Source organism: Malaclemys terrapin, chromosome 12 (assembly GCF_027887155.1).
Source record: "Malaclemys terrapin pileata isolate rMalTer1 chromosome 12, rMalTer1.hap1, whole genome shotgun sequence".
NCBI lineage: Eukaryota > Metazoa > Chordata > Testudines > Emydidae > Malaclemys > Malaclemys terrapin.
In genome coordinates this window covers 30,126,893-30,269,100 of record NC_071516.1, presented here as the reverse complement: position 1 = coordinate 30,269,100, position 142,208 = coordinate 30,126,893, and the positions used below count along the sequence as shown (strand labels likewise).

Sequence of the window (142,208 nt, the reverse complement as noted above, 5' to 3'; positions counted from 1 at the left end):
TCTGCCCCCCACAGGCTGTGGCACAGCCCGATTGGTCCCAACATGTACCAGCTTATGATCTTCCACTTTAGCGCTCACACCACATCGGTGCATTATTGTTATTACTGATCTCTATGCCAGAGGCACCTAGCGACCCCTACTGAGATCAGGGCCCCATCGAGCTAAGCTCTGTACAGACAAGTTGGAAGAGACGGTCCCTGCCATGAGGAATTTACAATTGAAGCAATCCAGGCAGGTCACATGCAGACAAAAGGGAACCTTAGTTCCTCCCATTACAGAGAAGGGGAGCTGAGGCCGGTGAGCTGCAGGGATTTTCCCGAGACCACAAAGGGCATTCAGTGGTTCTCAAACTTTTTTTTTTGCGGACCGCTTGAAAATTGCTGAGGGTCTCAGTGGACCACTTAATAATCCTTCCTAATGTTGTTTGTACCATTAGCTAACTATTGTAAAGAGCTTTGGATAAAAGCGCTATATAAAAATAACTTTAATAATAATTAACGTTTTTTTGTTCTGCAAATAAAAGCACAATTCATATTTTAATGTCAGTAGTCTTACCTTTCTAATGCAATGGATGTGCCCTCTCTCCCCCGACGCGGCAGCCCCTGAGCTGGGGCTGGGAAGGAGTGGGGGGTCTCTCCCTCTCTCCCCTGCCGTGGCAGTCCCCGAGCTAGAGCTGGGAAGGAGGGGGGGTCTTTCCCTCTCTCCCCTGCCGTGGCAGTCCCCGAGCTAGAGCTGGGAAGGAGGGGGGGTCTCTCCCTCTCTCCCCTGCCGTGGCAGTCCCCGAGCTAGGGCTGGGAAGGAGGAGGGGGTCTCTCCCTCTCTCCCCTGCCGTGGCAGTCCCCGAGCTAGGGCTGGGAAGGAGGAGGGGGTCTCTCCCAATCTCCCCTGCCGTGGCAGTCCCCGAGCTAGGGCTGGGAAGGAGGAGGGGGTCTCTCCCTCTCTCCCCTGCCGTGGCAGTCCCCGAGCTAGGGCTGGGAAGGAGGGGGGTCTCTCCCCTGCCACAGCAGCCACAGAGCTGAGGCTGGGGAGGAGGGCTGTCTCTCCTCAGCATCCGAGCCTTCGAGCTGGGGAAAGTCGCCTTTTTCTCTGGCCACCGCAGCCCTGCACATCTCAAATTCCCCCCACCCCCTCTTCTCACCCCACTGCCCCCTCCCACTACCCCTTACTCCCCCAAGGCCACAACCTCATCTTACATGTGTGTCTTCTCCAGGGCCCAGGCACCTAATTAGGTGGGTGGCCCTTAATTCTCTCGTGTACGGCCACCCAGGTGTGCACCTTTGAGGGAACTATCCGTGGACCACCTGAATGAAGCTCGCGGACCACAGTTTGAGAAGCTCTGTGGTAGATCCAGGCACCGAACCCAGCTGGCCTCAGCCCTAGTCTGGTGTTGTAGACACAGGACGGTAGCTGCCTCTCCTTGCCCCCTGAAAGGCACGCCCTGCAACCTGCCGAGCATTCAGCCTGCACACTTAGCACAATCTCCTTCCTAGGGCCGGGCTCTAGCTCCCTCCAGCTTCTCCGTGCATGCAGTGCCCAATGCCCCTGCTACCCACCTGCAGTTTGCCTGGCGTGTGTGCAGTTTGTCAGTACTTGGCCTCTGGGCCTGAATTTTTACCCAGTCCCAGAGCTGCTGAGTGTGTGAATGAAAAAGAACCAGCGGTCCCCAGATCACTCCTTGTGTTAATGAACGTCGCTAAGGCTTGGGCTGAGTGCCAGAGCTAGAGTGTATCGATGGGGACAGATATATAAATATAGGCCAGCGTCCTGCACGGAGGTGTGTGTAAAGATTCACCCATGGGTGCAACATCTCTATTGGCTCCCTGATGGGCAGGGCGTGATCTGGGGGCAGCAGGAATCTCTGAAGGTCCCATGGGAGCCAAGTGATTGTACAGGCACGGCTTGGCAGCCTTCCCAAGGAGGAATGAGTGATTCACACTCTGTCCCCAGGGGCGACCCATTGTTTCCTGATGACAGTAGCCACCACTGGGGCAATTCACCTAGCTGGGTTCTCAGCTGGGCCCCTCCATGTCTCCTTCCTTATTTCCTTAGTTCTGTGCCCTACGCTATCCCACGCCCTCCTTGGGTTCACCTCTGCAACCTGTAACCCGCCCTGGGCACTCGCCCAGCGGAGACACACTGAGCACGCTTCCCTGCCCCCCCAAACGAGTGCAGCTTTTCACTAAACTCCCCGGGCTTGCTGACAGCTTGCTGGGCTGAGGAGGCCAGAACTGCCAGCAATAGCCCCACCCTGGTTCCTTCAGAGGGGCTCTGGGACGTGATGCCTTTGTGGCTGCAGCCCCCCCAGTGTGCTGGCCTTGCACATCACACCCCTCGCCAGGACACCTATTACGCCCAGGTTTGCTAGCAGGAGAGTAAAGCTGCTTGTGAAGAGCCCCGCCCCCCCGCCCCTTCCACCACAAACATCCTCTGCTCGCAGGGCTGCTAAAAATCCCAGAATCGGGCCTCTTTGCACTCCTCGGGCAGGGCAAGTGGCCTCTGTGCCCTCTCAACATCCCCTTTCCACTACCAGAATGATGTAAAGGGCCCTGAGCATCAGTGAGAATCAGGCCTCCAATTTAACAGTGACCTGCAAATGGTACAAAGCACCGGCGCAGGGCCCTGGTTTGCTGTGGCTTGGCAGAGAAGGGGGGGGGGGGTTAAGGGTTTTGTTCCTGTTATTTTTTATTTTAGAACTATCAGGACTATCCTGACACCCTCCCCTGACTTTGCTGGAGGAGTCTTTGGAAGGAGCTTTCCTAGCCCTCCATTGAAGGGGGGAGAGGGGGATGTCTGAGTCTTTCACAAAGCGCTTTTCTCCCCGGTGTTTGGCAGGAGTTAGAATTAAGGAGCAAGGAGCAAGTTTTAAACTGTGTAACCCAGGCAATCACTTCTGTCTCCTCCCAGTTCATCACTTTCACCAGGGCCGTCCTCAGGTATAAGCAGCACATGCAGCTGCGTAGGGTACCATGAAATTTGGGGCACTGAATTGCCCCAGATTTCATGGTGCCCTAGGCATCTGCATGCTGCATACACGGCAACACCAGCCCTGGCAACCAGCCCTATTCCTCGGCCGGCGCCCCCTGCAAGGGGCAGGGCCGTCCCTAGGCGGGTATGGGGCCCTGGACAACTCCCTCCACCCCGCCTCTTACCCTTCCCCCCTGCTCTGCCCCCGCCCTGCCCCCATTCCACCTCTTCCCCCAGTGACCCTGCACTCACCAGCAGCGGCGGGAAGCGGAGCAACCTGGCCCCAACCTGCTCTACTTCGCCAGCTGCCAGCCGCGGCGCTCCGCTGCCGGTGAGTGCGGGGAAAAGATTGCCCTCGGCACTCACCAGTGGCGGGAAGCGGACGTGGTCCCAGCCCGCTCTGCTTCCCTTGCCCCGGCCCCAGCCATGTCGCTCAGGTTGGGGAAAGAACCGCCCCCAGCTCTCACTGGCGGCGGGAAGCGGAGCACCGCAGCTGGGAGCAGGCGGAGTACAGTGGGCTGGGGCCGGGCTTCTCCGCTTCCTGCCACTGCCAGTGATGTGGGGGGGATCCCTCCCACGAGTGACACGGCTGGGACCGGGGCAAGGGAAGTGGAGCGGGCTGCTCCCGGCCCCCCGCTAATCCCCCAGACCACTCTAGGCCTGTGCGACTCCCAAAAGTTCTGCCCCACAGCTCCTGCCTCCCAGACCCTGGCAGGGGGGGAGGCCTGGAGCCCCACACAGCCCCCCCATGGGGGGCTGTGTAGGGCACCCAAATGGCTAGGGAAGGCCCTGACTTTCACTTCCTTGCTGCTTGTGATGTCACAGCTCCATCAGATTTCCATTCCCCGAGAGTCTGCCAGAAAAACAGGGGTGCTCAGACCTGAATGTAATGTAAGGACGAGGCAGAGCCCTCCACCAACTTTGTATCTTAAAACCCCTCACTTCCAGCCTTCTCTCTCCACCCTAATGTAGTAAGAGAGGGCCCCATCCACTCTCCCCCGTGGTAAGTACCTGTAACACATGCAGAGCCCATCTGAACTGCCCCCGGCCCATGTTTTATCGAAATAAAAAGGCAGCTTTTGTACCGAAAACTCCAGCTTTCCTTTTTTGTTCCCTCACCCCTGGGACTGAAACCATTTGCACTGTAATCCTGGGATGCTGGGAGGGATCTGCTAATGAACCCAGCCCCTAATCTCCATTACACCCGCAGCGGGCTGCAGAATAGCTCAGGGAAGGTTAAATGATAAACAAATATGGCAGACATGGTAAGTATTTGGCACGTATCTGCAACAAAAGATGAACAACAGCAACTGTGACATTATCTTTATTCACTAAAAATAGCGTCCGGCAAAGTGTTAAAAAAAGCACATTGTGCTGGTTAACCTCTCCTCTGTCTGTTAAAGAGCCTTCAAAGCCAGGCTGTGTGGCACTAGGATGCAGCGTCCCCTTTCAAGGGCCACCGAGTGCTCAGACAATGGAAGCTCAATCTAGTGTCGGCAACAATAGGGAAGGAATGAGTAGCTGTCACATGACCCTGCTTGTCTTAAACACCACAGCCTGATGTGTTCATGTGAGCTTTGCCACGTTCACATGCCGCACACAATCGGCTACCCCGCAGCACATATAGATAACCCCACTGACAACACACACACCTCAGAAATGCCCCCGACACTGATCATACACACAGAGCACAACAATATGAGCAAATAGTTCCCCAAAGACACTGCCAAGTTCTGCAAAGGCATCTGACGCAGGAGCTGACAGGTGTCTCTTGTTGGGCTATGCTCCTGATTCCAAACAGTGACACACGCACGGCAGAGGATGCATTCCCCAGCCAAAACACCCAATAAAGGAAAATGCATATAGGGGCAAAAAGAAACAACCCCCTGCTTATTCACCCTGCTGCAGGGGATAGATCTTAATAACGGCCATTTCTCTGAGGTTTCAGATAACACTATTATATTATTGTATATTAAAGCAGAAGATATTTGGGCCTCTATGGATTTGGTAATAAATTCATTAGATTGAGCACATAACTGGAGAGGATGACATCATGTTTGACTCCAGCTAAATAAAGCAAAAACAATTGTGCTATTTTTGCAGGAGAGGTTTCATATCAATCCACAGGGAGCCGGATCTTTAAGTGGCCAGTAATGCAAAAGACAAACAAGCAAAAGCTCCTGCAATCTGAACTCTCCTTTGTGTAAATACCAGCTTGATCGAGGGCATGAAAAGAAACCCATTGTCTCTAAGCTGCATTTCAATGTGAAATGTTCTTGTAAGGCCAGCAATCTTAAACCCCTAATGCATGTGCCTATTGTTTGAAGTGCAGGACAACAATTGGAGGGTGCTCTAATGAGCTAAAGATAGAATGGCAGCTGGTGCTGTCCATTTCCCAGTAACTGAGAATAAAACAATGCCCAAGTATTGTCTGCATTACTGGAGCAATGACATTGGAAACTCTGCCAACAGAGCAGCTAAAAGATCAATGAAATCTGAGTTATTTATAAATGGGTCAGGTCATTTCTTCCCCAAAGTAATTTCATTTCCTTAGCCTTTTCCATCAGGCCTCTTCCGTGACATTAAGAGACAGTGAGCACTGTTGCAAAGTATAAATAGAATGGAGAGGGAGAGAGAGAAAATGGGATTCTGACCAAACACAGAAAGCGTCTTTGCAAGCCACACTCTTGTTCACTGCCTTGCCACTTCCTGATGCAGTCCGAGGAAGCTCCTGGCTACCTGCATTCCCATTGCAGGACATAGCTAGCCATCAGAAATGTGGGCTTTCAGGAGCCTCCCCCAGTCTCTCCCATGCAGTGTGATCATCAGCACAGGGGTACGGTCACACAGTGGTCAAGTGAGGTTCTAATCAAAGGTCAGAAAGAGAACAAATAACCTGCCAGACTCCCAAAGGAGTGTGGCCCCCAAGAAGTGACAATGCAGAGTGTGCTGTGCCGTCAGTGGAGTGTGTCTGCCCACAGTCCTGGGCACCGATTCTCCTCTTATTTACACCAGTGTAACTTTGGGGAGTTACTCCTGACTGACACCAGCTCTCCTGGCTGCAATGATGTAGGCAAGGAAGAGCAATGAAATCCCTCATCCCAGCTGTTCACCTCTGTGATTCCCTCCAGGGCAACTTGAAGGTTTCACCCAGCAGCTGAGGGCAGGGGGCGTTATCTATGAGTCACAGTGACTGCTGCAGTCTTGACCCACAGAGCAGTGGCTTCAGGTGTTCTCATTCACAATGGCATCTGGATAGCGGGGACCACGACCCCACGTCCGACAAGCCAGGGGACTGGTGAAACCCAGTGCCATGCCAGGACCTGATCCCATCTGAGCAGAAGGGAAAGGGCAAGCAAAAGGCCAGCCCATCATTGCCTAAATGCAATCCCGCGTGCATTACTATTTCATGTACACCGATCCCAAGTGCTCAGCCAAGCCTGGCACGAATGGGCAGGGAGGGCATCGGCTGTGTCATTTGTGCCCATATGAGACTGCGCGTACAAAGCGGCCCAAAGATGCCACACTATGCAAACGTATCCAGTGCGGGGGCATGTCCTAGAATGGGTGATCCCCACAAGGGGCACTCCCACTATGCTCAAGCAGGAGGGAGTCAGGCATTACCTGCAGGTTATCTGCAGTGTGCGAAATGCCAAGGATTCTTCTCAGCCTTCAGTGCTGGAGACATTCCCCAGAGTGAGAACAGGAACAATGAAATAACTCAGGGTCTGCAAAAGTGCCCCAGACACCAAATGGAGCCGTGAGATACCAGACAGACGTGCCTGGGCACCATGACATATTGACTGCAGCGCCTGCATCAGGGCCGGCTTTCCTCCCTCTCAGCCAGCAGGTTATGAGTTCAAATCTCCACACCAGGACTGGGCTTGTGCCTAGCATGGCCCCTGATGTGCAGTGCGGGGAGAGCTAACCCTAGATCCTTGCTCCCTGTCTCTTGCTGGCTGTGCTCACATGAGTTAGGGATCTCTAGGAGCTGACCAGCACCCCCTTCAATGCAGCAGGTTCTGCTCTCTTGACTGGTGTGAGCTATTGCCATTTTCTGAGTGTCATAGGATGGCAGAAAAGCAGGGCTGGAAGGGACCGTGACAGGTTGTCAAGGCCAGCCCCTGCACTGAGGCAGGACCAAATAGACCTAGACCATCCCTGGCAGGTATTTGTCAATGTGTTCTTAAAGACCTCAAGTGTGCGCATTCCACAGCCTCCCTTGGAAGCCTGTTCCAGAGGTTAGCTACCCTGAGCATTAGAAAGTTTTTCGTAATATCTCACCTCAATCTCCCTTGCTGCAGATTACGCCCGTTACTTCCTGTCCTACTGTCAGTGGACACAGAAGCACAGTTCTCTTTCTCACAGGTCTTACTTACCAGAGCGCTGGGGCATGCAGGTAGGGAGTGAAGACTCAGGGCCAATAAATGTAAAGCCCTGCACCGGGCAGAGGAAATAAAGCACAAAGCCAAGCAGCTGTGCCCAGCCGAGCCCAGCCTTTACCTGGATTGTGTTTCTTTCCAGCTTCTCCATGGAGCTAAGAACAAGAACCGCCGCAGGGGAGTTCAAGTTGGGAGGGCACCAGGGTGGATCCCCCGTTAAGGAATAGTCTCCAGTAGGGAAGTGTGTGAGAACCAGTGCGTTCCATCTGTACTTTGGGGAGCTGCAGGGTGCTGGGTCACTGAGGCTGGTGTGTTTGAGTGGCCCGAGCAGAGAAGAAGATGAGATACGAGAAAGAACAGAAAAGGAATGCTGCCCAGATGGCGGTGTGCAGTCAGAGGGGTCCGGCCTGGCTGTGTGAAGGGGAGTGCCAGTTCCCTCACAGGTCTCCACAGTGCAGAGGAGACAATGCAATCTCTTTGGAACACAACTGATACAAGAGCAGAAAAAGGTAGCAAGCCACAACTATGATGATGTCCTAACTACGGACTGGAGGCAGCCGTGGTCTGGGCCTTGGGCATCTGTGGAGACCTGGGTGCTAATCTGAGCTCTGTCACTGCCTCTCTGTGTGACATGCTTCAGCGTCTCCATCTCTATTATTGGGATAACACTGTTTAAGAAGCTATTACTAGGTGAGATTAATTTGCCCCAAGATTCTGAAGCAGTGACACCAGGTCATATTATCAAGTCCATGTGGCAGCCCCCAGGCCCACTCCTTGGGGAACTGACTGTGTCTCCCACAGACAGGCAAACTGGATCCAAGGGCTTGGGCTCAGCCTGATCGCATATGCTGCATGGAAGCATCTCTGAGCCCTTATCCCAGAGCTGGCTTGATGCTGATGACACTCTGGAATGGCTAGATGTAGCTGGGAGGACTCCCTGCTCTGGAGCCAGTGTCTTGCCCGGACACTCATCGAATAACACATGTGACATGGCCTAGGCCAGGCTGCTGCAGCTCTAGACGTGGCCCTTGGATGCATCCCACTGCCTGCCTCCTCATTCAGCACAAGGCCAGCAATGGGGGAGGGAGCCCCCGCCTCTTTGTATTCTTACCTGCCCACTCCCACCTGGGTCTGGGCACTTCCTGGGGCACTGCGTGCTGCAGGCAAACACAAAGGCAGGATACTGAGTCAGGAAACCAAGGGCCAATAAGCAGGATCAGTCGTGGGGGTGGGGTCAGCCCATCCCAAGAGCCCCATTGAAGTAGCTTTTTGGGGGTGATGTCACAACTGGCTCGCCCAGGGGGCTGTTTAACCAGCACAGGGGCTGTGGCTGAACAAAGACTACCTCTGTGCCCCGCTCAGCAGCCCCGCGTTGGCATTGCATGCATGATAATCTACAACAACTGTATGTTTTACATGGATGACACCCGGCTGCACTCCTGGAATCTGACACGGGCTGCTATTCAAAATAACTCTGGAGAATGGAGACCTTAGAATAACTGCGGGTCTTCAGAACAACAGTGGCCCCAGACGCAAGTGTCTGCAGCACAGGCCTTAATTACACTGTCCAGACAGGAGTTTAAGGTGCTTAGCTGCCGTTCCCCAATGAGTGAGCGAGGCGCGTTAGTGACTCGCTTTCATTCTGTATCAGGTTCCTAAAATAAAGTTGACTGACCTCTGGCCTGAACTACCCAATCTCCCCCTGATCCCTGGGTGTCTAACTCAGATGCAAGGCTTTTCTCCCCATCTAGTCTACTTGAATTAAAAGGAGAATTCCTTTAGCCAAGTTTAGAGTCCACTGAGAAAATCACATGGGCTAGAGCTGGACCAGAACCTGAGCATCTCTGGTTCTGGCCAAAGACTGAGATTAGACCTGCTGCCGTGTGGGGGAGCTGTCCTCGAAGCAGGACAAGAGTCTCTTCAGACAAGAGACTTGTTTGCATGGCCCAGAATTTTCTTTAGTAAAAAGACGGTTTAAATAGACACCATCAGCTTGGAATAGAATCAGTTATTAAGAAACTGACCCACGCCTGCCTTCGGGTCCCCCTGCTGAGCTTTGGGGTTTCACAATCACAGTCCTGTATTTTTTAAAACGTTTCCTGCCCCCTGCGCTGTGTGACAGTCCCACCCAAAATTCATCCCAGGAGAATCTGCCTGGCTGTAGGGGAAGCAGTGACACTGACTCTCACAGAGTAGCTGGAAAAACCAGAGTAATCTAGTGTCTTCCCTCATCTCTCTGAGATATAGCGCCAGATCCTCCGCAGGTGCAATTCAAAGCAGCTCCATGTCAGTCATCTTGTAACAGGAGCCGGCAACAAACATTTCAGACAAATGTGATTTTTAAATTCAGTTTAACTTCACAGTGTCCTTCCCTTGGGAAAATGTCTCACGAAACCAACGTTTGGCAAACTCCCCCTCCCCCCAAAGATTTCACAAACCCCAAACACGCCCGGCTTCCCTTGCCTAATAGTCACTTTCTGGGATGTGTAGCTTAGCTGCGTCAGCTTTTAATGTCTCTCAGAATTTCTCTTCCTTGTGTTTTTCCTGCCTGTTAAAACTAGGACATTTTCAAGGGCCTCGGGTTTACAGTGGAGGCTCATTTGTGGACCTACATTTATGTGTGCCATTAGCATGTTGATGTGTGCAGACTTTGTGCATGTGCAATCACAAGGAGTGCATGTGTAAATGTAGGCATGCACGTGAGCACACAAAAAATGCACACAGACCTCGGGCTTCTCTTCTTTTAAAAACCCAGCCCTCACTGCGAGGCCCTCTGGGCCTATGGGGGCTAGAGCTGGGCATGTTTCTGGACTTCATGCTTGAACTGCTTTGTGCCTGACAGTAAAATTAACTATTTAAGGAAACGACCCCTCATTCTATTTAGCCAGGGTTTGGAGGTGTGGGTGCTGCTCACACACTCAGTGCTGTTGTCATGGGAACACCAAGGGCAAGAACAACTTGGGTTTATTACTATTATTCTTCACTCTTCATAGCACCTAGGCGCCCCACTTAGGATCTGGGCCCCATTGTCCTGGCTCTTATTCAAGCATGATACCCAAGTTATAAAGCAAGACAGTTTCTGTCCTCAAAAGCTTACACTTTAATTGATGTAGCATTTCTCCCCTCCCCGCACCCCGCCCAGCCATCATGAATCTTTATAAAGTTAACCCATGAATATACACACAATATATGGATCTCTTCTCTCGTGACCGAAATGCAGCCACCTCTGGGGTGAGAAGTGGCAGCTGATTAACAGCACACACCACCACCACCTCACAACTGCTAGGATAAGAAAGAAAGGCAATTGCATTCTGCCAGAGTTTGACCTGGGCAGGACTCCAGGGGTAGCACCCCCACAACACTTCTCTGGGAAGTGCCATGAGATTTGTAATGACCACAGGTGATCTTCAATTTTACATTTCACCTCTGATAGCACATGCCCCTTTGGCCCCATGCTGGGGCATTGCACTCCACACCTCAGAGGGCCGGTACCTCTTTCCAAGTCCTCAGCACTGTTTCCTACAGCACCAGCTGGCTGCCATCAAAGGACTCTCCCCACCCAACCTTGCTTGGTTTGGGAGCTCCGATGGTGTCAGCGTCCATGCTGGTGGGCCTGACCGTCCTGCACAAAAATCCACTTTTCAGTCTCTTATAATCAAGAGCTTGGGGCCGATTCTCCTCTCACTCTGTCATATGTCAGGCGTAACTCTATTGATGTCAATGGAGTGACACCAGCTGGGAAGATCCAAGCCCCTTATCTCTTATTTTCCCTCTGCCCCAGTTCCCATGGTCAGAAGGGGCAGGGACTATGAAAGGTGTATGAATGGAGCAGCCCCTGGAACAGGCTGCATTCCAGGCACTGGCACCTGTCATGCTGCGTTCCTGGAAGGTGGGATTGTGTTTAGGTGCACAGGGGTTTCCTAGAAACCATGGGCCAAGGTTTTGGAGGGCATTGGGGTTTTTTTTTTGCAAGAATCCCACCTCCACCATTGCAGCTGCACATTAGCTGGGTCATGATTCAGCCGGCTTGTCAGCCTGGCTCAGCGTTGGGGAGCTAGTGCAGGAATATATCACCCCAGCCTTGTCTCCCTTGAAGTAGGTACTCTTACTAAATGGAAATATGCCTGAAATAGCCCCGCTGCAGATTGGGTCTATCTAATCAGCAGCCTTAGCACTTGCTCGCAGCACATTTCATGGCAGCTGATACCAGCGACATGTTAAGTGTGGCGCTCTTCAGAGAACTGCCGGACACTTACAGTTTCTCCTTCCTGCCGCTAATCAGAGATGTCTAATGGGAACTATTTCTCCAGCAGGGATTCGGGGAGCTAGCCCTGGCTCAAGGGTGCCCTGGGAATTTCACGGGAGAGGTCGTTCTTATTCCCATCAAATGCCAAAGTCCCTCAGACACTGACTCTCCCAGAGGGATCAAAACCTATTTCGGGGCACGTGGCAACTGAGCTGATGGGAAAACATCTTGTTGAGCAGGGGCCTGTCTGGTCTCCTGGCCACTGCCCAGTGAAGTGCTAACTGAGGCTGGCCTCTTGTGGGAGGAGAGGATTGTGGGCCTGGTCATGTTCTGGAAGGAGAGGCCTGTTTGCTCCTCGGACGGGGGGGAAATAGCCCTGTACTATCCCACTCACGCTACTGTCATCATCATGAACCACAGGCTTAAGCCAGGTGCCAAGCAGCTCCTGGGGGAGGGAGGGCCTGTCAGCCAAGACGTAGGGACACCAGACCCGCTGAGGAGAGCCAGGAGAGGTGAGTGAGAAGCAACTACTGTCTCCGGACAGGCTGCTCATCCCAGGGACAAGCCACAATATCACGAGTTCCTCTCCCCCCAGCCCTGGAAGCAACGGGCTGGATTCCCCTCTGCATTGCCCCAGTGTCACTCCGCTGCTTTCAGTGACATCGCACCAGCACGAAATGAGAGTGCTGCAGCGTCAGCCGCTTCTTTCCCTTCCAACTCCTGCTTCAGCGCCCCCCACCCTGCTCCCAGCCTCGGCGACAGACCCCTACAAGCCCTCACCCTCCGGCCCTCACCCAGATCCACCCCCAGGCCTGCTTTTCACCACTCGCATGATGAGCTCTTCCCAGCCGCACGTCGCCGAGCTCCCCACAGCGCCAGAACCACATCGCACATTCCGGCTCGACCAAGCCTGACGCCAAAGGGATTCCCTCCCGCAGCCGCTGGAGTTCCCTTTCCCACTCCCTCGTCTGTTCGGTCGGCCCAACAGACCGTCTGTGCGGCGGGGAAGGAACTGGGCTTAGCGGTAACAGCAGCAGGAGTCACCCAAAACACACTGGCCTTAGCACTAAAGCAGTGGAGGGGCTGAGCGGGGCATGGTGGCTGCTCAGCCACTGTGCATGTGCCAGGGGAGGCAGCAGCGCCTGGACTGGGCTGGCTCCAGCCCTGAGTCTGCAGCTGACGTGCTGCACGGCCTCGCGAGAGGCATGTGCCTCCCTGTGCCTCAGCTGCAGAGCGAGGCAAAGTGTGACCTGCCTGTGGGGGCTGGGCAGCTGGAGGAGTTAGCGGTAGGACAGCACTTGGACCCAGGCTTTAAAGGGGCTCAGCCTAAACTCCAGCCATCCATGGGATTTTGGTGCCCAAACCCCTTTTGAAAATGAGTGTTAAGCTCCTAAATCAGTTAGACGTTGCAACGCTGAGCACAGCGACACCTAAATACCTTTAACTATCTGGGCCTGTGGCTGTATAGGATGCGATTCTCCAGTGTAACTTCAGCAGTGTTTCTCCCACGCTCTGGCAATGCAACATATCATCACCATGTACCTTCTGTCTCCCTCCCCTCCTCCCGCAGAGCGTAGCACAGCACAGCAGTGTAGCCCGAGGGTCGCTAGCCCGAGGTGGAGTCTGCCAAAGATGTCACTGAACTTGGAGGGTGGAGAGACAGAAATGCATCAACAGGGAGATATGGGGCCTCTCCAATGTCTCCCACTCACATCCGTGGGCTGTGGGTCAGGCCCTTGGTTTTTTAACAAATTGATTTTCGCCCTGGACAGGGAAGAACATTAACTGATGATTGGCTAAAGCAGAGATTCTATGCTTCAGACCATGCAAAGTGACTAATAATTAATCTCTCACTCTTTTCATAGACCTCAAGCAGGGAAAACTGAGGCACGGAAAAGCAAAGTAACTTGCCAAGGTCACTCAAAACACTAGTGGCAGAGCCAGGAACAGACCACAGGTCTCCTGACGCCTAGTGCCGAACGCTAGCCAGTTGGCCACACTGCCTACCTAGAAAGAGGGCTGGACACTCTCCCAGCCAAACCCAGAACACTGAAGCCACTCTTGGCTAGGGAAGGTAGATTCTTCTTGGTGTGAGCAGACTCTCAAGTGAACAGGTTATTTTAGGTTCCATCACAGATACCTGGAAGGTAAAAATATCCAGGAAACTAAGGCCATGACTTTTTTTCCACCCCCACTGGGTATATTCTGGTACCAGCAGAGGCCATATATGTATTAGAAAAGCCACTAGTGGTAAAGTCCAGCAAGTGGAAATGGTTATCATTACTAGACCTGGCCATGTCCCCAGTCTGTCCTGCTATCCAGCTGGGCTGAGATCCCAGAATGCAGAACCTGAAGGCTTGGCAATACTCGATTCAAAGCCCCAGTCATAACAGAAGGTGTAAACCAGGAAGCAAATATTTCCCAAGGTTCAGTGGTAATGCTGCCTGTGCCACGGGGACACTGGGAATACAACCAAAGTCGGCACAGGAGGAAAAGCACATGGAAGAGCTGCAGGATGTGTGTGTGAGAGAGACAGAAAGACAGGAGCTGGAGGCACTATGTGGGGAACTAGAGCGACAGCATAAGAAAAAGTGATAAGAAAAGAATCTCACACCGAAGAGTCTGAGATGCATTTTCTTTGTGTCCGATTATTAGAGTGCCTTCTGGATCCTTAGACAGGAGTGTTCGGAGAAGGGGGAGAGAGCTGATAAACGTGTGGTCTATAGATTAATTAAAAAAAAAAAGTCAGTTTCAGTGTGCCCCTTAGCAGAGACTACAATGGAGGGAGACCAAGAGGAACAGGTCAGCTCTGGGATCAAACACCCCACCATATCCAGGCAAGTTATGGGCCTGCTGCCACCAGCCGTACTCCCCTGAGTAGCTCTCTCAGAGGGACCCACTGGGTGGCCGCAGTGAGTTCTGTAGTGCATTCAGTGGCAATTCAGCCTTACTCCAGTGGCTCCTGGCCTTGGGTTGGGCGAAGTCTGGGCACGGCCCCTGCCACGCACACTCGTAGCCATAAACTCTGGGTTAAAAGAGGTCTGAGTGAGCAGCTCTGCTAGTATTTGCTGCTTCGGCGGCTGCTGCTGTTTGTTGTGCATGTGTCTGGGTCAGGGCCCACGTGCCCATGGACACACGTGGGTAAAAACATCTTGGTATCAGCCAAGAAGTGAAGCTGCTTTGCAAACAATGCCCATCCTCTGACTTGCCAGAGGATGTGTCTGAGTGACAGATGGTGATCAGCAGCCACTGGAGCAGCTGGATTCACACCCCTGACTTTTTGTGACTGGGGCTGGGTTACAAAGGGTGCTGCTCTTTGCCACAGGACACCATGGCTGTTGCAGAAGGGCCTGGCTTTGGAGGAGCAGGTACGTTTCTCATGTGCTGGTATACACTGGTGGAAACGCCTATTTTGACTTCCTTCTTAAACATGCCGAATCAAAGGTGCTAAAACCAGCCCAGCCCCTGAAATGCTAAAGGCTGCCCTGCTGCCAGCCCAGCAGTGTCTGTGTGCCCCTCCCCCAGGCAGTGCAGTGTGGGGGAAGCCTGTGGGCCAGCCTGCCAACAGACATCCAAGTGTGTGGGCAACCCAGCAGGGGCCACGTTTCACTGCCAAGGTCCAGAAACAGACTCTGGCCTGTTCTGAGATTGGGATCAAATCTAGCAGACAGATGTAGCTCCAGCACTGTGGGTCAAGAAGCCTCATGGCGCAGGGAGATGCAGACCTGATGGACTGTATCCCTATGCCCCATGGCTCAGGGGATGCCAGACCTGGGGGACTGGATCATAAGAATGGCCATATGGGTCAGACCAATGGTCCGTCTAGCCCAGTATCTTGTCTCTGACAGTCGTCAGTGACAGATGCTGTTGGAGGTTTAGAGATGTTCGGAGCATGGGATTGCATCCATGACCCTCTTGGCTTATAGCCACTGATGGACCTGTCCTCCATGAATTTATCTAATTCTTTTTTTAACCCATTATACCTTTGGCCTTCACAGCATCCCCTGGCAATGAGTTCCACAGGTTGACTGTGCGTTGTGTGAAGAAATACTTCCTTATGTTTGGTTTTAACCTGCTGCCTATTAATTACATTGGGTGACCCCTGGTTCTTGTGTTGTGTGAAGGGGTAAATAACACTTCCTTGTTCACCTTCTCCACACCATTCATGATTTTATAGACCTCTATCTTATCCCTCTTTAGTCCTCTCTTTTCTAAGATGAACAGCCCCAGTCTTTTTGATCTCTCCTAGTATGGAAGTTGTTCTATACCCCTAATCTTTTTTATTGCCCTTCTTTGCACCTTTTCCAATTCTAATATATCTTTTTTGAGATGGGGTGACTAGAACTGCATGAATTTATACAGAGGTATTATGGTATTTTCTGTCTTATCCTCCCTTTCCTAACGTGATCGTTCCCCTTTATTCGACATTGGTGAGGCCTCATCTGGAATACTGTGTCCAGTTTTGGTCCCCACACTACAAGAAGGATGTGGAAAAATTGGAAAGAGTCCAGCGGAGGGCAACAAAAATGATTAGGGGTCTGGAGCACATGACTTATGAGGAGAGGCTGAGAGAACTGGGATTGTTTAGTCTCCAGAAGAGAAGAATGAGGGGGGATTTGATAGCAGCCTTCAACTACCTGAAGGGGGGTTCCAAAGGGGATGGAGCTCGGCTGTTCTCAGTGGTGGCAGATGACAGAACAAGGAGCAATGGTCTCAAGCTGCAGTGGGGGAGGTCCAGGTTGGATATCAGGAAAAACTATTTCACTAGGAGGGTGGTGAAACACTGGAATGCGTTACCTAGGGAGGTGGTGGAGTCTCCTTCCTTGGAGGTTTTTAAGGCCCGGCTTGACAAAGCCCTGGCTGGGATGATTTAGCTGGGAATTGGTCCTGCTTTGAGCAGGGGGTTGGACTAGATGACCTCATGAGGTCCCTTCCAACTCTGATATTCTATGATTCTATGATTCTATGATTCTGTTTGCTTTTTTGGCTGCCAATGCACATTGAATGGATGCTTTCAAAGAACTATCCAAAATGACTCCAAGATCTCTTTCTTGAGTGGTAACAGCTAATTTAGACCCCATCATTTTGTATGTATTGTTGGGATTATTTTTTCCAATATGCATTACTTTGAACTTAACGATGTTGAATTTCACCTGCCATTTTGTCACCCAGTTTTGTGACATCACTTTGTAACTCTTAAATCAGCTTTGGACTCAACTATTTTGAGTAATTTTGTGTGGTCTGCAAATTGTGCCACCCTACTGTTCACCCCCTTTCCAGATCATTTATGAATACGTTGATCATCACAGGGCCCTATATACTATTATGTATCCCACTATTTACCTCTCTCCATTCTGAAAACTTGACCATTTATTTCTACCCTTTGTTTCCTGTTTTTTAACCAGTTACTGATCCATGAGAGGACCTTCCCTCTTATTCCATGACTGCTTAGTGAGGGACCTTGTCAAAAGCTTTTGGAAAGTCCAAGTACACTATATCCACAGGATCACCCTTGTTCAGATGCTTAACTCCCTGAAAGAATCCTAATAGATTGGTGAGGCATGATTTCTCTTTACAAAAGGCATGTTGACTCTTCCCCAACACACCATGTTTACCTATGTGTCTGATAATTTTGTTCTTTTGCTATAGTTCAAATTATGCTTACCAGCCTGTAATTGCCAGGATCACCTCTGGAGCTGGTACAGAGGCTGATTTAAGCCATAGGTTACATACTAAAGTTAGTAGTTCTGCAATTTCATATTTGAGCTCCTTCAAGAACTCTTGGGTGATGCCATCTGGTTCTGGTGCCTTATTATGGTCTAATTTGATCTGTTTGTTCCAAAACCTCCTCTAACTGATACTTCAGTCTGGGACAGTTCCTCAGATTTGTTATCTAAAAAGAATGGCCCAGGTGTGGGGATCTCCCTCCACATCTGCAGTGAAGACTGATGCAAAGAATTCATGCATCTTCTCTGCAATGGCCTTGTCTTCCTTTTTTTAGCACCTTGATCATTCAGTGGTCCCACTGAATTGTTTGGGCGGCTTCCTGCTTCTGCTGTACTTACTTTTTTTTCTGTTAATTTGTGTGCCCTTAGCTAGCTGCTCTTCAATTCTTTCTTGGCCTGCTTTATTATACTTTTACACTCGACCTACCAGCGTTCATGTGCCTTTCTATTTTCCTCACTAGGATTTGACTTCTAATTATTAAAGGATTCCTTTTTGCCTCTGCTGTTTAGCCAAGGTGGCATTTTTTTTTGATCCTCTTACTGTCTTTCTTTTTATTTAGGGTATACATTTAGTTTGAGCCTCTGTTATAGTGTTTTTAAATAGTTCTCATGCAGCTTGCAGGCATTTCACTCTTGTGACTGTTCCTTTTAATTTCCATTTAACTAGCTTCCTCATTTTTGTATAGTTCCCCTTTTTGAAGTTAAACACTACCATGGTGGGTTTCTTTAGTATTTCCCCCCCTAAAAGGATGTTAAATTTAATGACAGGATGGTTACTATTGCCAAGCAGTTCAGCTCTAATGTCCTCTTGGACCTCCTGTGCACCACTTAGAACTAAATCCAGAATTGCCTCTCCCCTGGTGGGTTCCAGGACTAGCTGCTCCAAGAAGCAGTTGTTTATGGTGTCTAGAAATTTTACCTCTGCATCACTCCCTGAGCTGACCTGTACCCAGTCAATATTAGGATAGTTAAAGTCATCCATTATTACTGCAGTTTCTGCTTTTGTAGCCGTCAGGATCCTAACAAGGACAGTTCTTGGGACCAAGCATCAGAGCAGGATCAGACCTGAGGCTAGAAGTAGCAGCAAAGTTTGTAGTCAGGTTCCTGGCCAGGGTCAATACCAATGGTCCGAGTCAGGGTCTGGAGGCAAAGTTCAACTCAAGCCAAGGTAATACCAGGGGCAGGAATGGTCATAGCAGCTACAAGAGAGCCACACAGTTACCTGGACACTTCCTGGAATGCCTCTTGGGTTTATTAGGGCAGGGGGCCAATCAGGGGCCATGAGGCTGCTGCCTGTCAGACCCCTTGAGGCGGAAGTTCCCATAGTCTGTGTCCACTGTGGTTGTGGGCTGTAAAATACAAGTTGGTTATAGTGGCAGCATATAGCTGTTAGCTGCCTAGTAGCTTTACAAGTCTGGGGCTCTAAACCTATAGGGGCCTCTCTGTAGCTGCTCTAATCTCCTTTAGGATTTCACCGTCACTGTTACCAGCGTAGGAGTGGTTGGTGATATATTCCTACTGCTGTACTCTTATTATTCAAGCATGGAATTTCTATCCCTAGAGATTCTATGCCACGGTATGGTTTGTTCTATCTAAGATTTTTGCCTTATTTGACTCTGTGCCGTTTTAGCACATGGTGCCACTCCCCCACTAGTACAAACTACTCTGTCCTTCCTATATATTTCATACCCTGGTATTAAGTGTGTCCGAATGATTATCCTCATTCCGCCAAGTTTCCGTGATGCCTGTTATATCAATATCCTCATTTCATACCAGGCACTCTAGTTCACCCATCTTAGTATTTCGATTTCTAGCATTTGTATATAAGCACTTGTACATTTTGTCAATATTCAGTTGCTTCCTTCATGTGTTATATTTAAATGGGACGCTTTTATGTTTGACTGCTCCTCACTGGCTCCTACCTGTACTTTACCAGCTTCTTTCCTATCCTCTTTACTAGGATATAGACTTCCTCCTTTAATAAAGTCATCCCTAAGGGATGTCTGCACCCAGACCATGTGCTCTCCATACCTGTTGGCTTTCCCCCAGCCCTTAGTTTAGAAAATCCTCTACAAACATGGGCGGAAGGTGAACCCTGGGCTTGGGGAGGCTAGCCCCTGGCATGGCCCACCCCTTCTGCCCGAGGCCCCACTTCCCTTCTGCCGCTGGAGCCCAAAGCCCCTGCCAGCCCTGGCCGCCCTAGCGCCCCCAATCCCGGAGTGCCCCCCCACAAGCCCTGGAGCTACAGGCAGGTGGGTGGTGCTGCCACCCCGCAAGTCCTGGAGTGCTGGGCAGGCAGGTGGTGTGGCCCCCGCTCCAGCCCTGGAGTGCCAGGTGGGTGGCACGGCCCCAGCCCTGGAGTGCCAGGCAAGTGGGTGACGTGGTCCCCACCCTCAGCTCCAGAGTGTTGGGCGGCCAGCCAGCGCAGTCCCCCCTCCCCAGCCCCAGAGTGCTGGGTAGATGGGCGACGTGGTCCCCACCCTCAGCTCCAGAGTGTTGGGCAGCCAGCCAGTGCAGTCCCCCCTCCCCAGCCCCAGAGTGCTGGGCAGGTGGTGTGGCCTCTGGCCCCGGAGCTCTGGGCAGGTGGGCAGCACGAGCACCGGGTCCGGCTGCCCGGAGTCCCTGGCCACAGGCCGGCCCCGGCCCCGGCCCCAGCCCAGGACTCTGACCATGGGGGAAGAGCCGCAGAGCGCTGGGAAGCAGGAGGAGGCCTAGGAGCAGAGCACGTGTGGGACCACACAGGGCTGTTTGGGGAGGCACAGCTCTCCTGCACCCCGGCCTTCAATACCTGCCACCCATGTCTACAACCTTCTTAATTTTACATGCCAGCAATCTGGTTCCATTTTGGTTTAGATGGAGACCATCGTTCCTGTATAGGCTGCCCCTTTCCCCAAATGTTTCCCAGTTCCTAATAAATCTAAACCCCTCCTCCCTACACCACTGTCTCATCTGCACAGTGAAACCCTGCAGTTCTGCCTGTCTAACTGGCCCTGTGCGTGGAACTGGAAACATTTCAGAGAATGCCACTATGGAGATCCTGGACTTCAGTCTCTTACCTAGCAGCCTAAATTTCACCTCCAGGATCTCTCGCCTACATTTCCCCGTGTCACTGGTACCTACACATACCACAGCCACTGGCTTCTCCCGAGCACTCCACATAAGTCTGTCTAGATGTCTCGTGAGATCTGCAACCTTCTCACCAGGCAAGCTGTTCTCCCGGCCATCAGAACTCCCAATTCTCTTTATTTCTAATAACCAAATTCCCCATTACTATTACCGGCTCTTCCTGATAACGGGATCCTCAAACTGGGGAAGTGAATCCCAATGCCCCACAGTCCAGGGGGATCCCAGACCTTAGCTACTGGTCTGGACCAGCCCTATTATCTCCTTTTGATATGTTTTTCAGGAAGTGCAGTGACTGAGCTCCACTCATTTATGCAGCTACCCTGTTGCATGTTAAATGTCAAATCTTTGTTTGTTAGTTGCCCAGTGATCTGCTCTTATACGACCACCCAGGCAGCGTCAGGGTTGGGAGAGCTTCAGTGTTATCAGCTAGACCTGGCCACACAGGACAACCCCAGATCCCAAGACCCCTCTGAAATCTGGGGCAGTTTGGATCCAGAAGCCGAGTTGGATTTCACAGCTGCCTGGTATATCGCCAAAGGGCTGAGCCCACTCACTGGAGCCCATCACTGTCAAAAGTTCACATCTGGGTGCAGATTTCAAGGCTACAGCCCATCTGTACTGCAGACAGTATCTGGGCGCATGGTGCTTTCATTCAACTGGCCTCACTGAATTCAGTGGGGTCGCCATGGTGCGATGGGAGATTTGGTCCCTTTTTTAAATATCACTTAAGGCAATTCTGCTCCAGCAAGAGAAAAGGCTCTCAGGTGTCTAACATTGGGTGCCAAACGTTCTAGAGTCAATTACCTTCCCAGGAACCAACCCGAGCCCTGTGAGAAGAAGGAAAGCAGAAAAGAGCTAAACATACTGCTCCAGACGTGTACTCCTTCCTTAGTTCTATGCCCATTGAAATCAGTGGGAGCTTGGCCTTGGGAAAGGCAGAGGAAAAAGCTCAGGGCATGTGTGGCTTCGAGATCAGTGTGGGAGCAGTTGTGCTCACCCAGGCAGTGCTTCTCCTGGCACTGAGGGGTGTGGCAAGACACAGACAATGTCAGGTGAAGGCAGAGGAGAGAGATAGAGCCCTTGTACCTCTGCTCCATGCTGCTCCCCTGCAGATCAGCAAGGCACAGGCTGGCTTGGAGAGCGGTGCTGACTCCCAAGACTGGAGCCTCCCTCTGCCTTTGTACTCGCCTGACAATACAGGAGTAAAAATAACCAGCCCGCATTCGCAGTGAGATAAAAGCGAGGTTTGCCTTTTGTGTCTCTCTGGGCAGGAGGACAGCAGCACCAATGGAGCTGCGTGGATGTGACACATGGGAATTTCTGACATATCTCTTCCCACTCTGACCTTGACAGACACAATAAAAAGGGGCTTCACTGCACACCCACAGCCAATCAGTCCTATAACCAAGGTTGGTAATAAAGAGCATGTCTGTGTGCATGCTTCTCTGTGCTGCTAACCCGCTTCCCCGCCAGCAGGACAGGAGCTCCAGAGGGACAGGACTGGGTACTAACTGGGGGGTGCAGAGAGGGTGGGTCGGAGCAGCCTGAATCTGAGATAGATGGGATGTAGGAAAGAGCGTATTTAATGAGATCTGGGGAATCTGGGAAGTTCCTGGTACCAGCGCTTGTTACAATGCTTGAATCGATGCGGCATTTCTCAGTTCTGTTGCATGGTATTGTATTGTATGGAGGATAGGAAATAATGCCACAATATTGCTTGTCAGCGCAGCTGCTATGGCAGCCGCCTAGAAGGCACTCGAGAGCTTTCAGGGGTTAACGCTCTCACCCTTCTTTTTCCTGGTCTCCACTCCAATATTTACTTTGGAGCAGGGACCCTTGTATTCTTATGGGGTTTGCAAAAGTGGCACTGCCTCTGAGGAGCTACAGAGCAGGAACTGCGCTGCCAGAGGTGATCGTGAAAAGCGGGCTTCTCTCTGCCGCCTTGGCTGCTGGTGGAAATCCAAATGTGCAGTGGGTAGATTTCAGCAGACTCAGGATCCAAGCTCTGTTTCCACCCACTAAGAGAGACAGCCGAGATGTGCATTGCAATATAGATGGTAGGCGTACAGTGTGGTTAGTAATTACATTGGCAGATCTGGGGCTGTTTATTACTGCTGTTATCCTCCTGGGCCCTCTTAAGTTCATGGAATGTTTGAAAATTGTATCTGCCCTCTGTAAGCAGCCTGTGGACTGGCATTGTCTCTCTGGACTGACTCTGTGTCTCTACTTTCCCTCCATTTCAGGGCTCACAAGTCTTTGGCTTCTTCTTTCTTTGCTGCTGCCCAGTCTTCTCCCTCCCGGCAGGCAAGATGGCTATGCTGGACTTGAGCGAGTTCGGGGAGGCTGCTGACTTCCTCCGGAAGAGCTACACAGAGCAGCTCAAGCTTCAAACTATCCCATTCGATGGTAAGATCAGCAGCACCTTGAGCCTGGCACATGCTGGTCACATGGGCTCTCATGTCCATGGCCTGGTTTGCAGAGTATTCCCAGCTCCCTTCCCAGTGTTGTGGACCCTGGTAGGGTTTTGTAGCATCATTTTGTCCCGTGCTTCTCGTACGCTCCTGCAGCAGTGGAATCCCCCCACCTGCAGCCCTGCTCTTGTGCTCACTGGTAAGAAGTCAGAGGACCAGAATAACTCAGTGTTAGTGAAAGGCGGCAGCTGCTTTTGGCAGTCACTGTGGTTCTCAGTGTGGAGGGTAACAAGGTGGCTGTTGATCTGCGCCTAGGTAAAGTGCCCAGAAGGACTGAGGGAGCCAGCAATGCCCGTTCCACAGAAACAGATCTCAGCAAAGCCCTCCTCCCATTTCACTTTGGTGATGAACAGGGATCATCATAGATTTGGGTGACAGATTCTTCATATTATCTTTCCACTCCTTCCATCGCCATTGCTGCACAGCTAGAGTGTGCCTGGGATAAAAAAGCCCTGGATTTGTGCCAGGATACATTTTGGAGGGCTAATAAATAAATCGGGGGGAGGGATGAATTTTGTATTCCCTAAACTGTGTTTTCCACATGTCTCCCCAAAAATGCAGCAAACAACAGACCAGAATCAATCTTAGCATTAATTGGGGAAAATTAAACAAGCACCCAGCATGAAAACTCCCAGGAAATACCGGTCAAATGACCACAAACACTGGAAGGAAAAAACAAATGTCCCTTAATATTGCTAGATTGTGTTCTTACTGCTCTCTGGAAGCTAGTGACAAGAGCAAACAGTTCCCTTCGCTTCAGACTGAGTTTTCTTCTCTTTTCTTTTGGACCTGAAGGTAAGAAACGAGCTTGGATCCCAGATGACAAGGAAGCCTATGTTGAGGTTGAAATCAAAGAAATCTCTGGTGGCAAAGTCATCGTGGAAACCAAAAATAAAGACGTAAGCAAAACAATCCTGATTTTTAAAGTTTGGTTTTCGAAGGATGGCCATAGGAATGGGGGAAAGAAGCACAGAGGAAAGGAATGCATGGGGGAGGGGGGGCACGTATGTGTGAACAGCTCATTTCTGAAACTAGACAAGTTCTTACTTATAGCACGTAAGTGATCAACCTGCGATCAGTCAGCTCCGTAGTGTAAATGGATTTTGTTACACCGTAATGTACAATATGCTGTCTGACTTGCCAAACATGCCAGGGCTTCAATAAACCAGCATCAAATGTTCAGTTTCAAAAAGTCCTCTCTAAACAACAGACTGCAAGAATGACAGTAGGGCTTCCCCAGCCTAGATCAGCTGGCATCTTAACAGCTGTAACAATAGCCAACAGGAGACGTCTGCTCCGTTTGCAAACAGCCAGTTGCTCCCTTGGACAAAATTATTCAGCTAATCTTGAGAGAAAACCATTCAAAGCAGGAAATAAGGGAAACTGGTGTAAATCTGGAGTTACTCCGAATTTACACCAGTACTATAGAGAGCAGACTTTGTCCAACATTTTAATGAACTAACTACATTGCTTGGAGGGATCACCATAGCACTCAGTGTCACAGTATCTGGGTACCTCAGTTTCATTATAGTGTTTAGATACATATGACTAAGAGGTTGTTAAATTATAATACACATAGAGCCAGATTCTGAACTCTGCTCCACCCACATCAATCCATTGGGCCTGATCTCACTTACACCAGTGGCAATCAGGAGTGAGTCGTCAGAAATCAAGGGAGTTACACCCGCATAGGGTCGCTGGGAGATTGGAATGAGACCCATGGAACTCCAGAACTACACTGGTGTAAGATCACAATCTGCTCCAGTCAATTTCTACTTACTAAAATAATATATGGTAAAAATAATTTCTGGGACGGATTCTCCACTCCATTAGAACAGTTTTATGACAGTGTAACACCACTTCTCAACTAGGGTGACAAGATGTCCCGATAAAATCGGGACCGTCCCAATGTTTCGGGGTGTGTCCCGCGTCCCGACCGATCTTTGGTCAGGACGCAAATTGTTCCGATATCCGCCGGCAGCGCTTTTTTTTGCTCCGCTGGCAGGGACTGACTGGCCTCTCCCCCCCCCCCGTGTCCCGATTTTTTCTTTCCCTCATCTGGCCACCCTACTTCTCAACAGAGTAACACCAGTGTAAAACTGGAGTAACTGAACAGAGAGTCATGTCCTATGTACCCAGTGAACTATGTATTTCTTTGTTTGCCTTGCTATGGTGCTAGTCAATGTAATGAGCAATAGCTTACGTCTGTCAAAATCTTGAACTGGTTGGAAAACAGATTTTCTGTTCCATGAAAAATTTTGAGATTTCAAAACAACTTTCATTCTGAATTGGAACAAAAAGTCAAAACTCCGAAGTATTTCACAAAATGAAATGCCCTCAAAAACTGTTTCAGGTCAACCGAAACATTTTATTTCAATAAGTTTCATTCGATTTCGACTCTTTTTAATTTAAAAAAATATATAAAGTAAAGTAAATTTCAAAACAAAAAGTCATTTCAAAATGAAAAATCGAGATGGGATGTTTTGGTGTTTTCAAAACGTTTGTTTCCATTGTTTTCTAATTGAAACTTCATCAAAATCAATACAATTTAAACAAACAAAACCAAAAAAATCCGTTTCATTGCAATGGCATTTTCCAACAGAAAACTGTTGTGACAAAATTTTTCCAAGCAGGTCTATCTAAATCTCTAAGCCTGCCTAAATTCTGCTTCTGGGTAATGTGAGAGCTATTCCAGTACTTAGATGTATAGGCTTAAATCAAGACACTGACAAGGGATGGTCTGTACATGTCGGCTGTTTAACGCTCCCTGTACCATATTCTTTGAGATGACCCGTAACCGGACTGCCCCATGGCCCCACTGCCCATGAAAGGAGTAAGGCACGTAGCAGCAGGAGCACTCAGCACTGACCGGTAGCACTGGATGGAAAAGAGCTGTTAGAGCAGCCGGGCCATGTGCCGGGGCCCAGGGCAGGCCCATGCTCTAGAGCACGCCTTCTGGTATTTCTGATCTCTCGCAGTGGGTTGCTCAGACAGTGCGATAAGCTTCCTCAAGAAGCAAGAAGGAGTCCGTGCCTGGGGGGAGGAATATGGCAATTTTGGCAGGTAGTAGGGGGGTCTGGCCAGATGCTCATCACCAGAGTGGCATGGTTGGCAGCTGGGAGGTCTGGCCAGAGGCAGATGGCACAGGGGAAGGGGTTGGCAGCTGGGGTGTGGACAGCAGGGCTGCTTTTCACGGGGGAAGTGGAGTGGCATGAGAGCCACTCCATGGCCCTCCTTTGTCCTGTGCCCAGTGTCCCTCCTCCACCCTCACATTGCTCTGCCCCAGCAGGAGCTGCACATGGTGCTCCGGCTTGTCGTACATTAGCTGCGTGCTCCTCTGGAAGAACCCTGTGGGGGGGCAGAAAGCATGTTTTACTGCTCAGTGCAACAACAAAAAAGCCTCTCTCAGCACTGCAGGCTGGGAACCTGATGCTTTATTTAACTGCAGAGTGGGAGAAACTCCCATTGGCTAAATAGGAGGTAAGGCAAGGGCGGAGCATGGCTCCATCCTATAATACGTTGGCTAACCCACTGACCCTATCATGACCACTTTCTTACAGCTGGGCTGCTGGAGACGAGGCAAGGGAATGGGCCCTGGCAGCTAGGGAGACTGGGAGGGGAGCCCTGCTCTGAAACATACCCCTGTGAAAGGACAGTGCAGGGCAGCCCCTGTCTGTGCTCTGGGGGAGTCCATGTCATGGGAACTAGTTACATGGCTCCAGATGGGATTGGGGCTTGGTCTCCTGAGGCGCTAGATGCTGCTGTTTTTTCGATGTGCCAGCCCTGTAAAATCACCCTGGGCCCTGAGCCAGTCCTTTCCTTCCCACCCATCATCCCCAAAGACAGAGGCCAATTCCGCCCCAGTGACACTGTTAGCTTTGCTGGCTTTGCACGGCTGTCCCTGACCCGCATGGTGCAAGCAGCTCTGTGGGAGGAGCAGACAGCAGTGACCGCCCTGTTTTGTCATGTAGGCTCCCCTGTGCTCTGACTCCGACGCAGGGGGAGCAGGTCTGCAGAGCCAGACGGGGCCACAGTCACCGGGTGCATTCTCAGTGCAGTGCTGAGCATGCCTCTGGAGTGGAACGAGCTCACCCCTCAGAGCAGGTCTCCTCTACCACTTACGTCACCGAGGGGTGTGAAGCAGACTCCTTCCGCCACGAGCAATTTAAGTGCTGTCCACACCGGCGCTGTGGCGATGGGAGACACTCTCCCGCCAACAAAGCATCTGCTTTTCGCGGAGGTGCGGTAATTACATCTCCTCTCAGCATAGGGCAACTTCACCAGACGCGCTGCAGTGACCCAGCTGCACTGGTGCAACCACACCAATGTAGCACTTCTAGTGCAGATAGAGTGACCAGATGCCCCGATTTTATAGGAACTGTCCCGATTTTTGGGTCTTTTTCTTATATAGGCTCCTATTACCCCGCATCCCCTGTCCCGATTTTTTACACTTGCTGTCTGGTCACCCTAAGCACAGACCTGCCCTTGGTCTCCAGCACAATTGTCTCCTGCAGGTGCCCTCTTGTAGCATGAGCTCAGGTGCCCAGCAAATACCCCTCGCTCCCTTGCGTTCCATATCCAGATTAGGTCATTTGTGTCATTCTCCCCTTGGCAAAAGCCAAGCCCTGCTTTTCCAAACAGTCACCACTGATGTATTCAGGCACTGCACTTCCTCCCCAGCCTGGGGGCACTGTGCCCAGCTGAGCAAAGATGTTTCACTGCCTGCCCTCGGGAGGAAAGCAGGGATGGAGACCAGGCCGGGGGTGAGGGGATGGCATCAGAGATCTGCATTCTCCTTAGACACTGCCGGGGCAGCTAGAATCTGGCCTCAGAGAGTCACAGGAGGGTATGAGGCCCAGACACGAGACTGGGCTAGATGTTGCGTCCCTTTACACTGGAGTGAATCTGGAGTGCTTCCACCAGCAGGATTTACTGTGGTGTAAATGAGATCAGAATCAAGCCCTTTGCACGACAGATGGGAGCAAACAGCGTGGTGTCCTGTCAGTGCTAATGGTGATTGCAGGGCCTGGTCCCAGCTGGAAGGAACCAAGGACAAACTCAGGCTCCCCTGCTTTGCTTCCTCCCTGCAGACCCGGGTTGTCAAGGAGGACGACATCCAGCAGATGAACCCTCCCAAGTTTGATATGATTGAGGACATGGCCATGCTAACGCACCTCAACGAGGCCTCAGTGCTATACAACCTGAAGCGCCGCTACGCTCACTGGATGATCTATGTAAGTGAAGCTGTACAGGGCGTGAGGGTGACACGTAGAGCCCTGGCCAGCACACTCAGAAGTCAATGCTGATTCAAATGGCACCAACTCAAAACTACCATAGATTTCTCCCCTTGATTGTCCCAGATTACTGGCTATCCCAGCCAGGGTCATGTCGAATCAGGATAGCTATGCCCTGGATTTGTCATGCCTCGGGAACCCCTCCCACTCAGTATTCCTTGTGACATGGGAGTCATATAGATGCATTAGAAATCCTCAGGCAGACTTAGGTAGAAAAAGAGGTAGATTTATATGCACTGATTAGACTCACTTGGAAAACATATTAAAGAGAAATAAGCCTCCGGGCTGATCTCGGGATGCCAGGTGAAGAGACTCGCTCACCACGGAGTCTGCAAAACAAAACACAATTCAAGATGCTTCCCCAAATTCCTAACACTGGAAGGATTTCTAGATAAGCAGGGGTGGCTCTAGCTTTTTTGCCGCCCCAAGCACAGCAGGCAGGCTGCCTTTGGCGGCGCACCTGTGGGAGGTCCCCGGTCCCACGGATTCGGCGGCATGCCTGCGGGAGGTCCGCTAGTCCCGTGGCTTCAGCATACCCGCTGCCAAATTGCCGCCGAATCCACGGGACCGGCGGACCTCCCGCAGGCAAGCCACCGAAGGTAGCCTGACTGCTGCCCTCGCAGGGACCGGCAGGGCGTCCCCTGCAGCTTGCCGCCCCAGGCATGCGCTTGGAGTGCTGGTGCCTGGAGCCGCCGTTGAAGATAAGGCTAAAGCTGGCTGCCCTGAGGACATCCGAGGAGACGCTAACGGTGGCTTTCCAGGAGGGAAAGCTGCCTGGGTGGAGGGGATAGCGATGGATAGACCTGCTGCCCATGGGGTGGGAGAGGAATGTCACCATTAAGGTAAGGTAGGTTGGCAGCACAAGGGAATATCGCTGTTAAGGCTGGTTGCATCCTTGTTCTGAAATAGGCTAAGGAAGCAGCATGGTGCAGACAGGTGGGCTCCATTGCGGCATCTCTAGCTCTGAGCCCAGTGGCTTTGAAAAGTCTTTGTCCTGCTGTGTTGAGGCAGCTGTGTCCCTCTGCACTCACTTGCCTCCTCTCTGCTCTCAGACCTATTCAGGTTTGTTCTGTGTCACCATAAACCCCTACAAGTGGCTGCCAGTCTACACCTCCCCCGTGGTAGCAGCCTATAAGGGCAAGCGGAGGTCAGAGGTCCCGCCCCACATCTACTCCATTGCAGACAACGCCTACAACGACATGTTGCGCAGTAAGCTTCTATCTTTCCTCCCTCTCCTCCCTGTGCTCGCCCCCCAGCGGAGGCGGGACCTTGTTCACTGGGAGGGAGACTGCGGGGAGGGCATTGTGGCATCACCTCACAAGAGGAAACTAATGCACAGTAGCACAGATGGGCCTGGATCAAGCCCAGCTCCAGAGAAACCCGACCGTCTGTGTCCGGACTGGGCTCAGAACGGGAGTTCTGGACCACTGTTAAAAACACTGATTACAAGCAAGTCTGACCAGTAACCAATAGCACCTTTCCTCCAGCAAAACAGACTCTGGGTGGGCGTCAGAGCCTGTACCTCGAGGGATCACCACACGCAGCCCTGGCATTTAGCTGGCCTGAACCAGGCTGCCCAGCCCCCATGGTGCCATGTAACAATCCCCTAAAAGGGGATACGACCCATAAATTACCTTGGCTGGACAGTCAGGGTGATGAGGAGAAAGGGCACCTACCTGCATGGACTCTGGGCTGCTCTGGCAGTGCTGAGGCCAGGGCCTTGGCAGCACAGTGGGCTGGCGCAGGCTTGTGCTGTGGGGCCAGGTCTAGAGAAGGAGGGGAAGATACAGCAGGATAAAAAGAAACACTCTAGAAATGTCAAGACACCAGGATACTTCTTCCCAGGGGTGCCAGTCCCCTGGAGCCTGAGGGAACTCCCGCACCCACAGCCTCATTTTGGACCTTTCGGACTGGGAAAGCTTGGTGTTAATAAGTCAGGTGAACATAGTCACCAGCCCAGCCAGGAGGGGCTGTGGATGAAGGGGGAATCCTCAGGGTCACTGACCAGCCAGGAGGGGCTGTGGATGAGGGGGAATACCATGGTCACTGACCAGACAGGTGGGGCTGTGGATGAACAGGGAAAACGCAGACCCACGGCAGCCCTGGAGCATTCTCAGAGCTCCAAGCGATCTCGGTATGTTTCAGTCTAACACTGGCTCTTTCTTTTCCAGATCGTGAGAACCAGTCCATGCTCATCACGTAAGTGACCCATGCTTCCCTTCGTTGGCCATTGTTCCCTGCCTGCATTGTACGTGTCTCTGGGTTAGGCTCCTGGGCCCAATTCTTCTGCGGGGCGGGGTGGGGGGGGGGGAGGATGAATGAGAGGACTGCAGGATACAAGTTGTCTTTGGAGTCCCTGGCAGTGGTTTACTCTCCTCTGTCATTTGGACTGACCCATTGACTAGCAGCCTTCCCCCCATGAGATGTGATGCCCCCAGCTGCATCCCCTCACAACTGTCAGACCACTTGGCTCCTCATGAGGTCCCCAGCCAGGCCTCGCTGGCTGCCACCCCCCCCAAACAAGTCTCCGTCACACCCCCACCATCGGCTGCCAGAGCCCCTCCAGGGCAGCCCATCTGGTGACAGTGGCAAGGGCCGCTGCTCACCCTGCGCTTGGTGCTGGCATCACAGAGCAGGAATCTCCCAAGCGGGTCCCCTGGAGCAATGTGTTTCCCAGTCTCAGCCCCGGGGTGTGTGGTGCTAGCCCACAGCTTGGGGAGCTAAGGCCTTGTGCCCGGGAGGAACATGCATGGTGCTCCTGAACAGGACTGGTGGGCAGAGGAGGCAGCCAGGCCCAGGAGCGTCATGGGGGAGGGGGCAGGCAATTTAAGTTCAAGTGACATATAGATGAGGGCTATATAAAGTTCTCTGAAGGGCCCTACCCTGCTGCCAGGAGCCACTGACATTTTTAGCCTCAGCCATGGCCTAATTAGGTAACGCAGGGGCTGAGGCGGGAGATGCTTGGCTCTTGTCCTGCGGCAGCTCCCCCCACACCCATCCCTGCTCTTTGTGATCTGGGATTACAATAGAAGAGCAGCTAACTCTAGGCATGAAATCACTGCAAGGCCTCGTGAGCCAGTGCCAGCGGGCAGCGCAGACCAGGGCAGCAGGAATTGCCTAGCCCGCCTGCTAAAGAAGCCAGCCCCCGGGTCTCACCTGGACTCCTGGCCCTCCTCTGTAAACCGAGTGGGCTCCCTCTGGGGGGTGAGGGAGGGCAGAGTATGTTCCACAGACCATAGGAGCCCCTCACCCCACAGGGAACTGTGGGTGAAAGTGTCAAAGCCTGAGCTGTAGCAGGAGGGGGCCGGCTCCTTGCTGAGCCCCCGGAGCGCTGAAGTTCATACCAAGCGTGCAACAGACCAGGAGGAGCCTGGGGAGGGGGAGACTTCCCCACCTGGCACTGTGTGGAGTCACTGGCCATGTCTGCAGTGGTGATTTGCCCCAGTGTCAGCCTCGGGGGGGCTGCCCTTGGTGGAGCCGCCCCATTACAGCTCCCTAATGCAGCTGGGCAAAGCCCAGACGGGCAGTGGCGCCGCTCGCGCTGGGTTCACACCAGGAGAGGTCACTCACTCCGCTGCAAAGTCCAGCAGCTTTGCCCGTCTGTTCTAGGGGATTGTGCCAGTGCAGCACCACAGGGGCTGAGCCCGGTGGTTGAAACCCCCACATTGCCCCCGTGCAGAGCGTTAGCCAATGGGAAGGGACCACGGGCTGCTCAGGGCCAGACAGGGCCGAACATCTCCCTCGGAGATTTCCTTTTTATATGACACCGCTGGGGGGGCTGGGCCGTGTCCTTAGTTTTCTGAGTCTCTGTGTAAAGGTTTTGCCTGACTCTGCCTCATTTTCTTGATCTGTGTATTTCTGTTACCCTAAGCGGAGAATCTGGTGCTGGTAAGACTGTAAACACCAAGCGGGTCATTCAGTACTTTGCCATTGTCGCAGCCCTGGGCGACACGCCGGGCAAGAAAGGAGTAAGACCCTCATTTGAAACACACTTTGGCTGTTTTCTTTTTCTTTTTTTTTCTTCTTTTTCTTTTTTTGTAACTTTTTGCATTTGGAAGCGTGTTTGGATCTGGCCCCTCACGGGCTTTGCTTTTCCTTTGACTTTTGAACAAGCAAGGCTTGAAACAACTGATCTTGGGGAAATGGAGTTTTTAAGTGGCTCACCAAACTGATCAGCCACACCGGGGTCTTTTGGGCCCACCTTTTCCTTCACCCCAACATATTTTCTTTTTCAGACACTGTAAAGGGGCCCTCCCATTTCCACCCCTGTCTCTTTTAAGCCTTGCTTTTTGCCTTTTTCCCCCTTTTCTCTTTTTTGTTCTTTTGTTCATTTTGGTCCTTTTCCATCTTCTGCTTTTTCTTGCTCTTGTTTTGGTTCTTTCTCGCATTTCTTTGGTGTTGGTTATTTTTGAGATCCCTTGCAATTGCTTATTCCTTCTGGGTACTTGATGCCTCAGCCTGCTTTCCCTTGCAGAAGCAGACTGGTTGTTTCAGGTATTGGATAAGCAATTCTCCAGCATTGTTTTTCCTTTCCTCTTCCCTGGGTTTGGATTTAACTGTTCCTGCTTTTTGGTGCTTTTCTTCTTTTTCTTGAGCTAATCTATTTAACATATTTTTGGTGTATTTTTTGAAATTTAATCCTTCGATTTTTTTGGACCGTTTTAGTAACTAAATTTTAACGCCCTGCTATTTTGATTGATGCGTTCTGTGATTCTGACCTGTCCCTTCTGGAATTCTAAAGACAGTTTTCTTTCCTTTTTCTAGCAAGCTCCTGCCACTAAAACTGGGGTAAGTGTTACAGGGAATAGGGGCCACTCCTCAAATGAGCAGCCAGGCTTGGTAAGCAGCACCTTGTTAATTCCCACTAGTGGTGGAGAAGTGTTGGGCCTTTTCTGAGCTCACTTGTGCCAGTGCAAGTTAAGAGTAACTGCAGTGATGTCAATGGAATGGTATCATTGTGAAACTGACACGAGATCAGAATCAGGCCCCTGTGTACCGCACTGCATTTTCTGAGGTGACAAGGCAGTATTGCAGCTGGAAAATGCTCTTGTGGTTGCTGAGAGGATCCAGGGAGGCTGCGTGTCTCTTTGTAGAGCAGCTTCTCTTTCAGTGGAGGGATCACTGTCACCAGGATTGGGATCTGCACATTGCAGGGCATTGAGTCAGGCTGGGATTTTCTATCCTGCCCTGGGGATGGAGTTTCTTTAGCTCCCAGTTCACTTCAAGCCTGTCTCACCGCCTCAGTGGAACGGGGGCTGGAAGTTATTGCCAGGCTGTGGCTCTGTGAGAGGTTGCATTGCAAACCAGAAATGTCTAAAAAGGGCCAGTCCTGAAGCAGTTAAGCTCTCGCTGACTTCCTCAGGCATTGACCTGAGTACGGCCTTCACTACCAGCCCTTGGGGTCCAGATGGCAGTGGCTGCTTGCTTTGGGAGGGTACCTCATTTAAATGAGAGTAACTGTTAAACTTTGGGGCCAGAGCACTGAGCGGAACCCCAGGAGCCTAGTTTCACTCTGTCATGCACATCCCCTACTTTAAATCTGGATAGTTTAGCAGTAACATGTCCCTAATCCCAATGGGTAACAGTTTGTCGGTGGTGCTGGGGGTGGGGAGTGAGGACCTAGGGTGCTGCACAAACGGTTGCATTTACAATGGTAGCTGTACATCGAAAATATCATCGTCCAAAGCCCAAGTGGCTCCGTTATGCAGTATATAACTCTGGCTCCCATGTTACACCTGCCCAACGGACCAGTGTGCTGTGCTCCAGGGTCCCCCAGTCCAGCTCTGCATTGGAGGGTAAAGTGCTTGTGAATCACAGCATCACGTAAAGAGCCATGTAATCAAAGGGCTGCGAGCCCATGGTGGGCTGCAGGCAGTACAGTCAATAAGGCTGGATGAATCCGTCCAGTGGGAGCTGCCCTGAACCCGAGCCCACATCTGCTCCTCCCGTCTCAAGGTTATACGTGAACTAGACAGCTGTTTTCTCTAACATATCCCTTCAAAGGCAATCTGTTCCAATATTAGCAGCCAGCTATCTTGGATTCAATGTGATCTCAGAGCAACAGAGAGAGGATGGGAGGGGGTTAGATCATATTCCCAGGTAAGAAACTGTGCTAGCTGGAGTTAAGAAAGCTAATCTGGATCAGTGACCTCAGGAAAATAACCTTCAGAGCACACTGCAGTGACCAGAAACTTCAGAGTTAAGGTTCCAGTCCAACCCCAAACAACTGTAAGGGCACATGCTGTGCACCCTGTATGCTAGGCAGAGGCATGTCTATGGCCAGGATTGCTGCTAGTTGACACTCAACCCTGGAAATCACAGTGATTTGCCTAGGGACCCTGATAGCTGAGATACTTTAAACCCCGTCCCTTGGTGTTTCATCTGTGGATGCAAACACCGGAAACCATGGCCAGTGCGGCTGAGACATCGGAGGATATGTAGCCCAGTTGCAGTGAGATAAGGCTTCAGCACTTCTGCTGGCTCAGGGAGCTGAGCCCTGTGGCTAGTAAAAGGTGCAAATGGCTGGCCAAAGTCCAGTGTGCGGTGTGAGGAGAGTGTGCTGGGCTGGCCAAGCAGGAGCTGGTCAGTCTTGGGCATGTGTTCGAAGGGAAAGGGGAGGGATATTGCAGATGGTGCCCGGCAGGGAGGTGGCCCATGTGTAGTGGGTTAATAGTAGTCACGGCTGTGTGCCTAAAATAGCAGTGCCTTGGAAGCATGCAGCACTGGCGTACCCTTGTCTCAGGAGTGGGGGCGAAGGGTGGCCGGGGGTACATGTGCAGAGTTTAGGTTATTTGGGGTATTTTCCAAGAATGGGGTGGGGTTTAAGCAAATTTCCCAGTTTGCTGACTTTAAATTATCGATAGAGATTTAAAACTTGAATTTCACCTTCTAGTTAGCAAAGTGTTTGTCTGGGTGTTTCTTACGTGGGCCATTTTTAACCCACGATGTACATTATCATTGGCTTGGAAGTGACAGGCTGGCTATGTCCTGGGGTGACAAGTGAAATCAGCTCACTGCTAGTCTCCCTTCTCCCAAGCCCCCCATCAAACAAAGCCATCCAGGGCGGGTGGGCTGCAGCCTCTCCGCTCAGGGGCAGGTAGCACAGTGAGGATGCAGGGGGAGAGGTCAGCAGGGGGCGCCACTGAACATTTCCAGAGCTCCGGGCAAAGCAGGAACTAAGTCATGAGCCAGTCTGCTCTCCTGCACCAGTTGGTCCTGACTGGTGGTGTCCTAATAAATCCCCCGAGTTCTATAAGAAAGCATTGCAGTACTTAGCTACCACGTGTGGGGATCGGGAGACCCAATTCACTCAGCTCTCTGATGTTCTTTGAGAGGAGAGGTGCTAATTAATAATAATTAACAAGGGATACACAGCCCTACGTGCAATATAAGGCCACATAGTGTGGGAGAGCTGGGAACAGTATACCCAAGTGCCTCCCTGCCCTCTCATCAGTCCACTAGAGCAGGCCACATGCTTGGGCTCTGCCCCCAGTGTTTATGGCTCAGTGCAAGGAGATTTCTGGGTCAGAAAGCCAGAGGGACTTACTCTAATGAGAGCCTTTGCAAAAAGAGTCTTTGGTGCAACCCCAAATACAAAACCCAGCACCCAGCTTTGGAGTTTCCAGGCGATAGGGTTAACTAACATTCAAACACTGAGATACACTTGTTTGAAAGGTCGGAGCAGGTGCTGCCATGACCTCTGTCAGGTGGATCTGCTGAGGCTGGAGGATATTAGAGAATGAACTGAAAGCTAGGGACAGCTTTGACTCTGGAGAGCCGGCTGCCTCTGTGACATGACATGCTCTTACTGACAAAACTCAGCGCTGTAGTTCTCGGCCCACGCCGCCACCTGGGAAGCTGCAGTAGTAGCTTAGCGTAGTTAGGACTCAGGCGTTTAAAGACACAGTGATGAAAAACACCAGCACTCTGTCTCCACTGTGGCTTCCATGGCTGGTGGCTCTGGTGGAGCGGCACCTGTGGAGAATTACACGTCTTGGGTTCCTGGTGTAGGCAAGGCCCTGCATCCCTTTGGCATGACTAGAGTATCAGGACAGCCTGAGCATTTCGGGGGTACACCTGGCATAGTCAGTGTTCTGCTTGGCTGTATCTGGAGCAGTCGGCAGCAGTCAGATGATGAATAGTGTAAGTGGACTGTAGCTTTATGGAACCATTTGGAAAGCACACCCTACCATATGGAGACAGTGGCTAAGACACAATGGTGTGGTGTAGTACAAAGTTATAATGCCATGGTCTAATTGCTAGGGCACCGGGCTCTGAGTCAGGAAACATGAGTGCTAGTCCCAGCTCTGCTTTTTCTATGACTTCATCGCTCTGTGCCTCAGTTTCCCCTCACACCCTTTGTCTGTCTTGCCTAGTTAGGCTTTAAGCTCTTGGGACAGGCACAGTCTCTTCTGTGTGTTTGTACAGTGCCTGGCACACTGGCCTCCTAGAGGCTACTGTCATACAAATGTAATAACAAGAACATGAGTCTGGGGCTGAGGCATTGCGGTGAAGAGGCCATCAGGGAGTTCTGAAGCTCTCCCCAGCCAATGCCTATAACACTGCACACCACACCACAGCTTTGAGAACGGTTCTGACACGTGTTTAAAGGAAAACTCACCTAGGAATGTTGCAGAGGGTTGTTAATGTCTCTTCCTGGGCTATTTCCTGGACCCCTTCGCTTCCAAAGGCAGGTTTTCTCAGTGCCACGAGCCTTCCTCTCCAGGCCTTTATGGCTATGGCCCCGTCTCAGAGGACTCCCACGTACAGCTGAGCTATTAGCCAAGACCTTTATAGGCACCACTCGCAGGGGAGGAGATGGCCACAGAATTCATGGCCTCAAAGTCCAGCTCTGTTCTCCCCAATGTTAATTAAAAAAATAAGATGTGCTAGGTAGGAAGGCGCCACCCTGGAGACTAAGGCCTTAAGGGAAGCTAGTGAGAGTAGTGGAGGGTTGAAGTACACAGCACTTCCCCCTGCCCTGTGTCCTGCTGCCCCTTAGCTGCATCTGTAGCAACAGAGCCACTGTTACTAATGCCACAGGCACAAGCTGACCCATCCTTTGGCTGCATTTTCTAGGGTACCCTCGAGGATCAAATCATTGAGGCCAACCCTGCTATGGAAGCCTTTGGCAACGCCAAAACCCTGCGAAATGATAACTCCTCGCGCTTTGTAAGTATCCTAGCAGGATGTGTTTGTTAATACACAGGGTTTATAGTTATAGAGCTAACAACGCTCAAGTTATCCATACCCACGCCTGTGTGAGGTGGCCACAGATATCCAGAGCTAGCTTTTACACAGGGAGCAAATCACTGTCAGAACTAGCAACTCTCTCTTCTTTAGATGGGTCGGCTGTAGGGCCAAATCCTTCGCTGCTGTAAAGCGATGCCACTCCCTGATGTTAACTGACCAGGCTAGCTCACTGACTTGTGCCATTTAATTTACACCAGCTGAGGATCTGGCCCTAAAAGGTGAGGCTGGAGTTAGGGGCAGCCCAAGGTCCATCTTGGCTTGGATCAGGCTGTGGGTGATGACTGGCAGTGCCAGGAAGGAGCCTGGCACAAAGAAGAGCGGGGAGAGCTGGAAGTGCCAATGCTGGGAGGTGCCTTAGTGCACTGGTGGTGCAGTTTCCCCTTCATCGAACCCTGGTCCTGGGTTTGGCTCAACCAAACCCCTGGTTCCCATTTATCTCCATACTAATGCACTGGAGACAGTGGAGGCCACAGTGGCATTCTTGGTCCCCTCTGGATTCCCCGATGCACCAGGGACCTGGGAGTGTCGTGGGGTCTCCTGAGCTTGATCAGCAGTAGCAGGCCATGACTCTGCAGGTAATTGTGCTGCAGACCCAGCATCACGCAGCTCTGCCCAGGAGCCAGGGGCTGTCAGGGTCCATCTGCGACCATCCTCTGAGTGCTGCACGAGAGCACAGCCACAGGGAGCAAAGCTCAGGGGATGAGCCCTCTGCTGAGCCAAAAGGGACCAGCACGGGCCCGAGAATTTCACCCAGACACCTTGTATTGAGCCCCAAAGTTGTGTGGCATTAGCATAGGGCAGAGAACAGACAGACCCTTAGCCCTCCCCAGCCGTCTGATTTGTAAGAGCTGCCCACCCGGGACAGCAGCTGTACCTGCCTTAGTTCCTTTGTCCAGCCTAAGCATTTACCTCCTTCCCTTAGGGCAAGTTCATCCGAATCCATTTTGGCCCCTCAGGGAAACTGGCCTCCGCTGACATTGATATCTGTGAGTAAACAGCCTTGCACACCTGCCAATTCAACACGCTCTTTTTCTGCCCTGACACTGGATCAGCTCCAGAAAAAGTCCAATCTGTTTTTTTTTTTCCTGTTTGTTTCTAGACTTGCTGGAAAAATCCAGAGTGATTTTCCAGCAACCCGGTGAGAGAAGCTACCACATCTACTACCAGATCCTGTCTGGGAAGAAACCCGAGCTCCAAGGTAAGCAGCGTCAAAGCAACCGGCTGGGGGGAAACCACAGTGTAAACACATCTGGCCTGGACAACCATAGCCCCCGGTGAAATCAGTGGCCCCCAGGGGGAGGGAGCCCAACTAGCTCCCTTGGAAGGAGGGTGCTGGGGGCAGAGGAGTCGTTACCCAGCGCTGCCCTCTGGGATCTCGCGGTGGGCCCAGAAATGATCCTAACTGGCCCTGCCAGGCTCTGCTGTTGAGCCACCTCTCAGGCACTGAGCGGGGCTGGATCCAGGTGCCGGCTGACAGGAAACCTTTCCGCACCGGAGAGATGCTTGGCAGAGACACGGCATGATAAGCTTCTTGGCTGCCGCCTGTTGATCCTGCTGCTGGCTTGTGAGCAGCACCTTATTAGGCAGGTCTGGAGAGCCGTGGAGCAGTAATCTTATCTGGGGGTCACGAGGGCAGGCACAGCCGCTTCTAAATCAGTCTCCAGCCCAGCAGTATTGCGAAGATAGCAGAAGGGAGCTGGAGCTGCAGAAGAGATGGGCCTTGCGAGGGGCTACCAGGCCTTCCGGAGTCAGACCCACAAGCCAGTCCCATCAAGGGAGCTTGAGCTGAAGCAACAGACCAGAATGGGCTGGGAGTCACACCCAGCCATGCTTCCCTCTTCTGCCCTGGGCAGTTACCGTCAGAGGCTTTCGCCTCAGCCACCCAGCTCTCCCCCTGCCCTGCCCACAGAGACACAGCGAGCGCGCTGCTTAGCAGTGGGAACTGGGCACCAGCAGTACCTGCCACGGCGCCGGGGGCCATTGCTGCAGTGCGGGGGCTGTACCCACAGCCATGCGATGGGCACACTGTGGTGTTAACAAGGGCCTGAGCAATGAGTCCAGGGAAGGGGGAGTGGCAGAGCACTGGCACGCTGGGGCATTACCAGGACACGTGGAGCAAAGGCAGAGCAGGGTAGCTTTCCATTGCTGTTTGGCAGCAGCTGCTCAGCAAGCTGCCTGAGATGGCAGCGCGCGGCCCAGCTGAGCCTCCCCAGGAGCAGTGGGTTTTGTGGCGTGCGCCAGGGCCAGCTGCATGGCGCATGTCGCACTATGGGCGAGGATTGAGGGAGCCTGGGAGATACCAAACATCCCACTGCACTTAGCCTGTGCCCAGAGCACTGCCCTCTTCATGGCTCGCTCCAAGGGGCAGGGCTCCAGCCAGCCTCCAGCTACCTCCCGATGCCTGGGGTGTCCACCTGGGAGCCTAGCCCTCCGCCAGGTTTGCAGGCCAGAGCTCAGCCAAGAGAGGGCATGTCCCACCGCAGAGCCCTGGCTACACTGGGCCCTAGGGCTCATTCCTGGAGCTGTGCAGAGCATTAGGCCCCATCCGGTCCTGCGCCAGCCTTTCTAGTGGTCTACTCTGGAACATAGGTCAGCATGCGGGGGAGCCGACCGTACCTCACATCTTTGTTCTCCTTCCTGCTCCCAGATATGCTGCTGATCTCTCTCAACCCCTACGACTACCACTTCTGCTCGCAAGGCGTAACAACGGTGGACAACCTGGACGATGGCGAGGAGCTCATGGCTACAGACGTATGTATGGGACCTGCGAGACAGAGCAGGGGGGAGGCCTGGGCAGAGGGGAGAATGGCTTTACATGCTCCTGGAGAGAAATGGGGCCATGGCCCAGCTTTGCTCAGATACCGCTGAGCTCTGCTGATATTTTATTAATAGTCACCCTGTGCACATCTCCAGCCCCTGTCCCGCAAGGGCCCCTGAGGTTTGCAGACATTCACTCCCCGGCACTCCCCTGCAGTGAGGGAGGGCACATTCTCAGCCCCACTCCTAGACTGGAAAGCAAGGCACAGCATGGGTAAGGGCCATGTATGGCAGTGTGTGTCATTCCTATCACTGTGCACCCAGAGGGGGTCGTTCCCATGCAAATGGCCAGTGAGACGCATGGCCACCACTGATGCACACAGCCCTAGACACGTAGGTGTGAGCGTCTATTTTGAAAACCACGGAGAGACAGAACCGGGAATAGAACCCGGAGTCCTGGCCCCTGATAGGGGGGCTGCCGGTGGGTGCTCAGCACCCACAGTTTTTCCCCTGTAGGTGCTCCAGCCCTGGAGCACCCATGGAGTCGGAACCTATGACTGAGGATACCGGAAGGAACCCCAGTTTTAGAATGAGACAGGTACTAGTAATGGTGGATTCAGTTATTAGAAATATAGATAGTTGGGTTTGTGATGACCAGGAAAAATGCCTAGTGAATTGCCTGCCTGGTGTGAAGGTAATGGATCTCCCGAGACATCTAGACAGACTTATAGGTAGTGCTGGGGAGGAGCCAGTGGTCATGGTACATGTAGGTATCAGTGACTTAGGGAAATATAGGGGAGAGATCCTGGAGGCCAAATTTAGGCTGCTAAGTAAGAGATTAAAGACTGGGACTTCATGGTAGCATTCTTTAAAATATTTCCATTCTACGCACAAGGCCCGTAAGGCACACAGAACTGCAGGATCTCAATGCATGGATGAGACAGTGGCGTGGGGAGGAGGGATTTAGGTTAATTAGGAACCAGGGAACCTTTTAGGGAAGGATTAGCTTATACAGGAGGGACGGGGCTCCACCCAAACCAAAGCTGAATCAGACTGTGAGCATGTAAAATTAAAAAGGTTGTAGAGGATGTTTTAAACTAAGGGCTGGGGGAAAGCTGACAAGTGTGGAGAGCACACGGTTTGGGTGGGGATGTCTCTTAGGAATGAAATGGGGAACTCTGTATCCTAATAAAGAGGATAGGAAAGAAGTTGGTAAAGTACAGATAGGAGCCAGTGAGGAACAGTCAAGTGTAAAAGAGTCACATTTATATATAGCACCTGAAGGCAAACAACTGAATATTGACAAAATGTACTAGTGCTTATATACAACTGCTAGAAGTCTAAATTCTAAGATGGGTGAACTAGAGTATTAAATATCAGGGGGTAGCCGTGTTAGTCTGTATCTACAAAAACAACAAGGAGTCTGGTGGCACCTTAAAGACTAACAGATTTATTTGGCCATGAGCTTTCGTGAGTAAAAACCTCACTTCGCATCCGAAGAAGTGAGGTTTTTACTCACGAAAGCTCATGCCCAAATAAATCTGTTAGTCTTTAAGGTGCCACCAGACTCCTTGTTGTTTTTGTAGAGTATTAAATGAGCATATTGATATAATAGGCCTCACAGAGATTTGGAGGAATGAGGATAATCAATCCATCATAGAATATCAGGGTTGGAAGGGACCTCAGGAGGTCATCTAGTCCACCCCCTGCTCAAAGCAGGACCAATACCCAGACAGATTTTTGCCCCAGATCCCTAAATGGCCCCCTCAAGGATTAAGCTTACAACCTTGGGTTTAGCAGGCTGATGCTCAAACCACTGAGCTATTACTGGGACACAGTAATACCAGGGTTTAAAATATATAGGAATGACAGAGCAGGTCATGCTGATGGGGGAGTGGCACTATATGTGAAAGAAAGCAGAGAATCAAATAAGGTAAAAATCTTAACTGAATCAAATTGTACCGTAGAATTTCTATGGATAGAAATTCCAGGTTTGAATAATAAGAGTATAGCATTAGGAATATACTGCCAGCCACATGACCACGATGGTGACAGTGATTGCTAAATGCTAGGGAGGTTAGAAAGCCTAGAAAAGCAGAAAGCGCAGTAATGGGTGATTTCAACTATCCTCATATTGACTGGGTAAGTGTCACCTCAGGGGGTCAGAGAGAAAATGCCTGCTTCTCGAATCAGCTAGTCCTGACCCCCACCAGGGGAGAGGCAATTGTTGCTTTCATCCTAACAGGAGCACAGGATCTGGTCTAAGAGGTCACTCTAGTTGACCCACTCCATAGCAGTGACCATAATGTAATTCAATGTAATATGCTTGTAGGGGGGATAATACCAAAACCCCCCACCATGGTAGCTTTTAACTTTAAATGCTTTAAGGGGAACTACATAAAAATTGGGACACTTGTTAGACAGAAATTAAAAGGAGCGGCAAGCGGCATGGGGACTATTTTAAAACACCATCATAGAAGCTCACACTAAATGTGTACCCCAAACCGGAAAAAGCACTGAAAGGACCAAAAGACTGTCACCATGACTAAACAGCAGAGTAACTGAGGCCATTAGAGGTGAAAGGTGAAAGGTGAACTTAGATCCTAGTAAGGAAAATAGGAAGGACCACAAACTCTGCCAGGTTAAGTGTAAAATTTTAATAAGGCAGGACGAGAAAGAATTCGAGAAGCAACTTGCTAAAGACACAAAAACTAACAGTAAGACATTTGTTAAGTGCATCAGAAACAGGACCTCTGCCAAACAGCCAGGGGGGCTGCTGAACGACCAAAGTGTTAAGGAGCATTCAAGGAAGACAAGGCCATTGTGGAGAAATAAATGAATTATTTGTATCAGTCTTCTCTGCAGAGGATGTGAGGGAGATTCCCACACCTGAGCCATTTTTTTTAGGTGACAAATCTGAGGAAATGTCTCAGATTGAAATGTCACTAAAGGACGTTTTGGAACTAAATGATAAATTAAACAGTAATAAGTTACCAGGACCAGATGGGATTCACCCAAGAATTATGACGGAACTCAAATGTGAAATTGCAGAACTACTAACTTTGGAATGTAACCTATGGCTTAAATCAGCCTCTGTACCAGATGACTGGAGGATAGTTAATGTGATGCCAATTTTTAAAAAAGGCTCCAGAGGTGATCCTGGCAATTACAGGCCACTAAGCCTAACTTCAGTACCAGGCAAATTGGTTGAAACTACAGTAAAGAACAGAATAATCAGACACATAGACGAACATGATTTGTTGGAGAAAAGTCAACACAGCTTTTGTGAAGGGAAATCATGCATCACCAATCTATTAGTATTATTTGAGAGTGTCAGCAAGCATGCGGACAAGGTGATCCAGTGGGTATAGCGTACTTGGATTTTCAGAAAGCCTTCGACAAGGTCCCACATTAAAGGCTGTTAAGCAAACTAGGCTGTCATGGGATACGAGGGAAGGTCCTCTCATGGATCAGTAACTGGTTAAAAGATAGGAAACAAATGATAAGAATAAATGGTCAGTTTTCCCAATGAAGAGTGGTAAAGAGCGGGGTCCTCAATGATCTGTACTGGGAGCAGTGCTGTTCGTCACGTTCATTAATGATCTGGAAAAGGGAGTGAACAGTGAAGTGGCAAAGTTGGCAGATGTTACAGAAGTATTCAAGATAGTTAAGTTTAAAGCTGACTGTGAAGAGTTCAGGGGGATCTCACAAAACTGGGTGACTGGGTGACAAAATGGCAGATGAAATTCAATGTTGATAAATGCAAAATAATACCCATTGGAAAAAATAACCCCAACTATACATATATAATGAGGAGTTCTAAATTAGCTGTTACTATTGAAGAGAAAGATCTTGGAGTCACCCTGGATAGTTCTCTGAAAACCAGCTCAATGCGCAGCAGTGGTCAAAAGAGCTAACAGAATGTTAGGGCATAGGCTTTCGTGGGCTAAAACCCACTTCATCGGATGCATGCAATGGAAAATACAGTAGGAAGAAATATATACACAGAGAACATGAAAAGATGGTGTTGCCATACCAACTCTAACGAGACTAATCAATTAAGGTGGGCTATTATCAGCAGGAGAAAAAAAAATTTTGTAGTGATAATCAGAATGGCCCATTTCAAACAGTTGACAAGAAGGTGTGAGTAACAGTAAGGGAAAAATTAGCATGGGGAAATAGTTTTTACATTGTGTAATGACCCATCCACTCCCAGTCTTTATTCAAGCCTAATGGTGTCCAGTCTGCATCTGCATCTGCCCTGTTCTGTATGCTCACCTGAAGCTTTGGTACTGGCCACTATTGGAGACAAGATACTGGGCTAGATGGACCACTGGTCTGATGCAGTTTGGCCACTCTGATGTTCTAAATTAAAGCGCTGTGACTCAGGTTTGCTAAGTAACGTAGATGAACAATGAGATCATTGGCAAAAGGCAATTTGTGCCATTGCGCCCTAGAAGTTCAAAGCAATGGCACGTGCATAGCGCACACTGTCCCAGTTCGGGAAAGTGTTTTATTTTCTTCTGAAAATTTTGACTTTTAATCAAAATAAATGAAAACCAAAAATGTTTTGGTTGGGGGGAGGGGGAGGTTTGCTGAAAATGCAACATTTTCATTTGAAAGCAGACATTTTTGTGTGTGAAAAAGTTCATTTAAAAATAATTTTGACAGAACTTTTTGGACCCACCCTACTCCAAGTGATCATGCTGCCAACACTCACAATGAGGTTATGAGTCTCGCAGTATTTAGTTTTTCTCTTAAAGCCCCAGCTCCTGGGGTCATGTGATTATGTGACAGTCTGAGCTTCTTTCTTTCTTTCTTTCTTTCTTTCTTTCTTTCTTTCTTTCTTTCCAAGAAGTGAGTTTCTAGCTCTCAAGGTTGCAGAGAAAAGATTGAAGATGTGTCCCAAGTAAAGGCTCCAAAACCAGATACCAAATGAAAATAGCCCCCAGTTTATGGTGTCTAAGCCAATCTCATGATTTCTCAGGGTCTGTCTCATGATTTTTGATCACTCGGGATAGGCCACGCTGCACAGGGGATGCGTTATGATGGGGCATGTGAACATGCGGATCCTGCAGCACCTGGATCACCTGTTCGCTGGTGGGGGTAGGTATGCTGGGACAATGGCTTGGCTTACCCTTGTTGCCTGTCACCCCTCAGCATGCCATGGACATCCTGGGCTTCAGCAATGAAGAGAAGTACGGCTGCTATAAAATAGTGGGCGCCATCATGCACTTCGGCAACATGAAGTTCAAGCAGAAGCAGCGGGAGGAGCAGGCGGAGGCCGAAAACACTGAAAGTGAGTTGCCACACAGCTGAGTAGGGCTGGGAAAAGCTTTGCTGAGCCCAGCAGGGTGCATGAACTCCTTCCTCTGCTGGACAGAAAATCACAGGGCTGGAGCATTGAAACAATCCCCGTCAAGTTTCCCATTCATTCACCTACCATCCCTTCCCTTTCCCACATTCCTCTCATGTGGTGATGCCTATTGACTAGGGGCCATGCCTCCCACAGTGCTCAGAACTCCCCGCAGTAGCCCTGCCCCTCTGAGCATCTGTTTGGTGCAGGACACTGTGTCTGCTTCTGTCAAATCAGCTGCACTGTGCAAAGGTTTATTGTTCTCCTTTATTGCATTGTCCTCTCTCTGCACAAGAGGGCAGAGAAAAGGCTGTGCAGGGAACCTTAGCTCAGGCAGTTCCCAATATTTGAGCACAGCACTCAGTGAATGCTACACAGTTCAGGATACATGCTGGTGCTGCTGCACTGGCAAAGAGAATGTTGATCTAACAGGAAATGATTCCCCTACGTCGTTAAGATGGACCAAATCTTCCTAGACAGAGATTCCCTGGGTTGGTAATACCTCAGAGAAGCACATGTGCAAAAATCTCCAGATGCCAAAAGCCCCCTACAACTCCACCTTACACACCACACCCTGGAGAACACAATACAGACACTGCCCACCGGGCAGATGGGCAGACTACAGAGCATTTTCGGGTTAGTGAAAGCCAGCAGAATTAGGACAGCATCATCTCAGCCATAGAAGCCTATATTTTTGTCTTGAGTCTGCCCATCGCCTGGCTGCTTCCTCATGGTTTGATGATGTATTGCAGGTGCTGACAAGGCCTGCTACCTCATGGGAATCAGCTCAGCTGACCTCATCAAAGGGCTGCTCCACCCGAGAGTGAAAGTAGGAAATGAATATATGACAAAAGGTCAGAACGTGGAACAGGTGAGTGTGCTGGGACTGTAGTCTCCTGCCTGCATTCTTACCTGGAATCCCTTGGCTTTGTGCCCTACAGGAGAGCAATGGATTTGGGTGGCATTCCCAGTGCAGGGCCCTTAGCTCTGGAGTTCACCCCTCTGGTGGCCCCACAAAGTCTGAGTTTGGGAGCCCCAAGGGCATGGTGTAAGCTGAGCCTGCTGTTGCTGCCTTTTAGCAGCTGTCTCGGTTATTCATTGCTAGTGTGACGTGGAAGCAGGGAGTGCGCTGGGTTGATGGCCGGATATTTTTGGCCATTGCATTTTACAGTGTTGGGCCAAGGCTGGAATTTCAATTCGAACCCCTTCAATTTGTGGAGGGTTTGGGTTCAAATCCCTGGACACTGTGGTTTGGCCTGGGCTGGATCCAAACACCAGAGGGGCCTAATTTCTGTGGTTCGTGCTTCAGCTGCAGCCCCAATCTCCTGAGAATGTTGGCTCAAGATGGTGGAAACCTCCCCAAGAAAGTAGCTCTTGTGAGATTCCCACTGTCGAGGGCGGGAAGATTGCAAGCACAGCTCATGAGGTTTTAGTACCCTCAGCTGCACACCCAAAACTTGGCCTGGATTGCACACCCACCTTGCACACCAGCCTGGGATTCACATTTTTGATCATTCCTATCTGAGTCGTGGGCCTATGTTCCATCTTCAGAAGTGACTTAGGCACTTGGGAGCCTGGGGGTCAGAAAGTCCAAGGGACACAGGCTCCTAAGTCACTGGAGAACTTTTGAAAAGTTTCTTGACCCCAGCACATCCTTGACAGGCTACCCCAGCCTGGAGCTGCAGGTACACTTAGTCAGGAGAGGAGGGCACAAGATAAGTGGCTGCATGAACACAAACACACGGACTAATTCAGGGCTGAAAATGTGAACAGCCCTTGGTGGGAGCAGCAATTCTCTTGGCTCTGGCTGGCTATTCCCCTTCCTGCTCTGAGAGTAATGGGTCTTCACTGCCTCAGGCTGGGTGTAGTAGACAGAACGAAACCAATAGGGAGCAAGTCCTGATGTGACGAGCCCTTTCCGGATTGCATTGGCAGGTGGTGTATGCAGTCGGGGCCTTGGCCAAAGCCACCTATGATCGCATGTTCAAGTGGTTGGTGACTCGTATCAACAAAACCCTGGACACCAGGCTGGCCAGGCAGTTCTTCATCGGAGTACTGGACATCGCAGGCTTTGAGATCTTTGAGGTGGGTTGCAGGGGTGGTGTGTATTAAACAGACTCAGTGCCATAGGCACACACGCAGCTTTCCCATGGCTTCTGGCAGTTCTGCCATGAAGATAGGGGTGTCTATGGAGAACGGAGCTCATGCGTCAATTCATTAACCCAGAATACACCCACCACAGCCCCTGGGAATTGCTCTGCTGTTGCTGAGACCCAGAGTGCCGATTCAGTCCCAGCTGAGTTCCTTTCCACCTGTTCTGGAATGGGATCCCAGCTGGGCCTGTCCTCATGGGCTGGGTGGAATCAGTGACGGACTGGGACCAGTGGATGCTCCCCTTTGCTGACACAGAGGTTTGGTTTGTGCCTGCAGTATAACAGCTTTGAGCAACTGTGCATCAACTTTACCAATGAGAAACTGCAACAGTTTTTCAACCACCACATGTTTGTCCTGGAGCAAGAAGAATACAAGAAAGAAGGCATCGAATGGGTCTTCATCGACTTTGGCCTGGACCTGCAGGCCTGCATTGACCTGATTGAGAAGGTAAAGCACGAGGCGTGGAGATGGGGGGTCAGTGACTCTGCCAGCCTGCTTGGGTGGCTGTGTGAGACCGGAGCGGGCTGAGCATACGGTTTGGCTGCACAGGGCTCTGATAATCCCTGTTTGTAACCAAGCATCCAGCTGAGCAATACCGTTTGGTGGATCCTTTTATTACAGGGGTAGGATAGATGGCTGCCACCAGACTGAGCTGTAGGGTAAATGTTCTAAATGGCTTGCTGAGCCCTCAGCGAGTTCTGGATTTCACCCTGGCCCTGACTGCTCGAGAGGGAAATGAAAAACAAGTCCGGGGGAGCGGGACGGCCTATGGGAGCATGGAAAAATCCAGCTTGTGCCTTGGAAAATCCCCCCTGACTTTTACCGATTAGGGGAACCCCAGAAGTAATGCGGGGGTGGGGGGGTGGGGGTGGGGGAGCTTTCCACAAATAGAGTTTATCCTGCCAGTAGGGAGGGAATGATGGGGAAATGCCATCACAAGGTGGTGACAGTTTGCCCCGTGGCACATTCTCCCAGCACCTCTCTGCAGAGGCCTGAATGACGACTCTCCCTCCCTGGCAAGGGCCTCAGCACGTCCCCAGCCAGTAGCACAGAGCAAGTCCCCCGTGCAATTTAGGTGCTAGGATGGCTGCATTTTTGTCAGGGATTGGTTGGGGGCTGGGATAGGGCGGGAGCCTGTCCTGTCCTTTCCCCACTGTGCCGAACTCTGAGCGGTTCACGGGTATCCTTTCCTGCAGCCGATGGGAATCCTCTCAATCCTGGAGGAGGAGTGCATGTTCCCGAAAGCCTCCGACATGTCCTTCAAGGCCAAGCTGTACGACAACCACATCGGGAAGTCGCCTAACTTCCAGAAGCCACGGCCAGACAAGAAGCGCAAATACGAGGCGCACTTTGAGCTGGTGCACTACGCAGGAGTGGTACGTCCCCCGCCAAGCCCTTCTCTTTCCCTGGCCTCTTGGGCTCTCCATGCTGGGCTGCTGACCTGACCTGCTTCTCTTTGTCCTGTGGTGACAGGTGCCCTACAACATTGTTGGCTGGCTGGATAAGAATAAAGACCCCCTGAATGAGACAGTGGTGGGCGTCTTCCAGAAATCGCAGAACAAGCTCTTGGGCAGCTTATATGAGAATTACGTGAGCTCCTCCTCAGGTGAGCCGTGGTCCTGCCCCACTTCTCCCCTCACACACACCGTGACCTCACCAGGGAACACCTCACGAGCTGCCCAGAACTGCTCTCTGCCAGCACCAGCAGGCCTGCAGCGTGCAGCGGCTCTGACAGAAGGCCATCACCAGGGGTGGATTATGGTTTTGTGGGGCCCTGGGCCAGAGCAAGTGGGTGCCCCTCCCCACCCCTTCTGCCTGCAGTCTCCCCACTTCCCCGCCCCCCCATGTTCCTGCCAGGGAAATAGGATCAGGGCACAGGGGCACCCATTTTTCTGGGCCCCCCAATTGGCTGGAGCCTCTAAGCATGGGCCTTGTTAGCCCAGTGGCTAATCTGCCACTGGCCATCCTCTGCTTACCAAGAGACCTGGGGTGTCGTGCTGCACTGATTCCTGAAAGACCTGGATTCAACTCCCATGCACAGTCTCTCGCTCCCTGGGCAATGGGGGTGCTGCAGCTTAGTGCTGGGGAGCCCAGCGGGGGATGGTGTCATGGGAGTGAAGGGGAATCCCAACAGGAAAGCTGGGCAAAACCAGAGGGGAGCAGAGGTTTACCCTGTTCTGCAGGTGTAGTCCAGGGTAAGTGTTGCCATTTCCCCCGTTACAGAGACCTGGCGCCCGGTGCTGGCGGGGTTGCTAAGATCTGCAAGGCAGGGAATTCTGTCCATGCCAGGACTCACGAGCCACCTTCCACTCCCCAGTGAGGAGAGAGACGGGGGACTCACACACAGCTCCGCCCCTCTGTTAACGTGCTCACAGATCCCACACACACTTCCACTCTCCTTGCTCACATGCTCATAGGCCTTCTGCCACCGCGTCTGGGCCCAACACAAACCCCCTCCGCCTCCCATTTCACACACCCATTCTTCCTGCCTCACACACCCACCTCCCGCCTCACACACCCATTCTTCTTCCTTGCACACCCCTTCCTCCCACACACCAAGTCCTTCCTCCTCGCACACCCATTCTTCCCCCTTGTACGCTCCTTCCTCCCACCTTACACACCCACCTCCCACCTCACACACCCACTTCCCTCCTCACACACCCATTCTTCCCCCTTGTACGCTCCTTCCTCCCACCTTACACACCCACCTCCCACCTCACACACCCACTTCCCTCCTCACACACCCATTCTTCCCCCTTGTACGCTCCTTCCTCCCACCTTACACACCCACCTCCCACCTCACACACCCACTTCCCTCCTCACACACCCATTCTTCCCCCTTTGCACACTCCATCCTCCTGCCTCACCCCCCCTCCCCCACTCCCAAGCCCAGAGCTGGCCTGTGGCTCATCTAACAGCACCAACATGGGACCCAGAGCCTTTCAAGTGCAACAGACACAACAGACCACAAAGCAATACTTCATTGGCGTCATTAATTTACCCTGTTTCCCTCCAACAGATGAGCCACCGAAGGCAGGGGTCAAGGAGAAGCGTAAGAAGGCGGCTTCCTTCCAAACGGTGTCCCAGGTGCATAAGGTAAGAGCGAGACCCACACCCAGGACTGGAGGGTGAAGACTCCCCTCCGAGAATCCATCCCAGCCCCTCATACAGCCTGGGGGCATCTCCCTCACAAGCCCCTGATGCCGTAAGAGACACAAAGACCCTACAGGGTTGGTGTTTCTTGCTGCGTGGGCGTGACAGGTCCTCAACCCTGGAGCAGGTGCTAGCTCTGTGCCGGGTCGGGAACAGTCTCAGCCCCCGGCTGCTAGCTCCTCTCCGCGCTGCACTCGCTCAGCTAAGGACCTGTGGTCCCAGACAGAGAGAAAATACCCCCCTTTGAGGTGGGGCTTGTGCCGCTGCTGAGCCCGCGATGGCTGTGCTGCCCGGCGCCCGGCAGCGTCTCCGCCTTTGGGAGAGCGGCAGTTAAGACTTGCAGTGATGTTTAGATAATGTATTACATGAACATCACTTTAAGTCTGTGCTACCTCTCTCCTCACTCTGGACTGCGGGAAGGACAGCCCTTGGCAGAAGACAATGAAGGTGGATCTTACGGGGCTCTGAACAGGGGCGGATTATGGAGCCGCCCTGCAGCTCTCCTGCCTTGGGAGATGGCTAGAGCAGATTGCTAGCTCAGTGCAGCACAGGGCTCTGAACCCTGTTCACAGCACTCACTCCGGGGGTGTCTCTGTCCAGGCAGGGACTGAGGCAGCCAGGGGGATAGCTGAGAACCAGACCAGACTGGGGTTCATAAGCCGAAAGCTAGATCCTGCTGGAAGAGTCTCGCCCTGCAATGACAGGGGAGCAGCAGCTGTGCCAGTCTCCATTGGCTCCAGGGTCAGATGAGGGGGCTTTCAGAGCGGAGGGCCCCCGGTTCAACCCACTGGCCTCTTTCCTTGTGCACAGGGAAGGCCTCTCTGCCTTAGAGTCATGCTGCTGTGAGTGGGTCAGTCTAGCTGCTGCAGGGTGTCTGCTACCGAGAGCCCGGGGCTGCCTGTCGAGCCCTTGGCCTAGGAGAGGGGGTAGCTTGACATGGCACAAGGAAGGGCAGGGCTTCAGGGTGGCTTGGGCCGTTGCTCAAAGGGAAAGGAAGTCCCAGAAACAAACATCATGCATCACCCATGCTCTGAGTGAGACAGGGGTGGGGGGAATGCCTCCCCCCAGGCTGTGCCCTGTCCTTGCACTTTTCACAAGGAGCGTGGCTGGTGCGGGGGACGCCGGTGTGGCTGGCTCTTGTCTCCAGACTCCCAGGGTCAACTCCATCCCCAAGCTACAAATGAAAACGTGCTCGGGAGCTCCTACCGTGCATGGCAAACCCCTGTGGAGAATGGCACCACCCAGAGGCTGCTCAGGAGAGCCTCAAAGAAGTGCAGTGCCGCGGCTGCAGGCCCCCAGTGCCCAGAGACCTCTCTATGGAAGCTGGGCTTAGGGTGTTGTTCCCACAGCCTTGGGAAGGTACAAAGACCTCTGAGAAGACATACCCAAGAAATGAGCTAGGCAAGGGCGAAGGGGCATCGGCAGAAGAGGGCTTGGGGAGCCCAGGGCTGGGCTAGCAGGGCACTGCTGGTGGCATTGAGGGGCATGAGTGGGAGCTTGCCAAGCCTCTGCGCACACTGGGTCTGGCTCAGCTCCTCACTGTCACCAACCCTAAATTCACTCCTAAGAACAAAAGCATCTGGTTCCTTGCCCCGCTCCACAGCGCTGGTGCTTGTGACACCCAGCACCACTGCCGGCCCCAGCCCCTGTCTGAGAGGGGGGCAGGCTCTGCTCTGGGCTCAGACTGGTGCTGGCATCTAGCCAGGGGCTCGGCCCAAGCAGTGGGACAGCAGGGTGGGGACTTTTATACTGGGTACTGATGAGGGGGCAGGGGGACGCGAGGCGAGTGGCGACACCCGGCAGGGCAGAGGCAGCGTGTCCCGCCTCACCCTCGTATCTGCCCTACAGGAGAACCTCAACAAGCTGATGACCAACCTGCGTGCCACCCAGCCTCACTTCGTCCGCTGCATCATCCCCAATGAGACCAAGACCCCAGGTATGCAGCTGCAGGGCTGGGGCGGGGCTGGGCTGGGCTGGCCTGGGAACAGCACTCGGATTAATGGCAACCCATCATTATCTCCTCTGGGCTGTGTGTGTAGGGATCCCCCCTGTTCCCACCAGAGCTCTGAGGATCCCATCCCCCACCTCTAGTCACTGATTCCCAGCTAAGGAGGCCTGACAGATGTCTCTCCTGGGCCTATGAATTCCAGTTCCTGTCAGAAAGGGTGAGGGGACGCACTCCCCTCCAGCTGCACCATGTGCCCTAGGGCTGCCCAGAGGGGCCATAGGAGAGCTCCCTGTCTGCATGGGCCCCTTGGATGCAAAAGTGACAAGGACCTTTACAGGGGTCTAAACCCAGAAGCAAGCGGGTTGCTCCTCAGGAGCTGTGGGTAAAACACCTGCGCTTTGTGGATGCTGCTTCGACCCCTCCCAGTGTCTCCTGGCAGGAGCAGCAGAGATGGAAGGAAAATCCTTCCCAAGCTACATGCGGGCCTGTGTTCTGCCATTGCATGGGAGACACACATAGCACGGGCCACCCTCAGAGAGCAGAGGGGGCCCAGGCCACAGCACTGGGTTTCAGTCCAGGCCAGTGAGTGGGGTAAACCTGTTATTAAAACAGGGGCCATGTGCAAAATCCAGGTCCAGCTGGAGGCTCCGCTTTCAGCTCGCCAGCCCCGCTGGCCATGGGGTTTGGTTCAGGTCCCAGCCCGGCCAACGTGGGCCCTGCTGACACAACCCCGGCTGCTTTCTCTCCTCTGCAGGAGCCATGGACGCCTTCCTGGTGCTGCACCAGCTGCGCTGCAACGGCGTGCTGGAGGGCATTCGCATCTGCCGCAAAGGCTTCCCCAACAGGCTCCTCTACGCTGATTTCAAGCAGCGGTAATGCCTCCCCTCTCTCTCCCCTGGCTGCTGGGAACTAGCTCAGGCAAGGGGCAGATTGCCCCAGGCTCCGCTCTGCTCCCCAGCACGTGGGGGTTCATCTGAACCCTGCACGTACATCGCTTGCCCTCTGCCACTGGCCCTGCTGCTCATGGTGCCTTCATCCTGCTTCCCAGGGCAAAGCCGTCCAAAATTCCTTGATGCACCTGGGTTAACGTGGATACAGCAGGGTCTTGTGCAGCTCTCCCCCAAATGATGGTGTTTGGAGTGAGAGGCCGGAGCCCAAGGCAGAGGCTGAATGTCAGTCAGGGGCTAATGAGGCTCGCCTCATCAGATGCACAGAGCCCAGTCAATTCCTTCCCTGCTTCTGTGAGCCGAGCTCGGAGCTGGGTGGAAGTGTTGGCCCAGGCACAATCGGCCACCTGCTGGCCTGGCTCTGATCCTGGCAGTTCAGCCCCATGGTGCTTGTATCATGCAGATCCCAGCACAGAGGAGGCAGCTCTGAGCTGGCCAGGCATGCTGGGTACTGGTGCACAAGCCAGGACACGACCTGTGCCATGGTGCTGCCGGTGTCCAGCGTGGCCATAGCACGTGTCGCACAGACGTGTTCCTGGCTGGGTCCCTCCGTGCGTGGAGTAAGGGGGAGCTACCCGCTCGGTGCTATGGCCCCTCTGCCGTGTCTCTGCAGCTATCGGATCCTGAATCCTGCTGCCATTCCTGATGACAAGTTTGTGGACAGCAGAAAGGCCACGGAGAAGCTGCTGAATTCCCTGGAGCTGGACCACTCCCAGTACAAGTTTGGTCACACCAAGGTGAGAGGGGAGGGCAGCTGGGCTCGGGCAGGCAGGGAGGGAGGTGGGGCTGGGTGGTCTGCCCTGAGGATGGGACTCCTCCTTGCAGAGCTGCAGGGAGGGGAGGGGTGAGAGCTCCCAGTGCTCTCCTCCAGCTCCAGCTCACTCTGCTCTCCCCAGGGCTCATCGCCTCCAGAGCTCTTGCTCCAAACCGCCCCCAAACTAGGCCCTCCTGCTGCAGGCCCCTGCCCTGCCTGCCTGCTCTTCCACTGGGGGTGGCTCAGTGTGGCAGTTGGAGATGGGTAGCTAGGGAAGGGCAGAGAGGCAGGTGGGGAGGAGGGTCCAGCAAAGACTCCCTTTCCCCAGGCTCCCATCACCCCAGTCGCTGGCTCAGAGCTCCCTTAGGCCCTGCCCTAGCAATCGGGGCACACGTCACCGAGCGGGCTGTGGTGCACTAACGCTGTGAGTCCACACCAGGCAGCGCTAATGACACACACTCAGGCGCTGAAGAAATGGCGTCTAGGGGTCTGCCCTCCGAATTGCTGCAGCACCTGAGCATGTACCGCAGCCACAGAGAAATATGGCACCCTCTGCAGGGCAAAGAGAATGCAGTGTCTGCTTCAGGTATCTCTCCTGAGCAGCCAACAGCTGCCCTGAGCCCCTGAATCACACGCACCTGATGGCTGCTCAGAGAGTTCGGGTGCCCGTTAGTTCCATAAGCTCCGCTCTTATTCCCCTGCTTGCAGGTGTTTTTCAAAGCTGGTCTGCTGGGCCATTTGGAGGAGATGCGAGACGAGCGTCTGGCCAAGATCCTGACGATGCTGCAGGCCAGAATCCGTGGGCGGCTGATGCGCATTGAGTATCAGAAGATCATCAGCCGGAGGTAGAGCAGCTAGAGGGGCGGCCCGCCCTGCTAGCACCGCTCACCCTTTGCCATCCAATCAGAGCAGGCAGGGATGAACCTCCCACCATGCCCGGTTGGTCAGACAAGCCCAGGGGTGGAGCTGGATGGAATTCCAATGAAACCTTTGCCAATCAATCAAAATGGAACCGTTTTGTGGCGATGGTTTGATGTTGCTGAAGTTCCAGCAGAGCCCTGCCTGGTTTTGGTGCAGCTCGCCCGCCCAGCTCCTGGGCAGATGGGGAGCCGAGAGCCTAGAAGTCCTGGCTCCCAAGCTCATGGCTCTGGGGCAGCTCCGCCCAGCAGCCTGCCTGCAGCTCCGTTCCCTTTTAAGGAGAATTTCATTCCAAATCAGAACGAAACCAAGTTCTGAAATATCACATTCTTCCATGGGACGGAATGCCCTTTTCCCCCAGCCCTGCTCCACCCAGGGGATCGCTTCTCCCATTGCTGTACAGGCAGCAGTGCCATCCATGGGCGGTATTACTCCTGGCGAGGGAATGGAGACTGTATAAGGCAGATCAGTTTCCTCCTTGGGCCGCTCAGGCTGAGCGGTGGAGGATTCTCCAGGCGGCAGGCAAGGACAGCATCCCAGCAACTCAGGAGAAGTGCATTCGTGTCAGCTGTATTGCCAAAGGAGTGTTTTTCCCTGGCTTGCAAAGCGGGGCTGAGAGGGGCTGGCAGCAGGAGACAAAAAGCCATGTCCCCATATTTGGGAAGTCTCCTACAGTCAGTGTTGAGGGCTCGCGAGGGATGCACTGGGATAGAAACCCCTGGGAGGGTCAACGCATTCCAGGCCATGGACCAGACCTGAGGCCATTGTTGACCCTTCTGTTGCTGTACATAAGCATCATGGAATTGCTGCCGCCAGGGCCAGATTCCCCAAGGAGCTCAACCCCTGACATGCACCCGACATGCTGAGCTGTTGTGAAAACCTATCCCAGCACGTGCCAGCTAAGGAGAAGGGGTTTGTGGGGTGGGAGCCAGCAGGGAGTCCCTGAGCGTCATAGTTTGACTAAGCCTGCCCTTCTCATGCCTCAGGGAAGCGCTCTACACCATCCAGTGGAACATCCGTGCTTTCAATGCTGTCAAGAACTGGTCCTGGATGAAGCTTTTCTTCAAGATCAAGCCTCTGCTGCGGTCGGCGCAGACTGAGAAGGAGATGGCCACCTTGAAGGAGGAGTTCCAGAAGCTGAAGGAAGCTCTGGAGAAGTCAGAGGTTAAGAGGAAGGAGCTAGAAGAGAAACAAATTACCATGATCCAGGAGAAGAATGACCTGTCTCTCCACCTTCAAGCTGTAAGCCCTGTGTACAGCTCCTTGGAGGGGGAGATGTGGGTGTGGGTGTGGGTGGTGAGAGTGGGGGTAGGCATGGGCATACCCCACTGGAAAGGCCAAATGTAATACCACAAGCCAGAACTGTCCCTTAGATGGGAACCACTAGCCTTCTGGCCCCTTGCACCCCAGAGGGCTCAGAAAAGAACCTGACACTGTGGACAGGATGGTTCAAAGGAGCAAGGCTCAGGAATGGAGAATTTCTAGGTCACTGCTCAGTCTGGTCTAGGCAGCGATGGTCCAGTGTCATCTGCTGGCCATTCAGCGGCTGGCATGAAATGAGATGGAAGGCCTTAGTCCAGTGCTGAGCAAATGCCCGTCTCACAAAAAGTCCCTTCATAAGGGGAACCCTTGTGTCAGGGCAGAGACTGAGGAATGAATGGGCCGCTCTGCGAAGGTGACCCCACCAGAACAGGCTGCAGCACATGGGTGGGAAGCATGAGTGTCTGCTGGCCAAGCTATGCCTGCTCCCTGGAGTGCAGTCTCCAGGCACTGTCAGTCCAGCACCTCCCACCACCTGAAACACCTGAAGCAGAAGGACCAGCATCAGCTTCAGCAGCTCTCCTGTTCCCCTTTGGCCCTAAGGGATGGGAAGAGAAAGGGTGGGAACGTGCCAGAAGGAAACAAAAGCTTCCTTCCATCTGCCTGAATGGCTTGTGCTTGCTCTCTACATTAAGTGAAGAGCATCAGCAGCTAGTGTCCAGGAGAATGAGGGTGTAGTGGTCTCTGCCAGGGGCTAGGACCCCTGCCTGGCTGGTAATATTTCCTGGGGGAAATGGATGAGCATGTGTTTCCTTGTGCCTCTTCCAGGAACAAGACAACCTAGCTGATGCAGAAGAGCGCTGTGACCTGCTGATCAAAACCAAGATCCAGCTGGAGGCCAAGGTGAAAGAGCTGATGGAGCGTCTGGAGGACGAGGAGGAGATGAACGCGGACCTGACCTCCAAGAAACGCAAGCTGGAGGATGAATGTGCTGAGCTGAAGAAGGACATTGATGACTTAGAGCTCACGCTGGCCAAGGTGGAGAAGGAGAAGCATGCCACAGAGAACAAGGTAACCAGCACTGCATGTGAGAGGGGTCACTGTGCAACTGCTGCTGCCAGTTACTGGGGGCTCCACAGAGCTCTGTGGCCACACTCCCGATGGCTTCCCTGAGTGTCGTGACTGTAGGAGCCCTGGGATCTGCTCAGGGAGAGGAGGTTGCTGTTAGGGTGTGAGAGGAAGGGCTGAGTCTCTGATAGGGCTGGGCAAAATGCAGCCGGGCTCTGTAGAAGGTAGTATCTGAAAGAGCAAAAACCTCTCTGGCTCCAGAGCATTGCACAGTCTGTGCAGCAATAAGCGAAGCTGGGGGTAATGCCACGATTTTCCACTTGCAAAAACTGCCTTCAGTTTTGCCTGGTGTAGCTGGTGAAAGCCTTGGAATAAGAAACAAGCCCATGACAGACCCGCAAGAGCAATGGGGCTAAAGGCAGTAATGGTGACAGTGACGGTGAGGCTGCTGACGGTGATGGAGGTGATGAAGGCAGTGGTGGGGATGGCAGTGCTTGTGATGTTAGTGGAGATGGTGGTGGTGCCTAGGGCAGCCCTCACTGGAAATGCCAAGGTCAGGGCAGGTTGCAAAAGGGAGCGCAGATAATACCAAAGACTGGTGGGTAACACTGAAATACATTCACTGGTCACAAACTGTGCTTCTGATTCCCCACACTGGTTATCAAGAAACTCAAAAAAAAAAAAAAAAAAAGGAAATCACACAGCCCCCTGATTGCATTCCAGTTCTCTGGCTCCCCATTGGCACCTAGGTCCAGTACAGTGAGAAGTTATTTAAAAACTATACAAAATGTTCTTCTGATCCCCAAAGGGCCAGTCACATTGCCAGGTCAATATTAGTTTGGCTCTTACCCAAAATATCATGTTGCCAGCCAGTCCTTCAGTATCTAAAACTAAGGGTTTATTATAAGGAAAAAAGAAAGAACAAGAAGAGATTTATTAAATGTAAAGCACTCAGATACATACAGAGACTTCAGAATCCATATATCAGGTTCTTAGCAGTATTGGTGAGTTTGCTGGCTTGAAAGTCCCCCTGGAATATATCCACAGCTTGGATAGGTCATTCAGGCCTTTGCTCAGAGCTTCAGTTTGTAGAAAATTTACTCCAGTGGGAAGCAGGCCTGAAGACAAAATGGAGATGTTGCAGTTGCCCTTTATATTCTTTTGCCATGAGGATTGTATTTTCTGTGGCCCATACACAAGCTTCACAGCACATAGAAAAGCCTTAGAGTTCTTTGTCCATAGGCATGCCCTTACATGGCTTGCTGACTCATCAGATGTGTTCCCTGGCTTTTTCATTTGGTTTCTTGTACGGCTGATGTCCCTTGATGGGCCATCAAGCTGGCTTAGTGCTGATGCCAATCTGTCTGGGGGTGTCACCCAGAAACACAACACAAGATTGGAAATACAGATATATCCTACCTATCTATAACTCACAATACAAAGGTGCTACAAACATAAAAACAAGATGATCATATTTGGCAAATTGTAACATTTTTGTAGATACCTTACGTGGCATATCTAGCACGATTCATTGCAATTTTACAACATTGGTATCCATAATATCATTGTGTCTCCCATATTCCATACAGCATCACACAAGGTAGTGGAAGTCATGGTGGTGGTGGTGAGGATGGTGGTGATGAGGGCAGTGATGGCGATGATGGTGAGGAAGGTGGTGGTGGGGATGGTGAAGATGGCAGCGATGGTGATGGAGATGAAGGCAGTGGTGGTGATGTAGTGGTTAAGCTCTCCTCTGCCCCCACCCCCTGACTCCTGCGGAGTTAAGCTCTCTTCTTCCTCTGCCGGCCTAGGTTAAAAACCTGATTGAAGAAATGGCGGCTCTGGATGAGATCATCGCCAAGCTGACCAAGGAGAAGAAAGCGCTGCAGGAGGCGCATCAGCAGGCCCTAGATGACCTGCAGGCTGAAGAGGACAAAGTCAACACGCTGACCAAGGCCAAAGTCAAACTGGAACAGCAAGTGGATGACGTGAGTAAAACATGAATGAAAGACCAGTGACAGCAATCCCATTGTATGAATGGATTGTGTGCCCCCAGGGGAACTGCCCCAACCCATGCATGGGCCGTGTGCCCCCAGGGGAACCGCCCCGACGCAGGGATGGGCCATGTGCCTCCAGGGGAACCGCCCCGTTGCAGGGATGGGCTGTGTGCCCCCAGCGGAACTGCCCCGATGCAAAGGAGATATGTTAGATGCCATGCTAGGTTTCTGCCAGCAATGGAGACGGGACCTCTCATCAGAGGCAGGAGGAAGTGGAGAAGCAGGAGATGTCAGGGGCACTGGAGGGAGTATTTCCCTTCTGAATTTACATTTCTTCCTTCTCTCCAGCTGGAAAGTTCCCTGGAGCAGGAGAAGAAGATCCGAATGGACCTGGAGCGAGCGAAGCGCAAGCTGGAAGGGGATCTGAAGCTGACCCAGGAGTCTGTGATGGATCTGGAGAACGACAAGCAGCAACTGGAGGAGAAACTCAAAAAGTGAGTGTTGACAGTGCCCGGGGAAATACCCCGCAGCCAACCCCAGCAGGCGCCGCTCCTGCCACCTGCGTCCTCCTGCACTGAGCAGGCCTGTGGGTGCAGTGGGCTGGAGTTCTCACTTCTTGGGGCTGTTTCCAGACTAGAAACTGCTGTTCTCCTTTGTAGCATCTAGTGATCCCAGCCATGCTCAGAACCCACTGCGCTGGGCACGACCCAGAGACTCAGGGAGAGGGTCTAACCAGCCCAGCGCAGGAGGGGTTCTCATCCCCATGTTGCCGTGGGGCCTGAGGCTCAGAGGATGCAGTAATTTACCCAGGGGAGCCTGTGGCAGAGGCAGGAACAGAGGCAGATCTCCTGACTCGTGGTCCAGAACTCTACCCGCCCGATCAAACTGCCTTCTAGCGCTCCAGGCTTTGGGAAGAAAAGCACCCAAAGCTTTAAGAGACGCTGCTGTGCTGAGCTGTCACCTGCAGCCCCCAGAGGCTGCAAATGTAACTGACAAGTTGGCAGGGTTGATATCACCTACCGCAACCCAATTCATGGATGGGCTGTGTGCCCCCAGGGGAACCACCCCGACCTAGGGATGGGCCGTGTGCCCCCAGGGGAACCACCCCGACCCAGGGATGGGCCGTGTGCCCCCGGGGGAACCGCCCCGACCCAGGGATGGGCCGTGTGCCCCCGGGGGAACCGCCCCGACCTAGGGATGGGCCGTGTGCCCCCGGGGGAACCGCCCCGACCTAGGGATGGGCCGTGTGCCCCCGGGGGAACCGCCCCGAGGCAGGGATGGGCCGTGTGCCCCCGGGGGAACCGCCCCGAGGCAGGGATGGGCCGTGTGCCCCCGGGGGAACCGTCCCGAGGCAGGGATGGGCCGTGTGCCCCCGGGGGAACCGTCCCGAGGCAGGGATGGGCCGTGTGCCCCCGGGGGAACCGCCCCGAGGCAGGGATGGGCCGTGTGCCCCCGGGGGAACCGCCCCGAGGCAGGGATGGGCCGTGTGCCCCCGGGGGAACCGCCCCGAGGCAGGGATGGGCCGTGTGCCCCCGGGGGAACCGCCCTGATCCAGGGATGGGCCGTGTGTCCCCCAGGGAAGCCGATGTAGAGGGGTTGGCTTAGGTGCTCTGCTAGAGTTCTCTGAACAGTATAGGTTGCAAGTACAGGTTCATTCCTCCCTTGGTACAGGACAAAGCACGAGTCACTAGCTTGCAGGGAAGTCTCCTGCACTGGCCCCTGGGGGATAGGCTAGGAGGGGCCTGGCAGCTGTTCTCTGCCTAAGCGCAGGCCTATGTCCTGGTTCTGTGCAGGAAAGAGTTTGAGACAAGCCAGCTGAATTCAAGGATTGAAGATGAGCAAGTGCTTGGGGCCCAGCTACAGAAGAAGATCAAAGAGCTGCAGGTAAAGGAGTGTTGTGCAGCGAACAGCCAGGGGCTGGGGAGGAGAGTGCCCCAGGGCGGACAGAGAAGCTTGTCCCTGAGCGGGCAGAGCACTGCCTGCCTCCCTGGGCCTGCTGCCTCCTCTGGGGAGCTGTGTGGAGAGGGCTCTGCTTTCCACCATCCCTTCCTGCCGGGACGTCCGAGCTAGTGTGTCTCCCCCACCCCTCTCTCCAGCCCTGGGGACTCGATCCCAGTTCAGCTGGGCACGTTTCAGATCTAATGGAGCCAGCTGGCTTCCCCAGAAGCCCAGGAGCACCTTACGTGCCGACCCTGTGTGGGGCCTTGAGAGAGGTGTTCTTGTTAGCAGCGCTCTGAGCACTGACCTCACTGAGCCCCGCAGGGATGCCTGGGGAAAGCCAAGCCAGCGCAGTGGGGCTGGTGCGCTCCGGACCAATGCCAGGCAGGATCTGTAGGGGAGGCAGGTTAAATGGGGTTGGGTTTGCGGGTTTTTTAATTAAAAACTCAAAGACAAGCTCCTGGCCTTTCAGCCGGGAGAGAGCTAGCCCTTTGCCTGCACACCAGAACCTCAAATCCAACCCCCCAAACCCTGATGTCACAGTTTGGGCCCGTCTCACAAAGGACCAAACCAGAACCCCAGGGCTGGATCGCCCTAGCTATGGGGGTGGGGCTGGGCTTGGAATCCGGATTCACAGCTGGACCCAGATTGGGTGGCTCAGACCCAGCTCTCCAAAGGCTTTAGGGGTGATCGTGTTAGCAGAGTCAGCATTGGGACTGCCGCTGGGACATTAGCCCAGCCCGGGAGCCTGGGGCACTGGCTGCCTGTCCCAGTGGGGTGGCTTGGTGCTGCAGTGAGGCTCTCGCTTCAGCTGGGATGGCAAGGATGCTGGTGCTGCCAGCATTTTGCCTGGCCCCATAGCACCTGCCACGCTTTGTCCCCCGCCAGGCCCGCATTGAGGAGCTGGAGGAGGAGCTGGAGGCCGAGCGAGCGGCGAGGGCCAAGGTGGAGAAGCAGCGCGCGGAAGTGGCGCGGGAGCTGGAGGAGCTGAGCGAGCGGCTGGAGGAGGCGGGCGGCGTGACGGCTGTCCAGCTGGAGATGAACAAGAAACGGGAGGCAGAATTCTTGAAGCTGCGCAGGGACCTGGAGGAGGCGACGCTGCAGCATGAGTCGACGGCTGCGGTCCTGCGCAAGAAGCACGCCGACACTGTGGCTGAGCTGGGCGAGCAGATCGACAACCTGCAGAGGGTCAAGCAAAAGCTGGAGAAGGAGAAGAGTGAGATGAAGATGGAGGTGGACGACCTGTCGTCCAACATTGAGTATCTCACCAAGAACAAGGTGAGGGGCTGGGGAGCTGTGAGCAGGGCTGCTCCCCACTGGGTGGAACCAGACCTGCTTAGGGGTGGGGGATTAGGGTGCCTGAGAGCGGCTGGAGGCCGAGGCAGGCTCTAAGTTCTAACACGGCAAGTGCAGGTGGTTTGCGCAAGAGTCTGGGGCTCTGAGCTCAGCTCTGATGTTCGCTTGGCCAAGTCACTAACCTTCCTGCCTCCAGCTGCAAGTGAGGATAACGACGCGTACCTGCTCTGTGCTGGGCGGGAGGGGGGGCTCTGAAGCTGCTAAGATCAGAGCAAAGGCTGGAACCGTTGGCGTTGAAAGCCCTAGATGCTGCATGTGTGCAGAACAACAGCTGAGTTGTCTGAAGGCAGCTGCAGGTCCTGTTCCTCTACCGAGGGGGACATGCGAGGGTCCCCTACTGGCAGGGCTCTGTGTCAGAGGCTAATGGGAATCCTGTTTTGCATCACTCAGCTGGGTCAGAGAAGGGGGGATGACCCAGTCTCAAACCATAGCCTAGGAGACAGGACAGTTCCCGGGGAGGTGTGTTCAGCAGCTGAGCCTGTTTGGAAGAACAAAGTTGTCTAGCTCAGGGCTGCCGATCTGACGCTGCCCTGACTGCTCGCTGCAGGCAAATGCAGAGAAGCTGTGCCGAACGTATGAGGACCAGCTGAGCGAGGCCAAGTCCAAAGTGGATGAGCTGCAGCGCCAGCTGGCCGAAGTGAGCACCCAGCGCGGCCGGCTGCAGACTGAGAACGGTAGGTTCGGAACGCCTTCGCCCAGCTCCGGGACTGGCTGAGAGGGGCCCCGAGGCTGGGCTTGCTAAACCGGGGGTCTGGGATCAGCCACTTGCAGTTTGTCCTGCCTCTCGGAGAGGTCAATGTGCTCTTCTGGCAAAGCGGTGCCCTGAGGAGCTGAGCAGCTGCTGAACGTACCCGCCAGCCCCACTCAGGGCGGGCAGCGTGGCCAGCCGAGACAGAACAGGAGAGGAGTAGTGTCAGCATCAGTGTGGCTATGGAATGTGCCATGACCTCAAGTGTTAACAGCAGGAAGCTACCTGCTGGCAGAGTTCCGCCCCAGCAGTGCAGCTGCTGCCTTTGGGTCCAAGGATGCCAGGCTGGAGCCCCGGCAAGGCTGGGTTCTGCTCAGATTCTCCTGGGATCTGTGCTGAAAGGGCTGAGTGCATCAGGGAGCTGGGACATTAAGCTGAGGTCCCTGCTGCCCAGGTGAGAGATAAAGAGCCCCTGGCACAAGGGATAATAGGCCCATTGCCCAGGCCAACACCCCCCCTACCAGCAAGCCAGGTTCTGCTACCCTAGACCATGTGGGGACCATCCAGGGCCCAGACTAGCTGCCAGCTCCTCTCAGCCTGTCTGAGATCCAACTCATTGCTTGGGGGATGGGAAATGCTAGATAAAGTCCATTTTGACTGACTCTGAGCTAGTGATGGGCCATAACTGCAAGGCCGGGTCCAGACTCCTCCAGCTCTGCGGGAGCTCAGAGATGGGCTCAGGCCTATTGCTGTGAGTGAGTGCATCACCTTGGGCTCCCTGGAACCGTAGGCAGTTGGGGGTCAGTTCTGCGCCACATTGGTCAGGGGCCCCAGGGAGCTAAAGGACACGAGCACACGGCCTTGCATGGGTTCCATTTGCCCAGCTCCATTGCGGTTGTTTGGCTTTGTCTGCACTAGGGGAGCTAAGCCGGCTGCTGGAGGAAAAAGAGTCATTTATAAACCAGCTGAGCCGTGGCAAGACTTCGTTTACCCAGACTATTGAGGAACTCAAGAGGCAGCTGGAAGAAGAGACCAAGGTAAGGCTGTGTGATGGAGACAACTGGCTTTCTGGGGCCTCTCTCCTGTGGGAGGGAGGTTTGCTGGCCAGCCAGGAAGGGAGCTGGGCAGCCCAGCAATGCGGATTTGCACCTGAATCCCTAGAACGGGATGGAAAATCACAGAATCATAGCAGATTAAGGTTGGAAGAGACCGCAGGAGGTCATCTAGTCCAACCCCCTGCTCAAAGCAGGATCAACCCCAACTAAATCATCCCAGCCAGGGCTTTGTCAAGCCAAGCCTTAAAAGCCTCTAAGGATGGAGAGTCCACCATCTCCCGAGGTAACCCATTCCAGTGCTTCACCACCCTCCTAGTGAAATAGTTTTTTCCTAATATACAACCTAGACCATCCCCACTGCAACTTGAGACCATTGCTCCTTGTTCTGTCATCTGCCATCACTGAGAACAGCCGAGCTCCATCCTCTTTGGAACCCCCCTTCAGGTAGTTGAAGGCTGCTATCAAATCCCCCCTCACTCTTCTCTTCTGCAGACTAAATAAGCCCAGTTCCCTCAGCCTCTCCTCGTAAGTCATGTGCCCCAGCCCCTAATCATTTTAATTGCCCTCTGCTGACTCTCTCCAATTTGTCCACATCCTTTCTGTAGTGGCGGGAGGGCCCAAACTGGACGCAATACTCCAAATGTGGTATCACCAGTGCCGAATAGAGGGGAATAATCACTTCCCTCGATCTGCTGGCAATGCTCCTACTAATGCAGCCCAATATGCTGTTAGCCTTCTTGGCAACAAGGGCGCACTGTTTACTCATATCCAGCTTCTCGTCCACTGTAATCCCCAGGTCCTTTTCTGCAGAACTGCCACTTAGCCAGTCGGTCCCCAGCCTGTAGCAGTGAATGGGATTCTTCTGTCCTAAGTGCAGGACTCTGCACTTGTCCTTGTTGAACCTCATCAGATTTCTTTTGGCCCAATCCTCTAATTTGTCTAGGTCCCTCTGGACCCTATCCCTATCCTCCACATATCTACCTCTCCCCCCAGCTTAGTGTCATCCATGAACTTGCTGAGGGTGCAATCCATCCCATCATCCAGATCATTAATGAACATGTTGAACAAAACCGGCCCCAGGACTGACCTCTGGGGCACTCCACTTGACACCGGCTGCCAACTAGACATTGAGCTGTTGATCACTAACGGTTGAGCCCAACGATCTAGCCAGCTTTCTATCCACCAAACTGCCAGTCATTGGCCAGACCGACACTGGGCCTGGCCATGCTCAGGGGCACCCAGCTCAGCCAAGCCCGGCAAGGGGCTGAAGCCACTGCTCTGAGCAGGAAAAACATGTCTTGGAGGGTAGCTGTGCGGGGGGGCCTTGGCCAGCACAGACCCTGGGAATGGGACCCTGCGCCTGGTGCTGGGGTTGGATCCAACCCTGGTAAGTCGTGAGCAGTCGCTCAGCCCAGGCAGTGGCTTTCTGGGGCCCTGTGTGAAGGGAGCTGGTGGGTGTTGGTCTGTCACCCAGCAGGCTGCTCTCTGCACACCCCCACATGCACCCCTGCCACTGCACAACTTGGGGTCAGTCTCAGCAGAGTGGCCAGGGAGGCTGAACCCCCTTCTGCTAGGCTGCCCCTGCAGGGCCGGTTTGTGGCACACAGGAGGGGAGACCGGCACTGCTGCTGCTGGTGTGGGACGTGCCCTACACAGAAAGCACCAGTTCCCAGGCCAGCAATCCAGCATCCTTCACTGGAGCTAGACTCCCCGCGCTAAAGGAGGCACTGTCCTAGCCGGTCCCGGCCTTGGGTAGCACTGGTTAAGCGTGAAGACTGACTCCCACCCCAGGCCTGGGCGGAGCCCGCTGCCCATCTCGGCTCTCCTGCCTTCCTCTTTGCAGTCCAAAAATGCCTTGGCTCATGCTCTGCAAGCCTCGCGCCATGATTGCGACCTGCTGCGGGAGCAGTACGAGGAGGAGGTGGAAGCCAAGGGGGAGCTCCAGAGGACCCTGTCGAAGGCCAATGCTGAGGTGGCCCAGTGGAGAACCAAGTATGAGACAGATGCCATTCAGAGGACAGAGGAGCTGGAGGAAGCCAAGTAAGTTCCAGCAAGGTTCATGCACTGGGTGCTGGCTGCTCCATCCTCCTGCTGGGGCCGCTTGGGAGCAGATCTTCTGGGTGGCTGCAGGTCTCTGCAAAGGGATAGGGCACCTCCTGAGCTGACACTCCCATGTATATCTGCAGAGACATCTCTGCGTTCACACAGAGACACAGCCTGGCTCAGCGAACGCCCGCATGCTGGACCCGGCCAAGGGATACGTTGCCTGTTGGCACTGAGTGGGAGAGCAGGGTTCTCTGCCTCAAGCTGCCAACCACCAGTGCTGCCCAGGGACTGCCCTGAACGTCCAGCATGTTGCTCAGTGGGGGCTTGCATGGGGATCTGTGCATCAGCCAACATGTCTATGGGTGCACACACAGCCATGTGCCAAATGGGTTTGCATGGGGGCCGGCAGCTGTCCAAGGGGTGGAGTGGCATTTATGGAAGAACATAAGAACGGCCATATGGGGTCAGACCAAAGGTCCATCTAGCGCAGTATCCTGTCTTCTGACAATGCCAAGTGCCCCAGAGGGAATGAACAGAACAGGTAATCATCAAGTGAGCCACCCCCTGCTGCCCATTCCCAGCTTTGGCAAACAGAGGGTAGGGACACCATCCCTGCCCATCCTGCTAATAGCCATTGATGGACCTATCCATGAATTTATCTGGTTCTTTTTTGAATCCTGTTATAGTTTTGGCCTTCACAACATCCTCTGGCAAGGAGTTCCACAGGTTGACTGTGCGTTATGTGAAGAAATACTTCCTTTTTGTTTGTTTTAAAACTCCTGTCTATTAATTTCATTGCGTGATCCCTAGTTCTTGTATGTAAGTGGGGGAATTGTCCCGCTAGTGTGGGGAACTTTCCTGGCTTATATGCTACCCTGGTGGAATTGGCTAGCGAAAGGATCTGAGTCCTCGCTCCCACTCCCTTTACCCAGAGAGGGAGGGCTCCACTTCCCCTCTCCTGTGTGGCAGAGTCCTCGCTCTGGGGCACGGGGACATCACAAACAGCCATCTCTGGAAAGGAAGGGAAGTTCACAGTCTGTCCCTCACATGTCCCAGGCCCTGGCGGTGCTGCAGGGATGCCGCAAGTCGGACACTTGCTCTGGTGGTGGCCACATGCCCTCAGGCTGTAGGTGGCAGGACCCTTCTTCCCAGTGTCGCACCCTCTCTCCTCCCCGCATCTGGGTTACCATCCCCCTCCCAGTGCGTCCTGCAAGACCTCATGGCTGGGGGCGTCTCCCTCCGCTGGGCCCACTGCCCAGGCTCCCCGTCTCTCTCCCCAGCTGCTCACTGCACTTGGCTCTGGCCTGCTCCAGCTCCACTCTGCCTCAGCGCTGCTGCTGCTCTGCCTCCAGCTCCCTGGGCTGCTCCTCCGGCCCTGCTCCCCAGCTCAGCTCGGGCTCCTGCCCTCTCCTTAGCTCTGCCCCATTCTGGCCCAGGCAGCTCCAGCTCACATGGAGGACAGGACCCCCAGCCTCCTGACTCCCTCATTGGCCTGCTTGCCCTGTCAATCAGGCTGACCTGAAGCTTTGGCCTCTCCCCATTGGCCCTGGGGACTGTCAGTCTCATGTCCTGATTTCTCATCAGCCCTTCCCCCTTCTTTTGGTACTGGGAGAGGGCCAACCCAACCCCTACTGCGTTTAATGAGAGGCCAGCAGCCCCCTTACGTCTGGGTCCAGAACTCCTTCCTTCCTTCCTCTCCGGGTCAGGACAGGAGAATTCAGAGGATGGGCTTGAGCCCAAGTCCATTGAGGACAATGGCAAGATTCCCCGACTCCCCAGGCTTGGAATCAGGCCCCTGTTGATTGAGTTGGCTTGAGGCACATGCCTGCTGGGGTCTGTGTCCACGCGTGGGAGCTGCTGTGCCCAGCCTCTAGCTCACCCTCTAACGGCGGTTGGCAGGAAGAAGCTGGCCATCCGGCTGCAGGAGGCGGAGGAGGCTGTGGAGGCAGCGCATGCCAAGTGCTCCTCCCTGGAGAAGACCAAGCACCGGCTGCAGACGGAGATCGAGGACCTGTCCATCGACCTGGAGAGAGCCAACTCTGCAGCCGCCGCGCTGGACAAGAAGCAGCGCAACTTCGACCGGATCCTGGCTGAATGGAAGCAGAAGTACGAGGAGACCCAGGCAGAGCTGGAGTCCTCGCAGAAAGAGTCGCGCAGCCTGAGCACGGAGCTCTTCAAACTCAAGAACGCCTACGAGGAGTCCCTGGACAACCTGGAAACCCTCAAACGCGAGAACAAGAACCTCCAAGGTACAGCCAGGCTCCGGCACCCAGCTCCGCACCCTGGGGCTGGGCACAGCCGGGCTCCGGCCCTCAGCTCCGCGTCCCTGGGGCTGAGCACAGCCGGGCTCCGGCACCCAGCTCCGCGTCCACGGGGCTGGGTACAGACAGGCTCTGGCCCTGAGCTCCGTGTCTATGGGGCTGGGTACAGACGGGCTCTGGCCCTCAGCTCTGCGTCCCTGGGGCTGGGCACAGCCGGGCTCTGGCACCCAGCTCCGTGTCTATGGGGTTGGGTACAGACGGGCTCCGGCCCTCAGCTCTGAGTCCCTGGGGCTGGGCGCAGCCGGGCTCCAGCCCTCAGCTCCGCGTCCCTGGGGCTGGGCACAGCCGGGCTCCGGCACTCAGCACCACCCCTCTGCCTGTCCCTGGGGCTGGGCAGTGTTTGTGTCTCTTCCTCCTGCACTAGCAGCACTGCAAGGCAGGGCACTTGCACTATGAACCCCAGGGATAGTCACTTGTGTTGAAGAATAGACTTGCCTTCCTCGGCTGGGGTGTGTTTGGCCCCGCCTGGCCCTTGGACGGGTGTGAGTTTGGCCCTGCCTTCCCCTTGGCCCGGGTGTGTTTGGCCCTGTGTGGCAGTTTGCACCACCCCAGGCTGGGCTGCTGGACTTGGGGGGGCCCCAGGCCCCATCCCGCTGGCTGCTCGTCTGAAATCAGTGGTCGTTCATCGAAGCTGCATTACGTCCAAGGCAGCATGGGGGCACTCCCAGGCCAGCACTTTGCCCCTGCCCGCTGAGCACAGCCGTGTCTCTGGGCCCACTGGCCAGTGTGGGGGCTTGAGGGGTAGCTGGCAGAGCCCCTGCCCAGCTGCAAGTGCCCAAACAGCCCACTTGAGGGCCTGGGCCTGCAGGTAAGGCTGGGAGGGGTCCAAATCCACATCCCATGACTGCGAGTCTGGCCGTTTGCAGTTTGTCAGGCAGGCCCAGGATGGGGGGAGGGGGTCGAAGCTGGGGGCTTTGCTTGACAGTCGTGGGAAAGCCGGCGGTTAGGGAAACGCAGGCCCTACGTGCTCATGTTCTGGCCTCCTGCCCAGAGGAGATCGCCGACCTGACGGACCAGATCAGCCTGAGCGGCAAGACCATTCATGAGCTGGAGAAGGTGAAGAAGGCCCTGGAGGGTGAGAAGAGCGACATCCAGGCAGCGCTGGAGGAAGCTGAGGTGGGTTTGGGCCGCCCTGAGGGAAGGGGTGGGGCTCATGCTAACCAATGCCCCATTCCATGGCCTTGCGCACTGCAATGCCCTGTGCTGCCCCCTCCCTGTGGTGCCTCAGGGCCGGGGCTCCGAACACAGCCCTCTCTTCTGGGGGCCGTCAGCCTGTCAGAAACGCTCTCCGAGCCACTGCTGCCCCGGCACCCCTTCACCCACGTTGCTTTTGGGCAGTCATCAGACACTCCCCAAACAACCACCCCTGCCCAGCACGATGGCTGCCACCTGCCCAGAGGCCTGTGGGTTCATGAGGGCTGTGGGGCAGGACTCCTGGGCTCTTTCCCTGCTCCGGCACTAACGTGTTCTGTGACCTTGGGCAAGTCACGACATTTGTCCCTGGGGTTCCCCATTTGCCAGTGGGGGGTTGCAAGGATCCCCAGTGAGCCCGTCGCTCGCAGTGCAGCCAACGGCCGCTGTTCTCTGTGGCTGAGTGCGCAGCCGGCCGGTTCAGCCAGCCAGCACCGGGGCAGGGCGAGGGTTACCACCTCTGACCCAGCAACTCTGCCCCTCGGTCTCTTCACCCCGCTGCGCCCAGAGCAGGCCGGCTCTAGCGCCCGGCCTCTTGGCACAGCCACATTTTCAAAGGGGAGGCAGGGCCAAAGCCAGCCAGGAGAGGGACCCCACAATGCATGACAGTAATGCTCATCTGCTGCTGCCTGTAGGGGGCGCTGGAGCATGAGGAGAGCAAGACCCTGCGGATCCAGCTCGAGCTGTCCCAAATCAAGGCTGACGTGGAGAGGAAACTGGCCGAGAAAGACGAGGAGTTTGAGAACCTCAGGTAGGGGGGCCCCGGCCAGAAGCCCTGGCAGTGCCTGCCTGTGCCCACCTCCCATTGCTATCTAACCCACGGGCGTGGCTTGGCACAGCTCTCTGCAAAGCTGGCATAACCCCAGGGTAAAGGCAAAGGGCAGGGGGCCCAGGCCGCCTCTGGGTTAGGGGCTCTGGGGCTGGCCCCGAACAGTAAGCTCTCAGCACTGGCGGTGGATTAACCCTTCTCCTCACGCAGGCGTAACCACCAGCGAGCCATGGACTCCATGCAGGCCACACTGGACGCAGAGGCCAAGGCCAGGAACGAGGCCATCCGGCTGAGGAAGAAAATGGAGGGCGACCTGAACGAGATGGAGATCCAGCTGAGCCATGCCAACCGCCAGGCCGCCGAGTCCCAGAAACTTGTCCGGCAGCTCCAGGCCCAAATCAAGGTCAGTGCGGGGCAGGGCTCCAGCTGCTGCGCTGTGTGGGGGTGATTACAGCGCTCTGGAGTTGTCCTAGGCCCCAGCTGAAGGCAGGGCCAGCTGGTGCACCAGCTGGCCCTGCCCTGCCCGCTGCCAGCCCAAAGCTGATGGCCCCGGGCCTGCATCCAGCCACTCTCTGGGTGGATTAGGCCCTGTCCATCTCCCTCCCCCCTTGACTGTGTGTGTGGCCGCTGTGGGCAGGACTTGCAGATCGAGCTGGATGATACCTTGCGCCAAAATGATGACCTGAAGGAGCAGGCGGCAGCCCTGGAAAGGCGCAACAACCTGCTGCTGGCCGAGGTGGAGGAGCTGCGGGCAGCGCTGGAGCAGGCCGAGCGGGGCAGGAAGCTGGCTGAGCAGGAACTGCTAGAGGCCACCGAGAGAGTCAACCTGCTGCACTCCCAGGTGAGCGGGAGCCTGCGCAGGCCCAGCCCATAGGACAGGGGGGCACACACAGGGCAGTTTGCTGGGCCCCTTCACTCCACACAGCATAGCGCCCTGGGCCACTGAGCTGCGAGGGCCAAGCTCCAGGCCCTTCCACACTGTGAGGACAGAGACTTTGGAGGTGACTGGAACCAGCCAAGGCCCTGCCACTGCCCAGCCCAGTCCAGTCTGGGCCTGCCCTGTGGGAACAGCTCTGTGCCACCCACCCCCAATTGAACAGCCCACCCTGCCCCTGTGCAAACAGCCCCGGCCCTGTCCCATCCCACCGCGCATAACCCGGCCCTGTTGCTGCTCCAGAACACAGGCCTGATTAACCACAAGAAGAAGATAGAGGCGGACCTCGCCCAGCTGAGCTCGGAGGTGGAGGAGGCCGTGCAGGAGTGTCGCAACGCTGAGGAGAAGGCCAAGAAAGCCATTACCGACGTAAGGGAGCGGTGGGTGTGGGGGGGTGCTGGCCGCGGGCGGGGCCCTCAGGGAAAGGCCCTGCGTGGTCATGCACCCTGGTGCTGCAGCAGGCCGGTATTCATAGAGTCCATGGCCAGAAGGGACCACTGTGATCCCCTTGTCTGAGCTCCTGTATAACAGGCCAGAGACCGGCCCCCCAAGAGCAGAACGTGTAGAAAAACACCCAGTGCTGATTCAAAACCTGCTGTGCTGGAGCCTCCCCCAGGGCCCTTTGTAAATTGTTCCAGTGGGTAATTCCCCTCCCTGGTAAACACTTACGCCGTATTTCCAGTCTGAATGGGTCTAGCTTCAGCTCCTAGCCCCTGGATCCTGTTAGACCTTCCTCTGCTAGACTGAAGAGCCCAGTATTAAATATGGGTTCCCTATGCAGGTACTTGCAGACTGATCAATTCACCCCGAACCATCTCTTTGTTAAGCTAAGTTGATTGAGCTCCACGAGGTTCTCACAATAAGGCAGCAGCTCAGGTTGTTTGGGGTTCACTGCTGCCCTCCATGTACCACCTGAGGTGAAGGGGGTGTCATGGATCAGCAGCCGGTGTGGGTTGGACAACGAGCCTCCATCCCTCTCCAGCACTCCTGCCAGCAGCACTGACGGATTGCACGAGGCCCGGCCCAGGCACTGACAGACCCCCCACTTCCTTTGGTCCCCTCAGGCAGCCATGATGGCGGAGGAGCTGAAGAAAGAGCAGGACACCAGCGCGCACCTGGAGCGGATGAAGAAGAACATGGAGCAGACCATCAAGGACCTGCAGATGCGCCTGGATGAGGCCGAGCAGATCGCCCTGAAAGGGGGCAAGAAGCAGATCCAGAAGCTGGAGACCAGGGTAAGTGCTGGCAGGGGCCCCAAGTGCAGACTGGGCTCAGGTGGGGTCTCCTCCCCCAGCTCCTCCCCCGCTGCCAGGCCAGGGCCTGGCCCTCCCAGCTCAGCCTGATCTGGGCAGCTGGGAGCCCAGAGCTGACCGCCCTGCTTCTGCCCACAGGTGCGCGAGCTGGAGGGGGAACTGGACATCGAGCAGAAGAAGAACGCTGAGACCCAGAAAGGCATTCGCAAATATGAGAGGAGGGTCAAGGAGCTGACCTACCAGGTACAGCCCTGCAGGGCTCCCATCCCCTCCCCTCCCCCCAACCCCCACAGCCAGTTCCCTGCCTCCCCATGCTCCCATAGTTCCCCCCCGCCCCCCCCAGGCTCCCAGCCACCATCCCCTGTACTGAGCTCCCAACCCCATCTGCCTGCCCCTACACAAGACTCCAAGGCCCACCCACACCAGGTGCCAAGCCTCAGCCCCTGCCCTGCAGGAGGCCCCAGTCCCTAGGCACAGCACACGTCACCTGCAAGAAAACCCACAGACTCTTCCAGCCCTCCCAGGGCAACATGGGGCTTCTGGCCCAGTCCCCCAATTCCTCCTGACTTCTGCTGCCCTGGGGTGGCCTCCTCCTTGCCCCAGGGTAGGAAGCAGTGGCTGAGCAGCCATGAGCGAGCCTGGGCTCTGTGGGGAGGGGGTGGGGGTCTGTGGCAGTGGATCTTCACTGTGGGTCTATGGGGAGGGGAGATCAGCCAGTAAGGGAAAGTGGGGGAGGGGAAGCTGTGGACAGGCCAGGGGCAGGCAGCAGCCTGGCTGGCAGGGGCTGACGACTCACTAGCAGGCCTGGCTGGGCTCTTTCAGACTGAGGAGGACAGGAAGAACCTGGCACGGATGCAGGACCTGATTGACAAACTGCAGAGCAAGGTCAAAAGCTACAAGCGCCAGTTCGAGGAGGCGGTAAGTGCCAGGCCGAGATCCCACACCCCTGCCCTCTTAGGCAGGACACACCTGGCCCTGCTCCTGCCGGGCTGGAGCCTGGACCCCTCTCCTGCCAGGGCTCAGCCTGCTCCTGAATAGCCTGGGCTTCCCCATAGCCCAGCACTGGGACCAGAGCGAACCCAAGGCCCAAACCAGCCGGGGTCCTCGCCACTCCGGTGGGGAGCCCTCCTTGCAGCAGAGGTGTGAACATGCTGGCAGGACAGGAAGGGGACAATTGTACCAGCCCTGCCAATGCCCTGCCCAGTCTGTGGACGGGGCCTAGTATCCCAGCACCGCCCCTTGCTGAGGGAGATGTACAAAGCTGCCCAGGAAGTGAGGGGCTGGCACCTCAGTCCAGGCCATGGCTTGTCTTTGGAGAGTCTTGACCCCCTTTGCACTGCCGGGCGCAGGAGCAGCAGGCCAACTCCAACCTGGTGAAGTACCGCAAGGTGCAGCACGAGCTGGATGACGCCGAGGAGCGGGCCGACATCGCCGAGACGCAGGTGAACAAGCTGCGCTCCCGCACCAGGGACGTCATCACCTCCAAGGTAAGGCACTTGCTGCAGAGCCTGGCTCTGCGGAGCACTGGGGGGCCCAGTGAGGCCCGAACTAACCCGGATGTGGGCCCTGAGAAGGGAAGGGGAGGGGCAGAGAAGCTGTCCAGGGCTACAGCCAGCTCCATGTTTGCACCAGCCCCATGGGCAGCAAGTCCCACAGCTGCCGGCTTATCAAATGGGCCCACAGACCCCCGCTCCTCTCAACTGCCAGGCCCCCTGGGGCCAGGCGGAGACCAGCCAGGAGGAGCCGCTGCATCGGGCCAGGTCCATGCATGGGAACAGCAGCCACTCCAGGGAGTGAGCCATGTACCTCGACTCAGAGAGGTGCCTGGCCCAGACCTCTGCAGAGGGCGCTGCCGCTGGCAGGATGGTTGCGCCCTGCTCCACCCCAGCAAGGCAAACATCCTGAGTCCGTCTTTCTTTTCTGTTGCCAGCACGAGGAGTAGGAGCCGCAGCACCCGCCCCACCACCATCACACCTGCCTGTTGTGTGTTAGGTGCAACTGGCTGCAACAGTCATTGCATCTCTGTGCTGAGTGAATAAACAGCTTCCAAAGAGCACAGGCTCCTTGCCGTCTGTGGGGTGGGAGGAAAGCCCTAGCGGGGCTCTGTGCACAGGGGCTTACATCAGCCCAAGAACGGTTGGCAGCAGGCCTGCGAGAGGAATGTGCCAAAAGCTAGGCAGCAAGGAGAACTGAGGCAGGGAGTTTGCCACCAGCTAGGACCTAGTTATCCTTTGGGATCAGCCCCGGAGGGGACTGTGGGGGGCTGCCTGACAGCACACATGGCTGTGCGGGGAGCAGCCCGCTGGAGGACATGGGAGCGAAGGACGGGACCATGGAGAGTTTGGTACTAACCATTAACTCTGGTCTAGATCGCCCAGGCCAGCTCCAGTACCCAGGTTCATATCCCTGTGGCGAACAAACCCCAGCTGTCATTTAGCCCCTACGAGCAGCACTGGCTGGGAAGTCCCAACCCACAGTAGAACAGGCCCAGCTTTGGCAGCAGCTCAGCAAACTACGCTGGCTCCCCAGCACGGTGCTTCAGCCCTGCTCCTGGTAGAGGGGGACACGAGCCAGTAGAGCGGCGAGATCAGTTATTGGAGCAGGCCCCAGGAGGAGCCAAAGGAGTGGCTATTTCAGTGCAGGGCCAGGTCCATTGTTGGAAGAGCTCCCGTTACCCCTGCCCCAAGGCTGCCTTTGTCAGGACACAGTAAGGCAGCGACTGGGGCAACGTTCTAGTATCTCAGATGTGTGACTCACGTTCATGTCCCGAGTGTTTTTTGCAGTAAGCCTGGCCTGACTCTCTGTCCTCAGGGCGAGGGAACAATCCCAAGCGGCATTGGAGGGAGAGGGGAACGCAGGGCTGCTGAGGTCCCCAAGCTGCATTTCCAGAGTCAGATCAGATATTGAAGGGGAAACTACTGCAAACCATGCTCCTGATCTCCAGCTGCAAGGAGTGGGGAGACGCTGCTGAACAGGCCCTTTTCCTGGGGCTGCATGGACAAATCCACGCAGAGTAAGGGTGCAGCGACGCTGCAATAAAACACCCACAACTGGCCTGTGGCAGCTGATGCAGGCTCACGTTGCTATTAAATTGCAGTGGAGACATTTGGGTTCAGAGCCTGGACTCTAGCGTGAGCCAGAAGGTCTGATATAGGCCAGCCATGGGCATGGTGTTGCAGTGTAGACAGGCCCCAAGAGGGCAGGGCTTTAGTCTCCCTTTCTCTGCTCTGCAGGGCAGTTCCCAAGGAGGCAGCACTCAAGGGCATTTAAAACCCTGGAGAAACAGAGGGCAACAGAAGAGCCATGCTAGGCTCAGCCAGTTTGTGTGTTCCCCTGTGCCTGAAACAGCCCTCCTTCCCCTATGTGTGAGGCAGCCTCCCACTCCTCAGGGCCCACCTAGCAGCTGGCCTTATTTACCCCCATCTTTGCTCAGCCTCTCCCCGCACCCACCTGGGCATTGCGGCAGGAGACTTTCCAAGACAGCCATTGCTCAGAAGCGCTTTCTCCTGTTCACAGCTGTTGGCAGTTTAGACAGTAAGTTTTCTGGGGTCACCACCCTGGGCCTTGCAAGTGTGCAAGGCAGTGGGCAGGCTTACGGTGCTCTAGACAAGTAAGGTCACTGCATAAGGCCCTACCCACCAGAGGTTCAGAAATGGGGTACATTGAACTGCATGCAGACTCTCTGGACCTGGTTTACATAACTCGTGCACAACCAAATTGTGCAAGGGATGAGTGTTCAAAAGTGTTAAAATGTCAAGCACTCACCCACCATCCAGCAGGGAGTTTAGACTTCAGCCGAGAGAGCACCCAAGGCAGGGGCGAACACCAGAGCGAGCACAATGCCAGCGAACCCACAGGCATTTGGAGAGGACCACAACCTAAGAGGGAGCGTTGCACTCAAGCAGGGATGGGGCATAGATCCTATCACCACAGTAGGCCAGACCCCTATAAAGAAAGACATCTCTCCACCCATTTCTTTTAAAATAGAGTTCTTTAATAGTTTCCATTTAATACGCTTGTTTGCAGTTAGTAAATTGGCAATAATCCGGGCAGCAAAAACCTCAGCAATGCATTTGGGATAGTGCAGAATTCCAGGAACATTAACCAGCTGGGATCCCACCGCCACCCTCAACAGTCCCAACGGAGCTGCTGAAAACCACACTAACGACAGCAGCAACATCAGCAAGCTCTCTGGTCCATCGTGTTAACATTCCTGCCCTCGCACCATTCCTCTGAGACATTTTCATTGACTAACAGGTTGCTACCACAGTAGGAATGAAGGATCGAGCCACCTCTGGCCACTTGCAGGGTAGGTTTATACGAGCGGCTAATGCCAACGAAGAGTTCCATGGAAGCGAAGAGAGCATGAGTGTGAGCTTTAACCCCAGCCTATTTAGTGCCTTAAAATAAAGCTAAAAAAATTGTTAGAAATGCTCAGTTTATGAAGGATCCTCTGTCCTTTCACATAAATCAGACAGAGCCTTCCCTCCAGGGAGACCAGACCAGCTCAGCTCCTTCGCGGGAGGAGACATTGCTTCTGTGCACCTGTCTGAACCAAGCCAGTTCAATCAGAACCAAGTGATGAAAGAGCCTGGCTCCAAGCTCAGTCCCTGGAGCTGCTAAAACACATGATGAGGGGGATGTCTAAAACAAGGGCAAACAGCTTGGCCCCTACCTGCAAGTTCCAGAAATACACAGATTAAGTTAAGAGTAAAATCTATTCTCTGCAGATTTATAGCATCAATCTTTGGATGTAACAATTAGCTGGATTAGGGAAAAGGCATTCTTGTAACTTCAACGCCTTCTCATCTGAAGCATTTATTTTTAAGTGTACATCTATTACAGTTAAGAATAAGCAAAGATTCACAAACCCACAAATATCCCAAGAAAAACAAACAAACAAGGACAGATGGAAAAGAAATTTGCTCCCGAGGGAAAGCTGATGAGAGTTGCAGCTGCCATGGCAAAAGGTTCTCCCAATGTGTCGACTCGTTTTGGAGGAATGGCATCTACTGGAGCTGTGTGTTTAAGTAAAATCTCCCTAGGGGAAGGAAATCCCGCAGGGGGAAGACATTAATAGCTCCTTATAAACTCGGTTAAAGCTCCAGTTGGATGCACTGGCTCAGCAGTTTTGGAACTTGTTGGCCCCTTGCTCCTGACTCTCCGTTTTATCGGTCAGTCTGAATATGAACCGCACGGGGCGGATTAAGACTAGCCTGGGCATTGCAGCATTCACTCAGTTCTAACAGTGTAGCCATTTCAAAGACGACTTCAATTACAAGCAGGTCAACACTCTTCAGAATCAAGTTTTTCAGACGGTACAATCCAATGTCAGGGGCTGACCATCTGCCCTGCACGTTCAAACCCTGCTTCAGGGATCCAAAGATTTGTATCCCCTTTGCTGGCAAAGGTCCTACACATTAAAACAACCATCGTGTGTCTGTGCCCAGACTGGCTACACTGTAGTTGCTCTCCTTTCCTTCTGGTTGCAGATCAAGTCTTGGGGAAGGAGGTGCTGGTCACAGAAGGGGAGGACACTGCAAGTCAGGGATACCCTCACTTGCACTCACTGCAATATGTTTGAAGGATGTTTCCCAGTAGCGGTCTGAGCTATTAGTGTAAACTTAACATCTAAATTAAAATTCACATGTACAATTTGGGGGAAGAATAGGAAAACGGGTCTCAATGTAAGCCACAGAGGCATGAGATTTGCTTTAAATGCAGCGGCTCAACACTGCACTGACTTATTTAATTCCAAGAAATCTCGGGCCACATCCAGCACCTGCCTTTGAATGACCTGGTCTGATGCTGTTGATTAGGAATCGCAAGCTCAGGCAAAGCAGACAGATTTTTGCCAAACTTGTTTTTTAAAAATGTACTTTACAAAGTGATTTTGACCAAAGGGTCTTTTATTCCCAGCATCTAGCAGTGTTACTGTGATTAAAACAACAACTCGAGGAAAAATCTGACATCTCCAAGTAAATATTGCACTTCAAAATTAATGTTGGTAGGCGGATTCAAGGTATTGAAGACTGCAAGCTTAGACTCCGGTGTTAGGTTTCCAGTTAGCACTAGCCGTGTTCAAGGATGGAGAACCTTGCAGCAAAAGCAGTGCTCCTGAAGGCAATTTTAAAACCAGATTAGGAACCCAAGAAGGGACAAGCCACAAGTTTAAAAATCAGTCAATTTTAATGTGTTAATGCCTAGTCAAAGCTAGTCCCCAGACTGCAATTTCCTCCTCACTGAAACGTTGCTGCTCTTTGCAGCACTGTAGAACCCCTTCCGACAGGAAGGAGCCACTGGAGGAGAGCAGGAGCAGAGGTTACCTCCTAATGGAACAGCACAGACAGACAGCCATGGGCTAAACAGATTTATCACCAAACAATCCAAAAGTGGATGGTAAAAAGGTGAACAGAGCTACAGCATCCAGGAATTCAAAACCACACCCAATCTAACCCACCCTGATCCCCACAGTCCGACACACCCAACCCTGAAAAGACTGTGCCTAGTAGATGTGTGGGGGGCATCTGCATGTGTTTGGCCTATCAGGCCTTGGTTTGGACGGCCTGGGGCCTTTCCTGTGCTTTTTAACCTGCTAATTCAGGTGGCCACAAGGAGAAGCCACAACTAATGTGGAGTATCCTTGTCTAGCCACACTACACTGGGGGTGCCAGAAAAAGGCTAGTTTTTGCAGGTGATTATTTTTATCCCAAAACAACTGGAAGCTCCGTCCCTGAATATGTCGCCCAGATAGCTTACGAAGTCCGGTCCTTCAGAGATCAGAGGTGGGGGAAGAGTCTTTAACAAAGCAGTAACATCCATGGTTCCAAGCCTGCGCGCGCACGCACACACACACACACACACACGCACACACTATGCAGCGTATCCCTGAAAATCCATCTGCCAGATACCCTCCAAGCGCTGTCCATTCGAAGCCAGTCTGAAGAATCACTCCTCAGTAAAATCTCTGTCAATGTCCATATATGCCTCGTCAATATAGCTAACTATGGCACAGGGTGATGTCCGGTCGGGACTAAGCAGTATAGATACAGTCTCTTTCCAGTAGGTAAAACTAATACATGAACTCTGTGGAGAGAGAGAGAGAGAGAGAGAGAGAGAAAGTCTAATTAGGTGACAGGCTGCAAATAACCCTGAAGTTCATTAGTGTGAACCTGAGTTGCCCCCAAAATATGAGCTATGAACATGAACCAGATCTCCCTTCTCCTGTGCACCAAGGAGAGAGAAACCTGAAAGTCATCTTACATTCAGCTCTGATTTTCTCACCAGGCCAACATCATAACTGTCAGTTTACCATTACTCCTACTCAGCTTTAGGAAAGCTATCCCACACAATGGAAATGTATCCAGCACAAACCAGATGATGCTTGTCTGTACAGGTTTCAGAGTAGCAGCCGTGTTAGTCTGTATCCATGAAAAGAACAGGAATACTTGTGGCACCTTAGAGACTCAAATAAATTTGTTTGAGTCTCTAAGGTGCCTCAAGTACTGCTGTTCTTGTCTGTACAGAAGCCAGCCTGCACCAATAAATATCTGTATAAAAGATTAATATTGGAAGCAGTACTTTGTTTTTATAGCACCCCAAACCACAAGGCTCTTCCTTTCTTGTTGTCCCACAGCGGAGACAATATTTATAAAAACAGAACAAACTCCTCCTCCTCCAACCAGACAATGGTAGAGGGGATCCAGCCAAGGAAAGCGGAAAAGGTGCAACAGTCCCACTAGATCTGCACTGAGAAGGGTATGGCAAGGGGAGCCAACTCCACTGCCAGACCTACTGCAGTAGGAGGCATTAAGGTGCGGAATAGGGATCCCTGCAGTGCATGCGGTCAATGGAGAGACTCATTAAGATGGACCTACCCCACTAGACTTTAGCAGGCCAGCAGTGCACCTTCTAGTCCAGGTGTAGGTGGGCAGGTGGAAAAACACAGGGCCAGAGTGAGATGAACAAGCCCGAGCATGGCAGCCAGCTCAGGGTGTGCATGACTGGCAGTGAGCTTCACGGGGTGAAGATTAATTTGACAGGACAGAGGGGCTACCGCCTAAGGAAGAGGTCTCTATGTGACAGGCCGTAGAGCTGCATGCAATGCACAGAACCTGCCGTCACAGACAAGGCGACAGGCCTCTCCCAGACTGCAGGAGCAGCCGACATACTGCCCCAGTACTCTAAGGTCCTAAGCATGGTCCTGTCTCCTAGGGCCTGTTCGCTCACAACGGGGTAGCAGGCACCTACCCCTGCTGTGGTACAGCTCCGCTCCCACTCCCTGGCAGGTCGGCAGCAGGGTAGGTGGGCATGAGGCAGAGTACTCCAACAGCCCACACAAAGAAAGCCACATAGGCCTGAGGTGATGGCTCTCTCCCCTTATGCAGAGAGCAAGCCAGGGGGAGGGGAGGGCACAGAGTGGGGCACTGCTTCTGCCAAGGACATGACAGCTGTGAGGAAAGGCAAGTTGTGCTGCCATGTGCACAGTGGAGCATACGGCTTCCCTTACACAGCGAACAGGACCAATCCGGAGAACTCTGTTTCTGTTCCCATGCGGGATTTTTGCCTGGTCTACCGCAATGAGCACGCTCTCCTATGGTATCCGAGTCAGGCAGCTTGAGGCAGTCTGCACTGGTGATAACCAGTTATATGGTTCAACCCCAGGCCCAACTGGAGCTGAGACACCGTCACCCTCCACCTGAACAGCTGCATATGCACAGCGCAGGCACTGGATTAAGTGCACATTTTCATTAACATCATAGATCCGTCAGTTCCTTCATATGGCAGACAAGGCACCAAGAGAGCAACGCAATGGTTATGGCAGACAATACCGTACTCTCACGTAGACCGCTCTCAGCTGGTGCCTACATGAGAAGGACCAGGCATGCCAGCGTGTCAGTTTCAAGAGAGGATGGATGGACAGCCATGTGCCAAGCTGAAGTGGAACACAACAATGGCAGAGCGATATGCTGTGGCAGTTTCAGAGATGTGCTAGCATCTCTAGCAAGACACTAAAGCACACAACGAGAAGCAGTCATTGTGTATTAACTGCACAAGCAGATAAGACAATGCAATGCCTGTGCACTGCAAGGAGCTCCATTGTGCACTGAGCGATCTACAGGCTTGAAGACTGGTTTTAGTTTGTAATTCAGCTCCAGCAAGGAATGCCAAGCAGAAGTAAAGATCAGAAACTTCTCAAAGAAATTGCATGCAGGATAAACTCAGCTCCTGCCCATCGCCGCATCCTTCCACTGTCTCTCCCTCTTCCGTTCTGTGGCATTCAAGTGCCTCACCTTACAGTCCCAGGCCCTTCTAGCTATGTCCCCTCCCAGCCCAGGCACATGGCTTTAGTTGTCTCAGGTAAGGAACACAGGCTATTACGCAAGCTTGCTAGCCTGCTCCTAGGATAACAGCTGTTTGGGAGGGGACTCCGGAGTGGGGCTTTGCTTACCCAGGTTAACGTACAAAAACCTACACTGATAGATTCTGTAGGGAAACCAACAGAGCCGCATGTTGCAGGCTGCTGACCCAGATTCTTTCTGGTGCCTCGCACCCATCCCAGGCTCTTCAGTGGCTAGATGCAACAGCTAACTTACTACTATACAAATAATTGCATAGGTAAGGACACTTATTTCTTAAACATCCATTAAGATGGATTATAGGTAAATATTATACCATCAATACTGGAAGTGAATTATTAGTATTATATATATATTACACAAACCATGGGAAAAGAACAAAGGCTGCTAGGTCAAACACTCAGGTTAGGAAGGGTTCCCTGGGTAACCCTAAATCAGCCCTCTCCTGCATGTGTGTTAAGATACAGACGGGTGGGGGAGGGGGGTATCTTATTGGACCAGGTTCTGGTGGTGAGAGAGAGACAAGCCTTCAAGCTATACAGAGCTCTTCCTCAGGGCTGGGAAAAGCACTCAGGGTACATCTACACTAGAAACGCTGCACTTCTGGTGCAGATGCTCTAAGCCGACGCTCTAAGTAGTCAGCTTCATGACTCCACCTCCGGCGAGTGGCGGTAGCCATGTTGGCAGGAGAGGCGCTGACTACACTGGCACTTTTCAAGGTGATACAGACTAATTGCAGTTTTACTCACAGGACCCCATTCAGTGCACAGGAGGGACAGTGCGCACTGAATGAAGTGATTCCATCTTTTGATTTCTCATTGTTCAAGGTGGCGCCCAAGCCTTACTGGGCACTATTCAAGCCCTGCTCTGAAGACAGAATTATTAATTTCCTCGTGGGCTTTCTTATGGCACTCATCGCTATAGCACTGAGTGCCTCAAACAATTTATTTTCCTAACACACGGTCATCTAAGAGGTTGGTATTGTAATACAGATTATAAATATCCCATTTTACAGATGGGGTATAGAGAGAGAGATTAAGGTAAAAATCCTCCAGTAATTGTGGATGCCCAATTTGAGACACGGAGGACCTGATTTTTCAGAGTGCTCAGCATTGTATAGCACTTCATGTAGTCAAACACAGCTCCCAGCGACTGCAGCTGCAAGTGCCCAGCACTTCTGAAAATCAGGCATCAGCGTTTCAAGTTGGGAACACAGAAAATGAGGATCACAGTTAGTGACATCCCTGTGACAGGTTTGATTTAAGGGACTTGCCCAGCACCACACAGGAACTCAGTGGTAGAGGCAGAGAGAATACAATTCCCACTGCTTTAACCATGAGATTGGCCTTGCTCTTTCTGCAATGCCCAGCCTCATTCACTACACGCCTTCTGTGACCCAAGGGCCTCTCGGTGCCAAGGGGCACGGGGCACAGGAGTGCATAAGGCTTACAGGGGTCCTCAGGGGTCTGGTATTTACATACAAGTTTAACAAAAAGGCCATGTATGGTTTGTGCTGAAAGCCTGTCACAGCGATCATCTTAAATCACTGCAAAGTGGGTGTGTGCCTATGTATTATATAGAAAATTATGTTCTTAAAACCAGGCAGTTAATGGCAGCTCACCCAGAGATAACACGCCTTAAGACAGGTTCCACCAGACAGGAGGTGGGAGACACTTCTCTCTCTGGCTGACCATTGTGTCTTCCAATGGGAGTCTATTTGCATGTGAGGAGAAGAAATTAACAGGGTTGGGAATGATGATGCTGTTTACAGGTGGCCCAGTGTACCTAAAGGTGCAGAAAGATGCCCTGGCACCCTTTCTCAGGGGAGGCAAGCTGCCAGCAGGGTTGGATTTATGAAAAGAGGGTCTCAGCCATCCAGGTTGAAAAAGCTGTGAGGAGGACTTTAGGTAAGCAGGATCTTTTTAGACAAGAGGGCATCTTCTCGGTCAGTTTTAGGCTCTAGAAGGTGTGTTATTATTTTACTGTATGTGTAACTCTGATCCCAGCATTTCTGTTTGCTATACTTTGACCCACTATTCTTTATTAAACAAACAGATTTGTTTATAAAGAAAGCAAGCGTCAGTGCTGCATGTGAAGCGGAGCTGTGTCCTGAGGGGTAACTAGTAAGCTGGGCTTGTTGTAAAGAACTGGGCCTGTTCTTACTGTGGTCTGTGAATGCTGACAGGGGAGTGTGGCTGGAATAGTCTGCATTGCGGGATGGTAGACTGCCCGAGGGCGCATACCTGAGTGTGTAACATGAGAACCCAGGAAGAGGTTGAAGGCCAGGTGATACCTTGGCCCGGAAAACTGAACAAAGGCTGTGGGGGGGTCGCTGAAGCGAGAGTGGGGGAGGCAGGCTGGAGAGATGGCTGAGAGGCAGAGATGGCTCTGACCTCCCAAGGGGGGCTGGGCTGGAATGCCCTGGGACCCCAAGATGGACCTAACTGAGGGGGTCCTGTTGTCTGTGCCTGCAAGACCTGTCTTGGACTGCATTCCTGTCATCCAAATAAACCTTCTGCTTTACTGGCTGGCTGAGAGTCGCAGTGAATCGCAGAAAGCCGGGGGTGCAGGGCCCTGAGTCCCCCGATACTCCGCGACACTTGTACTGTTCCTTTGGGAACAGCAGGTCTGGTAATTCTGTGAGCGTCCAGTGGAGCAGGGGCTGGACATCGCATGGGGATGCTTGGAATACTCAGGAGTTGGAGTGTGCCTGTTGCTTACCTGCACAAGCACAGCAGAGCCTGCCTAGGCTGAGAGGGGAGTGCTTGTGTTGCCTGCTGCTGGTGGAGACAGGGGGCTGACCGTTGGCAGGCACAGACAACACTTCCTCAGGCTAAGGGCAGGTGGCAGCAAGGTGCCTCGCAGCCCTGGGCACCCCCAGGATGCATCACACCTTCCCACGTCTGCCACAAATGAAGCAGGATCCCACAGACAACAGCCTCTTTCACTACACAACCCTGACTCATTCCCAGAGGAGGTCCTGCCTCTGTGCTGAACGAGGCAGGAGTCCAGTGGGGAAAAAATAGTATGTGATCATGTACTGAAAGAGTATCAATGCATATGCACAAGAGGGCCATGTAAAGGTTGGACCAACAACCTTCATCCTGGCTTTTCCTATCTTTTGAGTGCTTGACTTTGCAACTTCATTTTTAAGCTTTTACGTGGATAATTTCATATATATATATTTTTAAAGAAAACCAAAAACCAAATTTCATCATGTGTCCTCAATACTGACACCCCCAGAGTTCAATCAGCAGGGCTGGAGCCTTTAGATCCCCGCCCAGAGCTCTGCTGCTGGAGGACAGAGTAACTGGGAGCAGGAATAGTTTGTGGACCAGCACTTGGTGGATGGGACACTTGGCCAGTAGGTTCATAGACACATGCTGACAGCAGCGGGATAGAGAGACTCGAGAACCTTGGGTTCCAATCTAGGCAGCGGAAGGGAGTGTGCTCTAGAACAGGGGTTCTCAGACTTTTGTACTGGTGACCCCTTTCACATACCAAGCCGCTGAGTGTGACCCCCCCTTATAAATATATAAAAAAGTGTTTTTAATCTAACACCATTATAAATGTTGGAGGTAAAGTGGGGTTTGGGGTGGAGGCTGACAGCTTGCAACCTCCTCATGTAATAACCTTGCGACCCCGAAGGGTCCTGACCCCCAGTTTGAGAACCCCTGTTCTAAAATATCCCTTCTTGCCCAGTCCTCTTCAAGCTGTCCCAGTCCTGTCTCTTCCTCTACCCCGGCTTCTTGTCCCAAGCCGGTTCCAGTCTCAACTCCTCAGGCTTCTCAGATCTGTTCCCAGTCTCCTTGCTGAGCCAGTCCTAACTTCAACCCTCTGTTCTCCTCCATCCCAGTGTCCCCACCCCCTTATCCCCAGCCAGTCCCAGTTTCCTCTGTCCCCTGGCTCCCCATCCAATCTGTCTCCCTCCCTCCACAATACCCTGGCTTCCAGTTGTGCCCCCAACCCACATTTCCCCATCCCCACCTCCCTCATCCAATGTCATTCTTCTCTCACACACCCTCCTTGTTCCAGTCTCTGCCCATCTCGTCTGGGTCTCTTTCCCACACTCATACACATGGCTTCACATCTGATCAGTCTCCTCCCCCAGGCTCAGAGACCCAGATGCCCCGCCAGCTCCCTTCCCTCCTCCCCCCCATCCCCACCAGCCTCCAATCGCAATTTCCCAGTTGGTGATTGGTCCTGCTTTGAGCAGGGGGTTGGGCTAGATGACCTCCTGAGGTCCCTTCCAACCCTGACATTCTATGGATTTCCCCCTCCTCACTAGACTCCTTGCCACCATCTATTTCCAACCACTCCCACCTGTCCAGCTAGGTCCTCTGCAGCCATCAGGCAGCCTCCCCCCCTTAATTTCCTGGGCACAGCAGGGGGTTATTGAGAGCACCAGAGAGGAAAGGCTTCCTCCCTGCTTTCAGTTCAGATGCCTGGAACTGGCAGGGCCCACAGCAGCCAGGAACCGCAAATGCAGGGGAAGTCTTGCAGGATTATAGCTGCTAAAATCTACAGTCTCTATTGCTCAAGTGTGAACTGATTTTTTTCCCCAAAAACATATAACCAGATTTTGGTGCATTTTCACAGAAATGGCAAAAGGCACATCCCTGACACAAAGACCAGCCTACTGCCAAACTTCAAGTCCCTGCTCTAAAGCATGGGTGCCCTAAGCTTTTGAGAGGAAAAGGGTCACTGGGACTTTAACACGAGGGGAAAAAAAAATCCCCTAGGCTCATTTTCAGAAATGGCTAAACCTTTTTGGCTGAAGTTCTCCCAAAGAAAATCAGCCTGAGACAGACACCTGGCATGAAAAATTTCAGCCCAAACAGTTAGAAGTCTTGCAAAAATGTTACGAGTCACTGGAAAAAAGGGTCTTATAATAGGAAGTGTTGAACAACTTGCCACCATGCTGCCAAGAACACTAATTTACATCCATGATATATGCTGTTTACATTTTATCTCATCCGAGCAAGCAACCCAGATGGTCAGGGTCATATCTATTTATAGCCTGTCATTTCTAATCTCTCTCTCATTCACCTGCAGGAAGTGTGGATGTCAGGTTAGATACTGCAGAGGATGTTTGCTTGTTAAGTTTCCCATTGGATATTTTACTTCCTTTTCATGGAGATTAGGGCTGTTGATTAATTGCAGTTAACTCACGTGATTGATTTAAGAGTTAATCATGTTTTAAAAATCAGAGTGGTAGCCGTGTTAGTCTGAATCTGTAAACAGCAACAGAGGGTCCTGTGGCACCTTTAAGACTAACAGAAGTACTGGGAGCATAAGATTTCATGGGTAAGAACCTCACTTCTTCAGATGCAAGTAATGGAAATCTCCAGAGGCAGGTATAAATCAGTATGGAGATAACGAGGTTAGTTCAATCAGGGAGGGTGAGGTGCTCTGCTAGCAGTTGAGGTGTGAACACCAAGGGAGGAGAAACTGCTTCTGTAGTTGGATAGCCATTCACAGTCTTTGTTTAATCCTGATCTGATGGTGTCAAATTTGCAAATGAACTGGAGCTCAGCAGTTTCTCTTTGGAGTCTGGTCCTGAAGTTTTTTTTGCTGTAAGATGGCTACCTTTACATCTGCTATTGTGTGGCCAGGGAGGTTTAAGTGTTCTCCTACAGATTTTTGTATATTGCCGATTTAATATATTTAATACCGTAATATATTTACGATTTAAAAAATTAATCACGATTAATTGCAGTTTTAATTGTGCTGTTAAACAATAGGATACCAATTGAAATTTGTTAAATATTTTGGATTTTTTCTACATTTTCATACATAATGTATTCTGTGTTGTAATTTAAATCAAAGTGTATATTATTTTTTATTACAAATATTTGCACTGTAAAAACAAAAGAAATAGTATTTTTCAATTCACCTCATACAAGTACTATAGTGCAATCTCTGTCCTGAAAGTGCAACTTACAAATGTAGATTTTTTTTTTGTTACATAACTGCACTCAAAAACAAAACAATGTAAATCTTCAGATCTTAAAAGTCCACTCAGTTCTACTTCTTGTTCAGCCAATCGCTAAGACAAACAAGTTTGTTTACATTTACAGGAAATAATGCTGCCCGCTTCTTATTTACAATGTCACCAGAAAGTGAGAACAGGCATTTGCATGGCACTTTTGTAGCCAGCATTGCAAGGTATTTACATGCCAGATATGCTAAACATTTGTATGCCCCAGCCACCATTCCAGAGGACATGCTTCCATGCTGATGACAATTAGTGACTGAACTCCTTGAGGGAGAACTGTATGTCCCCTACTCTGTTTTACCTGCCACATATTTCATGTTATAGCAGTCTCGGATGATGACCCAGCACATGTTGTTCGTTTTAAGAACACTTTCACTGCAGATTTGACAAAACACAAAGAAGATACAAATGTGAGATTTCTAAAGATAGCTACAGCACCCCACCCAAGGTTTAAGAATCTGAAGTGCCTTCCAAAATTTAAGAGGGACGAGGGGTGGAGCATGCATTCAGAAATCTTAAAAGAGCAATACTCCAATACGGAAACTACAAAACCTGAACCACCAAAAAAGAAAATCAACCTTCTGCTGGTGGCATCTGACTCAGATAATGAAAAATGAACATACATCAGTCTGCACTGCTTTGGATTGTTATCGAGCAGAACCCATCATCAGCATGGACGCACGTCCCCTGGAATGGTGGTTGAAGCATGAAAGGACATATGAATCTTTAGCGCATCTGTCACATGAATATCTTGCGAGGCTGGCTACAATAGTGCCATGAGAACACCTGCTCTCACTTTCAGGTGATATTGCAAACAAGAAGTGGACAGCATTCTCTCCTGCAAATGTAAACAAACTTGTTTTTTTGAGTGATTGGCTGAACATGAAGTAGGTCTGAGTGGACTTGTTAGGCTCTAAAATTTTACAGCTTTATTTCTGAATGCAGTTTTTTTTGTAGATAGTTCTACATTTGTACATTCAACTTTCATGATAAAGAGATGGCAATACATTACTTGTATTAGGTGAACTGAAAAATATTTCTTTTGTTTTTTACAGTGCAAATACTTGTAATAAAAATAAATATAAATGGAGCACTGTACACTTTGTATTCTGTGTTGTAATTGAAATCAATATATTTGAAAATGTAGAAAACATCCAAAAATATTAAAATAAATGGTATTCTGTTATTGTTTAACAGTGCGATTAATTTTTTTAATAGTTTGATAGCCCTAATGGAGATATCTATGGGTCTTGGGTTGGGTCAAAGCTGATAGACAAATGCTGAATTTTAGACTTGTTTTGAACACTCCTCCAACCTCTATTATAGAGGAGTTTAGCTTGTGTACATGATTTAAAAAGAATCATTTACACATAGTGCTTAGGAAAAATATAAATGGCATTGATGGCATGGAGGTTGAGAAGCGAGGTGTCATACAAAGGGTCAGGGAAGCCAACATGAGACTAATGGAAAGAAATTGAGCACAAGGAAAATTAAGGCTTAATTTAATATTAGACTAAATATCAGGAAGACTTTGGACACCTAAAGTGGTTGAACCTACCCGGCGTTTGATCCAATTAAGACAGGATTTTCTGTAAGTAAAGCTATTGAGATGGGGCTAGTCCCTTCAGGACTGTCCAAGCTACCAATGACTACTGCCACCAAGGTGACAGGACAATTCAGCTGCTTCTCCAGCCAGGGCACATTACAGTACTTGGTACAGATACAAAGGGGCAAGGAAAAGTTCCATTTAGACTGTTAAGGGATCAGGATTTCTAAGCCACTGAAGAGGAGCATCATTTACTTTTAGTGTTGGAATGTTAACCCGTACAATCCTAACACTGAGATATTGACAAGTTAGAGGGAGTTAAGAGAAGAGAACCACCAACAGATTAATGAGCAGGAAGGGCTGTGTTAAAGTGAAAGCTTAAGAGAGCTGTATTTGAATCGCTTGGCTATCCGTGGGGCAAGCATGACCATGTGGGACAGACAGGTGCATTAGCATAAGTTAGGGAAAAGCTGGGCTGAATAGTATGAAAACCTTCCTGATATTGAAATCTATGAAAGTTGCATAATGGCTCCTCACATACACACACCCCTTCCTGCCCCCCAAGGAAAGTGGCAGAAGCCCATTGCTTGCGACATTTATGGCACAGGTCTAGAACAGTACACTTTCTAGGGAACAATTCTGCACTGACTCCTCAGGAATCTGGCCAGAGTGCCATCTCTGATCTGATCAGAGGATAGAACAGATCCAAGCCCTACAGTTGCCTCACACTCTTCTGATCATGTGCATCCTGGCACTGAATTGCTAAGACACTATAAAAGCACTTTAGGAAGTTCCATTTCCTTACTTCCCTCAAAACTTCTCATTTCTCCATTTGTGCAAGCTGGCCCACTAAGAATACCATGGTTCTCCCCTAGGGCAGCAGGAGATCAAACATACATTTTCTAAGCAGGTGCTGTCTTTGTCCTTGTTGAGGTAATGCTGTTGCCAGAATCGCAGGAGACTGTGAAAGTTGTTCAGGATGAACCCTGGGTATTTTTCCGTATATTCCATCTCTTGCAGTGTGTGCAGGTAGAAGGGTAACTTGTCTTTCCTTCGGGCCAGCATTAAGATAACTAAGCTTGTGTTCAAACAACTGACATTTTCCTAAAATAAAGGAGACATGGGAAATCAAGTTACAGAAAAATGCAGAGATCAAGTATTCCATGAAATGAAGACACAGAATTCATTTAGGGTCCAAATCTATCCAAAATAAATGCTTCTAAACTCCTAGTGCACAGTGAAGACAAGCACGTCTTGAAAAGAAGTCAGACCCCCAAACCCATTAATACACATAATGAATGATTACAGTGATCATATTTTAATGTCAGCTCTTTACCTGTGTGAGTGTCTGTACATGAATAATATTAATGAGGCGGAAAAGGAAGGACATTCTCATGGACATCTGAGACATGTATGATAACAGGCGGCACTCTGACAAGACTTCTGCAACTATAGGGAAGACAACCAGATTATTAGATTTGCAGAGTTTAGATACCAAAAGAATGAAACCGTCACTTAAAAACTGGATGTAAATGGAAGACAGTAACTCCTGAACCTAATGCAAGACTGGGCATTGTATTCAGAGCTGCAGACAGGTTGTGCTTCTCTCTGAACAGAGCCAAGGGAGACTTCTGGTTGAAAAAAGATGGTTGTCCTGAGGACAGATTGTCTTCAGCCACAGAGTTCTTTTACTGCTGGGTGATCTGCAGCTGAAGGCCATCCCAGCTGACAACGTGGGTAGCACAGCAATAAGAACTGGTGCTCACATCCAGTAAGTACATGGGCTAAGTCATGCATCTGAGACACACTCCTACTAAGGATTTTAAAGCCTGACTGTAATCTCTCAAAGAGCTGCCAAATCTTCCTTTACCTTTAATATCAGACTGGTTCTCAAATCGGTCCAGAGACAATGTAATGCAGCGAACCAACATGTTCGAGTCAACCAGCGAACTGTTGATCTGATTCAAAAAGATCTGAAACTAAAGACAGACATTTTAGTGCTACGTTTGCAAAAGTGATATACTCTATAGTGGTAGGCACTTGTGGAGCAGAGTTTCATACACTTTGAGAGGATTGTATATGGCTAACAAGCTGGATATTACCCATGGCGTGAACAGTAATTAGGATTAGCTGCCCACTGCAGGTAGGTCTGCAAACAAGGCCCTGTGATGAGTACAATTATGTGACCATGCAAATGGCCTTTGGAAAAGTTACTGCATAACTGTGCTCATGAATTTGAGCTTTTGTTTTAAGGGACTAAGTTTCTAGCCACACTGCTTGAAGTGATGCCATGTCACGTTCTGAACAGGGTTTGTGCATCCAAGTCTGTAGACTACCTCAAACAGTACCTCAGAAGTACAAATGCCCCGTTCATTTCAGAGGTAACTATGAGCTCCCAATCCCCAAATTATAAATTGCTTCTGCCCAGAAAAAGGAAAGGGGCAAATTAACCCATGTACATCACAACACTGCACCTAGTATTTGGCACAGAGCAGGGTGGTTGGATTTTTTTTTTTTTTTTTTTTTAAAAAGAGATTTACCTTCTCATCTGTGTTGATATATTTGTTGAACCTCTTGAAAGCATCAATGTTGAATTTCATCAGTTCTCCCAGCAGATCAAAGTAACTCTGAAGCACATCCCGTGATTTGCACTCACTGTCAACAATGCAGTAGAGAATATGCTGGCAAGAAAGGAAAGTGTGTTACCACCACATTTTAGCCTAAGTCACCAGTAAACTCAGATTCAAATGCTTGTGATCCAATTACTGCTTCAAAAAGTTTATCCACATTTCATTCTTTTAAGAGTAGGTAAATCAGGTGATTTTTTCCATAGCACCCACAAATGGAGTATCTAAGATCTGAATCTAAGGTAGATACAAATCACTTAAAATCTGGATACTGTAAGTACCTGTACCAGTTCCCAGAGTTAGATTTAACCAAACCTAACAACTATGATCACGTACAATATTTTAGGTTTCTATAATCACAGATTTACCAAATGCGATCACACCCTTAAAAGTTTATCTTGTTGTTGAAACCAGAGCTACACCTCTCAAAGGTGTTGCATTAGATATGTCTGCCTATTTGCTGCAGTGAATTCTAGCACCCATTTTTTAAGCTTCCTGGATTTTCTTAAAAATTAAACCCACGGATTCCCATGGAGATACATGCTAAGTTTGTTACAGTGTATTTGTGCCAGAGCCGATATCTAGGTTATTACCTCCAAGAGTCCTCTCTTTAACAGGAACATCTGGTCTGCATAGGAAGTGGCACCTCGTAGAAAACTCTCAACTGCCCTTGCTTGCCAAAACCTGAGACAAATATAAATGAAGTTTTACTAATTCAACAAGGCTATAACAGCTCATTGGGAAAAGTTACTTTACCACATACACCTCTACCTCGATATAACGCTGTCCTCGGGAGCCAAAAAAAAAAAATCTTACTGTGTTATAGGTGAAACCGAGTTATATCGAACTTGCTTTGATCCACTGGAGTGCACAGGCTCCCCCCCGAGCACTGCTTTACCGTGTTATATCCGAATTCGTGTTATATCGGGTCATGTTATATTGGGGTAGAGGTATACATCTCAGGCTAAACTAAGTTTCCCTGTCCATTTAGTTTCAACATCAAAGTGAAGCAGTGTAAAGCAATTCCATAGAATAGTCACTCTATTCCACTCACGCTGCCAGAGAAACCAAATCAGAACATTTTAAGTCTTCTCACGATGGATAATAAAATACTTCAGCAGTCATGAACTCTGAAGACTAGCAAGTCTTCCCACCCCACCAAAAAAACCACATACATCAATGTAAATGGAACCCACCTGAAAGAGGACTCAGCTGGTTCCTTCTTCATGACCTGTAGTAGCCTGGTTAACAAACCTCTTTTTCCATCGCAGACTAGACTTCTAAAGAATGCAGGGGGAATATTACAAATATGAGTGGAAGGATGGCAAAAGCAGGTCACTACAGAGCATACTTCTGGAGATGAAGCTACATTCTACTCACAAAGCTTAATATGAAGAGTCCAGTATCACACAGCAATGTCATGCATGAGCATTTCACATTGCCCGCAAGAATGGATGACAACGGCTCCCATGTAGCTCTGATGTTGCAGTCTTCAAGAGCTGCAGTGTAACTGGCTTTCAAGGAAGTTTCAAACAAAGCATTTTTGTTGAAACATTACCAAATACAAAAGAAGTGTGAGCACTGTGATCAGGAGCAGCAGCAGGCCTGACAGTTTTGAATGAGAATGGAGGGGGCTGGGTCTCACTACACATTTGTAGAAAGGAGAGTTTGGTTCAGCAAGCACAACAACATTTTTGTATCGGAATTCAGACTGAGGCAGCGGCCTAAATAAGTTGTTAGTCTCCGCAGGAAAAACCCACCAAACTGAAGCACACACACGAACAGCACCTTGACACAACTGGGAGATGTATTTATGCAGGCGGTATATGCAGATATGCTGCCAGAAAAACTGTGTTTATTCAGAAAGGGCGTGGCACCTGAAAACAATAAGGGCAGGAAATGGAATGGTTCTGTTCATGTGCTTAGACCATGAGCCAACCTGCAGGTGTAGGGCAAGATAGTTTAGGGTTTTTCTACTGTTCAAAAAGATAGGCAGCATGACTGCTCCATTGGTCCATGCTGGTCACTGCCAGCTAAGGTCCTGGATGCAGCCTGGAGCCTACAGAACAGAGCTTTTCACAAAGGAGGGCACTGGCTGTGGGATAGCAGGCTCCCCTTACTAGTGCTATAAGAAAATAGGGAAGGTTCCTCTGCAAATTACACAGGATGGAAGAGGTTATCTGTGGCCTCACCCCTCTTCCTTCTAGCACACGTACAACACAGGGCAGCATTTCCCTCTGAATGGTTGAAGCAGGGCCGGAACAGCAGCAGTGCTCAGGAAGAGAGGATCTGGTCAACACCGGTGGTGGATTCTCACCAACAAGGCAGATAATGAGGAAGTTGGCAACATTTAAGAACTGGGAAATCCCATCATGTGCCAGAGATTCCTTTTCAAAGCCAATGGCACCTTTCCACTCACACCAGCTCCCTGGTCTGAAACATTAGCTGTAGGGTTTAGTGACCCAAATATGTTTGTTGGCTTTGTCTTCCGAGCCCTGCAGAGGGAGTGAGCTGGATTCTTTTGTCTAGCACATGAAGAGAACTGTTTACCAAGGGTTTGTCTTCAGAAGTCATATTGATTTAACCAGATCAGTATCGTAGAACACCTTTGTGGGGCCACTCAAATGGGTTTACATATGTTATGTCAATTTAGCTTAATTTGGTTATTAGCCACTTTTAAAATCGAACCCCTTTGGCAGGTACTCATATCTTCTAAATCAGTTTAGTGAAATAATCAGTTTAGTTAAATTGACGTAATGTGTGTGTAGGCCAGGCCTAAATCCCAACTGCAAAATATTACTGGTGGCTATTCATGAGCTAGAAAGATTCCAGCTTGCTTCACAACACCCAGTTTGTGAGTCTGGCAGGTAGAAAAGCATACAACATGGAGATCATGGACACAAACGTCAAACTCCATAATGCCATTATCACAGCCTCTTTTTAGAGTATAAAGTACATTTTAAGAGGTCAGCTAGTCATTACTATGAAAATAGGGGTAGCTATTTCTTCCTTTGAAGGATCTGGTTCTCCATCTGGCAATGCAATGGCCTTATAGAGCAACACTATTTGATCCTGATGTGGCAATTTCACCTAGCTTCTTTCACATGTGATATATGGAAAATGCAATTCTTTGCATTTCCATCATTTCCTAGTGGTTTTGTTAGTGCAACTTATTGCTGAAGTTAAGGGAACGGGGCTTCATGGAGGATTTCAAACAGAGCAGATAAAATAAAACCTCTAGTATAAGTACTTACCAAACATTCAGAGTTTAAGAGAGCTTGAAATAGCAGGCTACAAAACCTATACCTTCTCCTTACCTGTCTGTGTTGACAACTGCGTCTACTTCAGGGATGTTGGCTTTGAGGGAGATTGCACTCAGTTCATTAAGTTCTTGGCTGTTTAACAGAAGATACTTGTTCCTGAAAAAAAATCATTGAGAGAAAAAAGGAAAAGTGAGGCTGAGCACATCCATTTGTTTCCTTAATTCATGATTTATGTAATGTTGCTAGTTATATGTACTGCATCTGCAATGTGCAACTCCAAGCCAAACAAGACAGTGTGGCTAAGTTATTTGTGAAACTGGAAAGATGGGAACAGACATTTATTTATGCAGCCCACTAACAGGCTGTTGCCCTGCCTAAGAGTGCATGCTATCACATTGCCAGTCCTCCCGAAATTCAGTCCCTGTCACTAATCATTAAAAAAGCAGTGCCAGGCTTCTTACACTTGTCTTTTTTATTATACCAGAACCATTCAAAAGCAAATTAGAGAAAATGATACAATACAACAAGGATAGCCTTTCAGCACTGACAAAATAGAGGTATTTCACCTACAATAATTGCTATTTAATCTGTTGGAAGCTAGGACATTAACTTTCAAAAATACAAAATGGCAGCTTAATAGATTTCAGCAAATTCAGATAGCACAGCCTTCCAAGAACCCCTCAAAAAGAGTCTCTATGCTGCCTATCAATAGTTGCCCAATAATATGAAGATTTACTAGTAACAGTAAATTGTATAAGGCACTCAAATTTTCCAGTATTTGGTTACAACTTACTTGACTATGTTATCTTATTCCTGGAAAGTGCCAAAAAACATCAGGAAACAAACTAGAAAACAGGGACGGGTATAGCAATGTAAAGAACTCACACAATAAAATATTTAGCCAAGTAACTACATAAAAGAGAAAGTGTTTTTCCAATGTCTGTCGAATAAACCTGAATTGCCCATTCACCATTTTTGAGAGAGTGAAAATCATTTATATACTCTATTCTACAATATTCACTATGAAAGAAATTTTTTTTTTTGATCTAACAGAAATGCACTACAAGAACTATTCTTTCAAATGCAATACACTCATTTTTTCTGTAAATCATAACTTTAGTCTGGTTTAGTTGCAAGTGGCCAACAATGGTTTATTGATTAATTTTTTAACTACAAACATAGCCTCCTGGCCTTCATTATCAGGACTATCTAGCTATTTTCTAGGCCACACCAATTCCAGCCACCAGTCAGTCAAGGTGACTTCCAAGACTACAAAAGGCTTTCCTTTCACTGGGTATAGTAATGATTGAGATCTCTCTAAAAGTATTGGTTAGCATCTGCCAACACTTCTCCCCTACTTTAAGATGCTGGAGCAAGACAAAAATATAAATTGTTCCTCAGATGCCTTATTACTTTTAACACCTTACCCTACTGATTAGCATCAGCTGGAGTTGCCACATGGTATCTCTGTTTCCTTCCAGGTCAATAGGTTTCTGCAATGGAATTCTAACATCTCTCACTATTAAAAAGGGAATTCTCTGAATCCTTAGCCAGTAACTCAGGGGTTTAGCTGAGGTCTCTCTCCCTGTACCAGCTGAGTTCAAGCACTCTTCAGTCTCTTGCTTTCATGGGGTATTCAGGTAACTCAAGTTTACCAGTCATTTTACATGCCTTAACACAGAGATTTTACTTTACTATTACTTAATTTTAATAATCCATTTTCTCAAGCATTTCTGTTTTAGATTCCACACTTTCCATTCAGTTTCAGTGGATTCCAATTTTCATGATCTAAATATGTTCAACTTTTAGATGTTTAACTTTATTATTTTTGTTTCAACCACGCTTGAGGTTTTTATAGTGATCGCTTTAATACGGACAGCATCTGAGGAGACTTACTGTACCATCTGGGCTTGTTGCTGGGCTAATAGTGGCTGCAGAGGGAAAGTTTTTGATGGGCTGAGATACAGATCTAGGTCCCAGTTTTCACGGCAGGAGATCTCTCAGTTTTGGCCTGGCCATAGCAGAACAAGGTAAATGTGACACTTTTATAGAATAAGAATTGATGTAAGAGCATTATTTACTGTCTAGACCAGAAGCTTCTGAGGGTACAAGAGAACAGCATCCGGGTTCCCTCCACCTACCCCATTCTGACATGAGATGTGTATTCCCTCATTCTGAGCAACGTGTGCATGCTCTTAGGACAGTTTTGGTATTTTTTTTATCCTTGCATTTTTTCCCCTGAAACATTACAAACAAGTCAGAATCCAGTGCTATAGGTGTAATTTAGATTGTTCCTTGAAATAGAAATTACCTGCACTGTCTGTGTCTAGAAGTGAACACTTTACTTATCGTTGTCAGAAAGCACTTTTGCATTAGTTCTTATTAGAGCTCTACACCAGACAGCACTTCCTTTCCCAGTCCCTGTTTTCAGGAGATTATGAAGCGGCCCACAGAAAATTACAGATTGACATTTTTCATGCAGTGGGATGTTTGTTGAAAAGGTATGTAATCAGAATGTAATTAGCGAATTATCGGATAGAGGCATGTGTGACAGAACACTTCTTAAATTAAGTTAGTTTTCTCCACGTAGGTGTAGTTTGGCCTTTCCTGTACATTCTAATAATCTATATTTGTTGGGTTTGGTAATTTCATGTAGCTATGCAGTGTATCCCATAATTATGTGGGTTGGAGCCCTTAAGCATCCAATCTAAAAATCTTATGCATTTTATAAAGCGCAGCTAAAATTCACATAGCAAATGACATTTGATGGGCCTGACACAATCCAGAGAAAATATCCTACTTAGCTAGTGAGATAGGATGGTTACATTAATACCTCATGGCTGGAACTGAAGTGCTGGCATCAAAGATAATGCCTACAGTTAGATACAAATAAATGTCAACACCAACAGTGAAAAGATGTACCATGAGGAAAAGTGATCTGGCCCTATCAAACAAGAATACAAAAAAAATATATCTTCAAAGAATGGTATGCCTGGATTCTGCACATTATAACCCAGAGCAAAATACACACTAGCAAAATGTGTGCAGTTTCCTCAAGCTGTACCACTAAGAAATATTTGCATCATCCTATAGCTCTCGCAAAAAGCAAAGCCATGAAATGTATCTGTTCACAGGTGAGTTACCACCTTACGTTTCTATTAGGACTGTGCATGGAAAGGCTTTAATAGTCCTAAATTCATACATTTCAAGGCCAAAGGGACCATTATGATAATCTAGTCTAGTCTGACCTTCATAAGAGAGACTACACAATCTCACCCAGTGAATTTCTGCATTGAGCCCACAACGCCTGGTTACACTATAGCAGATCTTTTAGCATACATCTACACTACAATTAATAATCCGCAGCTGGCCCGTGCCCGCTAACTTGGGTTCATGGGCTGGTTTAATTGCAGTGTAGATGTTCAGGCTCCAGCTGCTGCCTGGGCTATAGTACCCTTTGAGGGGGAGGGTCCCAGAGCTCAGGCTCCAACCCGAGCTTGAATGTCCACACAGCAATTAAATAGCCACTTAGCCCAAGGCCCGCGAGCCTGAGTCAGACACATGCAGTTGGCCCGTGCCAGCTAACTGCAGTGCAGACATACTCTTAGAAAGACGCCCAATTTTTGACATCTAATCAGCAAATACTAGAATACTGAGACCACCTTCCTACCTTTTGGAAGGAAAAACTGCATACACAGTACCTGAGCTAGTGTTTACCAGATGGTACATAACGAATAGTTTTATCAATTTAAGCTACTGGAAGAAATTTAGGATGATTAAATACAATTCCCCAAGCTGAGTTTTATCAGGACTAAACTGTCACTTGTGAAGAGTTCCATGGGATCCTTAATGATCACAAGTTGCCTAGACCTTGACTTTGCTATTTAAAAAGATCTGCAGCAAAACCCCTATGCTACACTACTGCACTAGCTCAGTACTCACTCTGAGGGAGGAGAGCCACCTACTGACTCATGAAACCTACTTTCACACTGTGTCTCATTTACCAAAAAAGTCTTTTTATATCAGTAGTGGGACATTTAAATACAATAGGTCAGGGCAAGACATCTAAATACATTTGAGGGTGCTCAATAATTTAGTTAAAAGGGAACAGGAGATGCCACTGAATACAATTCACTGTAAGCTTATTTTTTCCATACTTACTCATGATGATCACTAAAACTTTGAAGAAGCCTCAAAAACTGTATCTTTAAAGTAATGTCCTACAAAAAAACAGAAGGGTGAAAAAACCCTTTAAAATATGTATTGTACATATTACAGCATCATCACTAATGATAAGCACAGAAGAAATAGGTATCTCAGACTAGGCTGGAGTTGGAAATCTTTCGAGACTGAAAAAGTATTTACAACATCCTGAGTGTGACCAGCAATTGGAATAAGGAAGGAACAAACTTCATCATGAGTTTCCCAAAACAGAAGAGAATGGAAAGGGTGATGGGATGTGTGCAATTTAACAAAGCTAAGTTTATTTAAAATAAATAAATAAATAAATACTAAGTTTACCTCCAAGTTTCCAGGTATAAAGCAATGCTTCGTATCTGGTATCAAGGCTCTCAAATCAATGGACTACAGCAACTCCAAGGGAAAAAAAAATTTACTACAACTGTAGCATCTAAATTACCATGCAAAATGTGAAATTAGGGTACTCACTGGACTACAGTCACAATTTTGGTTATGCCCATGCAGAACAAGGGCTGATGCTGAATGTTTCCTCCAGATCAGTTTGTCAAACAGGTTATTAAGGCCAGGAATCAATTTGAATTCTGCTATCATTTTGTGAACCTGGAAAAGAAAAATTTTAAACTTGTCTGGTTGTTTCTGGTGCCTTCATAAAGGGGAAAGGAGCAGTTTAGAACACAGATGGGCATAGCTACATCATCTCGTGTTAGAGACACAAATGCTTTACTGAACAATGTGGGTTTTACTCCACACACAAGAAGTGGTGAATCCCAAGGGGAAGACTTCAGTCTCCTCCAAGAATTAAATTGTCCGCTTCCACTGAACAGAAACATTTGATCCAGTTTCTTTGGAGACAGCCTAAACTGATGCTTGAATTTATGGAGGTTCCTCTGATGAAGAATGAGCTAGGGGAAACAGTGTACTCTGGAAGAGGAAATTTAGCACACTGAAGGTAAAGGGACACCCAACTATATATCTATTCTAAAGTTCTTCCTGCAACACTTTAGTGCCAGTTCCCTAGTGTCTTTTCTGCTGATCCTAGGTCAGGCCACTGATTCTAGGGTGGCTCTTTGCAGGCAGGAATGGAAAACGCCACAGGCACTATTTTCAAGTGTCCTAGCGTGTGATACTAGGTGCTGTGGAGAATGTTGTCCTGCAGCACTAGCAGGGAACTGACCTGCGATGCACAAGCAGCACATGCTTTAGTCAGCAAACCGGTATGTTTTTCCTGATGCTTTCCACACTCCACCCCCCTTTTTAAAAAAGAAAAGAAAAAGAAAATGCAGATCATCATCTCTCAAGCACGGCTCTATGCCTGCCAAGGCCCAGACGTGGGACACCATGTGACAAACCCAGAATGAGGGAGTCAGTCAGTCATGCAGGAAACTTATGCTGTGGGATTTCTTCCTTCTGAGAAAAGGACTTCAATTAACACCTCAGGTTCAGGATTCTCCATTTCTGATGTAAGGGGGGGGGGGGGGGGGGGGGAGAAGAGAAAGAAGGCCAAGTGTATGTGTGGAATGTCGGGAGCTTTGGGACTAAAATGAGCAATGCCCCTGAAGAGGAGGTACAAGTCAGAGTTCTACTCACAAGCCTGACTAGGACAGTCTTGTTCCTGTGTGCCCTCCCCTACCAATGCCAGGCTCCCTCTGGATTCCCATCACCAACTCTAGTAGACTGTTCAGTATTTTAATTACCAGTTTTAAAGATTGTGGATGATCAAATTATAACCTCACAAAAGTATTAAAAGAGGTTGACAGGTATACAGGGCAAGGGCAGTATTATAAATACAGCAGAGTTGAGACAGCACAGGTTATGAGTTACAGGAAGTAAAAATATTTTATTTTTGTTTTTTAAAATCAGGCCATCTCATTTGGCCCATCTTTCCTCAAATAGTTACGGTGTTTAGATTAACCCAAGCAGCAGGTCATTCCATGTTTCTTAATTTTATTTGGATCAATCATTTTCATAGCTGCCATTCTGTTTAGCAGTCATAGTACTGAAATCCACGGACTGCCTGCAGTCACATTTTGACATGATTTCAGCAAATCAGGACATTTCCCTAACAGGGAATGAGGGATCCTGTTTTTGCATCAGTTTTCTAGCACCACACATGAAGTCTATCTCAGCAGTCCCAGAAAGTGGAATCCTCCCAACATTATATTTGCACTCTGTCCAACATTTCACTCAGCCTTTTACCTACCCCCACCTCTGCCTTCACATGCTCCCACACACCAAGAGCCTCCTGCACAGAGCAAGGGACTCTCCCAATCATTTCCGGAGACACTTATGTAAGTTGCCAATACCGGTCAGCAGAAAGTACTTTGGATGCACTAGCCCCTCACAGTGGCCAGTATGGCATAACCACAGCAGGGTGAATTATAAAACGCAAAAGCTGCATGTGAAAATGCAGACCACGCATGTGAAAGGAGCAGCTCCCTTTTGTCTCCACCAGTGTTCATTGTTTAAACAGGAATCAGATCCTGTCATACCCAGTGCCTTTGTGTCCTGTGCCAACCAACACACCCCTAGACATTTTCCTGCCTTCTTAATGTTAGCCTGCTGAACTGTAAGACCTAGCGGAGCTAACCTTTGCATGCTAGAACACCCATAAACCAGAAGGGTTGACTTCTAATTTCACTCTCCCTCCTAGAGGCCCCATTTGAACTATAGCTATATAGTTCAGTTTAATGCCAGAACAAATCCTATTTTACACTACATACTTCAAATCCTCTTTGGCATCTTCCCACTGCTGCTCAAAATTGTGAAGACGGTTTAATGCCCATTTCCAGTTCTCTAGTTCATTATGCTAAACCCCATCACACTTCCTCTTAACGTGTACAGCTTGGCTCCCCAAGAAAGGAGCAGGTAGAACAGCAGCGTATCTTTCACCACTTAAGTAGAACCATGTAAAACAACCTAAAGAAATATGTGAAGTGACTACATGAGGGTGTGGTTATAATTACAGGGCAATAAAAGCCAAGAAATGAAGTAAAGCACCACTTCTCTACTAGGGTGTGATCATCCCAAGGCAGCAGTGAAGTGTGGTAACTGAGTCACTGCTAACACTACAGAGAAGAATTGAACAGTGTACAACATAACCAGGAAGAGAATTTAGAGAGAAGCTTCAGTATCAGGGAATTTAGTTTATTAGAATGTTTCCTTACTGAAAAATTAAATGCCTGTTCACATTTTTTCTCATAAATCAGTGATCCAAAAAGAGTTTTGTAACCTCCTGACACAACAGCGTAATTCTCCATGGAATTTCTGAAGCAAGATCTTTGGTTGCTCAAATTGGAAGACTGAGGTCACAAACCTATGACCTTTAATCCCCTCAGCCTGGCAACTGCTGATTTATATGGTGGTTACCATGGCAGAAACAGCAGAGGGAGAACACACTGTTATCTTGCTGGTATTTCTCATCATAGTGGAATTATAAAGAAGTATTTTCTTACAATGTGCCTTGATTTCAGGGGAACACTTGCTTCTCAGACAGCCATGCTCAACAAAAATAATATTCAAATGGACACCTGTATGCAGCAAAGTTTGCACCTTATGATAGCGAAAGGGGATAGAAATCAGAGGCAGCTTTTTACAGCACATTCATGTATATTATGAAAGCTGCATCCTTGCAATGAAAAAAGTCAGAAATGAAGTCTTTGAATTACACAATACCCCCCAAAAATTCAAAGAGCCTTTCACAGAGTCCATGATTTTCTTGATGCCATAGACCCAGCCTATATATTATATTAGTTTCACCCTCTCTGTATATCCTTGAACTGTGAACTCCATGCAATAGGGACTGTGCTTTGCCGAGAAAGCAGCTAAGCGCACACTGAGTACTACCATGAACAATTCTTCTGTTCATTTTCATATTCTTTTGTATCTGTAGGTAGGTTTATAAAGTACCGGTTATTTATGCTTATAGGATTGTGCTTAGAATGTATATTTTTTTGTAGAACTTTCTCTAAATAAAAAAGTGTTTACAAACCTCACCATGAGGACCAGAAGTAAAGGAACTCTATATGGGAAAGTATTGAGTACTTTCTAACCACTGACTCCCATAGAGCTTCACTAAACAAAAACTTGGAGCACATGGTGGTAGATTCAAGTAGGCTAAACTGAATGCTTGGATTTAAAGAGACAATGACTATTCTATGCACACATGAACATTTAGGTAGACACTCACCTGATTCCTCTGTCTCCCCATCAGCAATACACAGAGAACATACAACACCTCCAGCTTGTACATGATCTCATGCATGATCTTCATGGACTGCGGTAGCTGAGTTCTTGTTGAGGTATTGGCTAATCCACTTTCATCTGAAGATTCTAAATGAGAGATCAGAGACATGAGCCTGAGGTATTCCCCACAGGAAAGGATTGGTTACTGCTTTATGTAATAGCAAATACTGAAGTACTGCAAATGTATGACCAGCACATTTAATTGAAGATCTTCCTAGCAAAAATGAAGATGTGTCATGAGACTGAAATTAGCAATTGCAAGTTATCTGCGAGACGTTTTTGTCACTATGGGAGATGCACCACTGAGGTTTAGATTAGGACGGTGTTAGGATCCTTACCTCAAAGTATTTTTTTTAATAGCTCACCTTCCGATAACAAGCCAAACAGCATTTCATACACGAAATTAATGGATTACAAATGTGAAATTCCTAATGACATTATGTCACTTCTTTTACCCTTGCTCTCTTCTTTGTACACAGGAAATCATGAATTAGGGGTGTGATTTTCAAAAATGCTCAGCTTTGGCCTAACTCTCCTCTATCTGTCTCCAGTGGGGGTTACAATTAGGCCAGTGCTGAATGCTTCTGAAAATCCATTCTGTAAGTATAATGTTGAAGGACAGAGCTAAGAATGTAACATGTTTGGGATGCAATGGAAGCCACGATTTTGAATTATTTAGATCACAAAATTGACACACTTTAAATAAAAAAGGCTAGGATTTAAAGTTAGACCCATCATGGTGGCTTAACTTAAGGAGGTGCAAGTCATGCTGTCCCCATACTTCATTTTTGTGAACTGGTTAAACATGCACGAGTTCTGGGAGGCACGCAGCCAGAGTCAGAGAGATGCTCACATTGCCCAGAAGAGGAAGTTGCAGCCCTTATTCTGACGATCACAGAGATTATCCAAGATCGAGAGATCTGCGAAATGTGTGCACTCCTTTTCTGAAAGAGCTCTCTTTTATAGTAGCAAGCTTTCTCCACTTTACACTAAACCAAAATTGTGCACACATACAGAGATAACACACTGCTCAGAGACAGCTCTGTGTGCAAGACCTACACTTAATTTTGTTTTAGTATATTTGCAGGATTTTTAATAAGACTTTTTGCCACAATTCTGATCAAGTAGGATCAAGAGGACAGTTGCTTCTATGTATCTTCAGAAGCTATGTAAAATTTGGGGATCTAGAAAACAACCTTATAAAGATCTACTCCACTAAGGAGAGTAGTCCACCTCCTGTGTTACACTGGTCCACAATTTTTGAGAAGTCGTCTGCTTCAGAGATAAAATGTGCTATTTATTATGTATTTTGATGTGCTGAATTCAAATATGACAATTAAAACAACTGATTGGCTACTGTTTCTAAGATATTTAAGTTTTTACATTTTATGTCTATGTATATTGTGTAGATAGAGTTTTAATCATAAATTGTAAACCTAGGTCTTTTCATGTGTTTATGGTTGCTTTACATGATAATATTTCACCTGTCCTGTTTATGTAACACTTTAAAAATCAGCAAAAGGGTTATATAAATAAAATTTATTATGAAACAAAAGGCAAAAAACTTATGTACATAGTTTAGTCCTATTCGGTGTCTACTTGGCGCTTCTTGGCTTGTCTCTTGTATTCATTAAATGGAGCATCTCTTGTCACTGTCCAGCAATAGTCTGCAAGCATTGATGGGCTCCATTTGCCCTGATAGCGTTTCTCCATTGTTGCAATGTCCTGGTGAAATCGCTCGCCGCTCACTGCTCCGCAGTTCGGTGGAAGAAAATCTAGATGAGAGTGCAAAAAATGTATCTTTAGTGATATGTTGCAACCAAGGCTTTTGTATGCCTTGAGGAGGTTTTCCACCAACAACCTGTCTGCCTTGTTGTTTCAGAGAAAATTTATTGCCACTAACTAGAAGGCTTTCCATGCTGTCTTTTCCTTGCCATGCAGTGCATGGTCAAATGCATCACCTCGAAGAAGTTCACAAATCTGAGGACCAACAAAGACACCTTCCTTTATCTTAGCTTCACTTAACCTTGGAAATTTTCCACGGAGGTACTTGAAAGCTGCTTGTGTTTTGTCAATGGCCTTGACAAAAGTTCTTCATCAGACCTAGCTTGATGTGTAAGGGTGGTAACAAAATCTTCCTTGATTCAACAAGTGGTGCATGCTGAACACTTTTCCTCCCAGGCTCCAATGACTGTCGGAGTGGTCAATCTTTCTTGATGTAGTGGGAATCTCTTGCACGACTATCCCATTCGCAGAGAAAACAGCAGTACTTTGTGTATCCAGTCTGCAGACCAAGCAAGAGAGTAACAACCTTCAAATCGCCACAAAGCTGCCACTGATGTTGGTCATAGTTTATGCACCTCAAAAGTTGTTTCATGTTGTCATAGGTTTCCTTCATATGGACTGCATGACCAACTGGAATTGATGGCAAAACATTGCCATTATGCAGTAAAACAGCTTTAAGACCCATCTTCGATGAATCAATGAACAGTCTCCACTCATCTGGATCGTGAACGATGTTGAGGGCTGCCATCACACCATCGATGTTGTTGCAGGCTACAAGATCACCTTCCATGAAGAAGAATGGGACAAGATCCTTTTGACGGTCACGGAACATGGAAACCCTAACATCACCTGCCAGGAGATTCCACTGCTGTAGTCTGGAGAACAACAGCGCTGCCTTACTTTTGGGTAGTTCCAAATCCCTGACAAGGTCATTCAGTTCACCTTGTGTTATGAGGTGTGGTTCAGAGGAGGAGGATGGGAGAAAATGTGGGTCCTGTGACATTGATGGTTCAGGACCAGAAGTTTTATCCTCTTCCTCGTCTGACTCAAGTGAGAATGATTCTGGTGCATCAGGAACCGGCAGTCCTTCTCCGTGGGATACTGGGCGTATAGCTGATGGAATGTTTGGATAATGCACAGTCCACTTTTTCTTCTTTGACACACCTTTCCCAACTGGAGGCACCATGCAGAAGTAAGAATTGCTGGTATGATCTGTTGGCTCTCTCCAAATCATTGGCACTGCAAAAGGCATATATTTCCTTTTCCTGTTCAACTACTGGCGAAGATTTGTTGCACAAGTGTTGCAGCATATGTCCTGATCTCCAATTTTGCAGCCAAAATAAAGGTGATAGGCTCTCTTAACCATAGTGGTTATACTGCGCTTTTGTGATGCAAAAGTCACTTCACCACAAACATAGCAGAAGTTATCTGCACTGTTCACACAAGTACGAGGCATCTCTGCTCTCTTTGCCTAATCAGAAATGTGTCCCTTTGCAAAATCAAACACTGACAAATAAGAGAGCACGACACTGTATGATTTCTAGAGCTGATATAGGGCAATTTGTTCAGCAGAGTGATGTAAGCTTCGTTATGATTGCATCATCCATGACTTCTAGGAATAACATGATGCAATTCATATCAGGTATGACACAATACCAGCTTCAGATTGCATCATTCATTGTTTTGCCTAAAGAGCAAGTACTGTCCAAACCCAGTCATAGATTTATTCATAGATCCAGTCAAAGATGTATTTTAGTCATTTCTGGTTTAAATTGAGATCCCTTCCCTTTATAATTCACTTATCCTCCGCCATTCCCAAGTCAAGGGTCGTATATACTGACCCAATAGCATATCTTGAAAACTAGAGCCAATCAACAATTTTAAGCATCATTTTCGTTGTCAGTGACCCAGAATTAGTAAAGTTTGACTACATTTATTTCAGAAGCATTTTGGCTGTAGAGCAGTGTTATACAAGTGGTCAAACTAAGAAGATCAGAATGGTTTCTTCTGATTTTATAATCTATGTATTCCCATAGTGAAGGGAGTGTATATGCCATTTTCATAATACTTCAGGGCTTACATAACACCTTTAAACAAACATAAAAAGGGGGGGAAGGAATGCAAGCAAAAATAGAGAAAGAATGGGTTAAAGAATATTTCAATAAAGTAGATATATTCAAGACAGCAGGGCCTGATGAAACTCATCCTAGAATACTTAAGGAACTGGCTGAAGCAATCATGGAACCATTAGCCATTATCTTTGAGAGAACACATGGAGGATGGGTGAGGTTTCAGAGGACTGCAGAAGAATGAACATAGTACCTATCTTTAAAAGGGGGGAAAATAGAGGGCCTAGGGAACTACAGACCAGTCAGCCTAAGTTTGATACCTGGAAAGACAATGGAACAGCTTATTGAACAATCAACTTAACTGTATTATCCTATGCTTACAAGGAAAAGCCACCATGGATTTGTCAAAAACAAACCATACCGGACCACTCTAATTTCCTCTTTGACAGAGTTATTGGCCTAATGGATGATGGGAAGCAGGAGACATGATATATCTTGAGTTTAGAAAGGCTTTTGATACAATACCCCATGACACTCATAAGCAAACTAGTGAAACGGTCTAGATGAAATTACTGTAAATTGGGTGCACAAATGGTTGAAAGACTGTACTCAGTAATTATAAATGGTTTGCTGTGAAACTGGGATGGTGTATCTAGTGGAGTTCCATGGGGGTCAGTCCTTGGTCTGGTACAGTCAGTATTTTCACTAATGACTTTGATAATGGAGTAGAGAGTATGCGTATAAAATTTTCAGATTACACTAAACTGGGAGAGGTTGCAAGCACTTTGGAGCACAGGATTACAATTCAAAACAACCTTGATAAATTGGAGGATTGGTCTGAAATCAACAAGATGAAATTCTATAGCAAGTGCAAAGTACTACATTTAGGAAGGGGGGGGAAATCAAATGCACATCTACAGAATAGGGAGTAACTGGCTTGGTGGTAGCACTGCTGGATCACAAATTGAATGAGAGTCAACAACGTGATGCAATTGCAAATTGAGACAATATCATACTGGCAGGGCCGGCTCTAGGATTTTTGCCGCCCCAAGCAAAAACAATTTTGGCCACCCCCCCGCCCCGTTTTTTTCTTACCCCACCCCCGGCCCCGCCTCAACTCCGCCCTTTCCCCAAATCCTCAGCCCTGCCTCCTCCCCCCAGGCTCTCAAGCCTAGGAGGGAGGGAGGGAGAGGGAGAAGCAGCGTGTGCGCTGCGGCTACTCGGGGTCTCCCCCTCCCTCCAGGCTCTCAAACCTGGGAGGGAGGGGGAGATCCCAAGCAGCCGCAGCGCGCGAATCAGCTGTTTCGCGCACCGCGGCTGTTCGGGATCTCCCCCTCCCTCCTGGATTTGAGAGCCTGGGAGGAAGGGCGAGCAGCAGCGCGCGAATCAGCTGTTTGGCGCACGAGCAGCAGCAGCGGAGGTGAGTTAGGGCGGCCGGGGCACATTTTCAGGGGCGGCATGGCCGGCGCCAGAATGCCGCCCCTAAAAATGTGCCGCCCCAAGCACCAGCTTGTTTTGCTGGTGCCTAGAGCCGGCCCTGCATACTGGGGTGTATTAACAGGAGCGTTGTATTTAAGACATGGGAGGTAACTGTCCTGTCTACATGGCACTGGTGAGGCCTCAGCTGGAGTACTGTGCCCAATTCTGGGTGCCACACTGTAGGAAAGATGCGGACAAATTGGAGAGCAAGTCCAGAAGAAAGCAACAAAAATGATAAAAGGTCTAGAAAACCTGACCTGTGAAGAAAGGTTACAAAAACTGTGCATGTTTAGTCCTCAGAAAAGACTACTGATGACGACAGTCTTCAAATATGTTAAGGGCTGTTATAAAGAGAATGGGGACCAATTATTTTGTGTCCACTGAATGTAGGCCAAGTAGTAATGGGCTTAATCTGCAGCAAGGGTGACTGAGGTGAGATATTAGGAAAAGCTTTCTAACTACAAGGGTAGTTAAGCTCTGGAACAGGCTTCCAAGGAAAGAATGACGGAATCCCCATCACTGACGATTTGGTTGGACAAACTTGTGAGGGACAGTTGAGGTTTACGTGGCCTTGTCTCAGCACAGGGGGCTGAACTTGACTTCTCCAGGTTCCTTCCAGCCCTACATTTGTATGGTTCTAAGTCCTCTTAATTCAGACGGAGATAGCAGCTAAGTAATTTGTTGGAACAATTAACAGTTTATCCAAATTACTTACCATTGTGTGAAGAGGAATCACTGAGTTGCCTGAGCATGGAGAAGGATGCAAGAATGCTTGGATTCTAATCCCAATGCTACAGGCAATTTGCTGTAGATTTTGAGCAAACGGCTTAACTTGTGCCTCAGGTCCCCCTTCTCCCCCATCTTTAAAATGGAAATAAAACTCTCCTACCTCTTGTGAGAGGGATTTTGAGGGTTGTAAAAGCATAACACTATATAAGGAGCTCTTCGGACAGCTGAGATGTAAATTTTGCAACAGGATATATTGATTAGTACAAAAATCCACTCACCACTTTGCAGTAAAATGGGAGACAGATATAAGCATACTGTGCTCAACATGGGTTTTTTTTGTTTTTTTTTTGGAAGGGGGAATGGGGAGGAGAGAGAAGCGAAACCCAGCTATTCTAGAAGCCATAAAGCAAAACTATAGATTAGTAAATAGCAAAAGATACCTGTGCTGCTCTGCTCTGCCTCCTCATTTGCTACCCGCATCAGGGCATCAAGAACAAGTGCATTGTCCAGCCAGGTGTACCACTCCTCTAACTCCTGAAGGAAATTGGAAGTACCCGTTGTTTCCGATACTTTCCTCGTTGCCAGTTTGCATAATCGCTCAACAAAGCCTGGAATATTCAGGAGTGTAGCTACAACAGGAAAACAAAACAACAAGTCGTCAACCAACAAAAGACTCCATGCCAGATGGCAAATTCACTTTTCAAAATGCTCCTATCAAAGTATACAACAGTGTACTCAACTGTATTCTATATAGCTGACAAGATCCAAATATTGGATTTTTTGATGAGTACTCAACAGCAGCCAGAGGGATCCTAGATAGTTAGACATGACAGGTTGGGTAAAAAAATCAATAGTTTTTAAAAAACTGATTTTTTTTAAGCCTAGAATGTCTGCTAAATCAGCATGAAGCGATGGAAAGAGCTACGAGTGTGGTTGAGAGCTCTTCTTGTTCAGAATATCATCAAGTTGCATCATCACTGGGATTCAGTCTGTTACTGGCCCATTTTTAAGTTCTCAGCCATTTTGACTATGAATTACACCCATGCGACAGCAAGGGCTTTCAGCTACTAGTTTCAAAATTAACAGAGGCTGTTATCATTTGAGTTTAAGGCCTAAGCTTACTATAAACTACTTTCTTAAATGATTTTAATAAGTAAATAAAAGTCTGCCATATCAAGAGTCCTAGTCTACTGTGATATCAGAAGTAACTCAACCAAACACCACCCTTACTCAACAGCTAATAAGCAGGCAACAATTTCCCCGGTTGTATGAGGAAGACTCCGTAGATAATGGATTACCTGGCCCACTGCTACAGTTCTTCAAAACCATCCACAGGACTACAACCAGTACATACAAAAGCCTCAGGCACCCTTCGCCTCACTGGAGCACCCTGTTCTCATTCACCACCTGCACAAACCTATACAACTCTCCCAGGACAACACAAATACAACCACACACACCCCACCACTATCAGCACATAGAATAACCCAACCACAACTCTGAACATCCGCTAAGTCAGTGTGAAGTGATGGAAACAGCTACCTGTATGGTTGAGAACTCTTTTTGTTTAAAATATCACCAGATTCCATCATCGCTGGGATTTGCGGTCTGTTACTGTCCAATTTTTAAGTTCTCCACTTTTTTTTTTTTAAAACAAAAACACACCCACACACCCCTTTACAGATTACATCTGTGCAACAGCAGAGGTTTTCATCTACTAGTTTAAAATTAAACTCAAATTACGACAACCTATGTTACGGCCTAAACTTACTATAACCTACTAAAATAATTTAAACAAAACAAAAACATCCACATTAATCAATACATTTGCTACTGAAGTTTTAAAGAGAGGCAGACCACTGAACTGGTGGAAGTAATTGGATAAGGACCTGGAACCAGAGTTTGTTGAAGTGTTAAATTGGCTTTAACAGTAGTTGCCTCTTCTGCAGATGCAAAGAGAATTTTAATTTTCATTTCACTTTATTCAACTAATTCAGTTCAATGACCAGCTCATTCAAAGTTAAGAAATTGATTGGGAGTTGAAAAAGCAGGAAAACTTGTTTTCTTTCGCCAGTATATTAAAAGAAACTAAATGAGAGAGCATGGTATCTACTAGCTCAAAAATCATGAAGGACATGGTGATCAAACAATCACTACAATTCACAACTACAGATAATACTTCCTTTGTTTAATAAATCAATTAGTTTTAAATGCACTTTTGAAAAAAAAAATTCTTATATGTATAGGACATTTAAGTAGCTTTATTTAATCAATAAAACAAATGTTTTTGCACATTTTTAATTGAATTCCAATTTCCATCCAACTAGAGCTTGAAATAAGTAAAAAAACAAAAAACCATAATAAGAAATGCATCATTTACCATTTTTTAACATAAGGAAATGTAAAAATTAAGAATCTATATAACTGCTTAAATAAATCTACAGATATAATGTATCCTTCTGGTTGGCAAAAAGAAGTACCAAATTTAGAATAGAGACTATACTTAGTTGAAAATCAACGTGTTTTAATGATTACCAACCAATGGAGAATCAACTAAAGGAAAGTAACTAAAAAGCAGAAAAAAAAAAAAAAAAAAAAGATCAAAATCAATTATTTAAATCAAGGTTTCCGGTTTTCTGGTTTAAATCCTGATTAAAATTGGTAATTTACATCCTTTCCCACCCAGGGTGGATTGATGTTGCTGAATTACACATTGGATTTGTTTTTGACGATTCAGATGTCAACTTTGAATAAAAACTGCATTTTGCCCTCCGTGTAAGGCTCTCACAAAGGCCTGGTGTTCACTATATGAGTTTAGGTCAAATTTAGCAGCGTTAAATCAGATTAACCCTGCACCCCTCCACACAATGAAGCCATTTACTTCAACATAAAGGGCTCTTAAAATCGATTTCTGTACTCCTCTCCGACGAGGGGAGTAGCGCTGAAATCTACACTGCTGGTTCGAATTAGGGTTAGTGTGGATGAAATTCAAAGGTATTGGCCTCCAGGAGCTATCCCATAGTGCACCATTGTGACCGCTCTGGCAGCAATCTGAATTCTGATGCACTGGCCAGGTAGACAGGAAAGGCCCCACGAACTTTTGAATTTCATTTCTTGTTTGCCCAGCGTGGAGAGCACAGGTGACCACGTAGAGCTCATCAGCACAGGTAATCATGCAGTCGGAGAATTGAAAGAGCACCAGCATGGACCGTATGGGAGGTACTGGATCTGATTGCTATATGGGGAAGAGGATTCCGTGCTAGCAGAACTATGTTCCAAAAGACGAAATGCCAAAACATTTGAAAAAAATCTCCAAGGGCATGATGGAGAGAGAGGCCACAATAGGGACTCATATCAGTGCCGCGTGAAAGTTAAGGACAAGCCGTACCAGAAAACCAAAGAAGCAAATAGAAGGTCCGGGGCAGAGCCGCAGACATGCCGCTACTACACTGAGCTGCATGCAATTCTGGGAGGGGGGGGGGGCGCGCCACCACTACCCCACCCCTGACCGTGGATTCCAAGGAGGGGGTACTCTCAGCCATGCCTGAGGATTCTGCGGATGGGGAAGATGAGGAGGAGGACGAGCTTGCAGAGAGCACAGCACTCCGTTCTCCCCAACAGCCAGGATCTTTTTCTCAGCCTGACTGAAGTACCCTCGCAACCCTCCCAAGGCAGTATCCAAGACCATGAAGCCATGGAGGGGACCTCTGGTGAGTGTACCTTTGTAAATATAAAACATGGTTTAAAAGCAAGCGTATTTAATGATTAATTTGCCCTGAGGACTTGGGATGCATTCGCAGCCAGTACAGCTACTGGAAAAGTCTGTTAACATGTCTGGGGATGGAGCAGAAATCCTCCAGGGACATCTCCATGAAGCTCTCCTGGAGGTACTCCAAAAGCCTTTGCAGAAGGTTTCTGGGCAGTGCAGCCTTATTCCGTCCTCCATGGTAGGACACTTGACCACACCATGCTAGTAGCAAGTAATCTGGTATCATTGCACGACAAAGCCTGGCAGCGTATGGTCCCGGTGTTTGCTGGCATTCAAGCAACATCTATTCTTTATCTCGCTGTTATCCTCAGGAGAGTGATATCGTTCATGGTAACCTGGTTGAAATATGGGAATTTAATTAAGGGGACAGAGGTGGCCGTTCCTACTGGGCTGTTTGCCTGTGGCTGAAAAGAAATCCTTCCCTGCAGTTAGCCAAGCGGTGGGGGGTGTGGGGGCCCATTGGCGCTCAGCTTTTTGCGTTTGGCTAGCAGGGATCGCCCCACCACAGTTAGGAAATCCCATTGCAGCAAAGCCATCCACTATGACCTGTACATTTCCCGGAGTCACTACCTTTGGTAGCAGCAGCTCAGTGATTGCTTTGGCTACTTGCATCACAGCAGCCCTCACAGTAGTTTTGCCCACTCCAAATTGATTCCTGACTGACCGGTAGCTGTCTGGCATTGCAAGCTTCCACAGGGCTATCGCCACTCGCTTCTCAACTGTGAGGGCTGCTCTCATCTTGGTATTCTGGTGCTTCAGAGCAGGGGAAAGCAAGTCACAAAGTTCCATAAAAGTGGCCTTACACATGCGAAAATTTTGCAGCTACTGGGAATTGTCCCACACCTGCAACACTATGCGGTCCACCAGTCTGTGCTTGTTTCCCGGGCCCAGAATCAGCATTCCACGGCTATAACCTGCCCCGTTAACAGCATGATCTCCAAAGCGCCGGGGCCCGCGGTTGGAGAGAATTGTGTGTCCATGTGCTCATCACTCTCGTCGCCGCGCTGCCGTAGCTGCCTCCTCCTCGCCTGGTTTTTCAGGTCCTGGTTCAGCATAAACTGCACGATAATGCGCGAGGTGTTTACTATGTTCATGACTGCGGTCTTGAGCTGAGCGGGCTCCATGCTTGCCGTGGTATGGCGTCTGCACAGTTCACCCAGGAAAAAAGGCACAAAACGGTTGTCTGCCATTGCTTTCACGGAGGGAGGGGTGAGGCTGTACCCAGAACTACCAACGACAATGTTTTTTGCCCCACAAGGCATTGGGATCTCAACCCAGAATTCGAATGGGCAGGGGAGACTGCGGGAACTATGGGATAGCTACCCACAGTGCAACGCTCCGGAAGTCCACGCTAGCCTCGGTACATGGACGCACACCGCCGAATTAATATGCTTAGTGTGGCCGCATGCACTCTACTTTATACAATCGGTTGCCAAAAATCTAATTCTGTAAATTCAGAGTAATCCCGTAGCGTAAACATACCCAAAGATACATAGTATCAGTTCTTCGTTATCAAATAAAATAGACCTGTTAGATATAATACTATGCTAAATCTTCATCCTTATACACTCAAAAGCCAAGGCCCTTAGTTCAAGTACCACCATTCTTAGTGGCTGCAATTCTATCGACAGCGCACGCCAACCATGAAATTCTGAACTTAGAAAAAGAAAACCTAAGTTAAAATTATATTTGAAAAATAATATTTTAGGTTTGGACATTTAGACACTGACCTTGCAAACAAAAATGCAAATGGCTCACTTCAAGCATGTGTGAAGAGACTACTGAAAAACTCAGATTTAAGCATTTGCAGGATCAGGAACATACACCTCTACCCCGATATAATGCTGTCCTCGGGAACCAAAAACATCTTATCGTGTTATAGGTGAAACCGCCTTATATTGAACTTGCTTTGATCCGCTGGAGCACACAGCCCTGCCCTCCCGGAGCGCTGCTTTACCACGTTATATCCGGATTAGTGTTATATCGGGTCAGAGGGATAGCTCAGTGGTTTGAGCATTGGCCTGCTAAACCGAGGGTTGTGAGCTCAACCCTTGAGGGGACTACTTAGGGATCGGGGGCAAAATCAGTACTTCGTCCTGCTAGTGAAGGCAGGGGTCTGGACTCGATGACCTTTCAAGGTCCCTTCCAGTTCTAGGAGATAAATAAACAAACAAACAAACAAAGTAATGGAGATATTCTATTTATTTATTATTTTTATTTATATCGGGGTAGAGGTGTATTCAGTTAGTTTGCTTAAACAGCCTGAAGATCTACACATTCACTTTAATGTATTAGATATCCTTGGATCTTCAGCCATAAGGGCTTATTTGTGGTAAAGAATAACCATTTGTCACCATCCAGTGGCCACCACTCTCATGCATACATACACTTTACAAAGAGCTTCTGAAAAGGCCACTCTGCTGCCCACAGCCAATGCAGAATGCAGCAGCATAATTGTTGAGAGGTGTGAGGAGAATCTTTTTCGCCAGCCCATTGCTTCATACTCCGAATTTGCTACTTGTAGATGTGGGCTAAGTTGAACATTTAGATATTGACACTGAAACCCCTAAATGGACTGGACCCTAATTACAAGAGCTTCCTGGAGTCTCTATATATCAAAGCCCGGGCCGCTCATATTTCAAAGAGTTTCAGCACAGCAAAAAGTGAAACCAGTTCACCTTCCCTTTGCTGGCATTTTAATTGATTACATTGTTTGATAAAGCCTAGAAGACTTACAGCAAAGTAGGAGCTTAAGATAACATTCAAGATATAAGTCAGAAGCACTCAAGGCAACAAGAAAGCTTACATAGTGGCCTGAAGTTCAAAAATGTTGAGCACCTGCAGCTACCAATGCCTCCCAAAAGGGCATCATCAGGTGTTCAGCACTTCTTGAAGAAAAAAAAAAAAATTTTTTTTTACAAATCAGGGACTTTAAATGTAAGTTCCATATACAAATCTCTTAGCTATTTGTTTAATTGAGTATACTTAATAAACGAGTCATCATTATACCAAAAAACTGAGATCAAAACCTGAACCAAGATTTCGCCTATTATGATTTGAAACTCCTTAAAATATTCAATCCTCAACATTCAGTTTTATTACGAAAATGCCAACTCAATCTGAAAAGCAGCACACGTGTGGCTTCAAAATTTCCAGCAAGAATTTAAGATTAGACAGATTTTTGAAGTTTTGCCCAATACAATTTCTAGTTCAGACTTTGGTCTAGACTGTTCTCTTACAATGGTTCTCACCTTCCAATATCTAATATAAAAGGGTACTTCACATAACGTGGAAAATTAACTCCTGAAACTCTAAGGAAAGAGGCATTCTATTTAGATCATCACAACAGTGTCTTCATAAACATGACTAAATGCAGGCTAGAAATCCTAGGTCCACAAATAATAGTGGTAATAGGTAACCGTTATGCTCTTCTTGATATAGGAGAGAAGGAATCACCCCCTACAGTAAAGGAGGAGAAGCCTTGTACCGCTAAGGCTGGGAGGTCTGCTGCCACCACTGCGAATAGGAAACGTAGGGTAGTGGTGGTCGGAGACTCTCTGCTGAGGGGGACGGAGGTGCCCATCTGTCACCCTGACATTTCATCTCGGGAGGTATGCTGCCTGCCGGGAGCCCGTATCCGAAATGTTACGGAGGCATTGTCGACGATTATCCAGCCCTCTGACTACTACCCCATGCTACTCATCCATGTGGGCTGGGGTGTGACACTGAGCGTATCAAGAGTGACTACAGGGCTCTGGGAGTATGGGTGAAGGAGTTTGGAGCGCAGGTGGTATTCTCTTCGATTCTTCCTGTCAAAGCTAGGGGCCTGGGCAGAGACAGATGCATCATGGAGGTGAATGCCTGGCTGCGAAGATGGTGTCGCCAGGAGGGCTTTGGCTTCCTAGACCATGGGATGCTATTCGAGGAAGGACTGCTAGGCAGAGATGGCGTTCACCTTTCAAGGAGGGGAAGGCCCTATTTGAACACAGACTGGCTAACCTAGTGAGGAGGGCTTTAAACTAGGTTCGATGGGGACAGGTGAGCAAAGCCCACAGGTAAGTGGGGAACATGGAGACCTAGGAGATGGGTCGGAAACAAGAGGGAGTGTGGGCTATATTGGCAGAGAGAAAGGAGGGTCAGGACAAAACTGGGAGGCAAGATCAAACCAGTATCTTCGATGTCTATATACAAATGCGAGATGTATGGTTAATAAGCAGGAAGAACTGGAAGTGCTAATAAATAAACAAAACTATGACATTGTTGGCATCACTGAAACTTGGTGGGATAATACACATGATTGGAATGTTGGTGTGGAGGGGTACAGCTTGCTCAGGAAGGATAGACAGGGGAAAAAGGGAGGAGGTGTTGCCTTATATATTAAAAATGTACACACTTGGACTGAGGTGGAGATGGACATAGGAGACGAAGTGTTGAGAGTCTCTGGGTTAGGCTAAAAGGGTAAAAAACAAGGGTGATGTCATGCTAGGAGTCTCCTACAGGCCACCTAACCAGGTGGAAGAGGTGGATGAGGCTTTTTTTAAGCAACTAACAAAATCATCCAAAGCCCAAGATTTGGTGGTGATGGGGGACTTCAACTATCCAAATATATGTTGGGAAAACAACACAGCGGGGCACAGACTATGCAACAAATTCTTGGACTTTTTATTTCAGAAGGTTGAAAAAGCTACTAGGGTGGAAGCTGTTCTAGACTTGATTTTAACAAATAGGGAGGAACTCGTTGAGAATTTGAAAGTAGAAAGCAGCTTGGGTGAAAGTGATCATGAAATCATAGAGTTTGCAATTCTAAGGAAGGGTAGAAGGGAGAACAGGAAAATAGAGATAATGGATTTCAGGAAGGCGGATTTTGGTAAGCTCCGAGAGCTGATAGGTAAGGTCCCATGGGAATCAAGACTGAGGGGAAAAACAACTGAGGAGAGTTGGCAGTTTTTCAAAGGGACACTATTAAGGGCCCAAAAGCAAGCTACTCCGCTGGTTAGGAAAGATAGAAAATGTGGCAAAAGACCACCTTGGCTTAACCACGAGATCTTGCATGATCTAAAAAATAAAAAGGAGTCATATAAAAAATGGAAACTAGGATGGATTACAAAGGATGAATATAGGCAAACAACACAGGAATGCAGGGTCAAGATTAGAAAGGCAAAGGCACAAAATGAGCTCAAACTAGCTATGAGAATAAAGGGAAACAAGAAGACTTTTTATCAATACATTAGAAGCAAGAGGAAGACCAAAGACAGGGTAGGCCCACTGCTCAGTGAAGAGGGAGAAACAGTAACAGGAAACTTGGAAATGGAAGAGATACTTAATGACTTTTAGACTCAGACTTTAAGGTCAGAAGGGACCATTATGATCATCTGGTCTGACCTCCCGCATGATGCAGGCCACAAAGCCGTCCCCACCCCCACTCTGCTGTTGAAGTCCCCAAATCCTGTGGCTCAGAAACTTCAATTAGCAGAGAATCCTCCTGCTAGCGATCCCTGCCCCATGCTGCGGAGGAAGGCGAAAAACCTCCAGGGCCTCTGCCAATCTACCCTGGACGAAAATTCCTTCCCGACCCCAAATATGGCGATCAGTAAAACCCCGAGCATGTAGGCAAGATTCTCCAGCCTGACCCTCATTAGCCATTATGCTATTTACCTGCCATGGCACGGTGTTCCTATGACTAAAATCATGTTATCCCATTAAACCATTCCCTCCATAAACTTATCTAGCTTTTGTTTCGGTCTTCACCGAGAAGTCTGAAGGAATGCCTAACATAGTGAATGCTAATGGGAAGGGGTAGGTTTAGCAGATAAAATAAAAAAAGAAGTTAAAAATCACTTAGAAAAGTTAGATGCCTGCAAGTCACCAGGGGCTGATGAAATGCATCCTAGAATACTCAAGGAGCTAATAGAGGAGGTATCTGAGCCTCTAGCTATTATCTTTGGAAAATCATGGGAGATGGGAGGTATTCCAGAAGACTGGAAAAGGACAAATATAGTGCCCAGCTATAAAAAGGGAAATAAAAACAACCCAGGAAACAACAGACCAGTTAGTTTAACTTCTGTGCCAGGGAAAATAATGGAGCAAGTAATTAAGGAAATCATCTGCAAACACTTGGAAGGTGGTAAGGTGATAGGGAAAAGCCAGCATGGATTTGTAAAGAACAAATCGCGTCAAACCAATCTGATAGCTTTCTTTGATAGGATAACGAGTCTTGTGGATAAGGGAGAAGCTGTGGATGTGGTATACCTAGACTTTAGTAAGGCATTTGACATGGTCTCGCATGATATTCTTATCGATAAACTAGGCAAATACAATTTAGATGGGGCTACTATAAGGTGGATGCATAACTGGCTGGATAACCGTACTCAGAGTTATTAATGGTTTCCAATCCTGCTGGAAAGGCATAACAAGTGGGGTTCCGCAGGGGTCTGTTTTGAGACCAGCTCTGTTCAATATCTTCATTAACGACTTAGATATTAGCATAGAAAGTACGCTTATTAAGTTTGCGGATGATACCGAACTGGGAGGGATTGCAACTGCTTTAGAGAACAGGGTCATAATTCAAAATGATCTGGACAAATTGGAGAAATGGTCTGAGGTAAACAGGATGAAGTTTAACAAAGACAAATGCAAAGTGCTCCACTTAGGAAGGAAAAATCAGTTTCACACATACAGAATGGGAAGAGACTGTCTAGGAAGGAGTACGGCAGAAAGGGATCTAGGGGTTACAGTGGAACACAAGCTAAATATGAGTCAGTGTGATGCTGTTGCAAAAAAAAAAAAAAAAGCAAACGTGATTCTGGGATATATTAATGGTATGTTGTGAGCAAGACACGAGAAGTCATTCTTCCACTCTACTCTGGTTAGGCCTCAGCTGGAGTATTGTGTCCAGTTCTGGGCACCGCATTTCAAGAAAGATGTGGAGAAATTGGAGAGGGTCCAGACAAGAGCAATAAGAATGATTAAAGGTCTTGAGAACATGACCTATGAAGGAAGGCTGAAAGAATTGGGTTTGTTTCGTTTGGAAAAGAGAAGACTGAGGGAGGCATGATAGCAGTTTTCAGGTATCTAAAAGGGTGTCATAAGGAGGAGGGAGAAAACTTGTTCACCTTAGCCTCTAAAGGATAGAACAAGAAGCAATGGGCTTAAACTGCAGCAAGGGAGGTCTAGGTTGGACATTAGGAAAAAGTTCCTAACTGTCAGGGTGGTTAAACACTGGAATAAATTGCCTAGGGAGGTTGTGGAATCTCCATCTCTGGAGATATTTAAGAGTAGGTTAGATAAATGTCTATCAGGGATGGTCTAGACAGTATTTGGTCCTGCCATGCGGGCAGGGGACTGGACTCGATGACCTCTCGAGGTCCCTTCCAGTCCTAGAATCTATGAATAGTGATAAATCCACACGTAGCTCTTACATAGCCCTTCACAAGCACAGCTCACTTGGAAACTGTGACAGAGGTCAATGAGTTGGCTCACAGTCACAAACCAAGTTAGTTCAGAGACAGACACAGAACCTAGGTCTGCTTCCGAGTCTAATGTTCTAATGCACTATGCTATCTCCTCATCAGTATGTATGAAATAGATCGAGAGTATCCCTTCCCAGGGAAGTTGTATTTTCCCTCCCTCCCCCCCACTGGCATAACAATTGGTAGGTGACTGTGGCCAGAACCAAAAACTGGTATTAAAACATTTTTTCCTTAGTGAAAGAGGAAAAGACTGACATATTGCTCTACAGCAAGATACTGGATAAACCCATCTGACACCACTGTAAATGTTTGCCTGGATAATAGACAAGCACTGGCTACACCTATGGTACTGAGACATTATAGCCTGTCACAGCATCAAAACATCTTCCCTCCACCACAACCATCAATACCTACTCAACTAACTTCTAGGGTGCATGTGAATCTATGACCATTATAACCATCAACAAAAAAGAACAGTTTAGTTTGATGATGATAGTTTTGGTAAGAACCTCCATGGAATGCAGAATTAAAGGAATAAGCATCATAAATGCAGAAGGCTTACAATATCACAATACAGAAGCCTCAGACTCTTGACAGGATGGAGAGAAGGTTTATTACTTCCTTTTTGAGTCCTCTGGACTTATGTTTAGAATGCAACACTCTAGTAACTGGGACACTTTACCTTGATTAACTTCAGCTCGAGAAGGACCCAAATTTTTTTTCTGCTGTGCATTTTTAGCAAGAAGCGTGTGTTTGTCATCACTCCCTGTGTCAAGTTCTGAAATTGTGACTGCAAGGATCCTACAGAAATTGGCAAGTTGCTGTTGATCAAAACTGGATACTAGACTTGCAAGATTGGGAATATCTTCTAATTGTATCATTTCCTATAGAAGACAAAACAATGCATTGATTGTTTGATGTAATAAACCAACAGTCTTTTCACCAAAATCAACGTTAACAGAGGGAACATATACAAATTAAAGAGCCTTCCCCCAACAGGATTAAATTGTTTTAAATTTAGTCAGACACAAGGGTAGATGGGTAGCAGAAGTTCCTCAGAGTTTGAAGGGGGCTGTGAATCCCAACCTAAGGCTAAGATCCCACGTGTTCACCAATTCATGAGAGAACATTATTCTCAAGTCATTTTACTTAAAAAAAAAAAAAAAAAAAAAAAAAAAAAAAAAAAATGAATTGTGAAAAAATAAGTATTAAGCCAATTTTAGCTATTTTGAAGTTTCAATATTTTGTTTGTTTGTGTCCCCAAATTTACTGAAGTTAAATGCAACTATAGATGGACTGCACTGTTGGATATTTTTAAATGATAGTTTCATCTGTGATAAGGGAAGATTCTGAAAAGTAACCAGAAGGAAGGATCAGACAAGTGTCTAAGCATCCTTCAGAAAAGGTAAACATCAAAATATATATCTTAATAATTAGTCAGAATTTACATAAGTATTGAATTTCAGGAAAAAACTAACCCTATAACCCCAAAACCCCATCTAGAAGGCAGTAATTAGCTGGACACAAGTCCAATTACTGTATTTCACCGCTGCAGAGATATTAGCAGAGGAAAGGGAATAATTAGGTATGCAGCAGTGACACCCGCTAAGAAGGGATACTGGTCATATTATTCAGGGCTACCATTTAGAATTTATTAAAGGAGTACTACATTTTTCACTGCATGAGAACCAGGGAGTAAAACTGACAAGCATATTTTCATTGTTCAATCTATCATCTATGCTTTTTCAACTTTAATAGAACTTTTTCTTAACACAAGGAAGCTTGGCTACCAATATTTTAAATATTGCATCTCTTAAAGGCAGAACTGTTGTTCTAATACCCAGTAACATTGCACAGAGTCCCGAACATTAAAATTAGAGCAGACTAAAAGCCACCACATGACTGACAACTTCTAGCAAAAAGACTCCTTTTAGATCAATTTGGAAAGCAGTTTAGTCTGACATATGCATTCTTCAGTACTTAGTGAGGAGAATGAAATTCCCCAAGTTAAGACAGAGAAGTACATCTACTTTACAAATGCAACAGTGTCAAGAGATCAATTTACCACATTGGTCCCTGACCTGATTATAGCACCTAGTGTAGATGAGACCTTAAATGTATCCTGCCCAAGGTTTTACAATGGTTATATGTCTCCAACAATATTCTATTTGGAACACTAAATAACATGGTAACGAATGGCAAATTTTCTTCAATGCATGTTCAAAAAACACAAGCCACACACCACTATTAACATAGCTGACTTTTCCCCTCTAGCACACAACCCTGAAAAATTACCTGAACAGTTATGCAACCACGATTATAGGAAACATCCACAGACCTTTTTAACTCCTAGGATATCTTCAATAAGCGTTGCTGTTTGCAGAAATGTTTTTTTGTTTGTCATCAATGTAAACAGGAACAACACAAAATCATTTCTTTCTGCCAATCGTTTAGTGACTCCTTCAGTCTAGAAGAAAGCAAGGAATGGTAAAATACACCCAACAATGGCAGGCGGCTGCACTGGCAAATCAGATGTGATAATCGTACGTAGCAAGCCGGTTTCACAAACACTCTCCTGGTTACCTATCTGGCAATTCCTAGAAGTTGGTGACATGCTGTCCAGGGAGATGAACAATTCAGCTAATCCTCATGGGGCCTGCCGAAACTACAGGTCCCAGCATGAAAAACTCCATTTTGACTTGAATTGTTTGCCTGCTTGGAACAAGATTAAATGTTGCACAGCTGGACCCTGCGTTGCCTGTGGGCTTTAGCTCTCTATTGGATCTGATAGCAGTTGCCTTAATCACTATTTTAGGGAAATTAGATGTAGCCCTCAGTCTCTTGTCCAACTGCTAACATAGTTCTCAGTTGAACAGAGTTCTCTCAAAGTTTCCACTGACTTCAATGGGGCCAGGATTTCACCCTGATCACTGGTTGGAGTAAGGTTGCTCTTTGGTTTAATTCAGTATTTTTTAATTCCAGAAAACATTACCCCAAATGCTCGAAAATCTGTCTGGTCAGAGTTCAGCAAGACTGACCATGTACTAGTGGCCGTAGCATAGAAACAAGACCTCAAGAGGTCATCAAGTCCAGGCCCTTATGCTGAGGCAAGGCCAAGTAAACCTCGACCATCCCTGACAGGTGTTTATACAAACTATTCTTAAAAACCCTTTATTAATATAGTATTGATCAAATGGATTAGATATCAGCATAGATATCATACCTAGATATAAAGAGAATTAATCCAGAACTGCACCAAGACATTAGACAGTCTTACAATCCTGAAGCAACCCTCCATTCAAATCCATCCCAATAATCCAGAGAGGGCGCTACAATTGAAATGAGTTAAGTCAGCCAGCAGCTATTCTATGGATTGCAAATGCGATCGTTTTTAGATTAAATGCAGCTATCACAAACTACCTCTATTTTTTCCCCCTTAGTAGATCAAATAATGAATGCTCAAACACCAGCCCTTGCCGCTTTTACAGGGTCTCTGTACTGTTTAGAGAACACAGTGTACTAATACTTTTGTAATGTTAAGAGAAAGTCAGTTTCCCTAAAATGGCTCCAACTCAGTGATTACATGCAGCATTTCATTAAAACTACTGTATTTTAAACGTGCTCTCAGGCTTGTAATCATTTATCCACTAAAGGGTGATGACCAACTATACAATATTGAAAATACATTACTTATTGACAGTGTTTTAATAATTAGATATGCACTTTAGGCCTCAATTTTTGAGCCAAGTTCTCTATAGACTTCTAACCTGCAGCCCTTCCTCGGCACTCAGGCTCCAGTGATTGACAAAGGATGTTCTGCATATGAATTGTCTGCAGGATCAGGCCCTTAAGACCCTTGATTGACTAGGCTATTGAACGGTGCATAGGTAGAGATGCTCAAATTGATGTGGGCGTACATTTTTCTAATTTTGTTATTTCTGTTTCTAAGTACAAGAGCTGAAAATAGCTCTCAGATGGGAACATGAATATGTACAAATGCCCACAATAGTGTGTCAGAATTACTGGCACTCAGCTACTGCAGTGGTGCATTATAGAAAGCCTTATAAATAAAACACTACTTAGACAAACGCCCAAACACAGAGAGTGGCTGAATATAGTAGGTCCAGATATGTAACCAGACTTTGGAAAATGTTGCAAACTAGAGTTGCATTATGTCTTTAGATTATGTTTTAAAAGCAAATATGCTTTCATTCCTGGGGTATGTGCAGCCAATGCCGAAGCGTGGAACATGTTTGTTTGCCAAGAAGAGGAACATACATATTTTTAAAAAGGTAATACTTACACATATGCAAGTGTTGTACAATATGCTTAAGCAGTCCTTGATCAGGTCGTCACTTACTACAAAGCAAAAGTAAGACCAATTCATTAGTTTCCAGAACACTTAATTTCTATGCTATAATCAGAGCATTGTAAATGACATTTTAAATAAATATTCAATTAAACAGCCTGAAACGGATATGCAAAAAAATTAAGCTGCAATTAGCAACCAGTTAGAAATGATTAATGAGATACCCGACCACTATAGTCCAAGAGATTTAATGGCCTGAGGACGTGTTATAGGGCATGCTAATTCTGACCTATGTCCAAAAAACATCAATTAACCACAACCAACCAACATTGTTTCGAAGAGGACACAGTTCCCAGCGTAAACAAAACCTTTGACAGATTTTATCTTGTTATTTCACCTGTGAATCTCAGTTTCTTCACTTGAGAAGTGGGGAGGATATCATAATACTTCTCCTTCTCAGAGGTATTGCAAGGGCCAGATAGTGTCAGGTAGACATGGAAGATGAAAGATACAAATATTGAGCCTACTGAGCTGCTCCAGCAGACAAAATGCTATTCTGAAGCAACTTGTTAGTTCACTTTGGCACACTCCCTTTATTATATAGTTAGGAAATTACTATTCATTACATGTCTGGAAAAATGAGATTCTCTTCACTGACTCACTCAACAGGTCTGTACTCTAGGGACAACATTCTGGAGGGATTGAATAGGAGCTATATAGCCACCAATAACTTCAGTGGAAGTGTCTAACATTTGTTGACCTGCCAATGCCTGGAAACCAAATCTATGCACTGGAAAAAATATAGACACTAAACAAACTATGCCTTAAAACACATACTGACTATAATTCACCCCCTCAAATTAGCACCACAAAGAATGAGACAGTTTTTCTATTTCAGGAATAGTGAATCATTTGTTTAGTAAAGTAAGGGTGAAAGATATAAATGGAGGAGGAAACAAGGAAAGACACTGAAAAACAGCTATTTAATCTTAAACCTTATCTACTTACTTTTCTGTTTCTTTTTCTGTGTAATAAGAGTTGGTCTCATAAGAATTTCCACTAGAAGCTGTGAAAATAAGAGAATGAACTGAAGTTTAGAGTCATTTTAACAGACTCAATCAAAAAGCCACCCAAGACCCATAGATTTTATCATCTCTAAATAGCAAGCTCCAAATCAGTCCAATTTCCTAAAGAACTATAGATAACAGTGTGAGTGAACCACTACAAACATGGCTGCCTCAATGTACCTCCTTTCTGGTTGCATGAAAGATCACGTGGCCTGCTGTTAAGCTATTCATCTTGTTTTGGAGAAAGTCAGGCACTGCAAATGCACTTGTAGCGCTGCACACATTCATACACACTGCATTTTCCAAGAACAAAATAGCAGAGATAGCACATGGCACTATGGGATCCCACTACTGATTGGCCCTTCGGAACAGAAGTTATAAACATATTAAATGAAGTATTTCAAACTTATCAAAGGGTTTTTTGAACCAAGTGCCCTTCTCCACCCCCAAACAAGATCCCTTTTAACAGCTATTCAAGGTCACAGATTGCAGGAATGCCTAGCCCACCAAATTTTAGCATCATTTCAATTCTACGGGCAATCACCCACAGCCATTGCCCTTACAACTGGAAGCAAAAAGAATTTTAGATAAAAAAAGTTTTCCCTGACTGATTATGATAATTAGAGCAAGCTGATTCTCCTCCTCAACAGTGAACAAAGGTAACTAACAGGAGAGATTTGGAGGGAGTTTAGAGAAGGAGCATGAAAGGCTTTCCTTCCAGGTTCAGCCCTTGATATTTCAAACTGCTTAGTGATGCAACAGTGGTGGTGACCTGCTACACATATGTGCCATGTTCTCTTTCCTGCCTGAAGACAGAAGGGATTTCCTGTGCATGAAGTTCAAGTTGGTGGCTGTGCTGGAGGAGAAAATTCTTGGATTGGAGCGGGAAGTAGGGATGTTACTGAGAAACAGAAAAGCTGAGTAGTTCCCTAGTCAACCAGTTTCACAAAACATCAGTACTCCAGGTCCTGAAAGAATTTTTTTTTTGGGGGGGGGGGGGAATATGTCATCAGAGCTGCTATTTCCCCTACTCTCATAGCCGAGGTGATCACCACCAGGAAGGCCGTTTTCATTGACGGGTATGTAAGCGAACAGGTAGCCATGGGCTCGAAGGGAGGTCTAGTCAGGCTTTTCAATATTAGGTTTAGGTCCCATGTTGGGGTGGAATGTCAGGGTTGGGAGAAAAGATTTACTATACCCCCGAGGAATTGTTTTGTGGTAGGGTGTGATAGCAATGAGTATCCCTCTACTTGTTGGTGAAAGGCTGCTATAGCTGCTAGGTGGACCCTGAGTGAACGGAGAGAGAGAGAGACTCCCAATTTTTTTAAGAGTCAGTACATAGCCTAGGAACTTTGGAAGAGTAGCAGATGTCAGAGAAATTTGTTGGGAATTACACCACGTCTGAAACCTGGACCACTTTTGCAGGCAGAATACGGAGTGTTGTGGATTTTTTACTGCATAGTAATACCTCTTGTACCTCATCTGAGCAGGAGCTGTCTATGCATTGGAACCATGAAGGAGTCAAGCCTTGAGGTAGAGAATCCTCCAGTTGGAACGTAGAGTGCATTCTTTGTTTGGCGAGAGGAGGTATGGTGTGGACTGGAGAGAGATCGGCGAGCACACTGCAAGTTGTGACAGGTAAGGGTACCAAGTCTGTCTCAGTCAAGTGAGGGCAATCAGTACAACATGTGGTCCTTCTAGTTTTATTTTTAATAGGACTTTTGACAGATGGGGAAATGGAGGAAAGGCATAGAGAAGGTCCCTGTCTCACAGAAGAAGTGTTGCGCAGGGAGTGTTGCCCCATCCCTGCTTTGGAGCAATGTCGTGGACATTTCTTGTACAGGTAAGTGGTGAACAGGGTTGTGGTTTGTCTCTCTCCCATCTCCACCTCCCACCGCCTGAATAGGTTGTGGCTTTATCTCCCATTCATGGTCGTGTGGGAACTTGCAACTGAGACTGTCCGCTATAGAGTTTTGCGTTCCTGGAAGGAAGGCCGCTGATAAGTGTGCTGTGGGAAACGCACCAGTTCCATAACCTTAGTGCTTTTGCGCAGAGGGAGGGTGACCTGGCTCCTCCTCGTCAATATATGTAATACATACATACTATGTTGTCTGTTAAGACTCGTGTGTTCCCTTGATCAGTGGGAGGAAATGGGTGCAGGTATTCCTGACCACCCTGAGCTTGAGGAGGTTGATGTAGGAGGATCTCTCCATAGACGACCATTTGCCTTGTGTTGTAAGGTTGTTTAGATGCACGCCCCATCCTATAAGGAATGCATCGGTGGTGAGAAGTAACAACAGGGAAGTTTGCAGAGAGATCTCCTTTTTGCAAACATTTGCTGGGTTTTTCCACCAGTCCAGGGAGTTTTTGACCTTGGTGGACAGTGACGGGGGTTTGTCTAGTCTGTCTATTTGGTCTGTAGACTGAGCTGAACCAACTCTGAAGACACTGCACATGAAACCTGGCATGAGGTATCACCACTGTGCTGGCTGCCATATGTCCCAGGAGTTGGAGGCAGCGTCTGGCTGATATCTGGGGGCTGTTTTCTACTGTCTATGAACGTGGCCAAGGTGCTGAGGCAGGAGAGTTTTGGCCTGTAATGAGTCAAGGTGGGCCCCTATGAATTCCAGGTGCTGTACCAGGGTGAGGGTTGATTTTTGGACACTGATCTTCAGACCCAGTTCCATGAACAAGTCTATTGCAGTCTTGGTAATCCAATAAGCCTAGTTGAAGAAGCGGGCTCGGAGGAAACAATCGTCCAGGTAGGAGTAGGTCATGATCTCCTGGGAGCGTAGGTGAGCAGCCACTACTGAGAGGACTTTGAAGAATACCGTTGGAGCTGATGACAACCCAAAGGGGAGCACTCTGTACTGACAGTGGTCTTGTCTCAGGGTAAATCTGAGGAACAGCCTGGGGAACAGAAGGATTGAGATATGGAAATAGGTGCCCTGAAGGTTGAGGGCCGAAAAATCAGTCTCCCTGCTCCAATGCTGGAATAATTGTTGCTAGAGTGGCCATCTTGAATTTTTGAACTTTGACAAACTTGTTGCGTGCTCTGATGTCTATTACGGGTCTCCAACCTTCCTTCTTCTTGGGTATTCTGAAATAGCAAGAGAAAAAAAAAAAATCTTTGCCTCGTAGATGTGGAGATATTTGTTCTGTGGCTCCTAACAGGAGGAGAAGATCTATTTCTTGTTGTAGTAAACTCTCGTAAGAATGATCCCTAAAGATGGACGGAGAAGGGTGTTAGGGACGGGGGTAGGTAAAGTGGATGGAGTACCCCCACTAAGAATTATTTCCAAGACCCATTGGTCCGATGTTGTATGTTCCCAGGTGCTGTGGAATGTGGCAAGGTGGTAGTCAAATGGGTAGGAAGGTTGGTCAGCTGTAGTGGTTGAGGGGAAATGGTCTGTCGACACCTCAACCGACATGTCAAAATTCATGTATGGAGGGGGATGGCTGTGACATGGAAGGCTGTGGGGGTTTACCATATAGTTTTTGCAAGGTCCAGGAGAACCTCATTGATGGGGAAGGCTATTCTGGAGGACCAGGAAAAGTGTAGGATGACAAGGAGTTTGTGGTGAGAGTGGCCTTGACTTCCTCCAGGTGTATCTGCAGCATATGTGCTACCTTTTTGCCAAGTCCTGGAAGAGCTGGAAATCATTGGCTAAGGATGGTGGCGGACGCATGACTGCCTCATCCGGAGAGGAGGAAGATATTAGTTCTCAGTGTAACCTCTTCCTCAAATCTGTTCCTCCATAATCTCCCTTGTGATTCAGAGGTTCTGGATGCCGTAGCCAAGGGAGAACGTCTCGGGGGCTCACAGGTGAGGCTGGAAGCCTGAGACGTGCGGGGGCGATATACCACCCAGTAGGGCCACTCAGGTGATGGGATAGAGTTTGGTGGTGGTGCCCATGGCTGGCTGTATCATGGTGGTGATGCAGTAGGCTGAGGGTATGCTTGAGGAGCCTCTTGATAAGGGGCATCATAGAGAGCATGGGAGGAGTGGTGGGAGATTACCTTTCTGGCTCACTGTCTGATTTGCCAGTATACAGTGGCAGGTGTGTGGCAGGGTACTGGAGCGGATTCCCACACTTGAAGAAGACTCGGTACCAAAGTCCCAGTGCTGACAAGAAGAGACACTGGTATATCAGATACCCTGACGTCTTGAGTGCTGGAATTCCACTGGAATTGAGTGTGGACCAATCCGGTGCTGTTGGCAGTACGGAGGGAGTCAGGGATCTTGCCTGCACTGAATGCTCCAGTGTTTGCTTGCTTACTGATGACGGTGCTGAAGGTACAGTGCATACCAGCAGTGTCTTCTTACTGGTGTGCTCTCCCTGCCCCTGTCTTTGTCAATTGGTACCATTGGCTTGGTGCCTGTGCTCATCAGGTCTTTGAGTGCGTCTATGGCACCTCCCTCTCCAGACCCTCATGAGCTATGTGTACCAGGCTTGGATTGTCTTGGTGCCAACAGTACCAAGCTTGCCGGAGATCTTTTGCAGCTAGCTCACGGCTCACTCTGGAGACTCACTGCTCTCTTTTTTAGATATCTTACAAGAGGAGATTTCTTCGACCCATAGTCCCTGGATGTTGAGGCCTATGGGGAAGACTCATGCCTTCTGGGTGACTCTTGGCATGGACTCAGGGAAGATTGGCAGGCTGCCTTCATCAGGATGATCTTCTGCCTCAACTCCCTATCCTTTTGAGACCTTGGTTTATTAAGCCGTTGACAGAGACAACACTTCTGCAGAATGTGATCTTCCCACGAGGCAGCATATGCAGCGAGAGTGTTTCTCTGCCACAGGGATGGCCTCCTCGCAAGAAAGGCACTTCTTGAAGCCTGGTGAGCTTGGCAAACCCTGTTAGAAAAAGGGGTCCCCAATAAACAAGGGGGGGAATACAGGGTTTTTCTGTTTTCAAAGAGAAAATAAAGAGAAAAAACAACAATTAAGACTGAAGGAGACTAACTACTAAAAATGCTAAAGAAGTTAACAATCATGAACAAACTGCTAATGGCTCTGTCCCTAGCCAGGGGCAACTGAGAAGAAACTGAGGGGGTTAGCTCCCACATGCTGGTTAGCCTTGTGGGGGGGCGCAAGGAGGACAGTGCACGTGCAGGTCTAATGGAGAACTTTAGTAGTAGTGTCCGATCAGTTGCATAGGGACACAAGCACACCTACAGTAGAGTATCCATAGAGACACTGTTCAAAGAACTTCTGGCCTCAATCCTCAATTCTGCCCCCACCTCCCTACCACACAGCACAGAGATCCTTGGACAGAAGACACTCAAGGAGTACCCAATATCATTTGATTAGTTTGGGGGAAAAAAAAAAAAAAAAAGTTTGGCAGAACTTAAGCATACAAAGTATTGTTAGCATTTTCTTTTTTAAAGACAGTTATATTTGCTTCTTTTCACGTTACGCAAGTCATGTACGTAATCAAAAATCGATTTCTTTAACTTAGTCTGATATTTGTTTATCATTTCCAAGAATTTAGCTATTTTCTTAAACCCCACGGAAATATCAGGCAGCAATGTAAAAGAAGGTTTCAGAGTAGCAGCCGTGTTAGTCTGTATCCGCAAAAAGAAGAACAGGAGTACTTGTGGCACCTTAGAGACTAACAAATTTATTAGAGCATAAGCTTTCGTGGACTACAGCCCACTTCTTCGGATGCACTCCGAAGAAGTGGGCTGTAGTCCACGAAAGCTTATGCTCTAATAAATTTGTTAGTCTCTAAGGTGCCACAAGTACTCCTGTTCTTAATGTAAAAGAATATCATCTTTGTTATGTGCCCAAGAGACTGAACAGAAACTCGCCAAGTCTTTTTATACCACATGGAAAAGAAAGTCCCTTGCTTTTGAACATGTAATATCTTGGAAAGTACTTGCAAACCAAACTGAAAGCAGATGTAATCTTGTGGCGATTCTCTTCTGAAATCTCTTATGACAGTACAACCAAAGCATCTAATCATATGTGATTTGCATTTATAGTCTCTCCAAATTGTTTGATTTAAAGACACTTCTCCCGTTTATTCTCGCTAAAAGCCTCAGGAGGTTTGACTATAGCCATGTTTAACAAAAACCCCGAACACTTACATCTACTCCTCCAAACAAATCAAACGTGTATGTGTTTGGGAAAGTGGATTCTTGAGCAGCTTTTCTATCTTCTGTGACAAATGCCATGGCCTCCATTGACAGAAGTGGAGAAATTTCCTGAGAAGAGAGGGAAAAAAAACCCACCACATTCAGTCAACACATTAGCAATGTACAATTTCTGTAACTGCCCTAGAATAACTGGATGATCAACTGATCCCTGATCGTGATTACATGCATTTTTACTCCACTTCACAGATGGGCATTACTCCATATGCCCAATTTCAAGGACTGAAGCTACAACTGCATGAAGTCAAGTTTCTTAACATGCAACAGTTGAAGAGACTAGCTTCCAAGAAACAGGGTGGTATTTCAATAAAGTCAGTGACTGAGTATATATTACCTTGAGGATGCTTTGGCACTGAGAGAAGTCGCTGTTTGGATGGCTGTTCTCATACAGTTTCTGCAACAGCAGGGGAATTCCATTCCATTTTGCTTGTTTATCCCTTTCCTTTAACAAGGCTTCTGTGATCTATGACAAGGGAGAATACCATTGGTTTTCGGACTAACATTTGCTTATCCCTTCCCCATACTACATGCCACCATCAAGTGACCTCATGACTCACCATCGTTATGCTCCCAATTTGGCGAACTCTCGCTTATTTTACTCCATGTTAAACCACTGAACATTTCTATACAACACAAAGGAATAATTGAAGGGGTTCTCTAATTTTAACATAAGTGAGGCATAAAAAGGAGAAAAAAAGAAGCTATATTTGGGTACCAAGTAAGATTAGTTCAGCACAAACAGAGTGAGAACACATCCGTATCAGAATACACAATAGCAGAGATCAGCATTTCACCCTTGAAACCACTGGTCCAGGACCAGCATCTGAATAATCTTACTGGTCCTGAAAGGGTTCGTATTGGTTTGCCAAGGTGTTGTAGGCATTACAGGATGAGAGAGCTTTGAGCATGGGTGTTCCTTAGTATATTTAATATTTCTTTCCACACTTATGATATTGTCTATAAAAATCTCAATAGTTCCATTAAATTTAGTAAGTTCATATTTCTCCCTGTGACATTAGTAAAGCTTTGAGTCATATGTTGCTGCTGCCAGCATCATAAGCAGCTCTGGTTTCCTCTTTCAGGAATTACACAGGCCCAGTTCAGTGAAGAGAAGGTTGGAGTTAAAATAAAATTAGACAGAAAGGCTCTACCAACAGCAAGTAACAAGGAAGAATACCTACAGTCCCCAAAAGTCCTCACCATTTCTTTGGCTGAAGTGATCCACACTTCCTCAAACTTTGAAAGTTCCCTCCAAAATGATGTACCAACACTGCTTAGAGTATTGTACTCGATAGACTTGGCTCAATAGGTGGGAGGATCGACAGCCAGGGAGATCAATAGGAAACAAGGTTAGTGACTTGGGAGGCTGCCTGAAACAGTGAAGCTAAATTCTTGCTGCTGGAAGGTCCTTTCTATTTGTATAAGTTTTCTTTGGTCTTGTCTGAAATCTGGTATCATAAGGTTCCCCTTGATTGTGGATACCAACTACTGTTTCTAATGTCAGAAGCAACACCGGACAGATAGCTTTGCAGATATCTACGGCAAAAGATTCACAGTGAAGATGTAAACAAACTACTGAAGTTTTGTGGAACTACGAGAGGTTTTCTAGTCATCAGGTAACAAAAGTGATAAAAACAATCCAATGAAAAATTAAATTAAATGCCATCTGTGCTTAAAAGATTATCAGTTACCATATTGCCTTTGGTTCACCCTCTCCCACGAAGACTTCAAGGGAACATGAGCTACTGAATGCTAGAGTCATTAACACTTAGAGCTGAAATTTCAAGCTGCTTTCACAAAATAAAAAAGTCTGCTAAATTTATGCTGAACATTTATGCTGAAATTCAAGAGTGGGAGAGGAAGGATTCCGATAAATAGAGCCCTGTGCAGATACAAAAATGTGGATCCGCAACAGTCTTACCTGTATCCACATCTGTGCCCACAGCAGCAAGCCGTCTCGAGGGCTTGCGACTGAGGGGGGAGGAGGGGACTGGGTCTTGAAGAGAAGAGCATCATGAGGGAGTAAGTGGCAGCACAGGGGCGGGGTCTCGAGGAGACAGGGTGGCGCAGAGAGGGGCTGGGGGGAAGGGGCATCACATCACATGCTGTTCCCGGGAGCTTGCGAGTGACGGCACACGGCAGCAGCAGTGCAGTGTTGCGTCACAGTGGGGCAGAGGAGTGGGACATTGGGGCCCAGCCCTCTCCAATCCCTGTGGCTGGGGGCAGGCCCTGCTGCTTAGGAGCTGGTGGGCCGGGCTTGGGACTGGGAGTGTGGCCAGTGCTGCCAGGCAGGGCCATGGTGGGGACGCTGGCGCTGCTAGAGAGTGGAGCCCTGCGTGGTTGTATCTGCATCCGATCCAATATCCGCAAGAAATGGTCCACGGATTTGCAGGACTCTACATAGAAAACTATCATTGTTTTCTATCTAGTTTAAATTTCTCTCATGGCCTCTATCCCAGGTGATGCTCAAAATGCCTTAAAACCATTGTTAAACTAATGCCAGGAACTTACTGTATTACTCAATATTTAAATGTATCTCAGTCTAAAAAGACATCTATCAAAAGCTCTAGGCACCTTTGGCCTATGTTTAACATACATACTCCAACTAGTATCCAAACCAGTAAACCCAGCATCCTTTCCAAAACCAGTGAGCCAAAATACCCACACCCACACTGTGCCCAAAAGACAGCCCTCAGCACACCCCTGCCACTCCAAAAGCTCAGGAAGAAAGATTGACTTTGCAGGTTAATACAGTTTGGCTGTTATGGACTGGTTTACTGGCAGCAGGGCCATCGGAAAATGAATTCCAAAGCCAGAGGCCCCTCAGGTCATCCTGGCAGCAGTCCTTCAAAGTCACCAGTCCACAAATCATAAAGTAGTAGGCCAAGCAAAGCAATGCCCTACATTCAACTCAATGGCATTTCTGTTTGTATGCAATACAATAACTTTGGGATTAATCAGATGCAATTTTCAAAAGTTTCAGGCAAGTTTGATGATAAAAAAAAGAAAACCAGAAAAAATGTATTGCCACGAAAACGAGAGGTTCTGATTTTCACTAACGCCAATAACAATAGGGTTCTGTCCAGAGAGGGAGGGGTCTGGCTATATTGGGGGAGAGGAGAGCTGTACAGCTTGGCCTATATAAGCAATTACATATTCAACCTTCTAGTAAGTTACAGTGCTTTTCATGACCCATTTGAACACTGTGGTAGAGTCCCAGATTCTAAGCTGTTGTTTAATGAAAGTAGCAATAGCCTATACCTCCACCCATATGTGGCTCTCTTTCTTTAGTGAGCCACCAACATGCTCCGGTCCACATTCTGCAAGATTGAGCATTAATTGCACTTCAAGGAGTAGAAAAAGGGCCTGCTTATGAAATGAAGTTTGTTCAGGGATAGAAGCATCTTTTCTTAGCAGTTCTTTTTGCTGGTTATGGCGGGAGAGACCACACTCAATAACAAAAGGCTGGATAGTGTTGATTGGTACCAACCTTGTCAACTATCCATTGTAGGAGAGCCTAAAGAGCATTGTAATCTGCTGCACTTGAGTCAATATACACCATTGTCTAGCAGTTAGTCCAAAATAGAAAAGTGCTGCCAAAAATTAAATCTTATTTAAAGACCTTAATCCCAGCGAACCAAAAATGGAAGGGGTTGGGGGGAGAATTGGAGATAATCTTGAAAGTCTAAGGAGATATTAAAAGAAAGGGTTATGAAGATTCTGAATGCAGTTTGATGCAGATTCCAGTAGGGATGCATAGCAGCAGAGAAAATACAGATCTTTCCCAGAGTGGACTACTTCTTGAGTGAATGGAGGGGGGAGGGGAAGTTCTTGGCAGGCTGTGAGGGTTTGATAACAGGGGCAGTGCCCCAAAATTAGACTTACCAGGAAAACACCGAAGATCTCCCGATTTAAAGTACAGAGATGGAGGAATTTCAACAGTGTTTAGGTATCTCACAAACTAGGACCTGAAGAGAGAGTGTGGAGGGTGTGCGTGTGTGGGGAGGGAATGGATGCTGAAAAGCATATATACACTGCACCAAATACTCCTGCAGCAAGGGCATAGATTTATACTCACTGTGCGAAACCTTCTACAGATTCTTATTTCTATGTCTCTCAATTCCAGGAGGAGTATACACCACAACAAAGAGCACTTGCTGGAGAGTCTGAGATGGAAAGAACCTTTATTCAACTCAATACTAACCAGCTGTTTGTTTTTAAGAGAGTTTCCTGAGCCCTCCTGCCATTACCAAGGAAGAACTAGTCACAAAAGAGAGTAGGAAGCAAAGCTTCCTAGAACCTGGAAGTGGAGGACTCAGTATCATCCACTGCAATGTGGTCTGTGGATTACACCATGCAAATCTAAATTACTGTATTTGAGCACTTCCATACCACAATGATGGGCACTAAAATTTGTACATACAAAAAACTACATTCAAATCTACCATAAAAAGAACATTACAGTTGCTAATTCAAGCACTGACGTTAGGAAATGCCAGAATTAAGGTTTCCGAAGCAATCTTAATTTGGCTCAATTTAACTTGTGTGTATGCATTATGGCACACTCTAATTACAGGATCATATTCTATTTTTCCCCCACAGCACCTGTCTCATTAAATTCACAAGAAGCTTCCAACCTGGTAACGCTTATGCATATGCTCAACTTTGCTACCATCCGAAGAAGTGGGCTGTAGTCCACGAAAGCTTATGCTCTAATAAATTTGTTAGTCTCTAAGGTGCCACAAGTACTCCTGTTCTTCTTTTTGCTACCATGAGTACTCCCACTGACCTGGGCATGTTGTGATAACTGGGTCTATAAATTTGCCCTAATTGTGAGCTCAGCCATGAGGAGTGTACATTCATAAAATGTCATAACCGCCTATAACAAATGTTGAAGAGAAAAAGTCCAAAAGTGGGACAGAAACTGAATTAGTCCAAACAAAAAAGGCCTACAGATCTAACTCAAGGACTGTATTATGGCAAACAAGAGAAGTGTAGAAACAGAAATCAGTAAACCAAAATTGGTGCTTCAGAAATTAGGCCTAATTGGTGGACACCATAGTAAGGGGAAATGGGCTATTCCACTCATTACTCCCTTTAAGGACCCAAAAGAAAGACTTTGGGGTGAAAAACTGGCTACTGGAGCGAGCTTCACCATCATGACTTCCACCCCCACCATCTCCTGGGACCCCAGGCCTTTGTCCTACTCTTCCTGAAGGATGTCCTGATCAGACCAGGCCAGAAAGAAGACCCAGATGACATTGCCACCTCTACCAGCTTTGGCTGAATCCCCAACTACTGCCTGGGATGTGAGATTTCATTCCCTCCCTCCCCCATGTCCTTTTCCTTCCCAACCTTTTCTCTCTCTCTCTCCCTCCCCCCTTTTGCCTTCTGTTTAATAAGAATCTGGCTTAGCCATCCAAGACTATATATTTTGCAACACTGCTACAAGCCTGTGACCAGAAAAAGGCAGCTAAAAGCAATGCCCTAAACAGCCCCATCCTGGTACATGTTTGCCAGGTCTCAGTGTCCCCATCCTTGACACTACAGGAATAAAATTTTATTAGAAAATATTTAAAAATAAACGATACAGAAAATTTGAAGCGTCAGTTATTGGTCATTAGGGGTAACATACAGAGCATAGGGGGATGTTAGTATTTTGGGATTGGGCAGAACACAATATATACAGACTGCAATGTCCCCAGTGGGGGGGTAAATGGTGGGCGGGATCAAGATACAGTTGACAAAGCGGTGAGGGTCCATCACTCATACAGAAAGTACAGACAGTCATGGGTATAAGTAAGCGGGCTGGGTAATGGGGATGGAGTGACCCTCACGTGGTGGGATTCAGTTAGGTTCGGTGGGTTCAGGGCTCAGGGGATAAAGTCCAGCAGGGGGGGTTTATAGGTCTCTTCCCCCTTGTGGGTGCACGAGGTCTCCCCGGCTCACTCTCAGTATTGGCGGTGGCCGGTGATGTGCTCTGTGTAGATGTCCCGTGACCAACGAATAGTGTCCGAGACCATTAGGCATCTCATGAGCCGAGCGTAATGACGGCCTACCCCACATTTCCTTAGCATGCGTTCGTTACATGGGTCTCAGACACCCAGGGCCCCAACAAGCAGAGCGTCAGTGTGCACCTCGTAGCCCTTTGTCCGCAGGGTGTCAGCCAGGGGGGTGTAGTTTTCGAGCTTGCGGGCTCGGGCTTCACGGAAGGCCGGGTTCCTGTTCGCGAATGGAAGCGTTACGTCGACCAGGATGATCTTTTTTCCAACCTCGTCCGTGACGACGATGTCTGGGCGCAGCGGGCTGTCGGTGCCTGGGACGGTGCAGTTGACGGTGACCTCTCCCAGGCGCGGGTCGATGGCCTTCACGAGGCGGTCCTGGACGGCGTTGTGGCGCAGTTGCCAGGCTCTGGCGTGGGGCTTGCAGCTGCATAGGACATGGGGCAGGGTTTCGGCGAAGTACCCGCACTTCCTGCAGCGCTTGTCCCGGTTCCCTTGAGGGGGACGCAGTTCAGCCGGGCACAGTGTATGAACCGCCAGTCGGCGAACCGGGTGAAGCTGCCCGTGGGGAGGAAGTGGTTGCTGGAGTCCCACTTGCTGGTCACCTCGAAGGCCTTACCCTGGTCCGTTTTTTTCTTCAGGGTGTCCACGTAGAGCGTGTGGACGGCGGCCTTCAGAGATCTCTCCAGCACGCCTCTGGCTCTGGGGGTGACTATGGTGTTGTCCTCCGTCCCGATCCGCAGCACCAGGACTCCCAGCTGCTGTCGTTCCTCGCTCCATACCTAGCGACAGCCCAACCACTTCCCCAGTCAGCACGTGGCATTGCGGGCGCGGGACACAGCGAGGCGATGTCGCCCCCGTCCCGGGCGAACTCACTGTCGAGGGAGCCGCTCGGGAAGGTGGCCACATCCCGGTCGGAGGGAGGTCTGCCCATTAGCTTCCCGATGACGGTGCGCAGGGCGGTCATCGCGACGTTCCTCACCTTAGCGTCCGGGCACGTCAGGAGGCGGAAGGTGTGCGTGATGACCGCAATGTCGCACAGGTCTCCCATGCGGGGGACGCTGGTGCCATCGTGCCTGTGCGCGATGTATACGAGCTCGTTACTGGCTCTCTGGAGCAGGGACAGCCATTTCTTGACCAGCTGCCGGATGGCATTGTCCGCCTTGTTGAGGGGCACCTTTGCCACAGCGGATCCTCTCAGGACGAAGGCGATGCAGGGGATCAGGAAGGTGTTGAGAGCGTTGATTTTCTGCCACGGCGCCAGCAGGGATGCGTCGATCTTGGTAGCGTCCTGCAGGATCTCCCGGATGGTGTCCTCAGGGGTCTGCCGGATGCGGAAGCCAGTCAGCGTGCCGAAGTGCTGGTACGCCTGCCCCTCCTCCAGGGGAACGACGGACTCGCCCTGGATGAGGAACTCCGTCATCAGTACCGAGTCCCTCTTGCTCCCATCAACGTGGAGGGACGCGCACTACTTGGCATTGAAGCGGAGTCCCGTCCAGTCCGCGGCTCTCCTGATGATGTCAAGCATGCCCTGGAGCCTCTCGGGGTCGTCCGCGATCAGGACTAGGTCATCCGCGTAGGCCAGGACGCTCACCCTCTCGCCGTGCAGGTCGAAGCCATCGGCGCTGTCGACGATCGCCTGCAAGAGTGGCTCCATGGCGAGGTTGAAGACGATCGGGCTGAGGGGGCAGCTCTGCTTCACGCCGCTGCGGATCGGTATCTCGGCGGTCTCCCCTTCTACCGAGCGGATGGTGGTGCTGCAGACCTTGTATAGTTCCTGGATCAGGTGAAGAAAGGTCTCTGGCATCCCAAACTCCTGGAGTGTGTCAAAGATGTGGTGGTGAGGGATGAACCCGAAGGCGTTGGCCAGGTCGAGCCATGCTATCGCGCACTGCTTGCGCATTCTCCTGGTCGTCTGGATGATGGTCTGGAGCAGGAAGTTCCTACTGATACCCTTGCCAAATTTCAAGTCTCTGTTACAAAGCTAGAGCTTCAGAACAAAATGGTTGTAAGATGTTTTTCCCTAACCTTGTGAGAAAAAAGCTGAACTGTTTTTGCTGACGTTTTCCAACAAAATTCAGCCTGAAACAGACACCTGGCATGGAAAATTTCAGCCCAAACATTTTAAGTTTGGCTAAGTTTAAGCAACTGAAAATATGGCCTTACAATGGAAAATGATGAGCAACCTTAACTAAAGGTGTCGCTACCAGCATGACCCATAATACATTAGATAGGAAGAACAGTACAAAACTAAGCAGCTAATTCCTGAGACTTCCTGAAACTTTGAGCGTTGGAAGTGACATGCTAGCAAATTTCTTAGTAGAAAGGTTTCAGCTCACAAGGTATGCTGATCTCACAACACTGTTGTGGGGCAGAGGCTTACCCTGTGTAAGGTAATTACAACCAGGTAATTGTCACTCAAATACTTCCCGAATCTCCCTTCCAAGCTCTCTACAATCTAAGGCCAAGTCTATGCCAAGGAATTACGTCAACCCAGCCACATCCCTGAGCAATGTAATTACTCCAACCTAACTCCTGGCACAGACAGTGCTGTGTTGACAGAAGAACTTTTCCATCAACCTAGCTACCACCTCTCGGGGAGGCAGATTAGCTATAGCGACTGGAGAACCTCTCCCATCATTGTAATGAATGTCTACAGTGCAACACTACTGCTGTGCCATCGCATACCGGTATAAGGCCTGGTCTACACTACACAGTTGACATAACGCAGCTTATGATGGCCTATGTCAGTGTACACACTACAGCCTTGCTCCCGCTGATGTAAGTGCCCTAGTACACTGGCAGGGC

At 49.2% G+C, this 142,208-nt stretch overlaps 2 protein-coding genes across 5 annotated transcripts; one reads left to right on the top strand and one right to left on the bottom strand.

Annotated features, from left to right (window-relative positions):
- The first annotated feature begins 22,687 nt into the window (after window positions 1–22,687).
- Window positions 22,688–75,377, top strand: MYH7B (myosin heavy chain 7B). Of its 2 annotated transcripts, XM_054045581.1 has the most exons (42): window positions 22,688–22,850; window positions 23,711–23,814; window positions 28,006–28,149; window positions 29,262–29,418; window positions 30,381–30,408; window positions 32,081–32,177; window positions 32,974–32,997; window positions 37,288–37,380; window positions 38,384–38,447; window positions 38,561–38,659; window positions 40,109–40,212; window positions 45,379–45,517; window positions 46,327–46,445; window positions 47,510–47,659; window positions 48,005–48,175; window positions 48,925–49,104; window positions 49,202–49,334; window positions 50,748–50,824; window positions 52,730–52,817; window positions 53,584–53,701; window positions 54,390–54,513; window positions 55,239–55,375; window positions 56,435–56,690; window positions 57,537–57,779; window positions 59,588–59,764; window positions 60,122–60,267; window positions 61,567–61,657; window positions 62,600–62,989; window positions 63,615–63,741; window positions 64,674–64,792; window positions 66,654–66,850; window positions 68,756–69,105; window positions 70,169–70,293; window positions 71,004–71,119; window positions 71,348–71,540; window positions 71,775–71,978; window positions 72,315–72,440; window positions 73,136–73,306; window positions 73,463–73,567; window positions 74,147–74,242; window positions 74,674–74,811; window positions 75,255–75,377. In XM_054045581.1, exons 1-42 carry the CDS (start codon window positions 22,754–22,756, stop codon window positions 75,264–75,266), a joined length of 5,829 nt encoding a protein of 1,942 aa, XP_053901556.1. In that variant the 5' UTR covers window positions 22,688–22,753; the 3' UTR covers window positions 75,267–75,377. The 2 variants fall into 2 exon arrangements, with proteins under 2 accessions (XP_053901556.1, XP_053901558.1); XM_054045583.1 differs by lacking the exons at window positions 22,688–22,850; window positions 23,711–23,814; window positions 28,006–28,149; window positions 29,262–29,418; window positions 32,081–32,177 and having other exon boundaries at window positions 30,391–30,408.
- A 1,919-nt stretch (window positions 75,378–77,296) lies between these two features.
- TRPC4AP (transient receptor potential cation channel subfamily C member 4 associated protein) lies at window positions 77,297–133,816 on the bottom strand. Of its 3 annotated transcripts, XM_054045266.1 has the most exons (19): window positions 133,733–133,816; window positions 133,333–133,449; window positions 127,177–127,234; window positions 126,163–126,218; window positions 124,198–124,326; window positions 122,542–122,743; window positions 111,062–111,250; window positions 104,504–104,646; window positions 100,786–100,917; window positions 100,279–100,337; window positions 96,172–96,273; window positions 94,051–94,134; window positions 93,448–93,538; window positions 92,768–92,908; window positions 92,098–92,206; window positions 91,564–91,676; window positions 91,125–91,331; window positions 80,236–80,410; window positions 77,297–79,441 (listed from the first exon to the last, which is right to left on the bottom strand). In XM_054045266.1, the coding sequence occupies exons 2-18, from the start codon at window positions 133,426–133,428 to the stop codon at window positions 80,273–80,275; spliced, it is 2,049 nt and encodes a 682-aa protein (XP_053901241.1). In that variant the 5' UTR covers window positions 133,429–133,449; window positions 133,733–133,816; the 3' UTR covers window positions 77,297–79,441; window positions 80,236–80,272. The 3 variants fall into 3 exon arrangements, with proteins under 3 accessions (XP_053901241.1, XP_053901242.1, XP_053901243.1); XM_054045267.1 differs by lacking the exons at window positions 127,177–127,234; window positions 133,333–133,449; window positions 133,733–133,816 and adding an exon at window positions 126,566–127,135 and having other exon boundaries at window positions 77,297–80,410; XM_054045268.1 differs by lacking the exons at window positions 126,163–126,218; window positions 127,177–127,234; window positions 133,333–133,449; window positions 133,733–133,816 and having other exon boundaries at window positions 77,297–80,410; window positions 124,155–124,224.
- Between the last annotated feature and the right edge of the window lie 8,392 nt (window positions 133,817–142,208).

What these genes read in the sequence shown, in the direction of transcription:
- TRPC4AP (XM_054045266.1), bottom strand. Translation starts at nt 133,428, where the DNA reads ATGGAGGCCATGGCATTTGTCACAGAAGATAGAAAAGCTGCTCAAGAA. An exon ending in ATATCAACACAGATGAGAAG is followed by an intron (nt 92,207 to 92,767) that starts GTAAATCTCTTT and finishes GTCTGTCTTTAG; the next exon opens with TTTCAGATCTTTTTGAATCA. An exon ending in GAACCAGTCTGATATTAAAG is followed by an intron (nt 91,677 to 92,097) that starts GTAAAGGAAGAT and finishes TCTTCCCTATAG; the next exon opens with TTGCAGAAGTCTTGTCAGAG.
- MYH7B (XM_054045581.1), top strand. Translation starts at nt 22,754, where the DNA reads ATGGCTATGCTGGACTTGAGCGAGTTCGGGGAGGCTGCTGACTTCCTC. An exon ending in GAGGAGTTTGAGAACCTCAG is followed by an intron (nt 71,120 to 71,347) that starts GTAGGGGGGCCC and finishes CTCCTCACGCAG; the next exon opens with GCGTAACCACCAGCGAGCCA. An exon ending in AGCTCCAGGCCCAAATCAAG is followed by an intron (nt 71,541 to 71,774) that starts GTCAGTGCGGGG and finishes CGCTGTGGGCAG; the next exon opens with GACTTGCAGATCGAGCTGGA.